The following is a 144179-nucleotide window of genomic DNA, read 5'->3' on the forward strand; positions in this document are numbered from 1 at the left end:
CTCTGTCATCACTTCATTCTGATTAATATTAAAATTATCTAGGAATATCCTGTTCTCATGGGAACTTGGGTATATAATCCTCATCTTCTTCTTCTTTATATATTTATTTATTTATTTATGAAGAGCACTAACAACATGCATATTACACGTTAAAATACATATAACTAAAAATTAATGAAATGTATGTACGCCCATAACTTCCAAACGAATGCACAAAATCAGATAATTCTTTTTTCTTTGTGTATGTTATTATAAAGGAAATAAAAAAAAATAACATAATTAAAAGAATATATTATAATATAACTTTAATATAGACGATTCCTATACTTTTTAAAATTTCAGCAAATATCGATAGGGCACCCAAAACAGACTTTTATTTCAGTAACAAAATCAATGGATGTGGTTTACTCAAATACTATCAGGATTTCGGTTTCACAGATAAGTCTCAGAGACAGTACATAATGTACCTACCTCTAAAGACTGAAGTATTATTTCGGTTTTCATTTACACGTTGTATATGACGCTATCAGATTTTAGTTCAGTCTAATCACACAAAAGGAAATGCGTCGATTCTGAGACGCAATATTTCACTTTTATGTTGTAGTGGCATCCGAGGCATCGTAAAAAATATAAGGAGAAAAAAATGCCGCGCGTTTTTATGTCGCGTAAGTTCTACATAATATATTTAGTTAAAGTGTTGTTTGTTTGATGTTTTTGTATAAAAGCAGACGTTACTCTGCAGAAATTAATTTGCTATACTCCGCGAAAAGCAGGAGAATCAGGATGATGTAATTTACAATTGCTTCAATCTTTATGCTTTATACCAAACAGATCTTCAGCAATGTAGTCTCAATTACATTTGAGATCAATTGATTAATCCATCAAATCAATCAATTTCAGAATTTGCTCTTGCATCTATATTATTAGTGGGGATATAGTTGCACTTCTAGTATTGAATATATGTTTCAGTTATTCTCTATATAGGTATTTTTAGTCTCTTCATTAACTATCATCATTCAAATCAACAAACTGGCAGATAGTATATTTTATTATTAATTTATGGGACAGCCAATCACCAGACCTGAGAAAGATCATAAATAAATTCCCCAATTACCCTCGCCGGAGATCGAACGCGGCACGCCCCGCTTATAAATCACAGCGCACGCAACTGCGTTGTGAACAATTCAAAATACATGACCTTTTTCGAAACTTATTCAACGAGTTCCCGCGCAAAGGTGTACCCAAAATTACTCACAGAACTTTTCGCATCAACTACAATTTTAATCACATCCGAATAAAATTGATAAATGGATTGACATATGGACATAATATGGACAGAAAAATGAAGTTTCTTAATTTTCTTCTAAGTTGTGAACAGTGGCGTGCATCTCATAGATGCAAATAAGCAGTGCATACCCTGACCTCAGGGCCTCTCAGACCATAAGGACGAGTTAAAATTTAAAGATTGAAAAAAAATTAAACAATTTATAGAAAACTATAAAAGCGCCATCTAGTTAAAACCGGCCGCACTTCTATGTAAATCAATGGACAAGTCCCGTGTCATGGTTTAGAACTAAAATAGACAAACTGCGTTAAATTTCGACTATATTTTAATAATTTAGAGTTGTAAACAGTATCCCTAAATAAAAAATAACGCTTTAAATATAATTTAAATCTCATAAAATTAGCTGGGGTTTTCACGATTAAGTATCCATTGCCGGGCAAATCGTTTATTCGTCGCTCGAATTAATGCGCCGCGCCGCCGCGTTCTCCATAGAAGCACGGCGATTGAATGCATCTGTCGTTACTTGTGTGCACCAGCACACAAGGAAGTTCTGGTGTGTAGTGATATAATCGCGTGCGTGCTTACACAATATTTGGCTCTTTCTATGTGTGCGAGTTTTCCAGGTTTCCAGTATAGGGGTTTCGCTTGTGTGCAAATCTTAAAAGCACTGCTTACGGAAATTTGAAATCCAAATGTATGCTTTGTTTTTTATAAGCACAAGTAATTTGCTTTGTTTGTTATTGTTTTAAACGGCAATAATTCTTTTTTGTAGTTAAAAAATTTATCAATGAATTTTATTACATTCAAGGTCTTTAGAAATTTATAAGTACCTAATTTGTTCAAAAAGTATATTAATATAACCAAATTAAAAGTTGCCGAATTATGTTAAATAAATTATTAACGTATACCAGGTGCCATTGGTAACTGATGAAGTAATATTCTTCAAATGACAACTTTTAATAGCATTTGTGTACTAAGAAAATATTACGGACATATTTTGACTATGATATTCTCATTATCGCTCAGCGCCATTATTGTTTACCTTTTACCTTCTGTCATAACAACTTATATTCACCGAATTAGAATTAATTACTGTTTTTTTTGTTTGCTGTACGGTTGTTTGTAAATAGTTACAATTATTATTGTTAACATTAACCTTTGTGACAGTGTACTGTTTGTAAATGATTGTGAGGAATATTCTTAGTGTAAGAAAGTTCTTATACCTATTCGGCGTGTGATCTGATGGTTCAGTGTGCTTGGAAAATGTAGGTAAGTTTAGAGCTAATTCTTAACTAACGTTTAATTGCGATTATTCGTAAAGGAAGGAATGCACCTACAAGGAGCGGCACGTAAAAAGAGCTCTGATTGACTTACAGAAACAGGCGAATAGCAGTGATCAATGTTTTGTTTCATTATTTATTTATAATAATACCTATGTTTGTTTATTGTTTACACTAAAAAACATTATTTAATGTAATTGCCGCAATGGCAGACAATTTTAAAAACTCGCTAGTCGGTCGTCTCAGAGCTTACTATACCTATTGGAAATAGGAGATGATGAGAAGATCTACATGGGTATCACAAACAATGTTAGGATAGGTACCTACTCACAAATAAAATTATACAGTAACATCAAAATAGCATGTTCAGTACCTATTTTTTTTATGCATACCCTGACCGAAAACCCTATGCACGCCACTGGTTGTGAATGCTGATAAGCAAATTCAACCCTATGTTTTTTGGCATTAGTTAGTATTATTTAGTAGTCCATTGCTGGATAAATGGCCTTTAACTAACCTAACCTAACGGGAGGGTTTGCTGACAATTACCTCTTTGGGCAGACGGGTTGGTGATCATGTATTGAGAACGGTGGACGTTTCTGACTTTTCTCTGTTATATTCCCTTAGTCAGCACGTACAACTCCCGCGGGAAGAGAGGGGTTGCACACGGCATAACTATTTTCACTACTAGTATATAAATCTTGAGTACCTCGATTGTTAGGAAATTCGTATAAGATTAGCCTATTCGTATTTTAATAGTTTAGTAATTTTAAAGTAGTTAAATACTTGGACTTTGCTCACGCTTACCGCCATGTGGAGTGTTGAGTCGAACGTTATTGTTCCGATAGTTGTTTCAGTCAACGGTGTTTCCGCGAAAAGCTTCGATCAACATCTTAAGAAGCTTTGCATGGTTGTTGGATCAAGGTTCGGATACAGAAGGCAGTAGTCGTTGAAACGGCGCGTATTGTGAGGAGGTTCCAAAAAATTTAGAAAATTAGTCTGGTACTACTTGGAGTAAGGAAATTGGTTATGCCTATCCCCGTGCTGCGAAGAGCACGTTGATCCGTTGCATCGAGCGCAGTTTATTTATTTATTATAAAGCTAACTTACATACAACCTATCCTAATATATGGACACATCTAAAAATTGTTTTGTAATGTTGTACACTCCACTAGACTAAAGGCTAACTCAGCATACATAACGCAAAACAAATTTTGAGATATATAGCCGCCAAACAAAAAAAAAAAAAATACTGTAATAGGTACTTACATAACAAAGAAAAGGAAAATAATGCAGTGCTTTTAAAAGTTCCACATTTATAATCAATAACAACTATCGGCCGTCATTTTATCTTCATACTTAATCGTTTAGTGAATAACAGGCAATGTATAATTTACTAAGTACTAAGTATCTCACGTTTTCAAACTCCTTCAAAATAAAGTTTAGTCTTACAGGGAGTGTTTTATTACAGCCGCGCTAAGCAAACACTAGTATATTAGCTTCAACACAATACCGTACACCGCAATGAGCTGTAGAATGTTGCTTTTAGTGCTGAAGAATGAGATGGCTGCCGTTGCTTGGGCGTCCATAAAGTTTTGTTCTTTTTATTTGTACACACGACATTTAGACTGGCCAAACACCTATAATAGTATCATTAATACTCGTTTTAATTAATTAAAAGATTATTATTTCAAGTACTATAAGCAGCTATTAGTCAGACGCCAATTGTTCACGTAGAAATAGGCGCCTATAGACATGACACGTTAATATGATAAGCTGTTTTTAGTTTTCATTTTTCGCTTGGGAGTTGATTTGAGTAGTAGTAGGGCAATGTATAATTTATTTAGGTACTAATTTAACAACGCAGAAACATGGACAGGGCGTTTGAAAGACCGTCGCAGAATCGATGCACTAGAAATGTGGTGCTGGCGGCGACTGTTGCGGATCCCTTGGACAGCTTTTCGGCCTAACGTGTTGATCCTGGAGGAATTAAAAGTCAAAGAGAGGTTATCGTCGACTGTGCAGATACGAATCCTCAAGTTCTTTGGACACATAACTAGGAATAAGCACTCCATGGAACGACTTGTTGTCCAGGGGAAAGTGGAAGGCAAACGGTCACGTGGTCGATCACCCACGCGTTGGACCGACATAATTAAAGCTACAACACAAACCTCCATAGTCCAATGTTCCAGAAACGCTGAAGATCGTGACAAGTGGAGGCGCATCGCGGGAGCTGCTGTAGGCAAAGGAAAAGAACCATCGTCAACCACGACCACTCTGTCAAGAGTGAACGACTAAGGAGGGAATTTAATTTATATGATATTTTTAATTGACATAATCATGGAGATTATAAATTTATTATTCCATATAGTAAAATTAATGAATTTTTTGAGCCGACAACGTAAAAACTTGGCTCACAACGTAAAAACTTATTAAGTTAAATTAATTAAAAATGTATTAGCGGTTGGTTTTCCTAAATAAATAAATTAATTAATTTCTGCCACCAAGCAGCATTGCTGAGTTCTGATCTGAACGGCGTAGTTGCCGGTGTAACATTCACAAGAGACTATGGAGGGTAGAGGTAAGGAGAGTCATCTGTGTATATGAAAAAGTGTCGTCAAAATGTATTAAATTAGGATGGCGCCACATTTGCATCAGAGTAACTCTTAAAAGAAGCGCCAAATATAAATATTGTTAGAGTAGGCTTGAAAAATAAACAAGGAAGTATGGAGATACAAGGAAGTAAGGTTATATTTATCACAATATTTTGTACAACGTAAGTTGTTGAAATTCTCAATAATTAACTACTTTAGTCGATAATGACATTAAATTTTTTAACTCGGCATACTTCAATTCATCTACGATTGCTACATTCATACCATACCCTGTGCATCCACCAGCGCCATTGTGGAGGATTTTTGAACTGTTATTTAGCGCATACACTGGACACTTTTTCAACTTTTCTCCCATATAAGATGACTCTCCTTACCTCTACCCTCCATACAAGAGACTTAACATCCACGCCTCAGGATGATAGATAACAAAGAGGTGTATAAAATTAAAGTGTCAGGACCGAAATAATTTTTTTTTATGCCTAGTAAAACTAAGGCTAAGAGTGTGTATTTAACCAGTCAGACATCATCAAAGCTCTACAGCCCCGGGTGGGCCTTGGCTAGGTTAAGCATATTTCTCCATTTGAGGCGGTCAGAAGCTGCAGTATTTAACCACTAACTTTGTATATTATGTGTCTATCTTGACCGAAGAAAAAGGATGGATTCCAAAATCTCATTCTCAGGGGAAAAGCAATATTTCACAAAATAAAATATGTAGTTGATATAAGAAATGAGGTACATTCGTTCTACGTCGAATACCGATCAGACAAGCCAATTTGTACAACTACTTAGGTACCGCAAATATAAATTTTGGCAAAGGAAATATCTGCAATCTTCAAGGCTATAAGTCACTAGCATGAGGAGAACAGAATACAAAATATATCCAGCGGACTAGCTCTCATATTTCAAGTCATGTACACATACGTGCATTTTCAACAGGGTGATTGATTAAAACATGTCGGCCTTTGCTGGGGTAACCATAACCAAACCTAAATGATGAGACTATAAACTTTTATATTTTTCTAAAAAAATCATATCAATGTAGAATAAATAAATAATATACTACGACAATACACACACCGCCATCTAGCCCAAAAGTAAGCGTAGCTTGTGTTATGCGTACTAATACGACTGATGAATATTTTTATGAATAATATACATAAATACTTAGAATATACATATAAACACCCAGACACTGAAAAACATTCATGCTCATCACACAAACATTTTCCAGTTGTGGGAATCGAACCCACGGCCTTGGGCTCAGAAAGCAGCCTTCAAATATAGGTATATTGCGTTTTTCATTTAAGCAATTTTAAAGTCCAAGTCTAATATTTCTTTATTCAAATAGGCACATAGATGGCACTTTTTATTGCATATCAAATTGGTACATAGTAGTGAGTAGTGATAACTATATTCGTAAGCTCAAAGTAAAAGCTACGACGGTTTCAAACGCACCCTGGAACCCTCGTAGAGATTTAAATATTGTCACTTGCTTGAAACCGTAAAGGAAAACATCGTAAGGAAACCTGCATGCCTGAGAGTTCTAAAAATATTCTCAACGGAGTGTTTTTCACACTCCGTTGAGAATATTTCTACCAATCCGCACTTTGCCAGCATGGTAGACTACGGCCTAAACCCTTCTCATTCTTAGAGGAGACCCGTGCCCTGTAGTGGACCAGTAAGGGGTTGATGATGATGATGATCTAAAAATAGGTAACAATCAATAAACCAAAAGATTATGAAGATAATAATAATTTATTTATTTCATACAGAAAAATGTATACAGTATGGACACAGTGATACTCTATTGATTTGTGCACAAAGGAGTGCTTAAACAAGATGTATATTAGATTCCGAACCGGTGGTAGAATCACTACAAACAGACAGACTTGACGTTTCAAAAGTACCTACTTATATTAGGCCTACTTGAAATAAATGAATTTTGAATTTTGAATTTTGTATATTTATTTACAGTTCAAACAATACCGGAATGTCCGAGAAAATACCGATAAATGTGAACTGTAGTCTTTACTTATTCTCTTTGGTAGTGAGTGAGATAGTTTTGTATCTTTCATTCAAATTACAAGCCCTGAGAGATTACATTTCCGATGTAACATCCATTTATTAATTTAGTCTAGATTGAAGTTTTAGTTTATTAAGACTTGTTAAATATGCCTTTCATTTATTTTATGTATATAACTACTAGCGACCCGCCAGGCTTCGTATGGGTACCATGCTGATACTATATATACTACAGAATACGAGTATACAAGTTATACAACGTTCACAATTTTTTATTACAGGCACGCGACACACGCTGGCCCCCGTGCCGGTACGTACCGCCGCAAACGTTATGTCGCTGCAGGGCTAGCACAGGCAGGAGATGAAATGTATATCCCCCTATAGATATAATTTACATGTCCGTCTGCCAAAGTACGAGAATATGGAATAGAAGAAGTTTAACCCTGTTATCTAATAATCTGGTGAAAGCTGAAAAGGAAAAAGTATCTAAATACTTGGACCTTGCTCACGAGATTACCGTTATGTGGATTGTTGACCTTACCCCTGTTTATTATTACACAAATATTATAATATTATGTATATTATTTCCACTCGTGTTTCGTTTGCATTTGCCTCTAAGTTGATCATTGAAACCGAAATGAAGAAACCGGTTTAACTTTAATAAATATTGGTTACAATTTTTATTATAATACCTAATTGATGGACCACGCTGAAGCCCCACTTCATAAGTAAAAATTCATCGTCTATAAACAGAACAACTCTTACCAGGCATGCACGGAACACATCCAACAAACTGCCACCCTGTGTCCATCAACCTAAGGTGCAGGTATTGGATAGAAGCAGGCGAAAATTTGCGGAATTCCATGATATATTATGAAAATTAAGCTTAGTTTGCTATACTCTGCGAAAATCAGGAGAATCTATTTGGTGTAATTTATAAATTCTTCAGTCTTTATACTCCAGACCAAACGGATCTTCGGCAATAAATAAATAATAAATAAATATACTACGACAATACACACATTCTATCTTCATCTAGCCCCAAAGTAAGCGAAGCTTGTGTTTTGTGTTGTACTAAGATAGCTGTAGAATATATTTTTTTATTAATATTATACACATAAATACTTATAAGTTATACCATACAGATAAACACCCAGACACTGAAAAACATTCATGTTCATCACACAAACATTTTCCAGTTGTGGGAATCGAACTCACCATGGACTTAGAAAGCGGGGTCACTTCCCACTGAACCACCCGGCCGTCAAAAATGAGAAAGTACCCTCTACGCACATTTCGCTCGGAGCATCCTCAGGAGATGTTGACTTTAAAATGAATACTGAATTGTAATGTCAAAACGTGCGAGGGTACATTGCATTTCAATCTTAATACTTGAGACCAAACAGATGTTTGATCTCAAGTATTAAGTACGAAAGATTGTGAGAAATTATAAATTACACTAAACAGATTCTCTCTCTAAGTGTTATATTGTAGAAGTCAAAAAAGATCTACAGTGTTTGCGACTTTTACATTTTGTTGTTGTTGTGTTTTTGTACACAACAAGTTAGCCCTTGACTGCAATCTCACCTGGTGGTAAGTGATGATGCAATCTAAGATGGTAGCGGGCTAACCTGTAAGGGAGTACGAGAGTCATACCCCTAATCGGTTCCTATGCAACATCGCACAGAGCACTAAATCACTAGCGGCACGCCTTTGTCGGTAGGGACTTAACGTTAACTAGCCACCGCCAAAGCCTCTTACCAAACCAGACCAGAGAAAAATCAGAAATTATAAATTTCCAAATTTTCTCTGCCGGGAATCGAACCTGGGACCTCCTACTCAAAAAAACTGCGCTTACCATTGCGCGAGGGAGGTCGTCTAAACCTCTCTTACACATCTTGCGGCCCTTGCGCCAATCTGCAATTAACTTAAAGAGTACCTATTCAGTGCGAATGCTCTCGGCAGTTAAATTAATTAATTCTCTTAAATCAAAACAACATTCCTTCGAGCACCTACAAAAGTCCTCTTTAAATTTAATTACTAAGGGACGGGGTTCGCTTGGTAACGGAACCGTAGAAATGACTAAGGAAATAACTAACACAGTTTATTTTCAGTGTGGAAATTCCCAAGTTTTTTTCTACTCGAATTAAACGGATGTATACAACGTGTCACCGAATAACAAATAAATATTGAATAATGCATAAGTATATTTCATAAGGAATTATTCTGTAATAATATTATATCAAGAGAAGCATATTTATTTTTCCATACAAACGAATTCAAAACACTCAAGTGTTTCCTTATGACAACCCTATTGAAGATAAAAGACCGACACGCGCATAGTACCTACGCTACGCGACGCATAGCTAACAAACTGACAGGAGTAAAGAGTTTAATTTTGCATGTGATGTTACTGCTGTATCTTATTTCTTTCAGTAAAAACTATGGCAGTCGTTTACTCAAAAACTATTAGGTATTCGGTTTCGTAGATAAGTCTCAGAGACAGTTCATGATGTAACTCTAAAGCCTGTGAACTATTATTTCGGTTTTCATTTATCTGCTGGAGATAGGTCTTTTGTCGCTTGGTCTAGTACCGCTTGGATCCCGGGTAGGCTGCTAAATATATAGTAAGACTAGCGGACCCCAGCGCCATCTGTCGGGCTGATTTGTGAATCTAAACAATCCAGGGTGTCCCCCAAAGGCATTCCAAAAGATTCATTCAAATCGGTCCAGCCGTTTAGGAGGAGTTCAGTGACATACACACGCACACAAGAAATATATATATAAAGATATTATATGTGGGAGGCTTCGGCCGTGGTTCCGATAGTTACTACGCTACCGACAAAAGCGTGGCAGCACGATTGTGTGTTCCGGTACGATATCCTGTGGAAACCGATAGGAGATGTGTGTATTGTATAACTGGCATACAACTAAAAGGTTGTGCCACTATCATTTAATAGTTTATATAAATACACTGCATCATCACTTACCACTAGGGGAGATTACCGTTATCGGCTAATTTGTAGTTAATTTAAAAATCATCATCCGCAGCCTAATAACATCCCACAGCTGGGCACAGACCTCGTCTCTCTTAGAATAGACTGTTTTAAAGCATTGACCCACCACGCTGCTCCAATGCGGGTTGCTGGTAAATATATAAGTAACACTTACAAATATGTAGCATATCAGTAGTCCATTGTATATATATATATATAGGCACCAATTCAACTTGTATGTCGTAGTAAAGTCTAATTTAAGTAAATACATACGTACAGTTTAACAAGTAGAAATATTTTACTAAATATTATACTGGTCTGAATTCCTATACACATGTCGATTCGCGTGAAGATAAATTTCAAATGGTGATAAATCCTTAATCAAATAATGTACAACTTTACGCATTATAGAGCCTTCTTGAAAACTACCTAAAACTAAATAGCAATTATTATTAATAACAACAAGGTACCTAGTTCACAGTTATAAACTGTTTTTTTTAATAATCTGAAAATGGTGACCTTAAGGTGATATTAAGATAAAATAACTTATCTGTAAAGGTTGCTTGAATGTCATGTGAAGTTTACCAACACAAATATATGTAATACGCTGGTGTCGAAAATTTCATTTGCCGGCAAGCACTCAGCGAAACTAAATTGAAAGTCACTTGAGAAATGATTTACCAAATTTATCGTTATCTAAATATTTTCTCGTATTGGAGGTACATCTATCTCCTGAGGACGATTATTATATAACTTTGCATCTGTATGCACATTATTTTAGTTTTCGTTCGCGTAAGCTTATACACTTTTATTGTACACCACATAAAACTACAGAAACATTGTAAATTAAAATTTAACTCAAAGTAGTAGTCAGTAACACAGTATTTATTAAAAATCTCGTGTGATGTTGTTTGTAGTGGCACTCCTGCGAAACGGCTGGACCGATTTTTATGACTTTTTTATTTATATTTGGTAGGTATGAGTAAAGATCGTAAAGAATATTTCATACCGCTACGTGATTAGATGCTGTGTGGCGACGGCAGATCTGCTACCAACCCTCCTTTTTCTGCGGGTGTCGAATGAAGCGACTACGACAATATAACGGAGAACGAACTACTCCTCAGTGCTACTACTACCATCAACTGAGATCACCAGCCCGTGTACCCTGCGTGGTGATTATGGACAAAACTTCCTTAGGGAAAGGCATTTAGTCCAGCAGTGGGTTGTTGATGATGTGAAACGATGTCCCTATACAACATTTTTTTGAGATTTAGATTCGAGACATATTATTCTATATAAACAAAAAGTGGATTTAAACAGTCGACTTACAAGAAATGCTCATAAATTTGTGACATCTGATCGTCTGCGAAAGGTACAGAAGTCATTTGTGGGATTGAGTATACGCTTTTATAATATGATTCCTTAGGTAATTTTGGAACTTCCGATGCATAAGTTTAAAAAATATGCTAAAACACATTTATTACAGCGAGGTTATTATACAATTGATGAATTTCTTAATGACAAGGCTGCTTGGAAGCATCCGGCTCCGCATTCATGTCTCAAAAGATAGAAAAATGAATGTTGAAATGTAAAATGTAAATTGTTGATGTTGAAAAAGAGAAACTGGTGAGTTTCTTGCCGGGTTCTTCTCTGTAGAATTTGCCTTTCAAACCGGTCGTAGAGTCACTGCATACAAAAAAACTTGACGTTTCAAAAGTGCTCGTATTAGGCCTACTTGAAATAAATGAATTTTGAATTTAGAATTTTTGAAATTTGGGATATTATTTTTGTTCCTTGGTTTTTTGAGAAATGTTATAAGCGTTGTTTTGTAGGAGTTAGTCAAAATGTGTTTACTACATTAAACTGAAACTAAAGTTACAAGTGCGAACCTGATGGCTACAGCAAGTCAATATTAGGAAAATTAGTTTATTCCATCGACCCTTGTGCTCCTCCGCCCTAATGGGAAAATATAATCTTGGTTGGCAAAGTTCCATTACACTAAGGACAGCCCAAGTTCCATACCTGTACCTACTGGTTCCGAAACTTACCTACTATGTTAGCTTATATATTTACTGTGCAACGAACTTATCATTATTTATTTCTGCTCGATGCTAAAGTTAATTAAGCGGGATATATGAAATTCTTGGTTTACGTGCGACATTTCGTCCACGAATGTCCAGCATGGTCGCTTCGAACAAATTTGGGAAGAGGTACTCGTAGGTTTTATCAAGACAATCATGTTATTTTTTTAATTAAAAGACTTTATTGCACAAACGCACAAACTTTGAAACAATACAAGAAACACATATGAAGATAAACTTTGCCCTTAACAGAATGTTATTTATTTTGTTTATGATATTTGGACCTTATGTTATTTGGTTTCATACGTTAGGTGATAAAAAATTAAAATTAAGGGACTTACGAGATTCTATGAGTACGTGCATGGCCAAAATTAAAAAAACAAGAAGCGAAAGTGCGAAGCGTTTATAAAACCTTTTTAGAACAAATCGGTAGACGGTTATTGGAGGCCGGTTTGCATATTTTGAAATAAATAAATTGCGTTCGTGTATATTTTATTGACTTTTATTATTTCAATTTCTGGATGTATTTATAGCTCGATATATACAAATCATTATAGAACCGACAGCAATAACTATGCGCCTTCCGAAACTGCTGTTTGTTATTGCGAAAATGTTACTCCTACATTGTAAATGTGTGCATGGAAAAAAAAAGTAAGTAGAGTAGGTACTTAAATCACAGAGTTGACGATTTTGATGTCGAAGATCAATGTTATCATTTCTGATGTAAAAATCCATTTCATTCGAACTCGAATGGCGTAAAGAAAATCGAAAGGTTAACTTTTATGTTATTAATAGCTGCTTTACGTCAAGTTAATGCAAGCGTTAAATTTAAAAAAAGGCAAATATAGATTAACTAACAGACACAAACATATTTTGTCAAATATCACTGATAAATTGTTGTTCCCGAGATAAGCGCGTTCAAACAAAAACACTTGGAAAATAAAATAAAGAAATAATACTTTATTGTACACTAAGAAAGAGTTTCTTCAGCTTTACAATGTTAGAAGGTACAGATGGTTGTATTGAATTTTATAAAACTTTAAAATGATATTGAGACCTGCCCCAAGATCTAAGCTTTTGGTACCTACTTTATTTCAAATAAAAAGGAATCTTATTTTCAATCAATTGCATATAACTAAATAAATGAAATTTACTACCTCCTAACTTAATTCTTTTTTGTCAACAGAGTTACCCCAGCCCTGCAAATAGCTAATGAAGTATTCAATCACTATAAAGTATTGTTCCTTGTTTGTATAGAAACACCAATGTCTAATCAAAGGTAAAAAATAGACAAGTATTTTTTTTATAATACGGATTTAATGTCTTGAAAATGTCATATATTTTTTTCAAGTAAAAATATGCCACCGTTATGCCTTAAATATCGCCTTTTAAGCAATTTCGTACATCACCTTAACAGATTTCAATTTCATTACACCTAACAGTATGTCACTCGGGCTGCCCGCAATGGCACGGGTTGCATCACGTAATCCATGTCAAAGGTACTCCATGGTAGGTAGGTAATCCACGTAAAACCCCTACCTGCACGGGTAGAATGGGCAGGAGACAATTATATCCCCGGGGATAGGATAAAAAATTATCTTCTCCCACAGCTTTATCAACTCTCGGAGCACGTACGCACAATTAGAAATAATATCTAAATAACAAAAGTGTAATAATAATCAGGGGTAAACTTCTCCTATTCCATGTTCCAGTGATTTAGCAGGTGGGCACGTTAATTATATCCCTTGTAATTATATCCCTTGGATATAATCGGGGGATATCATTTTTATTTCCCGCCTGTGCTAGCCCTGCTGGGACAGATTCAAAACTTATACTTACTTAAAGTATACACGAACAAAGTAGTGAATACCTAGCCTAGCGATTGACACTTCAGCCACTCTTTCGGGAAGACCGACCGACCGACCCCGGCACAACTAATTTTACTATGTGCTTTTTTAATACAGAACGGGAGAGAATATATATTAAGTAAACCTACATGTTCTCAAGGCCGCGCCGTGTGAAGTCTTCCAATTGTTTTCCGATTTCAGATTTCTGGTGGACAACCTCCACAGTTACATCAACGCTTTTTCTAAGACGACAGTGGGTTACGCTCCACAATTTACTAGTAATCGCAAATTCTTCGCCAACATGATCAACACGGCTGTCTTCAAGAACATGTTAGAGAAAGACGTTGTGACATTACAGAAAAATTTCTTGGAGAAAATGAAGTTCTGCTGCTCGTCCGTTATGAATCAAGATACTTTGAGACAGTTCTACGATCGAGAAGTTGACCAGACAAAAATATAAAAAATATTTTATTAAATATCAACTATTAGAAAGTTCGATCAATTGCTGTCACTTGCCAAAGTATCCGCGAAAATTAAGATTTCTTTAGACACTTTTTGTGCTAGACATAGTATCTAGACTAGATTGGGCATCAGCCCCTACAGCCTAGTCTTATTATCTATTCTCATATCGATGTGCCTCTTTCTAATGTCAAAGTAGGTAACAGAATTTTACTAAATGCATACTTAAAATGGAAAATTCATATATTTCTAGCACGTTTGAAACGTCAAGTCTGTCTTTTTGTAGTGCAGTTAGTTATCTTTAAGAAATATATGAATTTCGTACTTCAAGTACTTAACCACAATTTAGTAAACGTGTCCTTTTAATACATTGGGTATCAATGAAAATACATATATTATAAAAGTATACAACGTGTAAATGAGAATCGAATGTTATAATTAATTATGCAAACAAAATCGAAATGACGAGTGTAAGTTTAAGTTATCTTGTGCGTAACTTTTGAGCTTTCTTCAATAGTAATAATAATATTTATTTAATTTATTTATACTCTTTATTTGCACACAAATAAAAATACAGAAGAAGAATAAAAGAAAACACAGACAGAAGAAGTATAAAAAGGCGGCCTTATCGCTTTGTAGCGATCTCTTCCAGGCAACCTTAGGATAAGGAAAACAAAAGGATAACATACTGCAGGTTGTGCATATTAAAAAAAATACATACTAATAACTACATACTAATACTTAAACTAGATTACACAAATAAAATAATACACAATATATTAAATATTAAAAAATAAAAAATAATAATAAACTAATATATACTATAACATATCATAAATACATTAACAACAGTAAATACTATTACAAGTCGTCTTCAATGTAAACTATAGTGGTTTTTGACAGCTTTCTTAAAAATACAAAGTGACTTAGACTGCCTTATGTCGATTGGGAGCGCATTCCACAGCGCTATGGCTTGCACTGTAAACGAGTGCTCATAGAACTTAGTTCTATGAAAAGGCATACTCAGAGTCAGCGCGCGACACGATCTTAAATCGGATTGCACTCCCAGAAAAGTAAACTTCTCCTTAAGATAAGAAGGAGTTTTTATATAATAATTTATTTTCTAGAACTGTTGGTAATAACAAGTTGTTTTACAATCCTAAAAATACACTCCTACAGAATCTACAGTGGGCAAATATTTTCTGATTCAACTGAATAATATACAAACTCATTCAAATAAAAAATTAAAAAAATGATATTAATTATGGAAATTATTATTTCCATAATAGTCAAAGATTTTAAGTAAAATTCATTCAGTCATTTAAAAATTCGTTAAAGTTATAAGTTTTATCGTTAAGTATGCGGCAATTTTTTAAGAAAGTCATGCATAGTTTATTATATAAAGTTATATATATGTAATAGCTGTTGCCCGCGACTTCGTCTGTGACTGTCAATTCTTCTTCTCAGTCGGTTCGCTCTTGTCAGAGCGGTCGTGGTCGTCACTTAAGGGTTGTGGCACGCTTGACTATTCGTCGCCACTCCTCTCTGGCAGCTGCCTTTATTTGGTCAGCCCATCTCATCGGCGATCTAAAATTGCGACTATAATTGAACATCCTATCCTATCTCTTAAGTTGGACCAGACTGCTCACGGTGTGCCAATTTAATTTAAAATCGGATAAGTAGTTTAGGAGTCCATCGCGGACAAACATCGTGACAGGAGATTTATATATATTAAGATTAGCTATGAATATTGAGAAATGAACTAAATATTTATTATACACTTTTGTTTGTTTATCGGAACTATTTGACACGTAACTAGAAATGAAGACCAAGAAAGTTTCTCTAAAACAATACGTAAACAATATCGTTAAAATTCAACGTATAACGACACCGAAAACGAAAACTAAACGAAACCAAACCCAAAACCATATCCCAAAATTGTGTTTAAACCTAGGAGGGTGAAGTTTTGCCCACCAGGATATTACGGCCACTACTATTGCGGCTAGTTATCATAATTCTGAAACAAAATCACAGTTAATCGTGTTACGAGAACGAAATCTATCGAAACCAAAAACGAAAACGAAAACTATAAACTTTTTTTAAACTATAAACTTTATTTAGGCCGAAAAAAGTTTGTACGCAGAGTTCTAGATTAAGTATAGAAAAAATTGCGTTTAAGATTTATAAATAAACAAAACTTCTTAAAACATAAAATTTGTTTGCTGGTGCCTTTATCAGGTTTCACAGTTTTATAAGTACCAGCGACCTTTAAACCAAAAATTAATACCTGCTTACATAATAAATGAGGTTAGTAATTGCAAATACATTGGAATGTACAAAATGTTTGCAAGACCAGGTTCCAGTTACGCCAACTCCTGTACTAAGTAGTTAAAACTGTATCTCAGTGAGTTGCCATTCCTCGTGCCCAAGTACTTACTATTAATCTATACGTTTTATTCTATATTATGAAATAGATAAACAATATCTATGCAGTTTTGACGGCCGACTGGCGCAGTGGGCAGCGACCCTGCTTTCTGAGTCCAAGGCCGTGGGTTCGATTCCCACAACTGGAAAATGTTTGTGTGATGAGCATAAGTGTTTTTCAGTGTCTGGGTGTTTATATGTATTTTCTAAGTATTTATGTATATATAATTCATGAAAATATTCATCAGTCATCTTAGTACCCATAACACAAGCTACGCTTATTTTGGGGCTAGGTGGCGATGTGTGTATTGTCGTAGTATATTTATAAAAAAAAAAAAAAAAAAGTTTTAAGATAATATAATAATAGCGGGAAGGTGGCGACGATTGGTTACATGGTTAAAAACAAATAAATCTTCCCTCATTATAATATTATGTTTGTACGTATAGCTCTGGGAGTCTGCGTCAGGAGTTAAAAAGAGAAAAAAAAATGTTTGGCATCCTAAAAATAAATTCCACGCTCAAGCCTACGGCTTTGCAATTTAATATTCGAGTTCAACTTTATCCGGATCAGCACAAAATTGTATCTATGTAATTTAGTTGCAAATGTTTAGGTCGGTCATGAAAAAATATACCGTTTTAGTTCAATTTGCGCCGTTTGCGAGCCGTTCGCATGTAGGTACCTAATGAAATATCATCGTAAGGCGTTTCCGTTCCGGGATAGAAATTGTGTGAGATTTTTTAAAGCAAATAAATATTCATAATCTTCATATCAACCCATTACCGGCCCACTACAAGGCACGGGTCTCCTCACACAATTATAAGGGTTTTAGGCCGTAGTCCACCACGCTGGCCCAGTGGGGAACGATGGCCCTCACACTCCTTTAAGAATATTATGGAGAACTTTTGGGCAAGAAGTTTTCCTAATGTTTTACTTCACCGTTGTAATAAGTGGTACTTTGATTGCTTAAAACGCACATAACTAAGATAAGTAAAAGGTGTGTTCTGGGATTCGAACTCGGCTCCCCAAAAGTGGAGCCGAAGTCCCAACCACTACACTATCACCGATTAAGTAAATATTATTAGCATTTTATTATCATTCAGTTAGTTAGTAAATAAGGTAAATTATATGTAGGTATTAAAGAACTCAACACACGTTTGAAAGTATCCTTTGTTAAAGTGCACTATATGATAGAATCAATGTTTGGGAAGGCACTGGCCCCTAAGATACGGGATTTCCTAGTTTAGGGGTCAGGATTCCAAAGATTTACCTATTGTACTGAGTTTTTCTAATAAATATTATATTATCTTTCGGCTAAGATGTTTATACCCGTGGGCCCTGGAACATAATACTTAGACAGCTACTTTGCCACCAAATCGTCAATTATCAAGGTATATACAACGCTATAAGATAAAAACACAATTTAACGTATAATTGAATCGCGAGAATTTCCTTCGTTAAAGCGTAAATTGAAGGAGTTCCTATTATAAAAGAGTTACTATCTCATAGATAAGGTGTGACGTTATTTGACATGTGTTTAATTATTATTTTAATTCTTACTTTTATATTAATTGAGACATTTACATGCTGTTTAAGCGGAATTTGGAGATTTAACCATAACATTTTAGACCTGTATACTAATAAAAATTCGCAAATAAAATAAATAAATAAATAAAAGTTTTGGGGATCTGTTTAAAAATAACTATTCAATTATTGGTACACACGTTTACATAAGGTTAAAAATATTTAACCCTTAATTTTGCTCGTATGAGAGGCCCTATGATTACTTAAGTGACTTTCATTGTCATTTTCATTTAAATGGATAGATACCTACTTAATAATCAAAACTTTACAATAATGCAATTTCAACAAAGTCCCAAAAGGCCTTTTAGTTATAGGATATACATAAATATGAATTAGAATTTTAAAACTTGAATAAATCAGTGTTTTCAGTAAAGCTTTAACAATTTTGCACAGATTACCTTTATCACCCGACATATGTGGTAAATAGGGATGAGTGGGTCCTTTGTAACGTTTTATACAAAGGCTCCCAACGACCGTGGAGGCTTTAAATGGACTGCAGGTCGACTATACGGTTTAATAGTGGCCGTAATTTTCTCTAAATGTTAGTAGTATAATATGAACAAACGATTTAACCTGTTTAAACACTGAAACCAAGTGTCCTTATAGCAAATATAAATATAAGTAAAGGAATTATTTGGATATTAAAATTATTCTGTACATAGGAAAGTATGTACAATAGAGATACATTGGTTGCAAACTAGATGTGGAATTATATAAACAAACCAAAAATCACGATGTATAAGATTGTTATACTTTTACTAAGTATACAAAATTGTAATTTTATCTCCCTTTCCAAGTTAAACATTCAAATTTTAGTTTAACGCCCTTTCCTGAAAGAGAACTTAACCGCCCAGTGCGTGTGCGCAGTAAGAAAGATAGCTTAAAACTACAATTTTTATTTTACTACTACATGTCTAACAACCCTATATTATGAACCTTTAGCTAGGGCTCTTGATAGAACGTTGGTAAAACATAAATCAGAATTAGCGACTCTTAATAAGACTGATATTAGATCCAAATAGTCGTTTGCGAGCGAGCAAATCTTGTACTAAGGCTAGGTACCGATCTTAGCTCGATATTTATTAGCAGTCTATTAAATACGTTTATTTGTCTATGGGCAATATGGTGCAAGGTTGGGTAACCTGCACGTGTGCCAACTGCAGTGTTTAAGGTCACTTTTGAATCGTCCAAGGGGAAGAGTATGTAAGTAGTCTAAAAAAAAAAGGTAATTAGTCTTAGGGCCGGTGCAATCTGGAAACATGGGTTAACTATCACCTGCTAAAGAACACGCGTTTTTGTTTTTCTTAGCCTTGTCACTATGTATAATAGCAGCCGATATTTTTGTCAGACAGTTGATAGCCATTAGCCAATGGGCAGTAAATACATTTTTAATTGAGGCAACTGAGGCTCATAATGATATGTGTGAGTGATACATTAAACAACAAGACTTAAAATGTATTGTTAGTAATTTATAAAAAAAATAAATCATGTTAATTATTTCCTTTGCTTATACTCGTATGAAGTGTTCTAGGATTTGTTAGTCCATATTTCTCGCAAATATGGTCAGTTTAGCATTGGAACTTGACCATGCAATAATAATGACTAAACCCAGCTAGGGCATCTGGAAAAAGCGCTCGGATTCCCCCAGCACGTATGGCTGCCCAAGGCCACAAAAACAGGCCAACTAAAAAAGGAGAAAAAAAATTGGTATCTCTTTATTTCTTATGCTTTACGTAGAAAACTTTCTTTCTCTAAGTAGCAGTAACAGCAAATACTATAAATCTTTAGGTCCTAGACCTGTATCCTGTGAGGAGACTACTCACTGCTTCAGATTAAAGATTAGTTCATATAATAAATAGTGAAGCTATTGACCAAAATTGACACTAAAAGTCACGGGAGTATCTAAGCGTAGTATCATAATAGTTATTAATCTATGCACTTTAAGCAGCCTGTTTATACACTGTCAATAAGTTTTTGTGTCCATATGCTTGACGCCATTTTAGCGCTGTAATATGAGTGTAAATATCAGCAAGTGCAGTGCCAGCAACAAGGTACAGTACGATTCAAACTTTATTTCATAGCGGATGAGCGGAAGTTGAATAATGCATCGCATAGGTACAAGTCTTAACTTATACTCAATATACTATTGCAATCTTCGCATTCAACTGTACCGTCCTGGAGATACCGAATATTGAATTCCGCGCATCGAAACTCTCCAAGTTTGAGATGTCCAGGTTTGAGGGTATGAATCGCAGCTATAGATAATCATAGTATAAACTATATTCTATGGTGACACTGGAAATCACCACAGATATCACAAGCACAAATAGCGCCAAAGTGGCGCTACTTTTAATTCTTTAACTGTCATTTACTCAAATATGACAGCCAGTGTCCAGACCTCAAGTCAAAGATATTGGGCACCTATAATAGGCAGGTACTCAAGTTCTCACTCCTAGTGAACTCCAGTGTGTTAATTAATATAGCATAAGATTTAGTTAAAGTGCAAGTGCATGAGTGCATACTGATACTAATACGCTAACCTGGTGCATTAATTCCAGGCGAGTTAGGTCTGAAGTTGCTCTGCAGAACAAGTGTTTATGTGTTGGTGTCATAAATCTCCTTAATCCAATTTGATATCCAGCTGATAGTGAAATGACCTTGATTGTACAATAATCGATTTTCATCTAATATTTTAGACAAGAAAGCCGAAAAACTATCCTGGGGAATTAAGGTACACTGTTTTGTTTACCATTGCTATTTGCCACCTCAGATTAATATGAATGCAAAACGACTATGTAAAATGTTTAATCTACATGGCTTTGGTTCATCAGTCTTATCATTTAAGGTCAGCTCTCTTAATAAGTTATGTAGTTGGTTTTAAAATTTAATGTTAGTTTCAAATAACAATATGTGAATTTTGTTAAATATGTTGAACAGCTTTATTTTGTATTTAATTACAAACTTCTATGTTAATGGTGTAGACAAGGTATTTGTTTTCATACTTATGTTTATGTAGCTATTCATATTTATATTTATCATATCAACCCATTACTGGCCCACTACAGGGCACTGGTCTTCTCCCACAGTGAGAGGGGATAGGACAAAGTATAGTAAATGCATCAACTACATCATATTTAATTAAAAAATAAGCAATTGAGTATTGTTTCCCTAATATTCACAGTCTAAAAATCACACAATATAGTGTAAGAGGTGCTGGTGAAAATTCAGTTTAGTGCAAAAACACTTATTAGTTAATAACGACAATCAACCTGCCTAAAATGCCCTCATTAGTGCATTGATTAGCATAAAATACAGACGGGTGTAATGTGAAGTGATTTATGTACAAAACATCTGATTTTAAGGAGGGCTTAATTTTGAAAACAGGAATGTTGTCTTTTTTTTACTTGGCGAAAGTACTAAAAATAAGGCAGTATTTGTACTTCTTTTTGCGATTTTGTAGGATGTGACATTTCTAATTAGCTACAGCAATAATCAAAAAATCACAAATTTTCAGTTAACTTTTTTTACTTTGTACCCAATCTCAATACTATGGATGATTAAGATTTGCAAGCAAATGGCAACTCTTTATTGTTATAACAACCCGTTAGTTAGCAACCATGTTTCAGAGCCATAATTCATCACTGGCAACTTACACTGTTTGAAGACTTTGGTCTTCAGGCACTGAGGGTATTTTACGAAAAAAATTATATAATTTCAGATAAAAGTGTTGCGCTATACAGAGAAATGATGGATGGAATACCAACAGACTCCAGATTAATTGTAGACATAAGCGATGGGCCCATATGTGGTTACATAGACAGACAAGATGAGAGACCACAATACAAATTTAAGAGTATTCCTTATGCTAAGCCCCCACTCGGAAATCTGCGGTTTATGGTAAGCAAATTTAGATTTTTTTCATCTCTGCTGGACAAAGGGACTCTCCCAAAAGAGGGGTTTTCCCATAATCAATACAGTTGGTAGACGGTTGGTGATTGCACTTGATGTAGTAGTAGCACAGAGAATACTGCTCCTCGTTCTCCGTTATTTCCCTTAGTCGCCTCGTACGAGACGTGGTAACAACTATATTCTGATCTATAGTCGAAACACCGGCACTTAATTAATTATTTATTAAAAAGTATACGGTAGGTGACTTGCAGAGTGTACTCTGCAAGTCACCTACAACAACTTCTAACCTATTTTAGACCCATTAATTTGAGGAGATGGTATTATAGCTAACAGAGCAGTGTTTGTTTGTGTGTCTTCGCATTACGGTGGGGATGAAGGAATTTTGAAAGGTATTGATTTTTGTGATGCGTATTAAAAACAATACATAAGTTTATCATACAGGTATATCGCAAATCAAATATGTAGCTCCATTCACTCTGCCAATGAATGCACTAGTTATAAATCATCATCATCAATATTCATTTATTTATACGGCCAAGTGCGGATAAGTAGACTTCACACATTTTTGAGACCATTATGAAGACTCTTACCTATGCAGGATTCCTCACGAATTTTCCCCACAAAGGATTTACATTACATGCAGTAACGTTAAGTACAGAAATCCTTTGTGGGGATCGGTATATGCTTTTATAACGTGGTACCGAAGGTAATATTAGATCTTCATTTACCTAAGTTTAAACAATATATTAAAAAAAATTAACCAATCGTGGTTACCTACACGATTGATGAATTCCTTAACGACATGGCCGCTTGAAAGCAGTCCACTCATCTCTCACGAAACAGATAAATTCTAAAGATTGTTAAACCATCAAATGATGCTGAAAAGAGCAATCTACTGAGTTCCTTGCCGGCTCCTCCATTGGAGTTAGCCTTCCGACCCGGTGGTAGAGTCACCACAAACAGACTGACTTGAAGTTTCAAGTTGACAAGGCCAACTTGAAATTGATGAATTTTGAATTTTTTTATAATTTTTTCCGAAGCGGTGATAGGGGGGCCGGCCGTTCGAATCCCAGCACGCTCCACTTACTTTTCTAAGTTATGCTTGTCTTAAGTAATTAAAATATCACTTGCTTCCACGGAAAACATCGTGCCTGAGAGTTCTATGGAGAACTCCGTTCTCATAGGTGTGTTGAGTCCACCAATCCACACTTTGCCCTGTAGTACGCCGGTAATGGGTTGATATGATGATGATAAATAAATATATATATATATATATATATATATATATATTTCTTAGCAAATCACATCATTGAAGTCGTGTTAATTATAATACAACGTTATAGTTATTTGCACAAAACCAAACCATGCATTTAAAAAATTGCTTTCAATTAGCTGGGCTTTAAACTGACCAACCAACATAATTTAATCCAGCATAATTGGGTCAACTGATTGCTGGCAAGTTATCATCATAACTACTGATCCACAGTTGAACAAAGTTTTATAGGGTTTTCACAATTGCAGTCTTTTGCTGCTTGTATGCAGTGGCTCCCTGAAACTCCCTAGATGTAGTACAAGACTGAAATTGCTTTTTGTTTACTCATTATAAAACTTTTTTAGCCACCAATTCCTCCAAAACCATGGACAAATCTACTGGATTGCACAAAAGACGCGTCACCACCACTTTGCCTTAGTGTGGATGAAAAAGTTATTGGATGTGAGGACTGTCTCTACATTGAAGTACACTCACCAAATCTAACACCTGAAAAGTTAATGCCTGTTATGTTTTGGATGGGAAGTTACAATTACATGTTTTATATTGACAACAACTGTGATCCAACACTCATTGTGGACCAAGATATCGTTTTCGTGAGATGCAGCTCGAGATTGGGACCGTTTGGTTTTCTGTCAATACACGATATCTCTGCCCCTGGTAATGTTGGCTTAAAAGACATAGTTATGGCTCTGAAATGGATTCAAAGAAACATTCGAATATTCGGAGGCGATCCCACGAATGTCACGCTGTTCGGAAGCGGAACAGGCGGTTCTATGGTCCATTTTATGATGTTATCACCCATGGCTACCGGATTGTTTCACAAAGCTATCATGCAAAGTTCCTCTGCACTTAACAGGTGGGCCTTAGCGAAAAACCCTTCGCAAGCGGTCCTACAACTAGCCGAACAGTTAGGTATAAATAAAACTAATAATTATGATATAGTAGAAGAATTACGATTGATACCAGCGTATGACATAATGGAAGCATATACGCAATTATCTATGGGTACGTTGAAATGCGAAGACTCTTTCGACGCTTTGTTCAAGCCATGTGTCGAGGAAGAATTCGAAGGTCAGCCTGTATTCCTCAACAAGAGCCCTGCTGTGCTGATTAAGTCGGGAAACTTTAACAAAGTACCTTTTATAATAGGTAGCAATAATATTGAGGCTTCCGTAATGCAATATATAAGAGAAGATTTCTATGCAGACTTCGAAAAGTTCAATAAAGACGTTACGCTTCTTGTACCGAGATCACTCGCACTGGACGAAATATACTCAAACAAAATTGGACGGCAACTTTTGAACTTTTACTTCAGAGAAACAAAGACACTTAACGAACACACGCGCACTCAATATTTACAGTTGCTAAGTGACTGTTACTTCCTCTACTACGTTAACAAGACCGTTCAATTTCATAGTCAATTTATCTCAGAATGTCCTGTCTATTACTACATCGTGAATTACGCTGGCGAATGGTGTGTGCCCAAACAACTAGACTTCTTCAATTCAAATGGGCATTCGGCTGAAGTTGCATTCCTATTCCGTATAAAGCCGCCGGATTTACCGCATTGCGAAGGAAGCCGCGATTCTGTCACCACCAGAAAAAGAGTTATCAGAATGTGGACAAACTTTGCTAAATACGGGTAAGAATGATTACCTTTATTACTTATCTTGTCTTAAGATTAGGCTTTATTTTACAATAAAACAGCAGGCAAAATTACTGCGCCAATTTGATGACAAACTTCAAGAAAGCAACATATCTAAAACTAAACGATGAATTCAATTCTTAATGAAATCCCATTGATCTTCATAATATATTTTGAGTTTTTTCATATTTCATTTGTTTGAGTATATTTATTGTAAGAACGATGGTGGTATATCGTGGCACTTCTATAACGTCGCGTCACGCGTAAATCACCAAATTTAACACTTTGTAGCGTCGTACGCAAGTGTTAAATTTAGTGATTTATGGGCTAGTGACTTATCAACATCAAGGCTCTGGAACGCCGGAACAGTGATATACGTCAGTTACTTATATTCAAATAGGCATTAGATAAAGCAAGTAAAGACAGATTAATATCCGTTTTCATTTCACGACGCACAAATGCAAGGCAATGAGTGTTTTCCCCACAGCTGGTTTTGTATTCTTTCTAATTAAACACCTAAAAGTAATCGTTGCAGATAGGCACCGATGACAAACCTCTGCGGTTTTTTCGGTGCTTTTATACTTTACTTTGAAGCGGTGATAGCGCAGTGGGTAGAAGCTCGAGTTCACTTTGGGGGGCCGGGTTCGAATCCCAGCACGCACCTCTTAACTTTTCTAAGCTATGTTCGTTTAAGGAATTAAAATATCACTTGCTTCAACGGTGAAGGAAAACATCGTGAGGAATTCTGCATGCCTGAGAGTTCTACAATACTGAGAGTCTGGGTGTTTATCTGTATATTATGAGTATATATACTATTCATAAAATTGTTCATCAGTTATCTTGGTACGCATAACACAAGTTTCGCTTAGTTTGGGACTAGAGATGGGCGATGTGTGTAGTGTCGTAGAATAGAATAGAAAAACTTTATTGCAACACAACACAATATTGAAAACAGTAATATAGTACTTAGTGCTAGGGTGTTAAGGCGGTTTTATCACTAAAAGTGAGCTTTTAAAGGCAACCTGAGCATATATCGTCATAGTATACTTAATATGTATTTAATACTTATCACCATAAGAGTTGGTGAAACGTGTTTTTTTCTGTAGACGTCACCTAAATCATTAGGCATTCGATTTAGGCGATTCCTAGGTTTAATGAAAACGGGCATAAGTTTAGGAAAAAAATAAATATTAGGGAAATCATTATGGCCTTTCAAATTTGCGGGTCTTTTCATACTTCAACTCAGAGCATCTTTAAAATGTCAGAGCGTAACAAAACATAATCACTTTTCCGAAGTTTCTACGTTTCCAACTAAAACTGCTATGTTAAAAGTGAAACCTAGTTTTAATGGCGTGTTTCTATTTACACAACTGTGGAGACAACTGTAAGAACAAATGATAGAATATATTATAGAATTAATCTACTTAAACACACGTAAAATGTGACGTAGCACATGTACAACGTGACGTTATCACATACAGTGATCTCTTAGTCTTTTATTCGAAAGCGTCTCATAACTGTGAGAAGATAAAATGTTATGCAATAATTCATTTCAGACTATTACGAGTGAATAACGTAGTCCGAGATTCGTCAAATTATCTGATATTAGTCACGAAATGATCTGGATAATTGAAGAGTCCAGATGATAAGGATAAATAGTCTGGAAGCAAAAAGCCATGCATGAATACCTTTTTGAATCCATAGACCATAAAATTAATATCCTAAATTTATTACGCTCAATGTTTAATTTATTACGCTCAATACTTAATATATTACGCTCGATCCTTAATTCATTACGCTCATCAGTATAATTGTCCTAAATAGTTATCTGATAAAATTAATATCCTAAATTTATTACGCTCAATGTTTAATTTATTACGCTCAATACTTAATATATTACGCTCGATCCTTAATTCATTACGCTCATCAGTATAATTGTCCTAAATAGTTATCTGATAATTTAAAAATCTTAAACAACTAAATGTGTGTGTGGAATATAGATAATATAAATTGGTTGCATTTCGTACTTTATGATATTAATAATAAGATTTTGGCATGGTATTCCGGCCGTTAGATATTTTTTTGACAGAACACTGGCAGTTTTTAGCATGTGCCAGTATCTGGTAAACCTAATAAAATTGATAACATAAACATTATTCTAGGAACCCCACGCCAGATGAAAACGATCCATTGCTGCAAATAACATGGGACCCCGTACATGACGATAAAACATTGAATTATCTAAGCATAGGATCAGAATTAACTAAAGGAAGGAATCCCTTCTACGAGAGGATGACATTCTGGGAAAAAATGCACGAAGAACACTTATTCCTCAGAACATTAGTGTATTTTAACGATATTGGTGTGCAATGGTAAGGATTATTAAGAACGTAAGAAAATTTTCCGCCAATATTAACTTAATCGCATAAAAATGAGTAGGGTAGATAAACTAGCTAAAAACCCTTCCTATAACCCGCGCCATTAAAGAATAGATTTTATAGCACGACATCGGCCGCTTTTTATAAATATATTCTTTAATAGCACGTAATAACTAAAAAAGAGTTTCGTCAATGAAATCCATATATTTTTCTCATTACGTTAATTATGATAATAAATACAGAATATATATTAGTATATTTCTAAATAGAAAGTAAATTAGATGTCTGTGGGGATACACCCCACAGTTAACAAAAAGGTGTAAGCGACATGTCGTTTGCCGTGACGGCATACGATTGCCGGCCGATTTTACAAACAAACCATGAGGAATAATGATTATAAAAAATTAAGAAGGAAATAATAAATCGTTTATGCATTCCAGACGGCAAATTTCAAAGTAACATTGAAAACAAAGATAGCCAAAGAAATGTTTTTCTAATATATAATTTGTAAGACTTTTAAAATCTTTTACTTTATTGGTGAGGCCCGTATTAACCAACCGTAATAGCTGCGAACAAATTGTTGGTTCGTAACGACAATCCTTTAATATTATTTTCACAGAATGACTCCAATTAACAGTAGTAATAGTCCAAAAAAAAATGGAGGAAATTACGAGGTTCTAAGTTTTAACCACTTAATTAGGATTAAAAACTTTACTTTATATAACGTAAATTCTTGTATTGTTATTTTTTTTTTTTGTTAAAGCAAAATTCAGTGGAAATAATATCGATATATTGAAGTATATGTGATAAACTCTCGTTCTCAATTAAATTTTGGTTTATTAATACAGGCCTTTGTAGAAGTTCGTAATTACGCTGTATGTTAGCACAAAAATTTTCTTACTGTCTTAATTTTCCAAAGAAAATTTATTTTGTATAAGCTAATAATAACGAAGGTTTTAATTATTTGTACGTATAGGTACCATTATATTTTGTAAGCATATCTTTTTGTGCCATAATATGTAAATAATTATTTTTTTATACAATATCTATAATACCTAAGTGAATTTTTATGTACAAGTTTTTAAATAATAATTATATGCGTATATGCGCGTTATCAAGTTATGAGCACGACCAGCTTTAGTTACAATAATTACTTATATTAAGCATTATTGCATTTGAAATTATATAAAGTAAGTGGTGCCCCGCGACTTATACTTAACGTATAAAGATTAGGAAAAATTTCGTCGTACAATTATTTTGGCAAATTTTAACCGTTCATCCATAACACGCATCGGAAGCTCTCAAAAAATATTTTTTCCCGTTCTTGCTACATTTTTCATTGATGAGTCGTAGTCGTAGCATAATGTACAGTAGTCGCGCAGTCGTAGCATAGCCTACAGCCTTTCCCACACAAAACAAATCCAATTCGAACCAGAGCATTGAGCATTCAACCAAACAAATTCTTAACCTTTATAATATTAAGTATAGATAAACGGGACCAATATAATAATATATAAATAAGATACGCAGAAGTAGCGTAACCGAAATATCAAAAACTTTCCGAAATAATGTTTACAAAGATTGAAATAAAACTTCATACATATTATGAAAAATTTTTGATTCATCGGTTACGTTAATTAGAAGAGGCTGGATATTACCATTTTTCTAATGTAAAGGCGTGTCCACACCTGTGCACGATTAGTGCGGATTGGGGTTTCGACATTTTAGCGAATAACGCCCGTGCAAAGTATAATGTACTGCCAGCAAAAGTATGTGGACCAACCTTAATGTAATGTTTCTAGTCTTAGAGCCCGTTCCCACCTTGTCCGGTATGGGACTCGTTTTATATCGGTTCCATTTACAGCAGTATAAGAAATCTGTAATTCTATATGAGGGAAACGTCGAAAAGGTCTAGCTGTTTCGGCATACGAAATCTGCACCAGCGTCAGATGAAGGAAATTCACCTACCGTTTTTATTGTTCTTTGTCTAAAATAGCCGCAAACCTAATCTCATGTCCTTTAGTAAGGGGGTAATGGCAACTCTAACTATTGAATATTGGAAGAAGCAGGGCGTTACTTTGCGGAAATCCATAATATATTATGAAAATTAATTTGCTACACTCCGCGAAAAGCAGTAGTAGGTATGGTGTAATTTATAATTTCATCAACCTGTATCTCCGGTTTCGGAGCGAAACGTGCGTAGAAGATACATTGCCGAGGATCTGTTTGGTGTGGAGTATACAGATTGAAGAAATTATAAATTACACCATACAGATTCTCCTGCGGAGTATAGCAAATTAAGCTTAATTTTTATAAGTTAACTATTGAAGCTATTATGAAACCATATATAAATACATTAACAGATTAAGTAGCTCCGTAGGTCTTTAAGTTAGAACACATCCATAACAGCAACGGTACGATGAATAACATAGTGAGAACTAATTTTTTTATGACGTACCCTGATAAAGAACGATGTCGAATAAATATGCGCGCCACTCGTAGTCGTGGGAACGGGGTGTAATTCGATAGGTTAGAAGTTAAGTTACAGTTTTAAGGCCATAGAGACTAGGGACCCATCTGTCATTACCGGACGCTACTGTAACGTTTGTCTGATGGATTCCCATAAAGGATAACGAAGTCTCAGTTACCAGTTACCACTTCAAACATGTTATTAATGAGTTTACCACAGAATTAAGTCATACAAAAACCGTGTACACGACTAATATTGTGAAGCGTCAAAAACCTCTCCAAACAAAACTACTGTAGTTTTTCTCGAGCGGTTATACACTTCATATCGTTTAGCAGTTGACAGTAATTATTTTACCTCTAATGTTCTAAATGTTTACCATATACTGGGAAAAAGTCTTTGAGCTAGCAACATTTCGCGGGTGTGAAGTATTACGTGGGGGCGTTTTCATTGTTTTTGGAAACAATGCACTGCATGTAATGACGACTGAATGAGAGTTCTGTGTGTGCTTACTTCTGTGGTGTTGATATAGTATATTTTGTTGTTACCATTTTATAAAAAAATAAATGTTATAAACGAAGGCAATGTTTTTTTTTTAAATAAATAAATATAATACTACGACAATATACACATCGCCAACTAGCCCCAATGTAAGACTAGCTTGTGATATTATGGGTACAAAGATAGCTGATGAATATAATATACATAAATACTTATATTATACAGATAAACTCACAGACAATGGAAAATATTCATGCTAATCATCCAAACATTTTCCAGTTGTGGGAATTGAACCCACGGCCTTTGACTCAGAAAGCAGGGTCGCTGTCCACTGCGCCAATCGGCCGTCAACACGCCTATTAACAGGGCAGCAACACTTCGCAGGTCATGCCAGGAACATATCCTGCACCGTGCCACCGTGTGTCCATAAATCCCGGGGCGTAGGTGTAAAGCTTCGTGCCAGCAATTACACCGGCAACCACGCCCTTCAGAGTTCAGTTGAATGTGATAAAACTTCAACGTTATACCACGACTATTAGATAGCCGATAGATAACCGACAAATTCTTTATATAAAAAGTGTGAAAAATATGCCATTCATCTATTTGTCAAAATACATCATAAGTTATCGATATTGTAAGGCAGACCATTAAAACAATCCACATCATGATGTACAGCGTTGTTAAAAAATGATCTATTGTTTAAAATTGCATCATACATCAATTATTTACATTGATTTCCACCTTTGGATAATTTATTTATTACTAAAATTCATTAATTTTTGACGTAAATGAAACAGGACTATGTGGGTTTCAAAGCAAAGAAAAACGCAAAATATTGTTGGTACCAATATTTAATTCATTATAACGAATTAAAACGATATATCACATATCAACATGAATGTTTGTTTTAAACAAATACGTGAACAATGCCAATAAAATGAATGAGCTATTTAACGCCGTTATCTACAATAGCCAGCGAAAGAAAAATAAGGCAAGGTTATTTTTTTTTTATTTGCATAATTTGCGATACATAAATTAATATAATGATCTAAACTACATACTGCATAGTAAGTGCAAAATATATTTACTCTTGGAGTTCGCAGTTCACCTTGTGAATAACTCTGCTACAGTCGAATACCCGAATCTAAAACAATTTTTCACTATCATTAAGGTGGCCCTAGCCGGCCGCATGTCTATACAAAAGTTGTTGGCAATCATTTCACTAGTAATTAATTCCTATGGCTGGACCGATTTGAATGAATTTTTGGTATGCGTTTGGGTGGCACCTTGGATGGTTTAGATTCACAAATCAGCCCGACAGATGGCGCTGGGGTTCGCTAGTATATATATATACATATATATATAATTCCATCCAGGCTCTGCCGTATTAATTTCGATATAAAATAAAAAAGGACAACAACTTACTTTACACTAAAGTAACGATACTCTTTTAAATATTTTTTTTTACAAGAAATAATAGACCATGTAACTTGGAAAATATTTATATTTTACTAGCGTACCCAGCCCGCTTCGCCGGGCTAGATTTTGCTTTATTTTATTTAAACAATAAACATACATAATCAAATCTTTAAATGTAAGTCTAATAATATATAAAATCATTTATTTCTCTCTTCATTCATTCTCTTCTATTCTCTTCTCGAGCGGGTGAAGATCATTATCTACACCCATGTACACCCAACAATAGAATAACATCATAGTAAAAAAAGCTGTATTTGACAGTTTGATAGTTCAAAAATAGGAGTGCTTCAATCGTCACCAAACTTTAAAGGATTACTCGCCAGGTCAATCCGGAGATTCCCTGAAAGTTTCATTGAAATCGGTCCAGCCGTTTCGGAGCCTATACGGAACATACCCACACACTTTGTCTTTTATATATATATAGATAGATAGATAACACTTGCGAATAAAATAATTGAATAGGTGCTATAATTTTTACGTTGTTATATTTAGGTATTGATTATGGTGAGGTAAAGCTATACCTAAGTTAGATTAGGCTATCATAGAATTAACAGTATGATCTGCGGGTAACTTTTGTATTAAGATGCGACCGGCCGGGGTCACGTTACGATTCATTGATATAACTCTGTGGATGCACATTGTGACAGTGATTAATTCTATAACAAAAGCATATGTTCTAGAAATTTCGACGGGTGTTTTTTGTTCTCATTTGAGGCTTATGTTGTGGACTTTGAAGTACAGAAGTAAGGGATTTGCGACTTTAAAACCTGGGACTATAGGTCAATTTTACTTTAACGATACAAAGACCGACTTCTCGATTGCGAGCGTACTAAGGCTAGTGTTGTAAGGAAAGCTTCGACTGGACTCACTGCACAGTGGTGGTTGCGCGACGTCGCTCAGAAGTTGTACCCGGTGGCGGCCGAGCTTGCACCGAAGCTGAACTCCGTGGGCGAGGACACGTCGGGCAGCACCCGTCCGTCCTCGCTCTCCGACCCGAAGTAGTTCTCGATAATCTCGAACGACTTCTGGTATATATCGAGGTTCTCGTGCGATTGAAGGAATTCTATTTTGTCTACGCCTGCAAATCGAAACCAAAATAATTTTCTTTTAATTCTGTTTCATAGTAAGAATTATATTGCAACGGCGCCACGGTGAGCGCTGAGAATTTAAGTGCGAGGTACCAGGTTAGTTGATAAAGCTGTGGGAGAAGATCAATATTTATTCTTTCCACGGGTATAAAAGCTCTGCTACTGCTCTTTTTCTTCTTGCAGTGCCGACTCCTATCGGAGGTTGGCAACCATTAAGGCTATGTGGACTTCGGGTACTTTTCCCGAACCATTGGCGTAAATTTTTTAGCCACGATGATCTTCTTCGGCCAGGTGGTCTTTTGCCGGCTATTTTCCCCTGAATAATGAGCTGGAGGAGTTCATATTTATTGTTTTTCATTATATTACCAAAATACTGTAAGTTTCTTTTCTTAATAGTTCTAAGTATTTCCAGATTCTTGACTAGCCTCTGTAATATTGTCGTGTTCATGAAATTCTAACTATAAACCCACATTTCGAAGGGTTTATTTTCTTGCATAGAGCTTCCATAAGTGTCCAGGTTTCTACCCCACATAGGAGAACGGAGAAGACGTAGCAAAGAAGGACTCTTTAACGTAATGGGAGACTGAGATTGCGGTCGCAAAGTATCTTTTCTATTTTTCGGTAGGCTGCACGAGCTTGTTCAATTCTGCAATTGATTTCACCTAGGAACTATTAAACTTAGCCGAAAACCATTTTTCCGAAACCAAAAGTCAGTTATTGAAGTTATACTTTTTTGGCGCGTTAGGGAAAAATGATAAAAGGATGCGCGCGCACACCGTCACGAAAAACCGACACCCTGAAACTAGCTTTAAGGTTTGACAGTGTACACTTTCAATTGTCAAAGTCTGCGGGCGCATTCGGGTGATTCAATTGATTCAATCTTACATAAATCTCAAATTTTAATGTTGGTTGTCCGATAATGAGTCTAATAGCATTCCAAATTTAATTATGTTTATTATGTCCATTTCTTTAATGAAATAGATTTTTTTTTTATTTTTAAATAAACTTTGTTTAACTTACTGATATTGCGTTATTATAAAACTTTCAATGTATTAAATACCTATTTCTACAAACGTAGCATAAGGCTAACGATGAAATTTTTTAAAAGATTATAAAAGTTTATCTTGCTACGCCAAAGGAGTATAACTTCTAACGCGTGTACATAAGTACACACACGTTTTTTTTTTTAAATTAAGACGTACCAAAACACTCTTCTAATAGCACAGCGTAAGGGTTGTCGCGTTGATCCGCGCTTTGTCCGGCTTTCAATATATAGTCAAGTCCGTTGAGTGCCACTTGCACAGTTTTCGTGTCGGTGAGAGTGAGTAGATCGCACAGCGGTGGTATACAACCCTGTTGGACGAGGAAACTGAAAACAATTATTATATGTTACTAGTTTTTATTGGGGGGCCTGCTGCGCGCGTCCGTAGGATTTACCATCTCATCCTTCTAGAGATTCACCCTACACGTGCCCCCTGGGTGGTGCTAAACGCGCAGCAATGTCGAATATCGGGCGGCAGCTAAATATCCCGAAATCAAAGGTGGTTTCCAGTGGCCACGTGGAATTAAATTCACTTAAAAGACTGATGCGGAAGGATCTGGGAGCCCACCGTATTATTATCTTCCCAAGAAAACCCCTCACTATGACAGCAGACAGAATTAATAGGCGATTGTTGGACGACCCGACTAACACTCGGCGCCATCCGGTACCCGGGCTGGATGGTGACAAATATGCGACCGAAGCTGTTGGAGAGGTTCCTTGTCAGGCCTCTTTAAACGGAAATATTACTGATGAGAAATCTACATTGTGCAAGACTTCAATACGAGCCCATCACCGTATTGCTACCTGGAATGTCAGAGGACTTCTAAAACCGGGTAAATTGAGCATCGTGGAGAAGGAAATGGAAAATCACAATCTTTCTATATTAGGTGTTAGCGAGACACACATGCGTGGTCAGGGTCATTTTAGGACAGCATACGGAAACACTATGTATTTTTGTGGATCAGAGGACTCAAGTTATTATGGCGTTGGAATCATACTACCTCCGAAAATTAATCAACAAGTTCTTGGATACAACCCCGTTTCTGACAGAATTATAACAATAAAACTAAATACCAGACCGTGTACTCTTAATATAGTACAGGTCTATGCTCCTACTTCGCTGGCTTCGGAGGATGATATTGACGCTTTTTATAGAGTACTCGATACCACTCTTAGCAAAATACCAAGCCGCGAAATAACACTCATAATTGGAGATTGGAACGCCAAAGTCGGCAATACAATGTCAGATGACCATATCAGAAAAACTGTGGGCAAACATGGACTTGGTGTGAGAAACGAAAGAGGTATGAGACTAATTGAATATTGCATAGAACGGAATCTCACTATACTAAATACATGCTTCCAACACCACCCCCGACGGCTGTACACGTGGAAGTCACCAGGTGATAGAGTTAGAAATCAGATTGACTTTATGCTCATTGACTCTAGATGGCGGTCATCTGTTTCGAACACAAAGACTTTTCCTGGAGCTGAGTGCGGCTCGGATCACAACCTTCTTGTGGCTGATTTCTCACTTCGACTCACCCAGAAGGCGAACTGCACCGATGAAACTGTTAAACTCCTCTGAGCGATCAAATTTTCAAAACATACTGGAAAATAGGCTAAAAGATAACCCTCCCTCTCATCCTGATGCCAACTCTCTTTGGAATCACCTTAAAACTGCTATCACAGAATCACTTAATGAAATCTCAAAGCCAAAAGCTACTGAACCCAGAAAACAACAGTGGTTAACAGAAGACACTTGGAAATTGATAGATAAGAGGAAAGCTGTAAAGCTGAAAGGACTGCAGAATTCAGGGGTGATGGAAGATTACGTTGGTATATGCAAAGATATCCTTAGAAGCTGTCGCAAAGACAAGAACAAATATATTGAAGATATATGTAGCGAGATCGAACACCACTCTCAAAAATTTCAAACATCAGACCTGTTCAAAAAAGTCCGACTCTTATCTAGGCAGTTCAAACCAAAGGCGTGGGTCATAGAGGATACCGAGGGCAGTCCCATATACGAGCTTGACGCAATAGCTGAAAGATGGCGTAATTACTGCGAAGAGCTATACAAGAATTCCAATGGTTCAGAAGCGTCATACGTAAACTGTGACAATCTGGAATTGGAGCCATGCATACTTCGTTCGGAAATTCTCGCAGCTTTAAAAGGTCTAAAAACGAGGAAAGCTCCCGGACCCGATCAAATAACAGCTGAAACACTCATTGCTCTGGGGGACACTGGTGTTGACATGCTGCACAGGATCTGCAACCTTATCTGGCTCAACGGTGAATGGCCAAAAGACTGGGCCAGGTCAGTAGTTGTCCCCTTACATAAAAAAGGTTGTACGCGAAAATGTGACCATTATCGTACACTAGCGCTCATATCCCACGCCGGCAAAATACTGCTCTACATAATAAATAACCGCATCCGTCACTACCTGGATTGGCAAATTCCGCAAGAGCAGGCGGGTTTCGTGAAAGGCAAAGGCACCCGTGAACAAATCCTAAATGTACGGCAACTAGTTGAAAAAGCCTATGAATTCAATACGCCAATTATCATGTGCTTTATTGACTACAGTAAAGCTTTCGATTGCGTTGATTGGAGCTGTTTATGGAGAGTGCTTACAGAATTAGGAGTGCCAGAACATCTAATAGCGCTGCTCAAAAATCTTTATTGCAGCAGTGAAGGAGTTGTAAGGATAGATGAGATTACCTCTAAACCCTTCAAATTCCGTAAAGGAGTTAGGCAAGGCTGTGTGCTTTCTCCCATTCTGTTCAATATCTACGGGGAATACATTATGAGGCGAACTCTCGAAGGATGGGATGGTGGTGTCAGAATAGGTGGAGTAAAGTTGACCAACTTACGGTACGCTGATGACACAACTCTCCTAGCAGCATCTGAGACTGAGATGACGTCTCTACTGGACAGGATGGAGCGAATAAGCAATGCCATGGGTCTTTTCATAAATAGATCCAAAACTAAAGCTATGGTGGTAGATCGTGCAGGAAGGTTGGAGCTCACTGGCTCGCTAAATCTCGAAATCGTGGAGAACTTTATTTACCTGGGTTCCAATATTAGTGCCACTGGTTCTTGTGAAACTGAAGTTCGAAGGCGAATCGGATTGGCCAAAAGCGCAATGTCACAGCTACATAGGACTTGGAAAGACAGGAACATCTTAATCAAGACAAAAGTGCGTCTGGTCCGCGCACTTATTTTTCCTATATTTACGTATGCAGCTGAGACATGGACCATTAAAGCAGCTGATAGACAACGTATTGACGCTTTTGAGATGTGGTGCTGGAGGAGAATGTTGCGAATCCCGTGGACGGCACGCAGGACCAACGCATCGATTTTGAGACAGCTTAAAATTACAAGAAGGCTATCAACCACCTGTCTTAAGAGGATTCTCGAGTACTTCGGTCACATTGCCAGAAGAGATGGAGACAATCTTGAAAAGATAGTGGTCACTGGCAAAGTGGAAGGAAAGAGACCTCGAGGACGTAGCCCGATTCGTTGGTCGGATCAAATCCGCACTGCTCTCGACACCAAAGTGCATACGGCTTTAAACGTTGCTCAAAGCCGAGTCAAATGGCACAAAATCGTCCAAAAAGTTGTTAGTGGAAGGGGTCACGACCCTCAGCAATGAGGAACACGACGTAGAGAGAGACTAGTTTTTATGGACCTAGTGACTTTGAGCCTTCGCTCAGTGTCACTCAGCGGGCGATGGAGAGAGCTATGGTGGGGAATCAATAAGTTTTGTGAGATTGATCAAAGGACACGAAAGGTTTTATAACTGTTAATTACAGAATTACTAATTCTTGCCTGCGTTTTTCTTCCGTTTATTAGTGTTTTTTGTTATAAATCCCATGAGAACCGTTGGTTTTCCTGGGATAAAAAGGATTGTTATACTCTCCTTAAGAGTTAAGTGGGTTTATTGACCGCTCGTGTTCGTTCCAGCACTTACAAAACGCAGAGCCGACCGAGTAGTCGCGCTTAATTTGTACGTGCTAATGGTGCAAAAATTAAAAAAATCGTGATATTTACTTGATTTGTTGATGTGTTCCCCCACTTGTCGCGTTAGTTATCGCCCACGCGGCCTCTTTCCTAGTTTTGAATTCGGCAGTCCTTAAAATATCTATGAGCGTCGGGAAAATGTTCGCGTCAATGACAGCCTGCAAATAGTAAAAAAATTATACTGACTTTATTGTTTAAATGCGTGCGAAAAAAACTTATTGCAACACTACTAGTATGCATACGGCGATTGTACTGTAAACATTGAGACCTTATCGCGTACAATACAAAAAATACAGAATGCGTGACATTTGCATAAACATTTTGTATTTTTAAACGTCTGCAGAGATTACTACCTGCTGAATTAATTTAACTACCGCGGTATTGTTATGTAAGCGACTATATGCAATATTTAAAAGCCCAGTTATTAAAACTTCAGGCTAACTTTAGTTTAAGTAATTCACTTGCTTTAATGGTGAAGGAAAAGAAGAAAGAGACCTGAAGTGTAAAGTCGACTAATCTGCATTTGGCCAGCGTAGTGGACTACGGATTAAGTAATAAATTTCTGTTAGATAGAAGCAGGCGTTACTTTGCGCAAATTCATAATATATTATGAAAATTAAGCTTAATTTGTTATACTACGCGAAAAGCAGGAGAATCTGTATGGTGTAATTTATAATTTCTACAATCCTTATACTCCACACATTGTTAAACAATTATTCATTGTAAAGTCAAAATCTCCTAAGGATGCTCCGGTTTCGGAGCGAAACATGCATAGAGGGTACATTGCCGAAGATCTTTTTGGTGAGGAGTATAGCAAATTAAGCTTAATTTTCATATTAAATTATCTAGGTATTTGTATACAATATAAATTTTTGGTATTTATGCATATTAAAACACTCTTGGCAGGCACTATCCCGTTCTCTTGTTGTAAGTCCTTTCTACAAAGTTTGGCTGTAAGAGATTGCTTGCAGCAATAAGGCCGCCTTTGCATGTCTACATTGTTCACTTTTCCTGTGTGTGCACGTGCAATAAATATGTTTCTTCTACTTCTTAAATTTTTAACTGCTTCATGGTTACCTGTGAGAGTCAGTGCGTTGAGTGCGTTGAGTGTGTTAGGAAATAGGGAATTACAGCACTTTATCTATGATAAACCCGATGATTATATTAAATATATCAACAAATAATAGTTTGTATACTCATTGATAATGTATTGAAAATAGAATAATGGACTTTATTAGACTGTCAAATAAAAGTATAGGATCTATGGCGGGAGAGGCGAGTTTGACAAGATCGATTGGCGGGAAAGAAAAGTTAGCACGGATTTTAATTAATTAATTGAGAAATGGAGATTAAGTAAAGTATTGTGGATAGAACGTTACAAATTGGGAATAGATGATTTATAATGGAAACGATATACTTAAGGAAATATTGTTGTGGCGGAACAAGAGTCGTATATACCGGTGATGGAGTTGAGATAAGTTGTTAAAAGTTGTTGGTACTATGGTTGTACCTGATGTTGCATCAGATAAGTATATCTCTTATATCCTTTGGGTTATTCAGGTATAATATATGGAGCCCTAGCATTATTTTATACAGATAGCGTATGTAGCAGAGGTTGCTCTATACAAACAACTTGTTCCAAAAGTCCTGATGTTATAAGTGATCATAGTAGTTATGTTTGACCTGTCTTATATGTCTTGTATCAAAGGGCCTGGCGTTATAACATATGATAATGTTGTAATTGTGTTTATAAGTCTTGTTTTAATTGATTGAATAAAAGAGCAACGGTAGAGTTTCTTGCCAGTGGTCTTCTCTGCCGAAGACAGCATTCCGAACTGGTAGTAGAGTCATTTGAAGGTAACAAGTAATATGAATTATAGAGAAGCTTAATATACAGTATTAGAGTCAGTCCAGTTGTTTTATTTCACTCCTTGGGAAGTCAGGTTTATAGAATACAGACCCACAACACTGCTCTAAAGCAGGTTGGTGGGCTTTAAAGATTTCTTTTATAAAATGAATACTTTAATAGGAAGGAAGAATAATAGTCATGAGAATAAATGATTACTGCTAAGAAACTAGGTATTTAGCTTCAATAATACTGTTAATTAATGAAAGATCTAAGTGCCACCCTGAACATTGTGGGTATTGCAGTGAATATCTGAATACCTGGGCCTCCCTCATTTATATTTTTTTAGCATCAGAAGTGGGATCCTATTCATGTCCAATTTATGCCTTTCTCTAATGCAGATTTACTTTTTTTAGAACCATCCCGTCAAATGTGGACATAGTAAAGAGTCTGATGTTTTTGATGATGCCTCAACTATTTGCTGCTATGTGCTAAAACAGAAACACTCTGGAGACAAAGCACCATGCTTGGTGAAATTCTATTTAAGGATATGTGGTCCGGGGAACCAATGGATAACCATCTTGGAAAATGTGGACATAGTAGATGGTTTGATGTTTTTGATGATGTCTCAACTAATAGCTGGTATGTGCTAAAACAGAAACACTCTGGAGACAGAGCACCAGAATTGGTAAAATTCCATTGAAGGATATGTGGTCCGGGGAACCAATTGATGTGATATTTTTATTTATTTTTTCTTTTTGTGGTTTCTACTTTTGAAAGATAGTACTTATTACCTGAAACTGATATGGCCTAGTGGCTCTTTGTTTATTTTGCTGAAATGATTAAGTCCAAAATAGAATTGATTTAAGTTTGTTTGTGAAAACCAACTAGTCAAGTTGGCCAAACAGAATGTGTAATGAGTTTGATAAATTTGAATTATCAAGTTTTATTTAATTAGTCAGGTTAGCCAAATGGAATTTGTGCTAAGTTTTATTTTATTAGTCTGTCCTGGCTAAAATAAATTAACTGGTCAGGTTAGCCGAACGGAATGTGTAATAGATTTTTCTTTTAATTCTTATTTATTACATACAAGATTTCAAGTTTATATTGAGCAACTAGTCAGGTTAGCTGAGCTGTTAACTTTTATTTAGGAACTTTTCTATGTACTTCGAGATCGAAGTACTTGTCAGGAAAGCCGTGATAGGAGAGATTGTGTAAATTATTCAGAACATATAAAAGAATACACATAAAACAAAACAAAACAAAAAAAAAAAAAAAATTGTTGGTAGAATAGAATAGAATATGATTATGTGTCAGAACAATACATATAGGGAAAATTACTACTGAATAGCTAAATGAAATAGTTTAGTTTCTATGTTGGGTTGTGTGAAGAAAAGAATTAGGAGTCAGCTTAAATGTTGTGGGTTAGGTTAGGTCAGTGATCTTTCAGTATGATGTTGAGAGAAGTTTTTAAAAATGATATAAATAAAATACAATTATAAACTAAATTAATGTTGCTGCTGCAAAGGAAAATATATTAGTTGCATTATAAATAATTAGATTATACTTAGGTTAACAGTTGTTTAAATTATCAAATTTTATGTGAAATTTTAAGAGTCCTTGCATGATAAATGATTCTGTTAAACAGGTGGTTTAATTGATGTTTAGATTGAAATAAAACATTGAATAATAGAAATAACAATTGAACAAACATTGAATATACTTTGGCTTTTATGATGAGATGATAAAAAAAAAAGATGTAAACTAATAGAAATAATTCCATCTTAGCGTTTTTATATTAATTTATTTATATTTATCTTATATATTACTTGACTTGGACAGTGGAAAAAATATGAATATCACCAGTGGGTGATGTTATTGATATCACTTGAGAGTGATGATGATGTGGATATCACCAGTGGGTGATGATGTTATTGATATCACTTGAGAGTGATGATGTTATTGATATCACCAGTGGGTGTTGGTGTTTTGGTATATATTGGTTTGACTATTAGACTGTACCGATTGCATCTGTGACTAAATGAGACTAACAATGTTAATGACAGAATTGATGGGAAATACAATTACCTATGTGGATATTTTGATAAAGTTGGACAAGAGGCAAAAGGATAAATTGTTTGAGATTTATATTGAGATGGAAATATTTGGATTGTGATTGTACATGTTAAAATGTACAAGATAAATGAAAATGAGTATTTTTGATTTACATTGTTGAAAATTAATCATTTTACTTTATTAGAAGTATTATATTGTTGTAATATGTTAAATGGTGTGGAATTTTAATGAAAATTTTTTTTGGTCTCTTTCACTTTAATTATAAAATGTTATGATTATGCCTATCTTTTGATAAAATATTGTTTACAGTTTATTGATAAAAGTGTATACAGAATGTAACTGATTTGATCATTTTTTATGCTTATATACCATGAACTAATTTTATAGAGGTGTACATAAGATGATGTACTTATAAGGATGTTCTTTGAACCTAAAGACTTATGATACAATACATATACCTAAAAAGAATAACCCTATGTACTTCGAGAACGAAGTACTTGTCAGAATGGCCGTGTTAGGATATTTCCTAGATATATAGGATATTTCATAGATAAAGTGCTGTAATTCCCTATTGGGAATTACAGCACTTTATCTATGATAAACCCGATGATTATATTAAATATATCAACAAATAATAGTTTGTATACTCATTGATAATGTATTGAAAATAGAATAATGGACTTTATTAGACTGTCAAATAAAAGTATAGGATCTATGGCGGGAGAGGCGAGTTTGACAAGATCGATTGGCGGGAAAGAAAAGTTAGCACGGATTTTAATTAATTAATTGAGAAATGGAGATTAAGTAAAGTATTGTGGATAGAACGTTACAAATTGGGAATAGATGATTTATAATGGAAACGATATACTTAAGGAAATATTGTTGTGGCGGAACAAGAGTCGTATATACTGGTGATGGAGTTGAGATAAGTTGTTAAAAGTTGTTGGTACTATGGTTGTACCTGATGTTGCATCAGATAAGTATATCTCTTATATCCTTTGGGTTATTCAGGTATAATATATGGAGCCCTAGCATTATTTTATACAGATAGCGTATGTAGCAGAGGTTGCTCTATACAAACAACTTGTTCCAAAAGTCCTGATGTTATAAGTGATCATAGTAGTTATGTTTGACCTGTCTTATATGTCTTGTATCAAAGGGCCTGGCGTTATAACATATGATAATGTTGTAATTGTGTTTATAAGTCTTGTTTTAATTGATTGAATAAAAGAGCAACGGTAGAGTTTCTTGCCAGTGGTCTTCTCTGCCGAAGACAGCATTCCGAACTGGTAGTAGAGTCATTTGAAGGTAACAAGTAATATGAATTATAGAGAAGCTTAATATACAGTATTAGAGTCAGTCCAGTTGTTTTATTTCACTCCTTGGGAAGTCAGGTTTATAGAGTACAGACCCACAACACTGCTCTAAAGCAGGTTGGTGGGCTTTAAAGATTTCTTTTATAAAATGAATACTTTAATAGGAAGGAAGAATAATAGTCATGAGAATAAATGATTACTGCTAAGAAACTAGGTATTTAGCTTCAATAATACTGTTAATTAATGAAAGATCTAAGTGCCATCCTGAACATTGTGGGTATTGCAGTGAATATCTGAATACCTGGGCCTTCCATATTTATATTTTTTTAGCAAGTGCGTAACGTACCTGTATCTGTGCGGCGTTGCCCGCCGTGATGTTGGACAGCGTCCAACAGGCCTCCTTGCGTAGGGCCTCGGTGGTGGAGCGCAGTAGCGCGTACAGACTGGGCAGCGGGTTGCAGTTCAGCACCGCCTGGGTCTGCTCGTCGTTGCCCGTCACTATGTTGCCCACCGCGCGGAGCGCCGCCGATATCACAGTGTACTTGTTGTGCCTGCACACGCATAACATTTTAATTAACCAATACTTAGGGCCAATTTCACCATTAAAGTCGCAACAAGGCATCAGCTTACGGGCAGTTGAGTGCATAGAGGGTATGCACAGGGTATGCAGATGATATAAAATGAAGAATATCTTCAGTACGAGTTATAAATGCTTAAGAGTAGGCTTTTTATCACTCTAACAATGCCTATCCTTAATTTTTTTGTAACTCGTACTTTAGATTTACTTCATTTTATATCATCTACATACCCTGTGCGTACCCTCTATGCACGCCACTGCTAACGGGGCATCAAATACAACAGGGATGTTATCATAATCGTTTGCTTTTATATTTTAATTATACAAGCTATTTTATTAGTAGGTATAGCCTTACACGCAGCAACGTTCACATTTATTACATCAGTATAGAAGTGAGGAAAGGTACACGCGAATAATCAGTGTGTTTTAATTGATTTGTCCTTCTTTCACGCAGCAACGTGTGCAATTAATCTAGTATACGTCTAAGGTATAGTACCTACACGCGAATTTGATTCACTCGCTAGTGTGTTTTTATTGGTTTATGTCACGCAGCAACTTTTGCATTTTTACATTAGTATGGTAGCAGACAGTATAAGCCGCGAGCAAAGATAGTAACTAAAATAATCAGCTATCTATTCTTAGTTAATAAAAAATCAGCTTTAATATATTAGTGTTCAAAAAACTCAAAAGTAGTCGAGGGATTCATTTGAAATTCTTACACAACGTTTCAGGTTTATACAAAAATGTTTGCGCATACGTTTTGTCTCTAAGCTCCCAGGGCAACGGGAATTAAAATTAGATTGCGCAACAATAAATAATAATACGAGGGTTTGTGTTCAATTCCCGAGTTGGTTGAAAATTGTTTATATTAAAATATCGTTTCCCATCCCCGTGCCTCGGAGAGCACGTTGAGCCGGTCCCGATCATTATCATTTACATGACAACGATAATCATTTAAGCCCATCAATCCGCATTGGAGCAGCGCGGTGGGTTATGCTCTTGAATTACTCGGTGTTGTAATATAGTACCACTGAAGAAAACAGTATTTAAATTTTCCAAATACTCATTTTCAAATAACGATGTCCAACTTTATGAACCGGTAGTACCTAATCCTCTGTTATATGTTTAACGGGCCTATCAACTTTAGCGGCCCGTCAGGAAAGATAATAACTTATTGGTGCGTGGTGGGACACTCGTTTACACCAACAGTTCGTTAAAGCACTTAACGGGCCGCTAAAGTAACCAATATTAATTGGTGAAATAAGCCCTTAATATTATAAATGTTAACGTGCGTTTGTTTGTTTATCCTTCCTTTAGGCCCTAACTAAGCAACCAATCGAAGCAACTTCAATTTTGGTATAAATTTAGTTGAAAGGGCGGAGAGTAGCATACGCTACTTTTCTATCCCAGGAAACCAAGCGGTTCTCTTGTTAGAATAAACAAGTGGTAATATATAATACATATATACTCCCTTACAAGTTAGCCCACTACCATCTAGCCTCATCACTTACAACCAGGTGAGATTGCAGTCAAGGCCAAATAAGTAGTTCGACAAGACGCCGGCACAAACCAACGTCAATGACGGCTAGGATCTTCTCGTTGGGCCCGTCCGACAGGTAGGACAGCGCCCAGCGAGCGTCGCTCTGCACTTCCGCGTTCACGTACAGCAACAGTAAAGCCACTCACATAAGCAGTTCGACTAGACGCCGGCACACCCCCGCGTCGATGACGGCCTGGATCTTCTCGTTGGGCCCGTCGGACAGGTAGGACAGCGCCCAGCACGCGTCGCTCAACACTTCCGCGTCCATGTGGTGCAGCAAACGGGCCAGCACGGGAATACCTGACCAACGTTACAACTAAATTTAAATACGTTAAAAACCAAATATGTATGCTATTCGTTGGTCAACCACTAGTTTATTAACTTAACGGACAACTCTCAACTGTGGGCCGATGTAACTGATTACAAGATAGACTTCAAATCAAGAGTGAATAGGCATCTTCTAGGTAGGCGCGCTTCATCTTAGGCTGCATCATCACTTACCATCAGGCGTGATTGCAGTCAAGCACTTGTCTATATATTTATAAAAAAAAAAGACAGTTTATTTGCTGAACAGCGAAAAGCCTCTGATTTTTTCGTTTATTCATCGCCTCATCGGTCAGAGCACAGCGGAAAGATAACAATTAAAAAAAACAAATTTAATAGTAGCTTATGCATTAAGTATGGTTATATTGCATTTAACAGTCGAGGCGGGATTAGGCGCGTTAGCTAAAAGCTAAAGGGCTAACAAAGCCGAGAGTGTAACAAGTTTGTACCATAAGCGTTTCATACGACGATTTTCATGACACTTGCGAAGAAAAAACGGGATAAACTTTAAAATACAGGAAATACCTGCCCTATTTTTATGTCCGTGAAAGTTTAGTAGGCCGCTCTTTCGATTTTGGTTGAAACACTCGTGATTCGTGCCGCGATCATTATTCCCGGAGGAGTATCATCTACTATTGCTCTACTTGCCAATTTTAACTGGACGTTTTAAATTATTAATAGTAGACCGAAAATATAAGCAAAAATTAATTACGGAAAATGGCGCGACAGTTATTTTTTCGCGCGCCAAGATAAACCTATATACAGCCAGCATCGTCCGCTGCAGACAGCCTATATTAAAAATATAATAAATAATACAGAGAATATATTCGTATTTAAAACATGTCTTAAACATAACTAGTTATAAATTGTAAAATATTTGATAAAATTAAACGTTCATTTATCACAATTCAGATGGTAAAAATATTACTTAATATAAGGAAATGCTTTACTATTTTAGCCGAATTAAACCTCAATGTTGATAAAACAAAAGAATCTGAAAAATTACCCGGCTAAATGAAAATTGGCCATATTGATACATATAACTTGCAATGATACAAACTTAACTTAATCGGGTCATCATAAATAAAGCACAAGTACGGTGATTTTAAATAAAACACGCGTGCCTTATATATTGAATTATGAACCTTATAACTATGTAATAAGGGTCACGTTACGAGCAAGTATGAATAAGTAATTAAAAACATACCTGGTGCGACAGCTTCAAAATTTGTAGGCGGATTTTTTCCTCTACAAAGATTTGATAGAGTCCATACTGCATTTTTCGTCATGGATAATCTTGAATACTTATTTAGAATACTGAAACAAAGAAATCATCATACAATTAATGCCGATAAGTATTTCGGGTGAAAAGGGGAAAGAAAAAAAATTAAAAATGTATTTGTATTATCAAACTACTTCTAAAAACAATGGCTTGTTTTTATTTGCGATGGTGAGATGTCAGATAGACATCACGTGTTCTTAAGCGAGAAACAATGATCCTTACGTGGCGACCTTGCAATGATCCTGGCAGGGTCGCAATGTAAGTCATTATTACATGTTTTTACAAAAGAGGTGTTTTTTTTATTAATAAAGACAGTTATTTTTAGACTGACTATTTTGTCGTTTCCCGGCGGATATACGTGAATTATTCATTTGGTAGCGCTTTTCAATGGGGTCACATTATCACACTCGAGATCTATTCATCTTTGAGTATTGAAACATTTTCATCAAGTAAATTGAACAACGTGACTGTAAAATGGACCTTAAGGGGTATTTTTAAAGGTTAAATTATTCTGCACTCCCGCAGAAGCGTTTTTTACCGTTTTGTTTTGTTCAAGACCTGTAGTATAGAATAAACAACTTGAAACAAATGGCATTAGATATATTTTACTTTCGCGCTAATCTTTTTTTACACGATTTGATTAGATTTCTAGGCCAAATTAAATTGGCCCACCCCGTGCCTCGCATAGGACCTTAAGCCGTTGGCTCGAATTATCCAACCTGCATTGTATCGGCGTAAACCCTTCACTCTCTTAGCTCTAAATATCTTAATATAATGAGATAGAATATCCGTGCCTTCCTCACACCCTCAGCCTGTTAACGTCCCACAGCTCGTCACAGACATCTCATAGCAGAGAGGCTTTTCGAGCATAAACCCACCACGCTGCTCCCATACGACATAAAGATATTTTGATTCTCAAAAATGACTAAACGATTAAAAGCATGCAAGATTGCCTATTAGGCTACAGTCATCAACTACCGTGGGAATTGTGAAAAAATAAGTAATCCGCCTAATTTGTGGAGGCGGACATCTTGGACCGATTTCTTCAAACATAGCTCTAGCAACACTCCCAACACACCTTTCGAACAAATAAAACATAATCAAAATAGTTTCATCTGTTCGGGAATTACGATGCAATAGACACACACGCACTAACGCACGCACGCACGCACGCACGTACGCACGCCCGCACGCATGCACGCACAGACACGTAAAACTTATAACACCATGCCACCTAGCCTTTCTTACCTCCGACCCTTGGGCAGGACGGAGGTCACGTGGGACCCCCCCCCTCTAAAGGGGGTATACCCGAACTAAAAACCACCGCGGCATGTCTCTCTTGTTGGCTTTGTTAGACGCCCGGAGAACCAAGGGTGAAAACTAGCCTGTGGAATAGAAACATAAGCGTAGGCAGGGGATGACTCACTCGAGCAGCGGTGGCAGTAGGCCCGCAGCGAGCACCGCGTCCCGGCAGCGCGGCGAGTCGCCCGCCACATTGCCCAGCGCCCATACGGCCTGCTCGCGCACGTCGTCGCCCGCGCCCGCGCCCGCCAGAGTCACAAGTACGGGTACGGCGCCGCACTCCACCACCACCCGCGTCTGTTCCGACGAGCCCGATGCGATGTTCGTGAGCGCCCACGCCGCCTCGAACTGCAACAGCGCGCACTCGTGGGACAGTCGCAACGTGATTATTATTAGTTGGCCCACTACAGGGCACGGGTCTCTTCGCGCAATTATTATTAAACTCTTTATTTGTATACCACAACATTAATATATACAAAATATAATAAAAACAGAAACATAGAGAATGCAATGAGAAGGGTTCAGGCCCACAACGTGCGGATTGGACTTTACACGCCTTTGACGACATTATGGAGAACTTTCAGGTATGTAGGTTTCTTCTCGACGTTATCCTTCACTGCTGAAGCATGTGATATTTTAATTGAACTTAAAACGCACATAAAGTACGATGTGCGTGCTGGGATTGCAACTCGGCCCTCCGAAAGAGAAGCTGAAGTTATAACCACGGGGTTATCACCGCTATCTTGATTTGATTAATACTATCAACCAAGTACGGCTCCACTACAGGGCAAGGGTTCTCACAATGAGAGGGTTTAGGCTGTAGTCTAGTAGTAGGCTGACAATTCTCTATTATGCTTCCTGAGTCATCTTGTCCGACACCCGGGGGATGAGGTGTAAATTGTTTTCTGATCTGCCATGACCATACGGCATTAAATGGATAAGACTGCCGCTAAAATACATTGCTGTAAAGTCTAAGGGCGTGGTTGCCAGTGTAATTAAAGGCAGATGAGGCTTAACAACATCGAATCGGAAAGCTGAAGTGACAATGGGCGGGGCGAATAGTTCGGAGAACCGATGGACGTCGGGGTCCCAAGGTCCTGGGATGGCGACCACGGACAAGTAAATGCAGCGTTTTTCAGCCCCTAGCGAGAAGGATAGATGTCATCAAAAAGACACTGGGAGCCGCTGAAAACTTTAGAACTTTTTGAAACTTTCCAAACGGAATTTGGAGCTTCCTACAAGAGATCTATGTCCAGTAGTCAATCTGTTGTAATGATGAGCTTTACTCCTGCCTCAAGTGAATGGAGACAGAGCGGCTCTTGCATGTATTGCTAAGTCATGTCTCTGTCTATAGGTGATGATTTTCAACTTACTATCAGGTGGGCCATCAATTTTATTATTACTTAAAAATAGAGTTTTTCAGCCCTTTACATGTGTTTCAAGCATGCAGAAAACGCTGCCTACTAAGTTTCTTTATAACTAGTTTTAAAGTATACTTTCTACTGTGTTAGAAAAAAGTTCAAACATTAAAATATAAGTAATAATAAATACCTGTAAAGTAGGATTAGAGCTATTTGTTAGAAATTCTACAAATTTAGGAACTATTCCAGTCCGTATCACTTCATCAATAGGGGGGTTGGGTTCTCTACTGAGAAGCTTTCTAAACTTCTGTGTTGCTAACACTTGTTCCTGTGGATTGTCCCCGTACAGAGCGGCCACCATCGCTGGCGTGATGTCGTCCGATGATGAGACACTGGCGTCTTCCTGCAACCAAATATTTCTAATAATCAACAGCAATTTTGTCCATGGACAACTTTTGATTTGAAAATTTCATCCACAGTTATATTTGCTTGTCTGTTTTTTGCGAGTTAGCCCTTGGCTGCAAACTTACCTTCTGGTAAGTGAGGATGCAGGCTATCTGTTACTGGTATGGCAGTTATATTAAACTCATACCCCTAACTGGAATGCCTTTGTCAGTAGGGTGGTAACAAAAAACCGCCAAAGCCTCCCACCAGATCAGACCGGAAAATATTCAGATATAATATGTTATCCCCTGCCGGGGTTGAACGCAAGACCTCCCACTTCAAACAGCTGCGCAATGTGATTTTTTTATGCAGAAAACTCAAATACATACAGGTCACTCCAGTCAGTTTTTTCCATTTGTTACACACTATGCTATTTCAAACACACCAGTAAATAACTCTTCTTACCTGAACCGAGATATCAGGAGCATCTGGTGCTGGCAAGTTAACATTTCTCCTTTTGAATAGTTGCTGTTCCCGTTTTTGTTTCCGTAGTTGCACACCCTCCTCTTCGCGCCGACGCCTCAGTTCGTCGGCGCTAAGGCCCACATTCTTGTAACGATGCTTGTGACCGCCAGACATCTTTGAATTTAAATAAAAAATTATTGAATACATTTACTTGGAATGTGCCTGACATCATCATCGTAATGACTTCAACCGATTGACAGTGTACGTGAAAGGCTGGACATAGTTCTCTTGTACAGATCCCCAAAATCCATGGTCCTGGGCCAATTGTTTCCAGCTGCTCCCAGTGACTTGTATGATATTGTCTGTCAACATTCTTGTAATACAGCGAATGCTCAAGGTCACCATTCCAGCACCTTGAGACTCCAATGTCCATCGGTTCTTTTAACTATGTGCCCCGTCCATTGCCACTCCAACTTTACGACTTGCTGAGCTATGTTGGTAACTGTAGGTCTCTTCATTTCTGATTCAATCATATAGAACTAGCTAACAAAATTAAATACAATGGTAAAAGTAAGAGACTAACTCTGCAAAGTCAAAAATTGTGAGGAAACCTGCACGCCTGAGAGTTCTCCATCATGATCTCAAGAGTGATTGGTAAACTTCATTTACCAATCAGCACTCTAACAGAGTGCTGATCAAATGAGACAACTTAAAAAAATTGTTGTATTTCCAATATAAATGAATCCTAGCTTGATCGATTTATCGCCCCCGAAACCCCATGTATACTAACTAACTTTGAACTAATTTCTATTGGTTTTAAATCTTAGTTAAATGTTACCATACACTTGTTCTCCTCAAATTTACATAGTAACATATTTATACATCAAATTAAACAATACCTATATATATTTATATATATAGGTATTGTTTAATTTGTGGTTTCGGTTTATATATATATTTGTAATTGTTTTTTTTTTTATTGATTTAACACATAAATCTGTGTTAAATCAATCAAAAAAAACAATTTGAAATTTCTGAAAAGTATTTCTTTCTTATCGTTCGTACGTACCAGAATGAAACAAACAATAGTTCCAATGTGTCAACCTTGGACTATTCCGAATATCCTCCACAAAGCAAAATAGCAAGTAAATAATACCACAAAAGAAACTTCGTAATCGCCTCAAAAACTAATATGGAATAATAGTAAAAAAATTAGCAGACCACACTGTTTAAATTTAAAATTGAAATCAACTCAGGGCTTCGATACCATTTTCTCTCCATTTAAACGATTGTTTTTACTTACTGTGCGAATTACAATATCACCAAATTGAATGGACAATCAATCAACCATATATTGGCTTCTTAAAAAATGTTTAGTGCAATTTACTAATATTCACAATTCACAATTCTCAATAATTCACATTGAATTTTTTTTTTTCTAAATGTAACTTCATTTGACGTCACTGTCACAGACAAAATTAACAAACTCTATGAAATTGACTTCTTACTTTTGGTAGGTAACCAATGAAAAAATATGGATATCTACACATACTACACAACGTGCTTTATTGCGGAGTTCAGAAAATCCCCTTATTGGGTAGTCTATTAGTGATATTAATTTAAGTTGGAAACTCTGAAAAGTTGCCTGAACCTTGTTTTCCGTTTATATGAAAGCAGTTCCTCTCTCCAGTTATTTTTAAACCACCAATATATAGATCTGTTATGTGATCATTGGCATATTAATATTTGCCGTTTCTGGCTTGCAAACACTTGTCCGTATTACCGCCCGATTAGTCTACTCAACTACTTAGCAAAGGTTTATCAGACAATAATACTGGCAGACTCAAAACCGACGTAACCGCTAAAAATCTTCTCAACGACGAGCAAGTCAGTTCGACCTAAACATTCTAGCGTCAACCAAGTGCTCCGCCTCATGGAGCACATATCAAAGGGTTTTTCGAAAGACTTCAAGCTGGAGTCCCTCGGGGTGATAACACAGGGCCCCGAGGCCCTATATACTTTACACAAGCGACAGCACTTAGAGCCCGTACGTGGAGCTAGCCAAATTTGCGGATGACACTGCCTTCTATACGTATATACGTACTTTATAGAATTCAGAAAGTGGACGTGAATGGAAAACTTTCTAATGGATCAGTTAAAAATAGGTCCCACAGGGGTCTTTATCAGGACCATTTCTGTTCCTTATTTACATTAATGACCTTCCTTACCATGGCAAGGACAAACACGGGATAGTTCTGGTTGCCGATGATAAATCACTAACTTTTAAAATAAATCGACGTGAATTAGCTTTTGACGACTTAAACAACTCTCTCGCCAAGTTGAAGCTAATAATTTGGTTCTTAACGGAAAAAAACGAAGTGTATAAAATCAAAACCAATGTACTACTTAATAATGAGGAACTGAAACTGAAGGATACGACAGTTTTTCTAGGAATAACGTTAGATTCTAAACTTCAATGGGGCCCTCATGCAAATAATTTATCGAATTGGCTTAGTTCTGCTGCCTATGCGGTAAAGAAGATACGCCATATGACCCACGTAGAAACTGCTAGGCTGGTCTATTTATTTACTTTCACAGCATTATGTCATATGGAATCTTGATATGGGGTAATGCTACAGATATAAGCAATATTTTCGTGCTGCAGAATAGGGCTGTTCGTTCGAGAGTCATTGAGAGATAAATTTAAAGATTTTAAAATAATGACAGTGTATAGTTAGTACATATTTGAAAATTTAATGTATGTTTAAAACATTTCTAAATTTAAGAAAAGATGTGACTGCAATAATTTAAACTTTTGAAGTAAGAATAAACTTACAGAGCAATATGCTAGGTTACATAAAATTCATAATTCGTTTACAGGTAATTGCATACAATTCTTCAATAAACAACCCATTGACATCTTGGAGATGTCTCTTAAAAATTCAAAGTTTGTATTAAACGTTAGCTTATAGAAAAGCCCTATTATAGTATAAAGGACTACGTAATCGATAAAAAAGCTTGGGTATGTATTTTTGCTCTAACCAGGTTGCTCTTTTAATAATTTTAAATGACAATTTGAGATGGTGATAACAAAAAACCAACACCCGGCTAAGTTTTTTGTGGGCTTCTTTTTAGACCAGGACGCGTTTGTAACCCTCGTAGCTTTAGTTTTAAGTTTACGAATATGGTTATCGCCATCATCTCACTACGGTGTAATTCCCATGTACGCATCAAAGGTCCACCTATGGGCCTACTTGAATAAAAATATTTTTTAATTTGACTTTGACTTTGACCACCGAACTATACCTCCATCACATCCATAACATAGGAGCGCTTGGTTCACAGATCACATTTGCGCAGTCCGCTGCGCGAAGTATGCGTTCGTCCTTGTTAGACTCTACCCCGTGTTAAACGTCGTCTCAAGTTGTCACATCGTCATAAAGTGGCACTCTCCAAAACCACTTCATGCGCAATACTACCGGATGCCCCTGGTTCGTGCGTAACCTTGACCTCCTCAGGGATTTCTAACTCCCCACTATTGCCCAATATTCCAAAATTCTCATAAAGTTACTTCCAGAAGTCTTTCCGTCATCCAAACCTTATAGTTGTGGCTTCTTTCTGCTCATCCAATCTTAGCGCCACCCTCAACAAGAGAAGGCCTAAACATATACATAGGGCTCACACCACGACCTCGGACGCGTGCGGACTAATCACCGTCCGAACTTCGTTACAGAGCCGAGGTTCGGCTTCAAACGAGACTTCCTGAAGCCGACGATCCCTAAGCTTCTTCCAGCCCTAGTGTTGAAACTCTCATTCCGAGACTCGAGATTTCCGAATTGTTTACCCGAACTCGCGGGGTTGCATTCAAATTCAAAATTAAAAATTCACATTCAAATTCAAAATTCATTTATTTCAAGTAGGCCTAATATAAGCACTTTTGAAACGTCAAGTCTGTCTGTTTGTAGTGATTCTACGACCGGTTCGGAAGGCAGATTCTACCGAGAAGAAACCGGCAAGAAACTCAGCAGTTGCTCTTTTCCAACATCAACAATTTACATTTTACATTTTAACATTCATTTTTCTATCTTGTGAGAGCTGAAAGCGGAGCCGGATGCTTCCAAGCAACCTTGTCATTAAAAAATTCATCAATTGTATAGTAACCTCGCTGTAATAAATGTGTTTTAACAAATTCTTTAAACTTGGCAGGTCCAAAATCACCTTAGGAATCATATTATAAAAGCGTATACTCAATCCCACAAATGACCCCTGTACCTTACGCAGACGATATGCAGATGACACTAATTTATGACCATTTCTTGTAAGTCGACTGTTTGTCTACTTTTTGTTTATAAAGACTAATATGTTGTCTTACAAATACTATATTGTTATAAATATATTGTGAAGCTACAGTAAGTATGCCTATTTCTTTAAACTTCTCACGGAGGGATTCGCGTGATTTAAGTTTATATGTTGACCGTACAGCTCTTTTCTGCAATATAAATATAGTTTCGATATCAGCTGCTTTACCCCATAACAAGATTCCATAGGACATAACACTATGAAAGTACGCAAAAATTCGAAACGTAAGTAGGAAATTTATTTTGTTCGGAAAAAAAAATAACATGTGCGGCAATGAATGTTTTTTATATCGATTCTATGCATTCGGAAAACAAACTCCAAGGAGGTTCAATAGGCTAGAAACACTTATCTCTATTATAATGGGTAGGTATAATATAGAGGTCAGTGGCTAAAACCCATTTAAATTAAAATAAGTTCAGACCTCCACAGAGTATAGAGTTACAGACTAGTACCATATTAATCTGTGGCATAGATAATTTTTTTTTAAGTTAACCATGAATGTAAACATACCTAAGTATTATTTCCATGGTAGGTATACATTCTATGTATGCTCGTAATTTTCCAATTCAAGGTTGTTTCAAGATCCTTACTCAAAAGATCTATCGTTACGAATGTGCAATGAATAAATTTTTAATTCGATCATCACTATGTCTACTGAGAAGGCATATGTGCACTCCGGCCCCTGGAGCAAGTCAGCCTGCAAGCCGTGCTTCAGCCGGCCCGAAATATAAACCCAGCGATTTTCAGAAGTTTATATTGGTGTGGACCAAGAAGTACAAGAGCAAAGCCGAAATACCCCAATTCGTTTCGTACGTATCATGTCGATGTTATGCAACAAATTATTCCAAGAACCTCATTACATACCTGATTTGTTTTTACTCTCTAAACATGGTCATAGAAAGCTGACAAACAATGAATTTACAACTTAAGTATGTAAAAAACTGACAGTTCCCTATTTAATTTACCTTTCAGTACCTTTAAGATTATCAGCGGTATATGACCTCAGTCACAAATGGGGCAACTGGGCATATACCCCTTTTTTCATATTATTTATATTATTTTCCATCATAATAAGTATAGAATTTTTTCAAATATCATTAATTTAATCAGGCATTCTTCTAATTTGGTCTTTGACTATCAATTTGTTCATAATATGTAAACAAACCAGTAATGATTAAAAATACATTCTAGGCCAGATCTGGTAGAAAGGTCTAGGAGTGAAGCAAGGATTAAGATCTCAAACATTTTGATATTCCTCACCTGCCTTGCCAGTTTAGGAGCTGTATTGTCTGGAAGAGCTGCAGCAAAAAGAGGCGAATCTGTCCATCAAATGAACTTAGACTGGCATAAACAATATGAAGAGGACTATAAGAAGAAACATGGTACAAATGAGAGCTAAATATTTAATCAAATGTTTTATTACATTTTAAAGAGTTATGTAGAATGCTTGTAATAGAAAATGTATGAAAACTTTTAAAAGTAGGTACATTTAGAATAAATTATATTTAATTCAATAATATTTTATGAACTTGTTCTTTATTGTTTTTGATTATTTCTCTCCTTTACTTTGATATGATTTGCAATCTTGATAAAATAAATATTGTGCAACTTGCTTTGCTTAGTAGTAATGTTGTATTATCTTGATAAAATGTTATTTACTGATAAGTTTATATCCAAAAATCATGTCTGGATACTCTTATGATTCATGGCACAACATACCTCACTATATTACCTCATAATATTAAGAGAGATTAGCCTAGACAAACTGACAGTTTGTTTGAGATATGCTGTTATTCTAATAATTATATGTTAGACACAAAAAGAGTTATTTTGAAATCACTTGAATTGTATTTAATTTTATGTATAGATAATAACTTACATTTTGGAAATTAGTGAATTAAAATTGTGATGCAAATATGGAACTTATACTCTAGAAAATTAAAAAAATCTTGTACTATCTATTTATATATTTATATACACCCCTACAACAAATAAATGCATGCTTATCAGTCTTCATAAGTTATTCGGTTTATAATATGTTCTACATTTTTCAATAAATAGTTTTGTTGTCTTCTCTTTGATTACTTCTTCCACACTGAGTTCAGTTTGCAAAAGGCGTAACTGGAAATAAATTCTTAGCATTTGTTACTGACATTATTGGAATTTATGATATAATATTACGAAAAAAAAAGCAACAGCTGGATAAAAGTGCCCTGCTTTTGCCTAGTAAGAGTCTACAAACTACAAAATGCTGAATTATTTAGTGTTAGGGCACCATTCTCCACAACCAACTAAGGGCCATAATGTCGATTGGTCTTCTCAGCAATCTTTGCTTTTTAACAGTCTCTCTGTCCACTTGTGAATACTAGGATAAAACAATATCCTGCGGCGCTAGCAACTGTCACTCTGCCATGTTGTTGTGACTTAATGGGAAAAAAATTCCCCAAGAATTCACCATATCTACACATTTGACGCTTAATATTATTAGTAATTACTCTGACTCTTCTGGTCTCTTATCTGAATTAATAATCTAAGATTCTCAGCCCAAAGCTGAAAATGACAAATAAAGTCTTAGTAAAACAGTATACCTTTTTTTGTTCAGTCTTAAGATTCCTAAGCACATCTATGTCATCAGGTGCACTCTCTTTTGCCTCCTTTAATTTCTTTACTGATTCAGCAGTTGAAACTATGCAATTTTTTATAACATTTTCCCTCTCGCTGTGCCCATTTTGTATCTGGTGGAATAAGTCTTGACATACTGATGTTGCATCTACTTTACTTTTAAACGATTCTGTTGGTAAAGATGTGTTTAAAGTGTAAACGATTTTATCATCAAGTACACGCATCTTTTTCAGGACATCCTAAACCAAAAGGAAATAAAAACAAAAAATGTTTATTACCAAAGTAAATTAGCATCATCATGTACAAAAAATGCGAAACAAATTCGCTCCACGATGTTCTATCAGATAAATATAAGAAGAAACAATTTTTTTTAGTTGATAAAATACGCATTAAACTTTTTAGGTTATAACTGAACTGACCGACTATGTATTATTCATTTAAAACTATGACCACATTAATGAACGACGTGCTTAGCCCAAAGTTATGAAACCCACTATTCAATACTTATAATCACCTGAAATTCTAAAAAATCGGGACAAATCATTGAGTTTTCTTTCCTGTTTGTAATTTGTAAATAAAAAAATTATCTGACGGCACAGGTTACACTACACAGAATACTAATACTCCTGCATACTTTACTCTGTGAGCAGTCTGTGGATTGCTTAGTACCACGGATTAACCCACGATAAACAATAATACAAATTATGTCACAAAATATTGTTCATGCTACCAAATTTGAGAATAACATCAAATTTCAATTTTCAAATAAAATAGTCCTGTCTATTTAGGCATACAAGAGTGCAATAGAGCTATAAATTGGTATGAGTGTTTCTAACACCATTATAAATGAATGCTGAAAGTCCCCATCAAGGTAAGTGCCTTGATTTTTTTTATTCAAGATCATAACCTGGTAAGCATAAAATTAGATCAGACATGCATCTATAAAAAGTGAAATTTAAATATTTTTCATCTGGCAGGTGTCAGGTTACGAATCACCTATAGCGATAATATAGCCTTTGCATACCTACAATTTTTGTATTATTTTATTTTGGTTATTCTTTATTTTATGTATATTTTGATGTTATATTATTTTATATACATTCAATAAAGTATTTCTCCTTCTTCTTCTAAATCACTAGGCATCTGCAAATGGACATAAAACATTCAAATATGTAGTTGCAATATTCAATGCTCGCCATCTGTGAGATAGTGTACTTAGATCTATAGTTTTAAAACGTTTATTTTATTTTTGAGTGATAACAAAATACTGTCATTTTCTTGCTGGGTGCTAGAAAAACACGAAGATTGACAATAGCCCCAATACAGATACTACGAACCCTTTTATGCTGATGATTTAACATTGGAGAACAACTGACAACTATCATGAAAATACAGCAATCCAACTTATTACAGGCGCATTTTGCACAACATGCCTTTCTACTGTTGCAAAATATTGTTTTGAGTTTTACCGACATAGGTGGGAGTAAAGTCAGAACTCCCAATGTTTTTACGATCAACTAATAACATATCTTTTGGATGCAGTAGATAACAAAGCCACACTTGGATTTGATAATATACCCGAAAAAGTTATATATATTTAAACTATTTTGTATATATAAATTATATTGACCGATAGAATTTTTTTTTTGCGTATATTACAGCTTATATAACAAAGCGATAGTAGATAACAGTTTCATACATTTGCGAATGATAGTAGCTTCGCTAAAAGTATGGAAGCTAACCAGACAAACTTATGCTACTTTGAATTATTTGAAACCAAGCTGACTTCCGAGAAAAACCGCAAAACCTTTATCTATTTGCATTAAAAAGAAAAAGCATTATTTTTAACTGTTAAAATCTGTAGTGTAAAATAATATGAAGTTAATTAGACAGGTGGATAAGCCGCGTAGCACTTTGAGTAGAGCGCATAATAAGTAGTCTCCGTGAGAGGCCGCCCGCGCGTAGTATCCATAGATCCATAGTATTCTGTAGCCTCAAAAATATCCTCTGTGGTCGATTGTCAGATTTCTCTAAGGTTATTCGTCGTTCGGATAAATTTTATATTTGTGTTTTTGTCTATGGAAGTCTTTCTTTTACGACAAAAGTCAAAATGAAGTACGTTTGTTTTGTATTTTAATAAATCTTAATAATCTCTCAATGATTTCTTGTGTATTTGTATAAATATTAAGGTGGAGTGATAATTTTTCATGATGAGTGTTTTATTTGCAGGATCGGACTTTGTGCCTACAGTGGATTCAAAATATATCCTGGCCATGGAAAAACCATGGTTAAGGTTGATGGCAAGGTATGAAGCTACTTTAGATGTAAAATAATAAGAGTGTCCTTTAGCCTGCACTGTTTGAAATACTGTTCAGGATAATATATTAAATTTTTCGACTTTGGTACAATACACTGACTCTAAACTAATTTGTTTTGTCGAAGAGGTTATAATTTTTTTAAACACTAAGTAATGCTCAATGCAGCAGTATATTATAATTTTATAATTATATTCACTGAAAAGCCATCAATCGAACAGTGCGCTATATATTTTCGTTAATTTCACAATAGTAACCTCGCTATTTAGTTACATATATAGATTGATTTGCTTAAAACAGAAGTAGCACCAATATAGCATAGTCTAAATTCCTCTTTAGAGAGAAAAATTATAACATCACATAAGAAGTAGTGGTATGTTAGGACTTTGGGCCTCACTTTTGTTGGGCTGAGTTTGAATCCCAGCATGCACCTCTACCTTTTCTAAGTTATGTGCATTTTAAGTAATTAAAATATCACTCGCTAAAATGTTTGAGCAAAACATTATGAGGAAATCTACTGGTCTGAGCGTTTTAATGTTCTCAAAAGCGTCCAGAGTCCACCAATACAGAACAAAGAGAAGGAAACCTGTGCCCTGTAGTGGGCTGGTAATGGGTTTATGTGATGATGAAGTTAAATAAAAAAATCTTTTTATTTCAGTCTTTCACATTCTTAAATTCAAAATGTGAAGCAGCCCATTTGATGAGGAGGAACCCACGTAAAGTAACATGGACCGTGCTCTACAGGTATAATTTATTATTTACCTAAATTTGACCATTCTAAAATTATTGCCATTGTCTCACTACCATGTATGCATATTTCATGAAATGGAGTAGGCTCTACTTGAATAAGATTTTTTGACTGACTTCAAATAAACACTAATTAAATAATTTTTTTAACATTTAATTTTACAGGCGCAAATTCAAGAAGGGTCAAGAAGAGGAACAGGCAAAGAAGCGTACCAGGAGAACTCAAAAGTTCCAGAGAGCTATCGTAGGTGCTTCCCTCAGCGATATTATGGCTAAGCGTAACATGAAGCCAGAAGTCAGGAAAGCTCAGAGAGATCAAGCTATTAAGTAAGAACTTTTTATAACTTTTATCAAAACTAGCAATGGCTAAACGCTAAGCTAACTGGAAAAAAGTCATGGGAACTAATTTTAGTATATACTCAAGATAATGCGGAAGATATCTCCCAGATGCTTACTCTTTTACTATTTTTATTAAAATCTGTCTGTTTTGTTGATGGAAAAGTAACAGAAAAATAAGAGTATCAAATTTATAACATAAGTGTAGGGGATTATTTAGTGTTTGCTATTAGATAGGTAACTTTATAATTCTTGTATGATGTTAAAAAAAGTCAGTATAAAATGTTTACCTTAGTTACTAATGGCACCCAAGTGGCACAAGACCTTGGTATTTGGAACTCCCTACAAAAGACCTATGCCCAGTAGTGTAGTTTATATGATAAAGTTACCAATATATTGCTAAGGGACTCTTTGGCAAGTTCCACTACTATATTTTAGTAATCTATCCCGGGTCCTATATGTGACCTTATAATTGATCTAAAGTCTTACATGCTAACCATCAAGGCTGTTCTCAATTCAAGCGTACATATATGAAAAAATGATCAGTTAAGCCAAAAGCCCGAAAATTAGAGTTGCAAGGGCCGCGTTTCAACCTAACCTAACCTAACCTGCTATTGCAGCTAAATCCTTTCTATGAGAGGATCTCGAATAATTATCTGACATTGAGAATTAACATTATTATTTAGTTGTCAATTTATCTACTTCCAGAGCAGCAAAGGAACAAAAGAAATCAACTAAGGCTGCAAAGAAGGTCACCACAGCACCAACAAAGGCGAAGGCGGCACCCAAAGCTAAGGCCGCTAAAGTCAGTCAGAAAGCAGCGCCGCGTGTTGGTGGAAAACGATAAGACATTCTAATAAAAAATCTTTAACCAATTACTGTTTTACTTAATTGACATCAAAATAACCTGAAGAATCTCCAGATTTTCTGTTGTAATTTGTAACCCTCGTGTTTATCAAATTTCTGTGCTACCAATCTGAAACGCACAGATAAGCGTGAACGCGATAACTTGTCACACATTTAGGGTTAGTTGGTTGCATTCCATTATCGTTCTGCACTGACCTTAGAGAGTTAACACATTGGGCATCTGTTAGTGAGTACAGTAGGGCACGAGAATATTTTCTTGTTACTCTTAGTATAGCTCAGCTGGCAGCCAGCATGATACGCGCCACTGAAAGCTGATCTGTCGACCCACACCTTTTTTTTACCCAATCTCAGAAATAGAACCATTGAAAAATTCTATGTTGCAGCAGACAAGTTGTCAGAGCTATCATCGAAATACATGCCAAATAATGGGTGCCAATAAGTCGACTAGTACATAAATTAGAACACCTCGGCATACGTGGTGGTACTCCCTATCTGGATTAAAGACTTCCTAAACGATAGAAAATTTCGCGTGAGGATTGGCAATGAATTTTTAAGTATTCGGTTCTGTACTATGGCCGATATTATTCACCCTGTACTTAACTGATCTGCAAAATGGTTTACATCTTCCTTTTTCCCTATTCGCTGATGACACAAAATTCTTCGGGAACCCTATGCAGCAGATTAAATTATTCAACAAGATTTGAATGGTATTGAAAAGTGGACGAAGGAATGGCTACTATCGCTAAATGTCAATAAGTGCACTGTTTTACATATTGGTAAGAAGAACCCACGGCTGCCATATTAACTAGATCATAAGCAATTGAAAGTGGTGGATACACAAAGAGACCTAGGCGTGATCATAAGCAGTGATCTAAAATGGGAAGCGCACATTGTGGCTATTGTCAGTAAGGTCAACTCTTATCCTTTACACAATTAGGAAAGCATTTTTTGATAAAACCTTCATACAGATATATAAGACATATGTAAGACCTTTATTTGAGTATGCTTTTTAGGTCTGGAGTCCCTATTTTGATAAGGATATAGAAATGCTTGAAAAGGTTCAGAGACGAGCCACTAAACTGCCAAGAGAATTGAGAAATCTTTCATAAGAGCAAAGGCTTGCAAACCTGGGACTCAGCAGTCAGCACCCTCAAAAGTAAGCGAGAAAGAGGCGATCTCATTGAAACTTATAAAATATTAAATAAGTATTACAACATTACAAATTTTGAGAGAATCATTCCAAAAAATGATATAGACGCATCAACGAAAGCTGCTTAGCCTATTATAATATAATAATAATACATCTTGGTAGGGCTAGAACAAATTTACTTGCACTTTACGCAACTAAGTCTGAATAATATGGGAATACATTAGAATAATTCTATGCCTACGTTAATAATTCTAGTTACGTTGTTGAAATATCATCAACACGTACGAAGCGTTTTACTTCTTCCTTTCTGATCCGCACCGCAAAGGCCTGTAATGCCATCTTCCGTCTTCCCCGATACCTATAATTTGGGTACCTGCAAATCAAGAGTGAATAGGCATTTTCTAGGCAAGCGCGCTTCACCTTAGGCTGCATCATCACTTACCATCACTTGTGATTGCAGTCAAGCACTTGTCTATATATTTAAAATAAAAATAAAAAATAGTATTGAGTAGCTTTGGCGAAAACTGATTATTGAACTACATTCTTTGAAAATAGAATCTTAATAATTTACAAACTTACACATAGGTTATTTAAATTAATTATGGCACTATCTAAGCAACCACCAGTAATATTAAAATTGTGCAGTGTGGATACAGCAGATGATAATACAGTTGTCACAATCCAGCAGCTGGTGTACATAAGGCATGGTGTATATGAGGCGACTAAGGGAATATACTGCAATCACCAACTTATCTGCCCCACGTGGTGATTACAAACCCTCATGTTGGGAGTGGCCTTTAGTCCAGCAATGGACTGTTATAGGCTTTTGATAAGTTAATTAAATTTGTTATCAGGGATGTTAGGACATCATCAAAACTATTAGGCTTAAAAGTGAAATAAAATAATCAAATATATTTATATTCATTTTATTGTTCTTAAATTACTATTGCATGAATGGTATAGTTCTTACAATTATATTATCGATTTTGATCCTTAAATAGGCACAATACAATAGTTTAATAATAAATAACATGAGTTTTTGAATGACTATTTCGAACTAATTCAGTTCATAATAACGTTTATACATTCTTGGCTAAAGTATCTGCCTTTGCTATAACTTCTTCAATGGGTCCAACCATATAGAATGCCACCTCAGGTAAATGATCGTATTCACCCTGGAGGATTTTAGAGAAGCCTTTGATGGTTTCCTCGAGTGGTACAAGTTTTCCTGCATGCCCAGTGAATACTTCAGCAACCTGGAAAGGTTGTGAGAGGAATCTCTGGATTTTACGTGCACGGGCTACGGTCAGTTTGTCTTCCTCAGACAATTCATCCATACCCAGGATAGCAATTATGTCCTGCAGTGATTTGTAGTCCTGGAGAATCTTCTGAACTCCACGTGCTACATTGTAGTGCTCAGCTCCAATGATGTTTGGGTCCATGATACGTGAAGTAGAGTCAAGAGGGTCCACAGCAGGGTAGATGCCAAGCTCAGCGATAGCACGAGATAATACAGTTGTAGCATCCAAGTGAGCGAAGGTGGTGGCAGGGGCCGGGTCTGTCAAGTCATCAGCAGGCACATAGATGGCCTGTACTGAGGTGATGGAACCTTTCTTGGTGGTGGTGATACGCTCCTGCATAGTACCCATGTCAGTGGCTAAGGTAGGCTGGTAACCTACAGCAGATGGAATACGACCCAGCAAGGCAGACACCTCAGAACCAGCTTGGGTGAAACGGAAGATGTTGTCAATGAATAGCAGCACATCCTGGCCCTCCTGGTCACGGAAGTACTCAGCTACAGTCAGTCCAGTGAGGGCAACACGGGCACGCGCGCCAGGGGGCTCGTTCATCTGACCATACACAAGTGCTACCTTAGAGGTTTTGTCTTTTAGGGAAATTACTCCAGACTCAATCATTTCATGGTACAAATCATTACCCTCACGGGTGCGCTCCCCGACACCAGCGAACACGGAGTAACCACCGTGAGCCTTAGCCACGTTATTGATCAGCTCCATAATAAGTACGGTTTTTCCGACACCAGCGCCGCCGAATAGACCGATCTTGCCTCCTTTGGCGTAGGGGGCGAGGAGGTCTACAACCTTGATACCAGTGACGAGAATCTCCTGCTCTACAGACATCTCAACGAATTCGGGGGCTTCAGCGTGGATGGCGGCTGTTTTGTCGGTAGGAATGGGGCCACGCTCGTCAATGGGCTCTCCAATTACGTTGATAATGCGGCCAAGGGTCTCTGCTCCCACGGGGATACGGATGGGAGAGCCAGAGTCGAGAACGGGCTGCCCACGGACGAGACCTTCGGTACCGTCCATAGCAATTGTACGTACGGTGTTCTCACCCAAGTGCTGCGCCACCTCGAGAACTAGTCTAGGGGTCCGGTTTTGTACTTCTAAGGCATTTAGGATAGGTGGAAGATCATCCTCAAATTGTACGTCAACGACAGCACCGATGACTGCCACCACCTTACCTGATCCCTTTCCTGCGGCTTTAGCTGCATAATCACGTTTGTTCGCTAGGGCTGCGGCAACCAATGGAGTCTTCTCAGCCAAGGAGTTGTTTACTACCGTTCTTGTGGCCAGAAGACCAGCTCTTCCGACGGTAGAAAACATGTTCGTTTTTCAAATGTTCGTAGGAATGTACAGTATTCGATAAATTCTTCTTTTAAAATATTCGGTGCTTGTCGGAGTTTACGTAATGAGGAATAATGTCCATAGAGAACAGAACAAGTCTAACTTCACTTCCGTTTCAAACTTCAGTCGATACTCGATACTATGAACTCTATACTTGTTTATACCCTACAAATGTGCTTAGATACGGTGCACGCCACTGTGACATAACATAATGTTATCTGTGGACTGTGGCAATGTGCTGGCGGTCTGTACTCTGTGGACTGTGAGTCTGTGGTCTGTCATCTGTGTTTATCAGAGGAAGTTCACAATTTCACATGTTACATTTGTTTCTAAATAATTGAGTATATTTTTAATTCAAACAGAAACATTATCTTTAAACATGGAATACATGCCTCCTGAACCAGATATAGCACCCAACGGCACACAAATGTAAGTCAATTCATGACACAATTCTAGGTTAGTTTTGTTATATTTCGGAATTTACATTAAACGGAGATTATTTCTTAGAGTTGCTTAACCAAGTTGCTCACTTTGAGTGAGTTGCCTTCACAAGCTCTGCATTTGGCCTAGATTTTTTTTTAAATTGTAGAGGAAACTCCTGCTCTCCCTCAGCAATGTTGTGAATAACATATTGGTGCTAATACTGCAATACATAGATCTCTTAACTAAATTTAATTGATATTGAGAAGTTAGACTGAGTACTATTCTTTTCTAATGGATGAAAAGTGCAATAATGGCAGTGCTACTTTTAGTCTGTCCATTTAGTTTAAGAGATTTATAGACAACTAGTTGCTACATGCAATGTTTGCATGGTAATTTTATGTGTTTGCTTATTTTATTAGCTGGCTCCTGATCAACAACAATGTAAAAAAACTAAAACAAATCTATCACATGGGAGCTATTTATTTTGAAAGGAAGTAGCCTATTTCCTATTAGGTATCTCTGAGCTTAATTTTATCCAAATTCATTGATAACTTATTGTGACCAAGACTTATTGTGTAGTAAAATCCACCAAAAAATTCCCATTTATAAAATTTATTATAAATAAAATCTGCATTATATCTCCTTTATGTTACAATATTGATTCTTACATAATATTTTTTAATATGTATTTTTTAGATTGTGCTGCCAATGTGCCGTGCCCATTGAGCCAAACCCATCTAATATGTGTGTTGCATGCTTGAGGGCTCATGTGGATATTACAGAAGGAATACCAAAGCAAGCCACACTATTTTTCTGTCGAGGATGTGAAAGGTACCTTAATTGAGTTTCTAAATACAAGCTAGACTTTCTAGTCAACTGATCACCAGTAACAAAAACATGGGTAAAAATTCCAGGATAAAATATATTTTTCTTAATTATTGCATATCTAATTTAAAATATATTCTTATTATTTTAATAACTATCTTGTAATCTACAAGCTAGTATTTACTAGGTTTGCTACCATTTTGCACAGGCCTCATATACATGGCCATGCATGCAGCTATGCAGGATGGGCAATAACTAAAAATCTCCTTCTTTTCTTTCCTCTTTTAGAGCTACATAAAAAAAATAGGGTAGGCAGTGCTTTGCCACTCGTAGTGCAATAAATAGAGATCAACCACTAAAGAAATTAATATTTTTGTAAAGTAAAGAAAATAGAGAAGTTTGCAATGGAAATTATGGGGTTATCTATGGCAATGGTCTCAATACTGTTGTACACAAATCTCTGAACTGAACTAAATTGATAGGTCTAAAAGTAATTCTATCCTTCTCACATGCATCTAAGTTCTGTCCTTCCTTTATCCTCATTGCATCCTTCTGTTCCTTTTTGATTTTGGTGAACTTCAAAGAATATAAAACTATTTTTACGAAAGTGACTACAGAAAGAGCTAATAACACAGTATTTATAATACAATTTTTTGCAGGTATTTGCAACCACCGGCAGAATGGTTGGTGTGTGCCTTAGAATCACGGGAACTTCTTGCCGTTTGCCTCAAAAGGTTGAAAGGTCTCAATAGAGTGAAGTTAGTAGATGCTGGTTTTGCCTGGACTGAGCCGCATTCCAAGAGGATAAAAGTAAGAGCTATACATATCTAAGTGATTTTAATACCACAACAATTTATTCAATATGCATCTTCAACATATGCCCATGCCTTTGGCAGTGTCTTAAGTGTTGAATGTATTGGTTAAAAAAGTTGATATTGATTTTAATTTGGCCTTACCCTCTCTATCTGTAACTTAGAGATTACACAATCCAACACAAAAACCTGCATTACAGTATCAGAATCTAAAAAGCATGGAGGACCAATAGACCTTTGGGGGAAAAATGTGGAGTGGAGATCCATACAAAATATCTGCCAGCACTTTAAGACTATTGGTTGATGATGATGATTGATGTAAAAAAGATTTTGTCGATGCACTGACACTGTTAATTTGCCAAAAAAATAAAATTATAATCCAAAAAATTATAAAAAGGGAGTACATATTTGCATGTGTGGCAAATACGTGGTTGTATGTGTAATGTTTTTTTTGCATTGATTTAATGTATTTTTTATGCATAATAAATAATTACTTATTAATATAAAGATGATGATATTTTTCTCAAGGTGAAACTGACAGTACAAGGTGAAGTGATGGGCGGAGCAGTACTCCAACAAACATTTGTAGTAGAGTTTGTGATCCAGCATCAAATGTGTGATGCATGTCATCGTACGGAAGCTCAGGATTACTGGCGTGCGTTGGTGCAAGTGCGGCAAAGGGCTAACAACAGAAAGACGTTTTATTATTTGGAACAACTGATTTTGAAGCACAAAGCCCATGCCAATACGCTCGGGATTAAACCCAAACATGGTAATTTAAGTTTTTATGTGCTAAGATATAATAATTTGTTAAATGTATGTAGTAAGGCTGTAATAGAACTTATGTAGTAAATAATGTACAGAAAAAGAGGTAACAGCAAATATAATATTGTAGTATTATGTTAAAAAAGCTTGCCTGGGGAGGTACAAGCTCCATGTTTAATTCTGCCGCCAAGCAGCATTGTTGGGTTCTGGTCTGAAAGGTGTGGTTGTTAGTGCACAGCCTCATAAGCCTTAAAAACTTTGTAGTATGTGGTCCCTATATGCCAAAGAATTGCTCCAGTTATATATATGGTTTTCCAGTTTTATAATCAGGTGGGCCAATATCTTAGTCTGTCAAATATTATTATACAAGAAAAAATTAAAGATGAGTTAAAAATTTATGGAAGTAGCAAAAGTGCATTTTAGAGCCTATTTGAATACTAATTATACTTGCCTAGGATTTGGATGATAATAATTATTATCAAAGAGCAAAAGTAAAAGAAAACTGAATTGTAGGGTGCCAAAGCAAGCACAATATTGAATTATACCACATGCTAGTTTGAAATGTGTTCATGTACCATCAAATCCAACTTGGCATTACTAAGCTATTCATGGTTATTTCTCAACTGGCCCTCTGGCTTAACCGCGTGAAGCTGTATATGTATTAAATAACAAATTTTAAAATTATTAAAGCAATAGTGAAGTCTGCCAATATAATTTTGAATATATTTTGCAATAGTGAATTTATTGCGATGCAATTTTATAATAGTAATATTTACTCTGCATGGAGCTGTATCTCTATATAGAACCAATATTAAAATTATAAAAGCACTTTTTTCAAACACACATTGACTTTATATTTTCGTTAACCATGTCTAGTGATTTTATTTGACAAAAGTCTATCTTCTTCTTCTGGGCAGTTTCCGCACGTAAGCGCTTCGCTTGTTGTAAGTGAAATTTCCCATTGTTGCTCGCTACTCCAGCCATCCAGGCTCGTTACTAAAGTCTATATCAAAGTAAAAGTTTATATCATTTGGAAATTAGCTGCACTATGTTTACATAAAAACGTTTAATGTTTACAGATGGATTGGACTTTTTCTACACATCGGAGAACCACGCACAGAAAATGGTCAACTTCATTCAATCAGTTCTGCCAATAAAGTGTCAGCATTCCAAGAAACTTATATCTCACGATATACACAGTAACATTTACAACTATAAGTTCACATTCTGCGTGGACATAGTGCCTTTATCGAAAGACAGTGTTGTGTGCCTTCCAAAAAAGTTAACTCAGACCCTGGGATCTATATCGCCGATATGCTTAGTGCAGAGAGTTACAAGTACAATACATTTAATAGATGCATATACGGGGCAAGGTATGATAGTTTAAATAATATTACTTTCCTTTTTTTATATACATATATTTATCTAGATACTTTAAGATTTGCATGTTGTAGAATGCAACTTAACATGTATAATATTTTGACATGTTAGAAGCAAAATGAAAATGAATTTGAAATTGTATTGCTGAAATACTTATTCATAAAAATGATGACACAGTAAAATTAAAACAGTTGTAGTAGTTACCAGTTAACCAATTTATGTTTCCTTTTCAGTCTGTGATCTGTCCTCCACCCAATATTGGAGATATCCATTCAGTCCAATATGTAACCCAAAACAATTAGTGGAATACATTGTTATGGAAATTGATATACTAAAAGAACATGTATGTATTTTTATATTATGGTGCTTCCTAATAACCTTGCATTTATTCTTTGCCAACACACTCGCAGAATTTGTATCATATTTCACATATTTGAATTTTAATCTACTGTGAGTTAGTCCGTCACTGGAATTTTCTCTGATGGTATTATATGGTAAAAGTTATGATTGTATCGACTTTTTGGCCTTTGATATTTGTCCAGTTTATTCTTTAACTGATTCAGTGATACTTCAGCTTTTTAAATTATTTTTATTTTGTTAAATAAACCATATTTTCTGTACTCATCACATCCATGACAGTGTTCCGAGATGGTTAAATTCTCTTCTAATTATAATAAATTTTATCCAGGAGAAGAAGACATTCCCCGGTCAAGGAGCTGTGTCCAGCAAGCACGTTTTAGCCGACGTATGGGTTGTTAAAGCAAGTGAACTTGGGCTAGATGTCAGCCCCGTTCACACTAAAACCCATTTGGGGCACATATTAAAACCAGGCGACACTGTTCTTGGGTTAGTCGAGTGTTTAATTTACTTTGCTAAACAAAAATATTAAAATATCTGATATGGTATGAGTTTTGTAAATTAGACAAATATTAACTAGACAAATTTCTTATTTATGCTTAAGCTATAGTCCACCACGCTAACCCAGTGCAGATTAGTGGACATGAAATCAATTAAATAGAAATAAAACTAAATCGGTGATAGTGGGTACGATTTCAGCTTCCTTAGTTTGATCTAACCTTTCGGAGTTAAGTTCGTTCTGAGCCATTAAATATCACTTGCTTCAACTATGAAGGAAACCTGCATGCCAGAGATTTCTCTATATTGTCCACTTGGCCAACTAGGTTGACTATGGCGAAATCCCCCGTGACCCCAGAGCTTACCTGTGCCATGTAATGGGCCAAAATGGATGATTAACAGGCATCTATCATATATTCACACGCATTATTATAATACTAGTTGTTGACAGCGGCTTTGTTCGTGCGGAAATGATGTTTATGATATTATCTGACAATTAAAGTTTTGCATTCATAGTAACTGTTGCCCGCGGCTTCGTACGCATTTTATTGGTTTTCCATAAATTCCGCAGGAACCGTACATTTTAAAATGTGTTAATCCAGGATATAATCTATCTTCATTCTAAATTTCAGTCTTATTGTTTTAGTAGTGTTTGCGTTAAGAGTAGCAACATTCTTACAAACTTTCGCATATATATTTACTAGCGTCTATATACACTACATAACAATCTTAAAATATATATATTTTTGAAGACCTCCCTGGCGCAACAGTGAGCGCTGTGAATTTAAGTAGGAAGTCCCGGGAACGATTCCCGGCAGGGGCAAATTGGAGTTTTTTTAATTTATGATTTTTCTCTGGTCTGGTCTGGTCGTGTGGGAGGGTTTGGACGTGGCTAGTTACCAACCTACCGACGAAGAAGTGCCGCTAAGCGATTTAGTGTTCCGGTGCGATGTCGCGTAGAAACCGATTACCATACTCAACATGAATAAAACATTTTTATATTTGAATTTGCATTTACTCCCTAATAGGTTAGCCCGCTACTATCTTAGACAGCATTATCACTTAGCACAAGGTCAGATTGCAGTCACGGGCTAACTTGTAGTGGAATAAAAAAATACTGTACATAAATAAAAAATACGTAAAGATTTATGATTTACTATATTTATTTGTCTCGTTTTTAGATACAATTTGGGAGAGTCGAACGTGAACGACGTGAATTTAGATAAACTGAACCGCGATTCTATTCCGGATATATACCTCGTCAAGAAGCATTATGGAGAACGCGCCGCTAGAAGACGAGCTCGCGCTTGGAAGCTGCGACATATGCACGAACACCCCACTTCCACTACCGATGAGTAAGTTCACTAAAGTCAAAATCAAAGTCAAAGTCAAATACTAATTTATTCAGATAGGCCCCTAGATGGCACTTTTCCAATCGCAGCCTGTTAACGTACAGGCTGGGCACAGGCTTCGTCTCTCCAATGAAAACGAGGCCTTAGAGAATAGACCCACCACGCTGCTACAATGCTTGTGGGTGGGCTCAAATTACAATTACCATAAGTGATAACAACCGGGACCGGGAACAAAAACCAATCTTAACATAAACATACAAATAAGTGAACCTTAAAAGAGATTTTTCGTCCAGCTACGGTAGACTATACCCAGCCCTAAAGTAAAATTTAACAGAAAACAGCTCGATATTATTATCTGTCAAGGTTTAATATATATCTGCCCTTGATACATCACAATATTACCGAGCATCGATCACAAATTTCGTAATTAAAAGTTTGATTACATTTGAGTGGCCTTATTGTAAGAATATTATCATAATGTTATCGATAATCCGTATTATTTATAATTGTATGCTATTTCGTCTGCGAACATCTTCTAATAAGTAAATATGTCCCATCAATTCTTCGACCCACCGCGTCATACCACCCGCCCGTTGCCTTAGGCATTAGGGTCGTAAACACATAAAATTGGGCTACCAATTGCAAAATTAGATTTTTCAAACCAGACTGCTAGTTTCGTAGATTCGCGCGATCTTAAAAATAAACTTTCATTAAAAAAACGAAGAAAATTCTTATTCAGTTCTTCGTTATTCGTTTCGTTTCTCCTGTTTAATTTTAAGGGTTACTTAAACTATAAAAACTAGGGTTTAAATTGAGCTAACTTCATAACTTAATATTAATTTACTGTGAGATGGTGATAACAAAAAAAATTACCCGGCTAAGTTTGTTGAGGGTCTTCTTACACCAGGGCGCGTTGTGAACCCTCGCAGCTTTAGGTTTAAGTTGGCGAACGAAGTTATCACCATCCCTTTACAATTATGTAAACGTATATGTACGAACGCTTCATAAGTGCCTGTGATAGGCCTACATGAATAAAGAATTTTTGAATTTGAATTTTGAATTTTTTAGAGGTCACATTAAAATTCTTTTCTATTTATAAAATTTAACTGATGCGTGTAAAACAGACCACTATTATGTTCAAGAATAATGTATCTTTGTTCGCTGAGAAAGAAATAAATAAAAATAAATAAATATACTACGACAATACACACACCGCCATCTAGCCCCAAAGTAAGCGTAGCTTGAGTTATGGGTACTAAGACGACTGATGAATATTTTTATGCATAATATACATTCATGCTCATCACACAAACATTTTCTAGTTGTGGGAATCGAACCCACGGCCTCGGACTCAGACAGCAGGGTTGCTGCCCACTGCGCCAATCGGCCGTCAAAAGATTTTTAGATAATAACTATCGGACCCAGCGCCATCTGTCGGGCGATTTGTAAATCAAAACTATCTAGGGTGCCACCCAAACGCATACCATAAAATTCATTCAAACCGGTCCAGCCGTGTAGGAGGCGTTCAGTGACATACACACGCACACAAGAAATATATATATAAAGGTTGATTTTTTTTCATCCTCATTTATCGACACTCACTTTAATTTTTTTAGTGACTACAACGAGTTTTTGGACGACCTAGAAGAAGATCCGACTCTGAGACAACACATTAACATCTTCAAGGATGAGAACAAAATACCTGTGGACACGGACGAGATAGATCCAACGTTACCGCGTATCACTCTAGCGGAAATGCTGGACGATTTGGCCATAGAAGATGTTGATATGACGGAAGTGTAACGACCGTCAATTAAAGAGGGGGGGGGGGGGTAGTTTCCCGTACGAAAAGGCAATCGGCACTTATTATTATACTGCAAGCGTTTCCCCACGAAATCGACCTAAATGTTTCCCGTACAAACTTTCATTCATTCACTGTTTCACTGTTTCACTGTTCTGTTCGTTGTAGGGTGATATTAAGATTGAAGTTAAGAATCGGGTTTATCAAACGCATAAAAGGGTTTTGAATTACGGCTGGTATTTCCATCGTATAACGCGATCAAACAAACAAAAAACACATCTTCTTTTATCTTTAATATAGATTCTGGTTTTGTTGCTTGATGTGGTACTAAAGAATAATCAAATTTATTAATAAAACATAAAACTCAGTCAAGCCGATGAGAAGGAGAAAAAAAACACGCATATTTTTATTGGCCATGACTTGTTTAGGAAAAAAAAAACGTCACTTTAATGACACTACAAAAGTGTTTGATTTAAATGATATTGGAATAAATTAAAAATGGCAAACCACTGCTTTTAATAAACCCAAATAATAACAAAAGAATGAAATTGCTTTGTCTCGACATATCGAAATATTTTTTTTTTTTTTGCTTGCGACTGCCTATATATCACTTCAGTGTGGGGAACGCTAATGCTATTAATTTCTTCTAATGCTATTAAAATCATATGTTGACAGCTAAGCTGCATTCACTTTTATTCTAAGGTTGAAAGTGTTACGTCGTATTTTTTAATACATGTTATATTTCTTTTGTAATGCTTGTTTTATTTCACAGTAGATTTTACCAGTAAATTTCTGAAGGATTTCTGTTTAAAAATAAATTTTACTTCAAAAGTAACCCTTCTCGTTGTCATAAGACCCGTGCCCTGTAGTGGGCCGGTAATGGGTTGATTTTTTTTTTTTTATATTATTCATAAGACACACCAGCGATTAATTGTAACTACATTCATAAAAAAAAAAAAATGTATTTGAATCAATAATCAATAATTATAATCATACTCTGGGTTGTAGCTTAGAACAAAACTAGTTATTACTTATATTTAGATCTTTTAGTTATTAACTGTTTTGTGTACCTTATAACAATAAACACATAAACAAATTATAGGTGTATACAGCATTATCGTTGCTACCTCAGGTCAAAATTAAAAAAAAAAATTAAAAACTTAAATAAGTATTAAATAAAGATTATTAAAAATAATAAGGTTAATATGAATTAAGCTATTATAACACATTGATTAGTAATATTAAATTAAAATTTATAATTAAGATTATGTATATATTTACATACAATTTTCTATGATGATGATGATGATCAAGATCTGATCATCGGTTTAAAGGATCATCGGATCAATCGATCATCGGATCATCGGATTTTCGGTTCAAAGGATTTGCTTACATTAAACCCCCTGATTACACCATTTCGATTTGACAGTAAATGGTGAAATGGTATGCCAAAATTCAGACCTTTGTTGGTCATGAAATGGGATTACACGATTAATCAATCAGATATAGTAGGTTTATATTATAAAGATGGCGGTATATGGGCCGTTTACATATGATTATTATAACTAAACTTTGTTCTGTAAGATACGATGATTGATCGATGTAGATAAATTACAAATATTATTTTTTCGTCTAGTCACAATAGCGCGGATGGATCAGTAGGCGGTCTTTAAATCCATAGATATAGATTATTTGTTCTAAAGTATATTACTATTTCAAACAATTTCTCAAGTGCACTTATGTTTAACAAATATAAAGTTAATATAAAAGGCCCGATAACACGTTATCATCTGGAATAGTTTCTCGCGGAGTCGAGATGAAAGTGTTTTTTGCCGCCTTGTTAATATTGGGCTCAAGTTTTGCATCGCGTCTTATAAATTCTGGTAAGTAAATCATTGCCCCTTAAGTCATTATTAGTCTAATATTTAAAGCTCATTGAAATACTTTCGCTATTCTAAACAATATACCTCGACCCACCGCATCGAATTACCCGCCTGGGCTCCTCCCGCACACACGTTAAGATTCACAATATTCTGCATATTGTCAATAATATTGACTGTGTGCGTGCAGCCTAAGGATCACAGCGTAATGTTAAATACCTTATAACAGCTTCCTCCAAAATTGGGCTCCTTGTAAAAAAATTACTTTTTTTTTTTTTTAAACTGCCGCTTTATAAAACATAGCCTTTCCCAAAGATTGGTCTATGCTAAAAACAAATTCTGATCCACCTGAAAATTTAGAGATTAGCGTTTTCAAACCAACTTAAACCTTATTGCCTATTAGTAAAGAGACAGATTTAACTTCGATAAATAATATAAATATTATCCGGGAAACAGAGATCTAACGTTTAGCTTATTTAACGAACTTGGTCTCTCTGCCTATCAGCTTTTCAGCGCCCTAAACGTCGTCGTCTAAACAAAGAACATATAAGTATGACTGTAAGCCATAAATTAAATCATAGATTTTGAATATGACTAGACAATATCAATACATCTTTAAAAACCCCATATAATCTTACGGGGAATGTTGTTACAGAGAAAGGCCGTAATCCACCAGTGCTAATTGGTGGACCGATTGTCTGTATATTTTTATACGTTAAATCGTAAACTTAAACTAAATTGAAATAAAACTCGCTGTAAGTACAAGTCGTGCTGCGTGGAATAATGCCAAGAATGCAATGTTAGCTGCATTTTTGCGCTGATCCTTTGCGCAAAAAAAAGACTCCCTCTGAATTGTCTTAATTCAGACAATAAGTTTGCATCTTTTTTAGATGAGCTATACAAATTGTTTCAAACGGTGGCAAAAAGTGAAAGATCGCAAGAAGATTTGAAGACACTTCAAGATGTTTTCCAAATCTACAGGTCTGCTTCCAATACAATACGAAGGCAGGATCAAAGAGGCAGAGAAGTAAGTACATAGTTTTAGAACGTATAAAATCATTTTGCTATGACGTTATCGGATTTGCAGATCGTGCATTCAAATCTAAACTATGGATAATAAGGTCAGTAAAACATTGGGCGAATGGTGAATCTAATATTAGTAAGACGTATGTTTAAAATTTAGAGGACTTTAAATTTAGAGACTGACGTCAAAAACGGCCCTGTAAGTACAAAGACTGATATTCATCTTTAATTGATAAAACAATAATAAATTATCAGGTCTTTATTGAACTGATACAATCGTCGGCACTTCATGAAGTTCATTTACCTACTGCAATATCGTTAAAATAAGTTATGCAATTCATGGGTCGTTAAATGCAAATACTTACTTATTCTGTAAAAAAAACCTAATCAATGTAGTTTTTGATCTAACTATTTAATCGATTCATATTTTATATTTAAGCACCAACATAATTTATCCAATAACCTATCTATGAACCCCAAAACACAAAAATTAACATTTTCTGTAAATCTTCTAATTATAATAGCAGATTTTATCAACCGTTAATAATATTGACGGCCGATTGGCGCAGTGGGCAGCGACCCTGCTTTCTTTCGGCCTTGGGTTCTATTTTCAAAACTGGAAAATGTTTGTGTGATGAACATAAATGTTTTTCAGTGTCTGGGCGTTTATCTGTATTTAATAAGTATTTATTTAAATTAATAAATAAAAATTATCATCAGTCATCTTTGCACCCAAAACAAAAGCTACGCTTACTTTGGGGCTAGATGGCGGTGTTTCGTAGCATATTTATATTTTTTATTTATTTATACTATAAATGCGAAAGTGTGTTTGTTTATGCTTTATTTACAGCTTAACTAAAGCAACAACCAACTTGATTTTTGGCACAGAGTTAGTTGAAAGGACGGAGAGTAGTAACATAGGCTTTTTATTCCAAGAAAACCGTCATAAACGCGTTCGAATAACGGGCAACAGCTAGTACAAAAATTACCGTTTAAATGTATAAGATTTTCATGCACAATCCGAAATCGCACCTCAGAGCTCTACTTTGCTTGGCCGATTTGACTAAGTGCTTAATAAAAGTATCATCATCATCTTCAAACCATTTTTTTCAGAGTCTTACCTGCCTAATATGCCGAAGCGGCATCGCAGCGTTCTTCGATCTGGTTCTTAAAGGAGCAACTGATGACACAGTTATTAAATCTGCGGAAGTAATGTGCAGGTCTCTGGGATTCTTGAAGCCTGAATCTTGCCGTGGTGTTCTCGAATTAAATGTCGTTAGTATGAAACTATTTTATTAAATTACAAACTAAGTTACGAAGGTGTCCTATATACCTACTATCGTCATCATTATCAACATTATTCGAATGTTCGAGATGTTGGAAGAATAGTGAACAATGCTGATCCATCACCTATCTCTATCGTGGTATACACTTATATTATATCTTTATAATATAAGTGGAAAGATTTTTTTAAGTTATAGCGAAACAAAAAAATTAATGATACATAAAAACCAAACAGTTCTTTTTCAAGATACACTTACCTAATTGAAAAGTTCTTTTTAAAATTACACCAGATTTTTTTTACAAGATTGGACAACCTTAAAATATCTGAGGAACTACACCTAAAATCAATGCCATACATCTTAAAAACAAAAAAAAAAGTGGAAATTGCGGGAAACACCTATGTTTAATAAATGAATAAATAAATATAGATAGTAAATAAATCGACATCTAGCCACAGAGTAAGCGTAGCTTGTGTTATGGGTACTAAGATGAATGATGAATATTTTTATGAATAATATACATAAATACGCTTTATATACAGATAAATGCTCCTTATTTTTTGGATTTGTAAATAATGTAATTTTTTGTAGCCGATATTTACCCACATCATTAAGACAACACCCGAAGCTACACCGAGGACATTTTGCGCACTAGTTTTACAAAAGGACGATGACCCTAATTACTGTACGATCCAGGACCCCAGATTTAATTGGACAGTTAATTTACCGGAACGTCATGACATCACAAACGTTAAGGTTAGCCATGAATAGTTTTAAGATAATTCAATCACTTCCTTTTCCCTTCGATATCGGACGCTAGAATATGTATTATCCTTAAAAGTACCTACCTAACCTATCGTGTACTCTCCAATTCTTTAATTGCATCTTGCGTGCATGAAAAACATCTCTCCGATAAATTGATGCGTTCTTAAACCATTAAACATTCTCTCGCAATTATTGATAACGAAAATTAAAAATGTCTAGTTGACTTGCTTTTCCCAAAACTGAGCTGCTAAAAATTCAGAAGCTCTCCAGAATAACACTTTAGAATGTAGTTATTACTTATTGTTAGTAAAGCTATCATCCTTGATCCTGAAATTCGAGTTTCACTCTCTTTACTTTACCTCTCTCGTATTTTTATTATTTTTCTAATAAATTCAACTATGAACTATAATGAACAAATATGAGTCTTCATAACCGCGTTAGCTTTGTTTATTTAATATTATTATTAATTTAAAGGTTTCCAATTCGAGGCCAAGTCCGCTTACAATAGCTCTTATCACAGATGTGCATATAGATCCACTTTACGAGCCAAATGGAGTGGCCGATTGTGACGAACCAACTTGCTGTAGGAAAGGACAAATATCACGCACGCAAACAGATGTAGATAAAGATACAGAGGAATTTATAACTGAAGATTATATATCAAAATTTGATGAAGAGAAACTACTCGATTTGGACATTGCCAAGGCAGTAAAGTATAGAAAGAGAAGGACAAGAGAAAAACGAGATACTTCGCCGGCAGGGTTCTGGGGTGATTATCGAAATTGCGATACACCATATTGGGCCTATGATGACGTTATTAAGAGAATTGCTTCTGCCCACAGGGTTAGTATGTTTGAGACAATACTTATTCTACGATTCAGTTTTTCTCCAACTTCTCCTAGTAAGTTATAATGCTCAACTATATCTTTGGGTAAATAGAGCACACCTCGTCTTGTTGGGTTATCTATATACCCGATATCATCATCAGCCGATATGCATTCACTGCTGAAGAAAGGCCACTTTTAATCCAGGAAAACCGAAATTCGGGCGAATTTTTCACTTAACAATTCATTTTAAAGTCTCGGAGGATGCTCCGGTTTCGGAGCGAAACGTGCGTAGAGGGTACATTGTCGAAGATCTGTTTGGTGTGGAGTATAAGGATTGAAGAAGTTATAAATAACACCACACAGATTCTCCTGCTTTTCGCGGCGTATAGCAAATTAAGCTATATCTTCATAATATATTATGGATATCCGCAAAGTAAAGCCTGCTTCTATCCAATACTACGTCTAACTTAATGATAAACCATCCATTGAGGTTGTGATTTTATTTTCAGAACGTAGATGTTGTTTACTACATGGGAGACAGCATCGACCATCACGTGTGGGAGACCACGTACGATTTAATAAAAGAAATAAACTCTTACACAATCGACGTAATGCGACAGGAATTCGGGGACAATGTTACTATCATACCAACAATTGGAAACCATGAATCTCAACCTACAAATCAGTGAGTCTCCTTTTAACACGCTTTATAAAATCCTCACCTGTTTGTTTGTAACCGACTCCTTTGAACTTGATTTAGACCCTCTTCAAACTGTCTGATTTCGTTCAAACTTTGTAGATATATCGAGGACCGATGAGTACCTTATTGGATAAAATTATTCAATTTTTCAATTTGCATAATAAGAATTTTGTTAATTTATATAATTTTCACCTATAATCGATAAGGCAGGAATGATGTAAATTTTCATTTCCAACCATTGCCTTAGCCGATTTTTCTTATATTAAAAAATGTATGGTGCATGGGTAACCGTTTAATATTGCTAGTTTTTTAGTTTTATTAAATATATTTTTTTTTAATTATCAAAATATACGCATTATCGTAAGTAAGATTAAGTAATCATCGAAATTATCAATCAATTACCGGCCCACTGCAATGAACTGGTCTCTTCTAAATTCTAATAATGAGAAAGGTTTAGGCTTTAGTTCACATTGCTGGCCAAGTGCGGATTGGTAGACTTCACACGCCTTAGAGGACATTGCGGAGAGATACTAAAATATTTAAAACGCACATAACTCCAAAATGTAAGAGGTACGTGCCGGGGATCCCCAAAAGAAAGGTCTAAATCCCAACCAATCCCAATTAAGGAGTAACATGAAAATAAATAAATATTCGCACACACATCTTCACCTAAATTTATTTTTAGTAGTAGTTGGCAATGTAACATAGCTCTTACGTGGGAGTAGGCACTAACAATAATAATAAATGCAACAATAATGTTGTTATATAATTAATGGTCTTCTCGCGAAAAGCTTCGACCAACATCTTAAGAGCTTTCGCTTGGTTGTTGGATCAAAAGTCGGATTCAGAAGGCAGTAGTCGTTGAAACGGCGCGTATTGTGAGAAGGTTCCTCACTCTGGAGCCCTGACCGCCGGTTGCTTGGACATTCAAAAGCCCCGCAAGCGGAGGGTATACATTTTTAATAATAGTGTTTTTTTATTTATCAAGCATTGTTAATAATTAAAAACAAATGAAAATCAATAAATGATAGAAAAATAATAATAATAAATCTTTTATTCGAGAAAAAAACAACACATAGGAAACAACATAATATAAAGTACACACTACACAAAAACATATTATCAATGAGAACATAAACAAAAAAAAAGAAAGAAAAGATCTTAAAATTGGGTAAATAAATAAAATGAAATAAACTAAAAACAAACAAATATAATTGTATGTTGGCAGTAAAATTTAATTTTGTCTTTTTAATTTTTAATTGATTTAATTTAATTAAACAAATATAACCTAAAATAAACTAAACTATTTAAAACTAAATAAAATCTAAAACATCCTCGAAACCACCGCAGCGAGGCACAGTTCCTAAGATGCTGGCAGCTTTGCCCCTTTGGATGGCCAAACTAATTCGTTGGCCAAGGTAACTGACAGTGACATATTACTATACCTCTACCATACTTATTTCTGCCGCGGAGCAGCATCGCTGGGCATTGTTGCCTTTCTTAAATATTGCGGACACATGAGGATTAAAATCTACACATTAGGTTGATGGCAGTGGCGTGCACTTTATATATGCACAAAAGCACTGCATACCCAAATTACTTTATATAACTCGTATTGGAGGGGAATTTTTCCATTTTATGCCATGTACCAGCTTTATGCATACCCTGGTCAAAAACCCTGTGCACGCCACTGGTTTATGGATATTCGGGTTCGATACATTCCCAGCGAAGGAAAGTTATGTTTATTTAATGGCAATAGTTTTCCATGTAGGTACAATCAAATGGAATAGACAGTTTTGTCCATCAATTGTTTCTATAAAAAAACGGGGTTCCATTTCAGGTTCGCACCTATTACCGTCAAAGGAGACAAACTGAACACCACCTGGCTGTACGACAGCTTGGCGAGGAAATGGGACTTTTACTTGACCGAGGAAGCAAAAGCCTCTGTACGTAAATTGGGTGCCTTCTCAATACTAATCCGACCTGGTCTGCGAGCCATCTCAGTCAATACCAACGTTGCATACAAACTCAATTGGTATGTAGATATCCCTTTTTTATAATATTATCTGCTCCTTATGTTGTTGCCATACAGCCTTACAGGTAACACGCACGAAGCGCTTTTCATCTATGTTTCTGATACGTACCGCTAAGGTTTGGAACGCTCTTCAGGCTTCGGTTTTTCCTGATTCATACAACTTGAATGCCTTCAAGGATTTTGCCTGAATGGGCATTTTCTAGGCAAGCGCGCCCTAACTTAGACCGCATCATTGCTTGATAGTTGTCAAGCGTAAACCTATCTAGTAAAAAAAAAATCTTTATATCCGACTTAGGATCCCGCTTTCTACTTTTTTTATTGCACCATACGACCACACAAATAATTTCATATCTCGTTTATAATAATATTTTTTTTAATTCGGGCATCAAGGCTCATATTTTTGTAAAATACATAAATTAATACAAGATATATAAACAAAACAATAATAAAAATAATAAAAAAAAGTTAAGCAGAGCGCGTGCCCTACTCTTTACGTACTACCCTATTATTTTAACTGTAAATATCTTAAGACAATAAATCAATTATTAATAGCCTATAACTGTCCATTGCTGGACTAAAGGCCTCTCCCAAGTGGAGAGATTGCCAATAATCACCACCCTGGGCAGACGGGTTGTTGATCGCAGTAGATGGTCGTAGCAGCACAGATAGCGATCTGTCCGTTCTCCGTTATGTTTCCTTAGTAGCCTCGTACAGCCCCCGCGGGAACAGGGAAGATGACAGATCACAGTAGTAATAACTAAACTCTCGCTGTAGTTATAACTTAAGTAGGTGTATAAAACCTATATAAGCTAGTAACCTATACTAGCTGACCCCAGCGCCATCTGTCGGGCTGATTTGTGAATCTAAACCATCCAGGGTGCCACCCAAACGCATACCGAAAAATTCATTCAAATCGGTCCAGCCGTCTAGGAGGAGTTCAGTGCCATACAGACGCACACAAGAAATATATATAGGTTAAAGATTGTCTACTGACCAATCTTAACTGAGAGTAAGTGGTGATGCAGTCCTAAACCGTACCCATAACACAAGCTCGCTTACCTTGGGGCTAGATGGCGATGTGTTCACTGAAGTTATACTTCTTTTGGCGCGTTAGGGAAAAATGATGAGAGTAAATTTTTTCGATGCGCGCGCACACCGTCACGAAAAACCGACACCCTGAAGTTAGCTATAGTCAACGATTTGTTTTTCAATAAAAGGTTTGACACTGTACACTTTGAATTGTCAATTATCTTTATTCTGTGGTTTTAGGTGGCTTGTCTATGATCCATCAGACGCCAAGAAGCATTTAGATTGGTTGGTCGAACAACTGCACGAAGCTGAGTTAGCGGGTGAGAAGGTACACATATTGGCTCATATACCTCCAGGGGTGGACGACCTTACGCACACGTGGACTCGAGAGTACAACAGGATAGTTAATCGGTAGGCAGGCCATCTGTGTTATGGATTAACGTATTTTGGTATGGCTGTAGCATTTTATTACCTTTTAGGAGAAATCCTTTTCAGAAATTGCATCATGGGGTATATTTAAAGTAGCAACATTTCGGCACTGATGTAGGTACTATTTCCTTCTTTTCCTTAGTTATGTATGTAATCAGTGGCGTACAGAAGGCTCTTGACAAGGGTAGGCATTAATCAGAAAGATGAAAAAAAAATGGAAAAATCTTTCTTCCTTCTATAAGTTATTCAAAAAGGTAGGCAGTGCGTTTGTGCATATATGAAGTGCACGCCACTGTGTGTGTGTGTGTGTGTGTGTGTGTGTGTGTGTGTGTGTGTATCTGACTAATGTCTACCCTTGTCAAGAGCCCTCTGCACACAATAAATATATATATATATATACACACGCACACAAGAAATATAATAATTAATATAATTTCTTGTATGCGTGTGTATGTCACTGAACTCCTCCTGAACGGCTGGACCGATTTTTCTTTATCACTAATTTATTGGTAACACAATTAAATTCTGTGTACCCAGATTTATATATTTCCATAACTACATAAACACTGCCATATCATTTTATAATATACGTTACACACACATACAAGCAAGCAAAAGGTAATAATAACTACTTGATTTATAAAAAAATTAAGCTATCGAATAATAGTGACCTAATTTTCATATATTATGATATATTTCATCCGATGATCTTACCACGTCATATTAAATGCAAAATCTGGATAAACAGTTCTTCAACTCGACAACAATGTTTAAATATTATGAAAATTAAGCTTAATTTGCTATACTCCGCAAAAAGCAGGAGAATTTGTACGTAACAAATATTCATTGTAAAGTCAACATCTCCTGAGGATGCTCCGGTTTCGGAGCGAAACGTGCATAGTGGGTACATTGCCGAAGATCTGTTTGGTGTGGAGTATAAGGATTAAAGAAATTATAAATTACACCATACGGATTCTCCTTCTGTCGCGAAGTATAGCAAATTAAGCTTAATTTTCATAATATGTATATCATGGATTTCCGCAAAGTAACGCCTGCTTCTATCCAATAACAACGTTTAAACATCTTTATCAGCTTATTAAGAAAAGAGCGACGCACCTTTTGTGTGAATTTTTAACCTACTTTAGTTTTTTTTATTTTACTACTTCTTTGTACAGATTCTCTGCAACGATAGCTGCCGAGTTTAACGGACATACGCATTCTGACGAGTTTAAGATATTCTACAGCACAGAAGACGGATCACCTATTAACGTGGCCTGGGGAGCCGGTAGTGCCTCCACATACACAAACTACAATCTCAACTATAAGATAGCTACCTTTGCTCCGACCACTTTCGTAAGTTTACACAATTAACAGATTAAAATGATGGGAAGGAGTCGAAATTGGGTTGTATTAGTAGTAATATAGAATGCCGTATTTGCCTCACTCATCATCCTGATGATCATCGAAATTTTTTGAGGATTCTAATAAGATTCTTATTGGATTTTGATGGAGCTTCAATGTGTTTCCACTAAGATCAAGTGACTTGTTGTTCATATAAGTTGGATTTGTTGTCCTTGCATTACAACTGCAATTTCAATTCGGAAAAAATGATGGGATACGATTCGAGCTGGTTTACCCTACCGCTCTAGAACCCAACTAGCCAATCAGCTTTAACGCTATAATCTGACAAAACGATAACAAGTATTAAATCAATAATAAATCATATATATCTTAACAGGAGCCGCTCAACATCGCGAACTACATATACAATCTCACGGAAGCGAACCTCAGCCCGGGCAATCGTCCACGTTGGTTCCAACTGTACGACGTAAAGAACTCTTTCGGTCTTTCCGACATATCTGCTAAATCTATGGATAAGTTGGTGAAAGGAATGGTGACCGACAAGTCGTTCTTGTTAGCAATGTATTCTGCGTTCTTCTCAAAACTGAGTGATTCTCAGCCTTATTGTGACGATGAGTGTAAAATTGACAAGGTTTGCAATACTGTTATTACGGTGCTGTGGGAACGAGAGAAGTGTGAAGAACTGCGACGATTATTCTTTTCATAGCACTAAAATATAATGTTTCGGATAATAAATGTGATACTATGATAAAAACAATGCAGTCGTTTTATTAATTTTTGTATGTTAGTGTGTACCAAAGAGTTTTGTGTTTACAGTTCTAGGATTTGATCGTCAATGAGAGATTCGATCGGTAATAATCCTTAAAACTATTGCATAGATACTGAAGTATTCTAGTATTAAGATATTGTGAATGTTTACTGCATGGAAGATATAGAATTTTTAAAATCTGCCATAATTAAATATTCGAAAAAAATCGAAGCCATTCTGGCTTCAGTTGGGCAGTTATATTAAACCTAAACCCCTTATCGGTTGCAAAACGCACAAAAGCGTAACAACCATACTTACATTCGTATTTATAGCAATAGTTTCAATTAAGATTAGAATTTCAGTTTAAAAATATGAATGACGTCTGCAATATTGTTTGAACTCATCAGCGCGCTAAAGTACAGCTGGCTACACACGTTAAAGTTCACTGTCAAGTTCCCAGCTGGCGTGAAGTTTGAGGCTTGAAATCCAGTAAACTAGACAGTGTATGGGTATCAGGGAACGTGACATTTGGCAGTAATCTTGATCGTGTATTGAGGGAACAAGCCGATGTCGTCCAAGAAATCAACACCTACAAAATGCCTGCAAACAGGGCAACGCCTCCAGTAATTACACCGGCAACCGCGCCTTTAAGACCGGAACACAGCATTGCAACAATGCTTGGCGGCAGTACTTCCTAAACGAACTCCGTCTCAAAAACTACTCGTCTCTTACTACTAAACAATCACCTGGATCCAGCTCAATAAGCATAACCTTCAAGCTTCTGATGCGGTTTGCATGTGGCTTCTGCGCTTCTTATACCAGTCTACAATTAACTTGAAGATAAAAGTTTTAATCGTTTTTTTTTTAAATAGATTACGGGTTTTCATTTCATTTTAATTATTAAAAGATTTCAATCTTATAAGTAAGGCGATACGTACTTATATAATAACTAGCGGACCCGCGCGACTTCGTCTGCGAATGATTCAACTTTAAAAAGTATTCGTATGCTGTCGCGGACTGTTTTATAGAACTTTAAAGAAACAATTCCGATATACTTACTACATATTTCCGTCGTTTGGCGTAACGTTTACCGTTCACGCATCGCACGAATCGGAATCTCTCAAAAAGGATATTTTTTCAGTTTTTGCAACATTATGCATTAATGATGGTAGCCATTGGTAGTAGCGTGATGTTTTATAGCCTATTAATACTACCAATGCAAAATAAAATTGAAATCGAAACATAGCATCACATCGAAGCATTTTCTGAGATTAGCGCGTTCAACCAAACAAAAGCTTGATAATATTACAACTATGCCCATCTAAAAAAAACACGTGAATCTAAAACTCCGTTGCGTGGAATTTTAAAGACAAATGCGGAAAAAAAGCAATGTTATCCTGTAGGAGCTGTTGGCTTTTCCGGGATAAACAGAAGCCTATGAGCTATTCCAGGATGGCACGCATGCATTCGATCGTTGTCCCATATGCCTTGCGACGTGCTGTTATATGTGAAGAGTTATGTCCTTTATCTCCGACAATATTTATAAGATCCTTATTAAAATAAGACACTACAAACTTGTTAGTATACACTTTCAAATAAAAAAGAATTATTAAAATTGATTCAAATTTAACGGAGTTAGGAAGTAAAATTGATAAAAAAAATTTCATCCCATTTCCCGGAGGAAACTTACTGTTTATCGGGATAAAAAGTATCCTTTATGTACCCGGAATATCAGCAACAACTATACAAAATTTTATTTAAATCCGTTCAGTAGTTTTCACGTGATGCCCGGACAGACAGACAGACAGACAAAAATTCTATAAATATCTGTTTTGGGCTCAGTATCGATTATAAAGCATCCCCCGGTCAAAATTTTCAAAATATATTAAATGTACAGAAATCTTCCAGTTACAGATTTATTAATTAAAAGTATAGATAACAGATTTAAGATACTAAAAGTAAATCACTACCGGAAGCTTATTTATCTTAGATTATACGATTACTGATTACAAACAAACTTGGTGATGTGTATATCGGGCTCCCTTGACAAGTGTTCGGTATTCAACTACAACGGATTTCTCCGCGTGATGCTGTTTGCGCGGATTAAAAATAGCCTTTATCTGACCTCGACTTCGTTACAAATAAGATGTAAAAAAATCACATAAATGCGTTGCTTTTTTACTGCAGCGTGGACCATCATTATTCCTAATATAGCATGCACAATATGAATCGCTTTTACACGCAAATTTTAGAACTAGAATGCTGCAATGTCTTCTTGTCTCACATTTATCAATTAATATTGACTTTCATGGGCAGTATCAATATCGACCTATTCTAGTCGGAAAATGACAGACTTTTCAAAGAAATTATGCTCTCTCAAGTGTGTGTTTACATACAAGTACAACTCATTGATACACTCTTAACAAAGTTGTCGTGGGCGTCACATAGTGATGCTATTTGGACGAGATTTTGATCACATCACGCGTTTGCCACTTTTCTGCTGAAAACCTTAGAGTTGGTGCGAATTAATTTGAGTTCGCACTAACGAACCCTAATAAAATTCACAACTTTTTAATATCACGCCATTTATTCGCCAAACGCTTTGACTTAGACACAAATAGAGGTCATTACAACTAAAATTCATTTTCATCGATGCATTTGTGAATATCTATCATTCACAATCCGGACACCGGACTGTCAAGATGAAACTGCATATAGGGATACTACTCATAGTAGGTTCAAGTGTTGCGACGCATTTAATATCTTCAGGTAAGAAAAGAGTATACTTATGTTTTTTCTATAATAATTTAAAATAAGCAGATAAGAATAATGAAATATTTGTATTTAACACTGGACCAAAAGGGCATGGAAATTTCATCATCTGTTAAACTGATATGACACTGAGACGAAGATTAGAAAAATAATAGCCGGTTAAGTTTGTTGTACCTTATTTAGCAAATGGGAATGTTAGGCACCTTCATAGATTTCGAGTGTAGCTATCATCACAACTTCTTCAGTTTATTTTTTTGAAGTATCTTATATTTTGTGGGTAGGTACAATAAATTCTGCAATCAATCTAATTCATAACATGCCTCTGCTAGGCAGTAGCAGAAGAAATATCGGGGTGTTTTTCGATAAGATAATTCTCTACCAAGAATCTATAAATATCGATAACTAACAACTTCCTTAACCTTTACCTAACAAGTAACTTACCTTCCTTGATTCTTTAACTAACGAGTACAACTTTATTAGAGAAAATATAAATATCTAATCAATTAAGTCTCTCAGAATGATGATTTCTCGCGCACATTTTAACGGGTCTTAAGGAATAATTTAAACAATAAATAGGAAAAACTTTATACACAAGTGTAGGTATTTCTGTTTATAGACGATCTTCAAAAAGTATTCGTGAGGTATGCCAAAAATGAAGCATCTGAATATGATAAGAAAACCATCCAAGATGCGTTAAACATTTACTGGCCAGCATCAAGCGAGGCGAAAATTCAAAACGAAAGGAGACCTGGAGAAGTAATTTTTGAATTAATAAAAATGAAAAGATTTTTTTTGTCACGCAACATAAAAGTGCACTACGTACAATTTGTAACGTATGAAGAAATGGTGTATGCGGTTTTGAATCCCCCACGCACTCCCATATTTCCTTACTTTAATAGTTTTAGTTCTTTAAAAGTCCCGCAGAAAACGTTGATTTTTCTGGGGTAAATATCTCCTATTTCCATCCTCGAAATGCCAGCTAACTCTGTGGAAAATTAAACAAGAGTGGTTCAACGGTTGAACTGTCCATAGATGGCAAAATATTTTTTTTAAAAACTCAAAAACGGTTTCTTGATGGTATTTCGGGTTTGAAGGTAGGTACCTATTAATATCCTTAATTGTGCATAGATGAAAAATTTACAAAGAGAACTTGCTTTCATATTTATTAGTTAAGACTAATAAGTTCAATTATTAATAGCACCATGTTTCCAGAGTGTCACCTGCTTAATATGCCGAAGTGCATTCGGAGCACTCTTCGACTTGGTTCGCGAAGGAGCGACTGACCAGACATTGATCTCATCTGTATCTACATTATGCGCATCACTCGGGTTCGTTACCCCACGGGCTTGCCGCGGAATCATCGAACTGAATATCGTTAGTATAAAATAAATACACACTTAATTTTTTTTTAAATGGCTCCTAGATTTCCAAAAAACTCTCTGGGAAATTGCCAAAAGTTACCACTGTGATTGCATCCTCTACAGTACATAAAAGTATAGAGAATATTAGCTTAAACTTGGCTTACACTCTCCCTTGCATGTTTTGGTTAACCTCGCATATCTACCCAATGAAATAAAAAAACTAAACTCCGTGACCGTGGAGATACAAACAATACTGGTGAGACTGAAAATGTCGAAAATAGTTATGCAGCGGATTCCAAAATTACGTCAGAAAGATAGCCAAGTTGTATCAGACTTTCAGCCATAATATTTGAACGCAAAGGCTTGTTACTAACCGAACTAAAATTTAAATCATACGATGACATTATTAAAATAATAATTTTATTTATTTTCTGGCAGCCAATTCTCACGCACATTATTAAGACAACACCACAGGCGCTACCAAGAACATTTTGTGGTCTAGTGCTGCAGAGAAGCGACAATCCCTTGTACTGTGCATATGACGATCCCAGATTTCAATGGACTGTGGATTTGCCCAGACAACGCGCTAACAGAAACAAAAGAGTAAGTTTATTTGCAAGAATACTTCCACACAAAATATAACCTATAGAATCTTTTAAAGAAAGCAGAGTTAATCGTGAAGGCACCAGCGCTTTGGTATCATGTCTAACTACTAATGCTTTTAACAAGACTCAATAAATAAAAAGTTTTTTAATGTAATGAAAGTTGTTCTGCTCTTAAAATTAATGGGTAGATAAAGAAATTTCTGTCTCGCATTAAAATAATTTGTAACCTTTCATCAAACTATTACCGTTAATGAGGAAGGTTAAGGTGCACCAAGCACCAAGTGCGGTTTGGTAGACTTCACGTGCCTTACACGTTATGGTAAACTCTCAGTCATGCAGGTTTCCTCGCGATGTTTTCTTATACCGTTAAAGCTAGTGATAGTATCTTAAATTAAAGTAACTACGAAAAGGTGACCGATTAAAGTCCCCCTGAGAGGGAGGTCGTAGCTCTAACCATTAGGTTATCACCACTTGTTTATGTGAAACTTTTGTTGTGAAACTTTGGTTATGAAACCAAACGTTTGTATGAAACTTTTATCACCCCTACAGTTGATATTAATGATTATATATTTTGTGCAGCTAAAATACATTTCTTGACACTTTCGTAGGAATCCGAAGATAGGAATACACCTCTTACTATAGCCGTCATCTCAGAAGCGCATATAGACCCACTGTACCAACCAAACGGCGTAGCAGACTGTGACGAACCAACTTGCTGTAGGAAAGGGCAAAAACCACGTACACAAATATACGAATACTCTTCAGAAGAACCTTTGACTGGAGATGCGGTGACCAAAATAAATAACGAAGATATGCTCAACCTAGATATTTCTGCTCAAATGAGAAATAGGACAAAAGTAAAGCGCGTGGACAGCAGAAATTCGCCACCAGCTGGGTTTTGGGGCGACTATCGGAATTGTGATACCCCGCTATGGGCGTTTGATGACGCTATACAGAGAGTTGCCTCAGCGCATCGGGTAAGCATAGAAGTTTTTAAGAAATATATATAATGTATTTATGTAAATATAGGTGTATATATATATATAGGTATATATGTATATTTATATGCACAAACCTACCTCTCTTCTTGAACTGTGTTTTACGCCATTGGTTGTCTGGAAGAGATCGCTATTGAGCGATAAAGCCGCCAAATTTTATAAAAGTATACAATTTGGTTAAATTTTCGTTAAATTTTTATTTACAAAAAAAATTATAATATTTACTTTAAAAGAAATAATATTAACCGCATATATTCGGCAACAAAACTAAATAAGTCGTGTTTATAATGATCTTGCTCGCGCAAATAACAATATTGATCTATTTTGTCCAAGGCCGAATGCTTTTAAACGTGCATTATATTTTCTGCTTTGTCAAGCAATCCGGACTGCACTTTTGAATTATAATTTTTAGTTTTCTTTTTTTTTTTTTTAGTTTTTCTTATTTTAACATTACTTTTGTTTAACTTTTTGTATTTTTATTATAGTTTGTAGAGTTAATATAGGTCATTATGTAGTAAATGCTGTGCTTAAATGTGCGTAGTAAATGCTTTTAAGTGGCTAGTCACACTGATTAGAAACAAAATATTTGTAATTTTCCTTTAATATGTATTGTGAACAAGCTGTTGGTGTTCCTGAAATAATTTAGACGAATACAAATAGTGGAAATGATGCAGAATACGCCGCGTCGGCCGAACAACGAATACCAATTGAATATTCGGCGCATGTCTAGCAATACCAATCCAGTAGAAAGTACAGAGTTTCTATTCATCCCTAGAATTGACCTGGTACCGGCAATCTAGTCCAGTAGCGGCGGGTAAATTTTCCATTCCAGTCCATAACTGGAATTAACTTTGCACTAAAATTATGGAATTTTAACATTATCTGACGGCCGATTGGTGCAGTGGGCAGCGACCCTGCTTTCTGAGTCCAAGGCCGTGGGTTCGATTCCCACAACTGGAAAATGTTTGTGTGATGTACATGACTGTTTCAGTGTCTGGGTGTTTATATGTATATTATCAGTATTTATGTATATTATTCATCAAAAAATGTTCACTGAGTCAACTTAGTACCCATAACACAGGCTACGCTTACTTTGGGGCTAGATGGCGATGTGTGTATTGTCGTAGTATATTTATTTATTTATTTTATCTAAATATTTGCAGAATGTGGATGTTGTTTATTACATGGGAGACAGCATAGATCACCATGTATGGGAGACTACTTATGAACTAATCAATGAAGTAAATGCTCACATTATCGACAAAATGAGGAAGGAATTTGGAAACAATGTTCTTGTGGTACCATCCATCGGGAACCACGAGTCCCAACCGACTAACCAGTAAGTCAAACTTTCGTTCTTCTTGCTTCGGAAAGCAATCTATGCTTTCCGGATTATGAAAATGAAGGTTAGTTTGCAGAGTATACTCTGCGAAAATGGTGTAATTTATGGTTTATTTTCGTGATTGGAGGGTAAATTGACGAAGATCTGTTTGACGTGGAATATAAGGATTGATGAAATTATAAATTACACCATACAGATTTTCCTGCTTTTCGCGGAGTATAGCAAATTAAGCTTAATTTTCATAATATATCATGGATTTCCCCATAGTAACGCCGGCTTTTGTCCAATGTTTTTCTCAGTGCAAAAACAGCACAATGAACTTCGCCAGTGTTGAGTGGCTTACAGAGAGTCAATTAATTGCTTTATTAGCGCGTAAACTAAGGACAAAGAAACAAACAAACAAACAAACACACTTTCACATTATAATGTTAGTATGGATATCGCTTATGTTAAATTGTATGAGAAAACAAATGCAGATCAGAAGATGTACGCGAGTTTAAGCCGACCTCCCTGGCGCAGCGTTGAGCGCAGTGCTTTTCAGTTGGAGGTCCCGGCTCTCGACTCGATTCGTTCCGTCTCTCAACTCGACTCGTTCCGGCTCTCGACTCTACTCGTTCCGGCTCTCGACTCTACTCGTTCCGACTCTCGGCAGTTTAAAGCATAAAATTTCAGGCAATTTGGGAATACATAATTTTAGAATTTTCTCTGGTCTGGCTTGGTAGGAGGCTTCGGCCGTGGCTACTTACAACCCTACCAAGAAAGACAGGTACGATGTCGCGTAGAAACTGACTAGGGGTATGGGCTTAATATAACTGCCGTACTCCCTAACAGGTTAGCCCGTTTCCATCTGAGACTGCATCATCACTAACCACCAGGTGAAATTGCAGTCAAGGGCTAGCTTGTAAGTGGTTTTTTTATTGCGAAAATAAAGACGAATCCGCATATTTTCAGATTTGCACCAACTACCGTCAGAGGCGCCAAACTCAACACAACATGGCTCTACGAGGGCTTGGCCAAAAAGTGGGACTTCTACTTAAACGCGGAAGCTAAAGCTTCGGTGCGCCAACGGGGTGCCTTTGCGATGCGTGTCCGACCCGGTTTACGCGTCATCTCTGTGAATAACAACGTTGCTTTTAAATCGAACTGGTAAGTTGTTATAAAACGTGTTACCGAATGACGAAATATATTTGAAGGTTGCATAAGTGTAGTTCATAAGGAATCACCCTGTAAAAACATGACATCAACAAAAGCATATTTTTGGACACAATGCACTGCATACAATAATGGCTAAATGAGGATTCTGTATGTTAATTCAATGGCAAAAACTTCTATCGGTGTGTTAGATAAACTAAGCTCTGATAAATACACTTCAATCGCCACCCTAAATAGTGCTCCTAATTGTGTTTTGACTTATTCATTGTAAAGTCAACATCTCCCGAAATGTGCGTAGAGGGTACATTGCCGAAGATCTGTTTGGTGTGGAGTATAAGGATTGAAAAAATTATAAATTACACCATACAGATTCTCCTGCGTTTCGCGCAGTATATCAAATTAAGCTTAATTTTCATAATATTTTTGAAGGTGGCTAGTCTATGATCCGCTTGATGCAAAGAGACATTTGGATTGGCTTGTGCAGGAGTTACATAAAGCGGAGATAGCTGGTGATAAGGTCCATATACTCGGGCATATACCACCTGGAGTACACGACTTCATATACACGTGGACGAGGGAGTATAACAGAATTGTTACGAGGTATGTTTCAAACTTTTCAATTCATGTCATTGTCATCACTCGAATATATCTATAAAGAGGTAAAGTTTGTGACTTGTGAGTCTATGTGATTGTCGGGGGTAATCACTGGATCTACTGTATCGATTTTGAAAATTTATTCACCAAAACAAGCCACATTCTTTGTAAGTGTCATAAGCTATAATTAACCTGACAACTAAAAAGAACTTTTCGTGACTTTTCGTGGTAGTATTTGCAAAGTAAGTCTGAGAAAAAACGGTACAACGAAAACTTTTCTTACGAACGCTGCCTTAACGTTGAGATAGGTACCTACATGATCAAGTTCTATAGAAAAGGCGTAGAGCTTGAAAGCGCCTACAAAAAAGTCAGTACCAGCAGATGTATAGGTTTTATGTTTAAGTAACAAAAAGTAGTCTTTTATATTAAAAAATATATAATATTTTAAATTAAACAACAGATGTGAGTTACAATGTAATTTATTTGGCCAGTATGTAGCAATTCCGGGTTATATCGAAGAAGGTTGACAAAGAAATGCTTGAGAAAAATGTTTTTGCATGATTTTAACTTTGTTGTTTTTTCAGATTCGCTTCGACGATCGCCGGTGAATTCACGGGTCATACGCATGGGGACGAATTCAAGATATTCTACAGCTTACAAAACGGCCGTCCGATAAGCATAGCTTGGGGCGCGGGCAGTGTTACCGCTTACACTAACTTCAATCTAAACTACAAGATCGCGACCATCGATCCGAGGAGTTTTGTAAGCATAACAGTTCTTTGGTGCTATTTCTGATTTCTTTTCGTTTTATTCCACTACCTTGTCTGTAATCTTACCTGATAGCATGTTTACCTGTTACGAAGTGTGGTAGTCATACTCTTAATCGGTTTGAACGCGACATCGTAACACTAAACACTAAATCGCTTAGCACATCTTTGTGGGTAGGGTAGTAACTAGCCAAGGCCGAAGTCTCCGACCACAACCGACAAGTAAATTCAGGAAAACCATAAATTCCCAAATTGTTCCTGCTGGGAATCGACCAAGGGAGTTCAACTTCAATTCACAGCGCCCACCGTTGCGCCAGATCATCACACAACAGATATAATATCCCATTGGTACAAAAGCTTCCTCGCTAGAAGAGCATGATTTAAATCATTATTCCTCCATGCGTCAATTACTTTCATAATAACGCATTTTTTTAATTCCCAGGAACCAACAAACTTTGTCAGTTATATCTACAACCTGACAGAAGCTAACTTGAACCCGAATGTACGTCCACGCTGGTTCCAGCTGTACGACTTAAGATCAGCCTTTGGACTTCGAGACCTTTCCCCTACATCGATGGACGCTTTAGTGAATAGAATGGCCACCCAAAGGAATAGAAACCTCATAGGCCTGTACTCGAAATTCCTCTTAAAGATGAGTGACAGAAGGTGGCCTTATTGCAACGATTGGTGCAAGATTGATAATCTGTGCAGATCTGTGGTGACTGTTCTTTGGCGTCGAGAAAAATGCGATGAACTTCGACGACTTTTCTGGCTAGCCTAATGTCACTATTACACACAGAACTAAGAACATATACAACGTGTAAACGAATTACAGCTTTTCTTTGCCTCTATATTCTACAGTCAGCATCTTGATATATTTGCTTCAATACAAATGTCCCTATTTCCTATGGATTGCCGGCTTAATATCTAACGTCCCTATTCCTTAGTCTGCAGCTTTAAATATTTTGCTTCTGTACAAAAGTCCCTATTCCCTGCAGTCTGTAGCTTGGTATCTTTCACTTCTATACACATTTCCCTATTCCCTACAGTCAACAGCTTGGTATCTTTTACTTCTATTCAAAAGTCCATATTCCCTAGAGCCTACAGCTTGGTATTTATCACTTCCATACAAATTTCCTAATTCCCTACAGTCAACATCTTTGCATCTTTTGCATCAATACAAATATGCCTATTCCCTAAAGATTGCAGGCTTGGTATCCAACGTCCTTTTTCCCTAGTCTGCAGCTTTTTATCTGTCGCTTCTATACAAAAATCCCTATTCCCTACAGTCTGCAGCTTGGTATCTTTTGCTTCTATTGAAAAGTTCATATTCCCTACAGTCTGCAGCTTGGTATCTTTTGCTTCTATTCAAAAGTTCATATGCCCTACAGTCTGCAGCTTGGTATGTTTTGCTTCTATTCAAAAGTTTAGGGACTTTTATACAACTGCGATATTCTTATCATCTGCTGTTAACAACTTGGTCGATCGACCTAAAGGATTCTTGCCTAAAAACTTCGTTTAAGCTATCCGAGTCACTCGACGGTCAGCTTAAAAATAACTGTTATTTATATATGCGCTATCCGAAAAATTAATTAACTAAAATTTGTATAACAAGATTTAAACTTCTATTATTTTTTACTTTTTGAGTTGTTATTAATTGATCAGGAAAAATATTAAAATAAAATAATAAAATATTTAATAATTTCTCTTAATTTATTAACAATCCTAGCATATTATCTTAAACAAACAACTATGAATTAAACCTTACATCAGTGATCACATATACTTAACCAGTTGATTTGTGGTTTCCACCTAAGATCTTCACTTGGTATTTTGTCCAAAACGGATATCTGAAATGAAAAGAAATATCATCATCATTCATCATTTCAGCCTGCGGACATCCACTGCTTTACATAGATAGGCCATTCCCAAGAAGCGCCACCACACCCGGTCCTCAGTATTCCACATCCACCCACTCCCCGTCACTCTCTTTATGTCGTCAGTACATCGTGCGTCTCACACTACACTTGCTTGTTTGTGGTCTCCACTCCAGAACTTTTCTGATCACTGAACCACTATGCTGCTCTGGTCCTGTTTCGGAGGTTCCCTTAATAGTAATAATTGATGGATCAAGCAGCAGCTTATCCACCAGATGGTATATGGAAAACAATCGCCTATAGACAAAGCAATACTTCGCAGGGTATGCGAGAGATACATCCTGCTCATGTCCATCACTGGCATAGGTGTAAAGCTTCAGGTACCAGTAATTAAACCCGCAGCCATTGCTTTCAGAGCGGAGCACAGCAATGTTGTGCAGCAGAAATAAGCGTCGAAGATTCCCCAGACAAGCTATATCACAAAAAGCAATATATTAGTATCGCTTGTCAAAGTTTTCGTCTAGTATAAAACTATTATTATCAATTTTTGACAGACCTTGTCTTCTACAAAACTATAATTATCAAATATGTATAAGAAAATTAACCCGATACAGTCGAGTTCACTGGGTGGGTATGGGCTAAGCAATCAAAAAGTCAGTGAAAGATATTTGAGTCGAGAATAATAATTCTATACATTTTGAGGGTCTTTAGTTCTTCAGCAAGGTATTTTAATCTTATTTTGAAAAACAAAACCACTAGTCAGGGTTTCAGGGCCACTAGTCACTAGTTTGTCAGGGTGACAGTGCGCCTCTGGCGTAGTTCCCTTGCCAATGTCTGCATTGTGCAATCACTGAATGAGTTTGAGTATCAGTTTTGTACCCGCTTACTGATATTTCTTTATCACAGCAAATTATTTTCACACTCATATTTTTTTTTTTATGTACAATTAATTATATTTAAAAAAAAAATCTTATGGATGTATTTATGTAAATGTAGAAAAAGAGAGAAAAAAAAATAGAGTTTATCAACGCTTTCAATTGAATTTAATTCAAAAGGTTTTTAGGTTTCTATTTTTATTCATCTCACTAGATTTAATTTAAGTGTATGGTTCTCGCTCCAGAGATGGGCGATAATAACTGCGACTCAAGTCTTGCACTATAGCAGTATTATCGAATTTGGGTTTCATGATACACATTACCTTATGCTTGCCTTATTTTGTACTATTTTTAATTTACTGTGTAACTGTTAATTGAAATAAACTTATTATTATTATTATTTTGAATTGCCAACTTTCGGTATTTAATTTTAGGCAACAAGAACGAGCTAAATAAGAACAATGTCAGGAAGTGATCATTGTTATGATCAACACAAACAACTGGATTTTATCTTACCTGATGTCTAATAAAATGAACAATCTTTGCAACATGTTCAGCTTTAACATTTTCTGAGAGAGAATAAAACCTCCTCCAGGCGGCAGCGGCTAACACTTTATCATCATTCAATCCCTCATCATATCCAACTAAGGAAGCTTGGAACTGTTCTGACAGTTCAGTCACTTGCTTTCTTGCTATAGCTGGATTTGCTCCCTGGAAACATTTGTATTTCATCCTATTTATAAAAAAAACAATATAATAGTGGAATAAGTGAATTTTGTGAAATGGAAATGGGTAGTATATATTTATCATTATTCAGATACAAAATTTCATGTATACAATATACCTTTCTGAACAGATACTTGATATGAAACAGAACAGAAAGTTTTAGTTATAAGTTGTAGGATCATATCTTGATAGATAGGTACAGAATTATTAGGGTAAGTTCTGTTACTTTTCTTTGAAACAGAAATTAAATATTAATCACTATGGAGTACAGGTGTGTATTGTCTATTCAGCAATTTGTCTTATCAGCGATAAAAATGCTTTTGTTCTGCTCCATCTTTATTTCTTTTTGTCTTAATTAACTTAATTTTAACTTACCTCTAGTAATTTTATCCTGTTCCCAACATCTGCCCACAGAGCTTCAATAATACAGTTCCTAACAAAATGTCCATCCCCTTTTACATACTTCTTCTTCTCTGTACCTATAGATGCAACATCCTCTGCCATATATCTTACCAGCAGCATCCACACATGCAACTCTGTGACCGTAAACCACGAGGCAAAGGTGTCTGGAAGTTCAAGTTCCTCAAACCACTCTGTGTATGCCACTCTGTCTGGCACACATTCATAAAGAAAATACCCAGTAAGTTTGAGGCGCTAAAATAAAACAAAATTTAGTCACTACACATTAGAAGTCAACATTCCGGTATTTTATTCAGCATCTCAGTTTTGGAAACCGCATCCATCTTCGTGACTAACCAACATAACAAAGTGATGTTTAAAAAAAGTTTAGTAGAAATAGAGCTTTTTGTGACAGCTCGTCCCTAGAAGTACTATCGCCATATTTATTTCTGCCGCTAAGCAGCATTGTTGCAATGCTGTGTTCCGGTCCGTAGGGCGTGGTTGCCGGTGTAATTACGGGCACATGAGGCTTAACACCCACGCTTTGAATTGATGAATACAGGTTGGCATGTTGCAGGATGAGCTCCTTGCATGCCCTGTGAAGTGCTATATTTGCAGCCAATGGTTTTCCACTTACCATCAGGTGGGACATTATTACTATTGTTACTTCTCCTCTAAGAGAGAGGAAGAGTGAAATTGGAGTGATTGTGTTGTGCACAAATCTCTGAATATAAAATTTAAAAAAATTCAAAATTCATTTTTTTATATATAAATTGCTAGGTGTATAAAACAGTGTTGAGTTATCTTTCATACTAACCAGTGCATGCTGTGATAAGTGAAATTATGTGTCATTAGTAACCTAAGGCTAGCTTTATTCATAACTATAATACATGTAATTTTGTTTGTAGTCCTCATAAAAATAAATAGGTCTAATATAAGCACTTTTAAAACTTCAAGTACGTCTGTTTCGGAAGGCAGATTCTACTGAGATAAAGGTGGCAAGTAACTTGGCAGTTGCTCTTTTCCAACATAATTTTACAATTTTAAAATCATGGTTCTATCTTGTGTGAGATTAAAGCGGAGCGGCTTGCTTCCAGGCAACCTTGTCATTGAGAATTTCAGACCATTTGCGCGGTATCGCTACAAGCAGAACTTCAGCTTACAACCCGAAGGAAATGGACAAGTCGAAAAGCTTAATTCTACTTTATGGAAAGCAATATGAGCACAAAAGATCCTGGAGGGTTGAAGTGCATCCGCTGAAGCGGGCCTCATTACAAGATACAGAGCTTGAAAAAAACTTAACGTTATTTACTTTTGTAGATGTTTAAAGTTTTTACTAAAATCTAATTTATTAAAATTTGAATAAGGCATTGGATTTTTTTTTATGGTTCTGAAAAGCGTACCATAAAGATTGTCCGGATGACGGTTGTCAAAGGCTAGGACAATTTTTGCAGATATTTTGTATTGCGTCAATTTGCTTTTAGTTATCAGCCTACACTTTAAGACTTGTTTTGATTTATCTATGAGATCCAGTTGAAAAACTTATTATCTAAATAAGTTGCTGAGGTTGCTGTTATTCTAGTAGGTTCCCGAAAACCATGATTGAGATTAAGGCATTTAAATAAGTTAATCAGTAGTTGTATTATCTACTAAAATATCAACATTGAAATCTCTGCATACTACAATAATTTTTTTTGAACATCCTTCATTACACCTTCAAAATGGTCACACTATAATAAACCGCATTAGCTCCACACAAGATAATTGCACCTTGCTTTCAACAGAAAGATGTTGATTTGTTCATTATTGTTTAAATTGTTGCACACAAAAATTAAAGATCCACCATGAATTGGAGGCTTTCTGACGAATATGCTTGACAAAATGAAGTTATTGATATTTACTGCCAACTGCAATTTAGTTAGCCAGTGCTCTGTAATACACAAAATCTGTAAATTTAGCTTTTCTACAAACAGTTCAATTTCTAACTCTTTGCCAGAGATGCTCTGTATATTTTGATGTAAAATTATCATTCACATTATCAGACACAGGTATTAAAGAAATTCTTTTCTTTTCCCTATTTTTTTGTGGAAAGGGATAGAGCTATTTTTAGAGAATTGCCAAATTAGTTTAGTTCCGAAAATGGTTAACAACAGAATTAGCATCAAAAAGAGAACATTTTCTCTCTAACTTCTTTCTTTTAGTATTTTACTATAATTAAATAAAAAAAATGATCCCTATAAATTTACCAGAAAATTCATTTTCCCCACATTGACTTTTAATGATGCTAAGGATTCTGTGTTGGATATTGTAATGACGCCTAGCAGGACGTTTGATGATGATGTTATGGAAGGCACTCTTAAAAGTCACTAAAATTGATAACTCACTGTTCTTTCTTGGTCCATCCATCCTACAGCTTTCATAAACTTTTTAATGTAACTGTCCTTTAACGTTACTGTACACTGTTCTCTTATAATTATAGATTTTGTGCAAAGTGTGATAGAGCATGGTCTTGCATAATCGATCTTATTAAATGCTCTAGCACGCCATAATATCTGTCAAAGAAGAAAGTTATTTTAAAATCTAATAATTGCTGATTTTTGTGAATACTACAAATTTGAAAATTTTAAAGGTCCAACTCACTCTAGTTAAAATACGACTACGATTCATGTTTATAACCTTTACAAAAGCATAAACAAAACCTAATCTTTAGATAGATTACTTAGTTTGTAATTAGGACAGATTTTTTATAAAGAGCTCACACAACCCATTATGATGAAATTTTATAGACAATAATTGGCATAGTCTGTTCAGAGTTTGACTATTGCAAAGTAATAATAAAATCCAAATCGTAAGTTATTTTGTTTTGATTTAACTTGACAATTAACAATCGAAATTGACATCAGTGATCAGATGATTTTTATTTTCTTTATTCTTTCCCATAGGAAAGAGGCAAAGTTATATCACCGTACAGCCATGTTTTCATGACATTAGATGATGTTTCGATTTTACTAGCCAAATCTAAAGGATGTAGATAATCCATTTTGGTTAAAATCGATTATGATATTTGGACCCCATGACAATGACAAGCTCGCAATTTCTCTTTCTTAAATTACACGCTTGGAGTTTTTTTGATTTTTTTTTTTATTTCTAGTATGTTCCCTTCTGCTGAGATATCAGATCAAAGTTAATCTATACCTTAATATATAAATTTTAACACCACTGTCGTCTGTCTGTCGTTTCTCCTATACTTACTACATTGACGACATTTCAGCCTCGCTGGGAAACATACTGGATCGCTCTACGTGGATGCTTTCGCTTATATTGCCACTTTACTAAAATAATAACCCAGCTCGCGGTGCTCAGTCTTGGATTCCCTACCAAAATGGTTAATGGCTGAAATTTGGCATTCGTGGTTGCTAACCCAACGCAAAGTTTGTAGATGGCAGAGCACTATCGAGTTCAGAGTTGGTACTCGTACCTTCAATTGCTACTCGGTACTAATGACTAGCAATTGAAGGGACACTACGCAGGGGCAGCTTTTCGGCGTGTCAGGTTGAAGTCAAACTCCTTACGTGATGATTTGATAGTTTTTTTGGATGTGAATTGAGAATGAAATTTAAATTAGTCGTATTTTGTCTATGAATTTATTCTATAAGTAACAAGATGTGAATCTAGAGCCGTAGAGCAAGTTAATAAAAATATTCATATGTCAAATTGACATCGACATTTCATGACAGTGTAAAGGTTATGTTACTTAATTTTTATTTCTCGGGTCTGTGGTTGGTTGCATTGTCGTCTGCAGTAGGATTACATAATTTTATCCACCCTACTGATTTTACAAAATGTTGGGGGCTGTAAGTAGGGTTGGAAGCGGCTTTCTAGCCGCAAAGACAGTAGCCGAAAAAGCTCTTGCAGAATGTGGCAAAATCGCAGCTGTTGCTGGGAACAAGAGGGAATATGCTACTGCAGGCAAAGGGCAAGGTAAGGTTGTGGCAGTAATTGGTGCAGTTGTGGATGTTCAATTCGAAGACAATCTTCCACCCATTCTAAATGCTCTTGAAGTTCAAAACCGTCAGCCGCGTCTGGTCCTCGAGGTGGCGCAGCACTTGGGTGAGAACACCGTTCGTACGATTGCTATGGACGGTACCGAAGGTCTTGTCCGTGGACAGCCTGTCCTCGACTCTGGCTCTCCCATTCGTATCCCCGTGGGAGCAGAGACCCTTGGCCGCATCATCAACGTGATCGGAGAGCCCATTGACGAGCGTGGCCCTATTCCTACCGACAAAACAGCCGCCATCCACGCTGAAGCCCCCGAATTCGTTGAGATGTCTGTACAGCAGGAGATTCTCGTCACGGGTATCAAGGTCGTAGACCTCCTCGCCCCCTACGCTAAAGGAGGTAAGATCGGTCTGTTCGGCGGCGCTGGTGTCGGAAAAACCGTACTCATTATGGAGCTGATCAATAACGTTGCTAAGGCTCATGGTGGTTACTCTGTGTTTGCTGGTGTTGGAGAACGCACCCGTGAGGGTAATGATTTGTACCATGAAATGATTGAGTCTGGGGTCATTTCTCTGAAGGACAAAACCTCAAAGGTAGCTCTTGTATACGGTCAGATGAATGAGCCACCAGGCGCGCGTGCCCGTGTCGCCCTCACTGGACTGACTGTAGCTGAGTACTTCCGTGACCAGGAGGGCCAGGATGTACTGCTATTCATTGACAACATCTTCCGTTTCACCCAGGCTGGTTCGGAAGTATCTGCCTTGCTAGGCCGTATTCCATCTGCTGTAGGTTACCAGCCCACCTTAGCCACTGACATGGGTACTATGCAGGAGCGTATCACCACCACCAAGAAAGGCTCCATCACCTCAGTACAGGCCATCTATGTGCCTGCTGATGACTTGACTGACCCAGCCCCTGCCACCACCTTTGCTCACTTGGATGCGACAACTGTATTATCTCGTGCTATTGCTGAGCTTGGCATCTATCCTGCTGTGGACCCTCTTGACTCGACATCACGTATCATGGACCCCAACATCATTGGAGCTGAGCATTACAATGTTGCACGTGGAGTTCAGAAGATTCTGCAGGACTATAAATCACTCCAGGACATCATTGCTATCCTGGGTATGGATGAATTGTCTGAGGAAGACAAACTGACTGTAGCACGTGCACGTAAGATCCAGAGGTTCCTTTCCCAACCCTTCCAGGTTGCTGAAGTATTCACTGGACATGCTGGGAAACTTGTACCCCTAGAGGAAACCATCAAAGGATTCTCTAAAATCTTACAAGGAGAGTATGATCATCTGCCAGAGGTAGCTTTTTACATGGTTGGACCAATTGAGGAGGTTGTAGCTAAAGCAGATACACTGGCTAAGAGTACGTAATTGTAAAATCTCTGTTGGCAATGTAACCTTATTTCATAATAAATTTAGCTTTAAATATTGTATTGTTTCTTTATTTATAAAATTAATACTCACAAAATATTACAACATATTGGCAGTTCATTAAGGTGCAATATCACACTGAGATCAGGTTTTATAAACTGTGCAGCCATAGGGATCATCAGATCGGACTACCAATAGGTAGGTTAAAGCCCCAAACGCAAAAACGACAGTTATATGTTTGACGTATGTATGTGTAACACACACGCACAAACACATCTGTCTGCTGTGACATTGTATTCCTGAACGGATGAACAGATTTTGATGTTTTTTTTTTTATATGTAATGTTATGTGACCCTATTGAAATTGGTCCACCACTATACTCCATTTGAATCTGTTAAATCGTGTAAATAATTTGCATTACATACTTTTTAATGTGAAGTCAGTTTTAAAACTTGACAACAAACATATTTTGAGTATGTACTTTGTAAGTACCTACCTCTTAGGGAAAGAACTGCCAGATTCGCATTTTGTAATGTAGCAAGTGCAACTGCAGATCTATTTATTTACAGATTCACACAAATGGCCATTAACATTAACAGGAACAAGTGGTGAATATACAGTTAATGAAATTAATCATTAATGTTATATTTTTTAGTACTTGTCTTAAAATGTAAACATCTCATCTTTCTGTTACTTTTTAGCTTAAAGTTTATTTTCAAACTGGAAAATCCTCCATGGAGAAGATCTCCTATTATAGTGTATAAAAAATAAAAAAAACAAATGCAATAAAATAAAAGCAAATTTTATTTTATTGCACTTGTTTGTTGTGTTTTTTTTTAAACATACTTTACACATTGTTTACATTATAAGACAAGAGAGACAAAATCGAGTGGACAAACCCCAGATCAAGAAGATATAAACTAACATTAGTTAAATGCTGTAAGATTTTTTTTTACATTTAGCTAAGATAGCTTGCATTTTGGAGACACACATATTGTATTCTGGAAAAGCAAAGCGCAGGGGTGCAGTTTCAGAAAAAATCTGATCTTGCCAAAATTTTGCATCCTGGATAGACATTGATTTAAAAACCGAGCATATAAACCATGGGCAACAGATGACCAGTAGCAAAAACAACATACCGTGATAAAACTAGTCTCTTTCAGCGGTTTTTCCGGTATCAAAAGTACCTTTATATTAGTTTAAAAGCAAAGAAGCTAAAGCCAGGTAATAAATGTCATAAAGATCAACATAGCCCCCGCTGAAATAATTAGGACAGGAATGGGGAACTACGTTTTTACTAACACTTTTTTAGAAACTTCGAAAGAGTGTCCATTTTTAATAGGTAGGTCAAATATTTTTAATAATATTAAGAGGTATCTTAAATTTTATTTCTAAGGAAAAATTAACAACTGTACAAAATATAATCTAAACGACGTACTTGATATGGCAAAGAAAATAAAGTTACATTGCAAAAAGTATTTTAGCTCTCTTGGCTAACAATTTTATTTGAATCTACTAACACTTCATTGACTACTTTCGCAGATTCATTCGTAATATTCGTAGATTCTGATTTTAAATGATCCACCTTATTTAGGTTATCTTCGTTCTTATGACTATCAAGTGTTTGTCCATGATCCTGCTGATCAAGGCTTTCTTCAGGATTCATTTCTAGTGATTTTACGCTTATACTCTGGTCAAGATTAAGTATTTTTGTTTGATTAGTAGTTTGTTCTTCATCCTTTTGATTGAAATTTTCTTCCAAGTTATTTTTGAGCGTTTCAACGATTATACTTTTATCATGATTAAGTGTTCTTTCATCACTGTTAGGTGTTTCTTCTAAATCTTCCGAAACTTTTTTTTTCTCAGAAACTCTTCCTAGTATTTTAACATTTATAGCTTTGCTACTAGCATGTGTATCATTATCATTACAATTTTTTTTCAGTACTTGATTTGATAAAACATCTTTTTCAAATTTTTCACTCGCAAGAATAGCTGCAGAATTCATAGTCAATGATACCCCATTGTTTATATTGGGTGTTGGTGATGACCTGGAAATTCCGCAGTCAACTTTCGGTACCTGAACAACAACAACTTGATCAGACTTTATTTCTTCGTTATTGGCGTTACTTTTGCTTGGATCTTTTAACTTAATCGTTTGAAACTTGAGTGGAGCATTCAAATTATTTATTCTATCTGCGCTTCTATTAATTGGTTTTATGACTAATATTTTCGTTTTCATACCAGCTTTAGTAAAATCCGTTATATTTTGCTTAATCAAGGGATTCTTAATAACTTCCAAGCCTTGTCGTCGAAATTTAAAGGGAACCATATTTCTTTCAGTGTTACTTGAATTGGATGGTTTCGAGAGAGATAAAGTATCATCAGTGATTTTTTCTGTATCTTTTTCTGTTTTTATGCCTGAATCTGTGTTCGTTTCATCAAGTTCCAAACATAATTTTTGATCATTTTCTGAATTTAAAACGGATCTGTCTGTGACATCTACCTCTTGTAAGATTGGAATTAATTGTTTAGTTTGAATACTATCTTTGGGCTTTTTAACTACACATATACTTGTTTGTGTTGAAGTTTCATCAGTACCCAAAGTGTTTTTATTCCCTTTTTCGGAAATCGATAGAGGTGTAACTTTGATATCTTTATTTAAGTCACTTAAAATGGAATCGATTGTTTTAGTTTTGATAACATCTCTAGGCTTCTGAACAATACCTTTACCTGTTTTTGTTAATATTTTATCAGTTTCCAGAGAAACTATTTTACCTTTTTCGGAACATGAAACAGATTTATCTTTGTCATTTTTATCAAGGTCAGTAATTTTTTTTACAACTGTTTTAGATTGATTAATATCTTTAAAAATTCTTATATTTTTATTAGTCTGCGTTGAAATGTTTTCGTTCTCCAAAGTTAACTTTTTACCTTTTTCGGAAACAGAGATAGATCCATCATTGACATCTTTATTTAAGTCAATAGAATCTGTATTAATTGATTTAGTTTGAACAATTTCGTTAGACTCTTTAACAACCTCTTTACTTGTTTGTGTGAAAGTTTTATTATTTTGAGTTAATTTATTATCTTTTCCAGAACTCGGAACTGACCCCTCTAGCACTTTATTTATATTTGGATTAAATATTTTAGCTACAATACTTTTTTTAGGTTTTTCATTAATATCTTCACTTGTTTCACATGTATCTGAAATTGGTTCAAGTATAGGACTAGAAGACTCTGGTACTTTACTGGGACCAGAATTGTTCACTTCTTCACTTTCAACTTTCTTAGGAGAATTTTTATCCATTTTTGTTATTCTGGGTACCATTGGTCTCACGAAAACTCTTGATACTCGCGATTCCTTTGATGCTTTGAATGCAGGAATACTGGCGGTCTTCATGTGGCCTTGAGAGTTTTCTACAGATTTTCTAGACAATGTTATCATCGCGCCACAGCAATCCTTATTAATAATATCGTAATTAATCTGCAGTTCCTGCTGTGTTTTCTTTTTACCTTGAATTACCGTCTGAGAGTCTCGATAACCCTGAGCTTCCATTTTAAGCAAATTAGATAAATCATATTCAAAATCTGCATTTTTAGGTTTGGTTTTTTTACGGACGGGTCTACGAGAAGCAACTGAAGATATTTTAGTGTTTTTCCGCTTTAAACTTTTCTCTTCAACTTCATCAAAATCTGAGGAATTTTCTTCAAATATTTTACTATTAGGAGCTGTACCTTCTTCAAGTAAAATAGCTTCCTCTTTATTCTGATCAGCTGCATCTGCAAAATAAAAATAATATATAAGATGATGTTTGGAGAATTTATGACGCTGATATACATTTCTGGCCTACGTATAATTTGAGGACTTAATCTGAAAACCTAATAGTAAGCAGTATAATATCTATACATACATACTTAAAAGAACTATTAAACACATTACCCTCTCGTCGTTTGGTGAAAACTAGAGAATGTATCAAGTAAACCGGACTTATTATTAATGATGTGTAATGTACCTGTAACTAAAGACTGCCTTTTCTTCTTTGCATTCATTTTGTAAAGATTACTCTTTCGTTTTCTAGAACCTGTTTCTGGTCGTGTGCTGCTACTTGAACTGTCATCAGATAATCGACTTGAGTCACTAGAACATCTACTCGGTCGTCTTGAATTAGTCTTGTTACTTTCATTTTGTTCATCGATAGATTCCGATAATTCCAAAGCTTCAGTGCCATCAATAGCCTTTACAGTACTAAAGTAGAACTCAGTATTACCTTTAAGTTTATGGACAACTTTAACATGCTCGGGCAATTTATCGAAATTAAAATGTTTGAAATTACAAAGTTTACAGGCATAACGCACCCATTTGTAATGACTGGACATATGATCTAGAAAATCAGCTATTTTATCATGTTTGATATCACATTTTTTGCAGAGAAGCTTGAACAAATCGACATCTAATTGAATTTTTTGTCTAAAAGCATTTAAGTTGTTCTTTTCTGTCTGCTGAGCGTATGGTAGTTTATTAATCATGGAGTTGTCGTAAAATATTGGCTTATTGTTTTGTATTACAGGTTCATCTGTTTCCATATATTCGGTTTCTTGCTTTATATCATCTGGAACAGGTGATTCTGCTTCTGGGGGTTCTTCGTCGATTTCGTCTTTTTTAACCTTATTCTCTTGTACGTTATCCGCCTTTTTAACGTCTTCCACGCTCATTTTTGTCTCTGTAAGGTAAAGTTTTTTAAATGTTCAGTAAAGAATTTCTTATATAAATTTGGATAAACCTGTTTTGTGTAATTCATATCTAATGACTACTCGATGACTGTATATCCGGTAGTGATAGCTCGACATAGTAGTTGAATGAGACTATTAGCCAGCGGGAGGTTTTCGTCAGAGGTTGTCGCTGAATTTCGAGATTTTAGAGCATTTTTTGACGAGCTCGATCGTAGATTATTTCTGTCGCAAAGCTGCATTGCTGTGTTCTGGTCTCAAAGACGTGGTTGCCGGTGTAAATAGAAGCACCTTAACTAGGGTTAACACCTACACCTCAGCTTGATGTACACATAGGCGTTTAACACTTTGATATAGGCGATGGCTCTGCATTTACAAGGTGGTTGCCATATACGTGGTGCGTCAATAATTACTAACATATAAATTCGAAAGTGTGTTTGTTTGTTGATGTGTAACGTCCAAACTAAGCAACCAATCAACTTGATTTCTAGCATATACTTAGTTGAAAGGACGGAAAGTAACATAGGCTACTTTTTGTTCTAGGAAAGCATACGGTTCCCACGGGGTTTGTATAAAAACCTTTTAAACATCGACAACGACCAACGGCTTGTTGTTACTATAAAAAAAATGTATTGCTGTGTTTGTGTCATGTCAATAGTTACCGGTTGGCGCTTGGGCGGCGCACCCAGCCATCGCCAGGTAGGGGTTGTTGGGCTCCTTATTGTAATCCTTGCGGATCTGTATTTGTATGCGGCGACGGTCGCGACGCGCGCATGTGTGCGTGTGTGCGGCGAGTGCGGCGCGCCGCTCGAACGTTCGCCCGCAGCCACCGCATCGCCGACCTTCGCTTTCACCGTCTAGTTCCTCTAACCACGCCTGTAGGGTTTTTACCGATATATTTTAATTTAAAGAATTTAAAATAATTATGGTGCATAATCAATACATTTATATATTTATTTATTAGCTTTTCAAGGGAAACAAACAGTAAACATACGAGTTATGCCGTATTTTTAAATCACCTGTATTTTTATATAAACCAATGAAGTTTCCACAACTTTGATAAAACTTTTTTATCTTATTATCTTTTTTAACTTAGCTTTTCAAGGGAAACAAACAGTAAACATAAGAGTAATGCCGTATTTCTAAATCACCTGTACTTTTATATAAACCAATAAAGTTTCCACAACTTAGATAAAACTTTTTACACCAAATAGAAAATAAAAAACAATACAGGAAACCAAAACTAATCAACTAATATAGGGCGGCCTTATCACACTGGTGATCTCTTCCAGGCAACCACTAAACGTAAAATAATAAAAAACTCCTAGGTACTCTTACTATTATAATATTAAGGATTACATGAGTGATAAAAAAGCTTGGGTATGAATTGCTCAAACTTCATATTATTATTATTTATCTTTATTTGTACACCACATGAAGTAAAAAAATAATACAAGAAAAAAAGAAACATAAAAATAGAAGTAGAATACAAAAAGCGGCCTTATCGCTTAGTAGCGATCCCTGCCACCTTAGATTTAGGGAAAAAAAGGATAACAAACCGCAGGTGGTACAAAATATAAAATACAAACATACGAATAACTAAATACTAATACATAAACTAATATAGACAAATGCATCTAGTATTTAATAAAAAAAAAACCTAATAATATATTCACAGCTAAATATTAATTCGATGTTGAAGGCTCTTCTTAGACAAGGGCGCATTTGGAACCCTTCTAGCTTTAGTTTTAATTTAACGAATGTAGTTATCACCATCACCAAACATATAATCTTAATATATATAAATCTCCTGTCACGATGTTTGTCCGCGATGGACTCCTAAACTACTGAACAGATTTTAAATTAAATTGGCACACCGTGAGCAGTCTGGTCCAACTTAAGAGATAGGATAGCTTAGATCTTTAAGTAAAGTCGCAATTTTATTTTATTGCAAATTTTTTGTCTATAATTAATTGACAGTCACATGTTATATATATATATACTACTATACTCATTTAAGGCTTAGCGATACTGAATACTTTAAAAACAAAATCAAACGCAGACGAAGTCGCGGGCAACAGCTAGTATATATATATATATGCTTCATAAGTGCCTGTTACAGGACTTCATGGATAAAACATTTTTGAATTTTTGATTGATTAATTAACGCAATTATAATATCACTTCAACTATGGAGGAAACATCGCGAGGAAAATTATATATGTCCCGGGTTCGATTCCCGGCATCCACAATTTGGGAATTTACAATTTCAGAATTTTCTCGTACCGCAACAAAGCGATTTAGCGTTCTGGCACGATGCCGCGTAGAAACTAATAAATGGTATGAGTTTAATATAACCGCCATAGTCTAACAGGTAAGCCCGCTACCATCCAAGAGTGCATCACATACAATCACCAGGTGAGTTTGCTGTCAAGGACCTTTGTAGTGGAATAAACGTTTTCCGTAATATCAATAAAATATAATATTGTAGGATGTAAGTATATTAAATCAAAAGAAGCATAAGTATTTTTATTTTCACACTAAGTAATTCAAAACAATCTAAGTGACAACCCTAATGAAGACCGACACGCACATAGTACCTGCGAAATAATAAAGTGACAGAAGTCATATGATTTTAATTTCGCATGTGATGCTAGGGCTGTATCTGATTTAATTCAGTAAAAACTATGGCAGTGGTTTACTCAAAAACTATTTAGGTTTTTGGTCTCACAGATAATTCTCTGAGACAATACATAATGTAAGGTAAATAAAGCCTGTGAAGTATTATTCCGTTATTCATTCACACGTTGTATAATACTCGATAGTCAATTCGTAAATAGCTACCTGATTCTCTTTATAAAGTCGTTCTTCTTCTGTTATCTTTTGCGTGGGCGCAGGTTTAGGCATACTTTTCCTCTTTTCATAGAACGTTGGTGGGTTGTTCATGCGGAAAGCTTTGGCTTGTATCGCCTCACGTAGCCTTCGTATCTGAGCTGCTGTTTTTCTAAAACAAAAATAGCCCGTTACTAATGAGTCTGTAGTCAGTTCAACGATGTTGAAACTTCTCGTAAGTTAAAAATACACAGATACGTAAAGCTCAGCTGTTCTAATAATGTGTTCCGAACAGGACGCAATCGAAAGGAAAATGTATGTAAATTTAAAGTGACGTTGATTTTACGATAACAGTTTGAAGTTTTACTAGCCCTAATAACAAGGTCATAAGTAAGACCTATTTATGTAATCGGTCAGACCGACACACTTTGTGAACTCAAGGTTCAACGATCTTACCTATGAACTTTGAATAGATGCCGATAGACACTCCACGACGTTGAGAATATGTCCAAGCAATCGGGGCACGGGTAAACAAGTCGATTCTCCAAATGTTTATTCTTAATGTGGAACTTCCACGTCTTCAGAGTGGAGAACTGTAGGTCACCTGTTTAAAAATACGTGCCTACATATTAGAATTATTGCGAGGCAATTTGATATAAGAAAAATAATTAAAATATATATATATATATATATAATTAAAATATATATACGTATATTATATTCTGATGTCCATCTAAAGACCAGTAAGTACCCTTAGAAATAAAATTGGCTCCCTCCAATCGAGTATCGAAATCCCTTAACATCAGAGTATAATGCATACTATTCATATTGAATTTAAGCTCAAATTTGCCAAATGTTTGTAAAACAAAAATCAGATATACAGGATTTGCGTCTTAAAACGAGAGGTATTAGGACATTTTACTTTGACTATTCAGAGTTGAATACTCGAATAGAACTCTTCGATGGCTACCGAGCAAATCTTGTACTAATGCTACTGTAGGGCTTATTGTGCCCGCCACGAAATAATTATGGCTACCATTTTTTCGTCCCATTGCTATAAGATAATACAGGAAGCAGGTGTAGTTTATGCAAGTTTAGTATGTCTCGTATACAGGTTCCAAGTGTCTTTTATTCAAGTATAGTACGTCTAGTATACAGGTCACAAGTGTCTCTTATGCAAGTTTAGTACGTGTCATAAACAATAAAAAAGTGTTTTTATACAAGTTTTACACGTGCCGTATACAGGTCGCAAGTAACTTTTATGCTTGTTTAGAACGTCTTGCATACAGATCGTAAGATTAATTTATGCAAGTTCAGTACGTCTTGTATACAGGTCCCTAGAGTATTACGTCTCGTATATAGTAAGCAAGTGGCTCGTATACTGGAAGCAAGAGTCATTTAAGGATGTTTAGTATGTCTTGTATACTGGTCACAAGTGTCTTTTATGCAAGTTTAGTACTTCTCGTATACAGGTGGCAAGTGTCTTTCATGCAAGTTTATTACGTCTTTTATAAAGGTCCCAAGTGTCTTTTATGTAAGTATAGTACGTCTAGTATACAGTGTCACAAGCGTCTTTTATGCAATTTTAGTACGTCTTGTATAAGGTCGTAAGTGTAATTTATGCAAGTTCAGTACGTCTTGTATACAGGTCCATTGAGTATTTTATACAAGTTTAGAACGTCTCGTATACAGGTCGCTAGTGTCTCTTATGCTAATTTAGTACGTCACGTATATAGTAAGCAAGTGTCTCGTATACTGGAAGCAAGAGTCATTTAAGCGTGTTTACTATGTCTTGTATACAGGTCACAAGTGTCTTTTATGCAAGTTTAGTACTTCTCGTATACAGGTGGAAAGTGTCTTTTATGCAAGTTTATTACGTCTTGTATACAGGTCGCAATTGTCTTTTATGCAAGATTAGTACGTCTAGTATACAGGTCACAAGTGGATCTTATGCACGTTTAGTACGTCTTGTAGCAAGCGTCTTGTGTACAGGAAGCAAGAGAAATTTATGAGTGTTTAGTATGTATTGTATACAGGTCACAGGGGTCTTTTATTCAAGTATAGTACGTCTAGTAAACAGATCGCAAGTGTCTTTTATGCAAGTATATTACGTCTTGTATACAAATCACAAGCGTTTCTCATGCTACTTTAGTATATCTCGTAAACAGGCAGCAAGTGTCTTTTATGCAAGATTAGTACGTCTCGTATATGGCAAGCAAGTGTCTCGTATTCAGGAAGCAAGAGATTTTTATGCTTTTTTAGTATGTCTTGTATACAGGCCACGTGTGTCTCTTATGCAAGTTAGTACGTGTCGTATGTTGTGGCAAGTGGTTTTTATACAAGTGTGGAACGTGCCGTGTACACGTCGCAAGTGTCTTTTATTCATGTTTAGTGCGTCTTGTAATACAGGTCGCAAGGGTCTTTTATTCATGTTTAGTGAGTCTTGTATACAGGTCACAAGTGTCTTTTATGCAAGTTTAGTATGTCTCGTATACAGGTGGCAAGTGTTTTATTGCAAGTTTGGTACATCTTGCATACAGGTCGCAAGTGTCAATTATGGATGTTTAGTTGGTACACCTATATATATATCACGTCTATTTTGCCTACAACGTCACCTTTAAAACAATTCCAATTGTTGTGGCAGCAAAAATTAATTTCTATAAACTAAGTAATGAAAAAAAAACTTGTTTCTATTAAGTAACCTTAATCAAATAGGCGAACTGGTACCTTTGTATACTTATATTTAAATGGATATAATACTCTCTCTACACTCAGTCGCATGCAATGAAAAAATATTGTAAACTGCAGGTCGGCCGTCGGATATATTTTTTCATAACGCCGCCTTGTAAGGCAGCTTCTGTATTTAACAGTCCAGAAGTTTCATTTACTCAATACTGTTACTGTAATGAAATATCTTCTCTAATAAAGCGGCAAATAACTGAAATGAGCTTGCATCGACTCAGCGTGCCTTACGTTATTATTACCACTGAATACAAACAGTAGTTCACATACTTTAGGGGTATTTTTAGAGGGATTAGGGGTATGGTTTTTTTATGTTATTATACCCCTTATTGGCTAGCACGCTTATCGTAATTTACCTTCGTGCGAGATAACATTCTAGCACGAATGTCCAACATAACTGACCATCAGAAGAGATCATAGACAACTACAATTTTACAAACAGAAAAACGACTTACAAAGTTTACATTTCAGTATATCAGACTCTTCATTTTCGTCATCATCGCTGATTTGTATGACATGGTCAACATCTTCTTCAACCTTGTCATTGCTTTGCACATTAAATGATACATCACTTTGCACTTTGAATGATCCATCGCTTTGCAAAACTGCATTTTCTTGAGATAGAATATCATTTAGTTCATCTACCTGTAATGAATAAATGATTTTTCGATCCTTCATCTATTGAGGAGACGTACATTGATATAGAGGTTTACTATCAAGTCAAAGATGGGTTTGGTATATATATTGCCTGGTATTAACATATAGGTAAGATATGTGTACAATAAAAGGGTTAATCATTTGTTCATTCATCGGCATATGTTTCTGGTTAACTTTGATGTGCAAGTTCCTAGTGTTCCTAGTGTCAAACCAAGTCAAACCAAACCAAACCAGTCTCAATTTTTTTAATAAAAAATAATTCCTTAATTATATACAATACCAAACAGTTGTTGTTTTAAATCTTGAATTTGTCAATTTAAACCACTTTAGCAATCTTAATGGAACAGCATAGAGAAAGAAGGAAACCAGGAAGGTGTTCAGAATAAATACTTAGTTTGGAATGCACCTTACCTGGGCTTTCATTGTATCAGTTTTATTATTACCAGTTTTGATATTCTGGAATACAGCAACAGAGCTCTTTGGAATTTTCTGAAATACCAATTGTTTGCTCTCAAGATCACTGTGCTGCACACCTTCATTCTTAGTAATCTTCTCTACTATTGAAGTTAAATCTTTAGTGATTGGTATGCGTGAATCATCATCTTCGTCTGAATTATTCAAATCAATTTTATCATTTAACGACTCTTGGTAGCTCACTTCTAACTTCTTTATTTTCATTATCTCGTCCATCTGAAATATATTTTTACAAAAACAATTAATACCTGTTATTAATTAATCTTCAATTAACAGGTAACAACAGGTATTAATTGTTACACTAATTAAAAGATATAAGTTTCTGTACAGCGTCAAACAAAATACTTATTCTATCTACCAAATGCAGAAGTCTTAGAAATTAGGCCAGACCAGGGCCAATTCAGTTATTATAAAATCCCAAATTCTTCAATAACAGCCATTCAATATTAGACCAAGTAGCACTTTTAGTTAAAGTTTAGCACAAATATCCCTTAATGAGAGCTGTTTATCCGTTTTCTATGGAAAGCAAGCCATTTGGTTGGAAATGAGATATTGACAATTAGTATTGAATAAGCATTAAATTTCAGATAATTAACAAAAATTATATTTATATTTCTAAAGTATAAAATATTTAATGTACAAAATTTGTATTTTGTAAGAGCCTTTGATAAGAAAATACAACATAAATACATTAAGAAAGATCAAATTTAAGATATTTACAGACCCCAAATTTCTTAAACTATTCACCACATTTATGCAAGATTAAAAATAATCAATACTTACAACAGAAGTTGCCTTCAGAAAGTGTCCATGGACTGAAGAATCAAACTTTTGCTTACAGTATATTCTTTTATGTGATATGAAATTAGCCAAACTTCTAAACATGTTTCGGCACACCTTGCATTCATATAGTAAGTCACATTCATTGCTGAGCAATCCTTTGAGCTGGAAATGTATGAGGCAATTCAAATTTAACATAAGCTGGCATACAAATAGCATTATTATTTATGAATAATAATTGCTGAGCCCATTTTGATGAAACAAAAATTTATCACTTTGAGTTATGAATATATTGAGGCTTGATTTAGAATAAACAGTGAAATTCAATTGTAAAATATTTTTTAATGATCCTCCAAAAAATAGACAAAACTTAAATTAAAATAAATAGGTAGGTATTTGAGAAAAGACTAGAAGGTTAGAGGAAAGTAAACATTTGTAATGATAAATAACTTGCATGCATTACTTACTTCTTCAGTTGCCAAATCAAATATCTTTCTTGCCTGTGCAAATCCAGTTATACTAGTAAGTATAGGTTTTCTTAGTAAGGAAAAGTCAATACTATCTTCATTCTCCTCCACTGCTTGATCAGCATTTCTGCTTGATTTACTCTTATCATCTTTCTTCTTTGTGTTAATTTTATTACCAGCCATATTGTATCTACAAACTATTGATTACCATACGACTTTAGGTACTTAATATACACATCCTCTAAATCTTAAGTAATACACTCAATGGATCCACAAAATTTAACTTTGTTTGCACACACTTTTAGGTGCGTAATATTCCAATCGCGTCGAAGAATAGTTCGATACAATAATAATTGGCACAGTTTCGAATAACGCCGACCACCAAGGCAACTCTAGAGACCTAAAATGTTTGTTATCTAATCGCCACCATGAAAAAGGGCACGATTATTTCAAATCACAATCGAACCTCTAAACTTCCTAATAGATGACGAACTTAGTCGATTCTGATCAAGCATGGTTTTTAAATCACGAGGATACCTACAAAGATGTTCAGTCTGTCAGTCTCTCCCTCAAATTTCAACGATTGCCTTAATTTTAGTCCTACACAAATATAACGATCCTATTGAGAATTTATTGCCGAAAACTAAGCAACTAATTATATGCTCGAACTTACTAGGAAATCTTTAAAACCGCAAACTTGAAAATTCTTATGTTACGACGAATACACCACCATCACGCCATTTTTAACAAATGAATAGGAGCACGAACTATTCTATTATAGCCAGCCATCTACTTTTACTAAAGCATATGTATTAAAATAAATATATTTCATAGGCTGGAATGGAAATTGAAATATATCAAACAATTTTCCAATAAAATTGATGATATTATTTTTAAAATGTTTTTAGGGTAATTTAAAGAGAAACGAAACTATTTTTAAACGTCTTATCAAAATGTCAGATCGATAATGAGTGTCACTTTGACGTTTTGGTAGTTAGTATTTTTCAGTTTTTATTTACTTCAGTGATTTTGTCATTTTTAAGCTTGTGATTTCGTAAAAAAAAAAACGCTTAACTACCTGTTTGTATTAAAATCATAATAGTTAATACTTATGGGTAAGTTGCACGAGTTGATCAAAAAACAAATCGCTTTCTTAGTTTTATCTTTTGAAGCAACTGATTAATTAGCCGGTACGAATGTTTGTATATTAGAATACCAATAGAATGTAAATATTCAAAGGTTTGTAACTCATTATTTTATATTCTAGAAATGGCGGAAGTCGAGATTCAGACGCCCGATTATATGCAAAGGCGATGGCATAATATAAGGAAACTCTTGGAAAGGTCTGGTCCCTTTTGTCACCCAGATTTCGAACCTTCATCAGAGATATTGGACTTTATAATGAATAATTGCAAAGTACTTATTGTTGGCGCCGGCGGCCTTGGATGTGAGCTGCTCAAAGACTTAGCTCTTATGGGTTTTAAGAAATTACATGTGGTAGACATGGATACCATAGAGTTGTCTAACCTTAACAGGCAGTTTCTGTTTCGGAAGAACGACATTGGATTGTCTAAAGCAAAATGTGCTGTGGAGTTTGTAAATAAAAGGTAAACACAAAACAATCTCTTATTATAAGGCAGCGAACGAAAAAAGCATAGAAGCATTTCTCGTACTCAAAAATAGCGTAACGGAAACTATCCCGTGGTGGGAGGGGCTTATAAACTGTACCGCAAACGAATCTAGTTGACTCGCGACATTCGTGCGTAGTGGCGGCTAAACGAATTGCGTAAAACTAGATTTTAATAATTCAAAATGCCTTCATGTGTTGTGAAATGGTGTCGAAATCATACGGATCATATCACACCAAGATCATCACCACAAGGATAGTGGAATAACTTTTCACGTGTAAGTACACCGATAACTATACTAAAATCTAAATAATTACAATTACGTATTATCCTTATGTATGGTGTTATGCCATATGTAGTAACACGTTGGCTGCTGGAAACACAATATTTGTGTTTTAATACTACGTAACGCGTGTGCGGCTCGAACACGCTAGGCGTGTTAAAATAAATGTACTGTATGTAGGATGCGGCCGAACAATAAATGTTTATGTAAATAAAAGGTAGATTATTTCAAGAAATGTTATAGATATATTTTACAATGATTAATTACAAATTTTTATCTGTACCGTTGCATATAGGTGAAATAGGTCAAACTTCTTTGGATTATATTTATAAAATGCTCAATATGAATTCGAATCAAAATATAAAATAATTTTAGCTTGTAAACGTATGTCGAAGTAGGGCGGGCCTAAATAGAAACAATGAAACCGATGCGGTACACTGGCCGGAGTTCGTGTACAAACGTGTACCAACTAAAATTATTTTATACTTTTAAAGTTTTTGTAGTCAGTTTTGTAAATTTAAACGCGGCAACGTTTGATGAAAAGTGTATAATCTCCAGGGTACAAGCTATAAAGGCCTTCCTTCATCAAGATCGGTGCAGTGGTTGAGCCGAACATAGGTAACAAACAAACAGACACACTTTCACATTCATAATAATAGAATGTTGTTAATAGAGTGCATTTAGTTTGGAGTAAATCGGCGTTTGTTATGACGCTATTTTAATCTAATTTATTTTGCTTTCCTTATTGCATAAAATCATTTAACGATTCCAGAGACTGCTGATTGGTCCTGCGCAGCCGCGGCACTACGTAACTACCGGCCAATCACGCCTGGTCCCGTGTCGTACGACAAATAGAAGAACCTATTAAGAGCTCTTTGTTACTCAAGTTCCTTCTTTTAAAGGGCGTGCGTTTATTGACTAATTGGTACTAGTTTCGAAAGACAATTTCTTAGAAACGCGTCTTCTATGCTTTTTTCGTTCGCTGTTATAAGGTTAAATAAGCTCTAAAGAAATATGACAAATTTTTTATTCCATTTCTTTCTTTGTGTTTGTTCCTTTATTTACCTAATTATGGTTTGCTGTAATGAAAAAAAAATCGCCCCTTCATAGGTGGTGAAAATTTGAATTATGAAAAGAGCAACATGCTATTAGAGTTTCCATTTGAATTGTGAAAAGCAGAGTAAAACAGCTATGTATAGTTACTGACTTTGAAAGGTAAAGAAACTATACAAGAAAAATTGCACTTTTTTAATACAAATATAAATCATTTTTCAGGATCCCTGGCTGTGAGGCAGTAGCTCACCATTGTCCAATTCAAGACCTTGACGAAGGCTTCTATCGTCAGTTCCACGTTGTTGTCTGTGGACTAGACTCAATTGTTGCAAGACGTTGGTTGAATGGCATGCTGGTTTCGCTTTTGCAGTATAATGACGATAGTAAAGTATTGTTGTAAATTTCTTAATATTAAAACTTTAGTTAATTTTTCAACAGAATGTTCAAAATATATGCCTCTTGTTCTTATTACCAGATTAGCTGTTCATTCCATTGAGTGTGGGATCTGCGGGAATTATCAATGCTTGTAGGGAAGCCATTACACAATTTGGTTTATATTTATTTGCTAGGTTTATCTCACATGCTTTATTTAGTTTAGAATTTCATACATTTTCACAGTACATTTTTAGTAATACTTGAATAATTAACTTTAATGCTGATTATCATAAACATTGGCATTATGTTCTCTATTAAACAGGTTATTGTCAGTAAATTTGTGACCATATTAAGTACTACCAGCATTAGTAATGTGATAAAGGACTAAGACGCCGGGAGGTATCTTTGCATTGTTCAAGTCCATGTAGGACTGCAGTGTATCGAAAATGCACCCATATTTATATCAAAATACCCACCAACTCAATGTCATGAACATTGGTTATTAATCATATATAATTTTAACTGTTTCTTGAAAATTATCTATGAATTAATTGGGGGTATTTGTAAAATCTTAATCAATTTAATAAAATATCTGGCAAATATGAATTTATAGTTATCAAAAGGTTGGATATTTACCCTTTTATAAAATTACTGTAACAAATGTTTGCAAATATTGTTACCAAAATATTTTAACTCTTTGTTCAGGAAGTTTGGATCAAAGCAGTGTAATCCCTCTAGTGGATGGTGGTACAGAGGGATTCAAAGGAAATGCTAGAGTCATCCTACCAGGAATGAGTGCTTGTATTGAGTGTACACTTGATTTGTACCCTCCTCAGAAAACCTTCCCTCTATGCACTATTGCAAATACACCAAGGTAAACTCTGTTTTTGTAATTGCCACTGGGTACGTCTTTATTCCATTTCAAGTTTCTGTGTGGTGACAGGTACAGTGTGGTGATGGGTGCAATGTTCTGATGAGTACAGTGTGGTGATGGATGAATGGTAGATCAGAATCCAGTTGTCACTACCCGCCTTTTCCTGCGAGTTTTGTACAATAAACCTAAATAAATATCACATAATGTGCAGCAGCATCTTCTGTGCTACCTGTATCTACTACAACCACCAACCCTTGTGCATGGAATCCTTAGAAATTGATAGAATAGCAATATATTATAAATTATTATTATATACCTAAATAAACTTATATTATGAAGAGTAAATCTCTAGGGACTCATTGTAACAAATACATAAAAAGTATGTTGTCTGCATAATTTAGCTAATTGGAAGTTTGTATTATGTAGATTGCCAGAACATTGCATAGAATATGTCAAGGTACTACAATGGGAGAAGGAGAATCCATGGGGAAATACAACTCTTTTAGACGGCGATGATCCACAGCATGTGGCTTGGGTATATGAAAAGGCTCAGGAAAGAGCAACAAAGTATGGCATCACATCTGTGACATATAGATTGACACAGGGTGTTTTGAAGAATATTATACCAGCTGTTTCTAGCACAAATGCAGCTATAGCAGCTACATGTGCTACTGAGGTAAGTATATTCTGCTAAGTAAAATGATTGTGTTTGAAGTAATTTTTTTTTAAATGAAAATTGAAGTATATGTGAATTTTGCCAGTACACATATTATGTTAAGTCAGATAAAGTTAGCCTCCAATAGGGATTATTTTATCAATCTGAAGTGTTAATTATTTTATGTTTTTGTCCATAACTTTAGACATAGTATATTGTTTAACTCAGTTTAAATTAATTTAAAAATAATATTTATTGATCCCATACATAAAAGCTCAGCAAGCTTTTTAAATTTAACATTTTCATCTTTGCTTCAGGTGTTTAAGTTAGCTTCATCGTGCTGTGTTAACATGAACAACTACATGGTCCTTAACATGGCTGACGGCGTGTACACTTACACATTCAATGCAGAGAAACGTCCCAACTGTGTCACATGCAGTAACACCACAAAAGTTATGGAGATTGAACATGATGCCACATTACAAGCAATATACGATAAGTTGTGTGAAGACAATGCCTTTTTGATGAAAAGTCCAGGTACAGAGTTTTTAATAGCAAGTCTGTAAGTTACCAATAAAAAACTGTACAGTTCACTAAAATATAAACAACTCAACTTAAACATATTGGATGGTAATGCATGTAAAGGCTTGTTTTCATTGGTTGACATTTCTTTATAATATTTTCTAGGTATCACTACAGTTGTGAATGGTCGCAATAAAACACTCTACATGGCATCTATAAAGAGTATTGAAGAAAAAACCAGGGATAATTTGAAGAAAAAAATAACTGAATTAGGTTTATATAATGGAGCAGAAATCTTGGTTGCTGATGTCACAACGCCTAATACTGTAACAATCAAATTAAAACTTTCTGAAAAGATTGATGTGGACATGTTGTATTAATAAAATAAATAAATCAAGTCCAATGAAAATAAAATAAAAACTCGAGCGAGAATGGGCAACGTAATATTGTTCCTTTATTCTGTTGTGTCTGACATTAAAGGTTTATTGTTTGAATAAAACTGAACAGACATTTTTTTCAGTGTTCAACAATGTCCTTAAATTAATATGGTGATTTATGTCTAAGCGTAATAAAATAAATTATGAAAGTTTACTGTAAAATTTGAATTGTATTTTTTCTTCTTCACTATTGCCTATCCACTATTGGAGGTTGGCTGTCATCTCGTCATATAGTTTTCGGTCTTTCGTCAAACGGAAAAGTTGTGCTAATTTGGCTATCCCAGTCCATTCACGGATGTTTCTAAGCCACGACTTTCTTCCTCAAATTTGCCCATCATTGGTCTTAAGGTGTCTGAGAGCATGCCCCACATAACTAATTTTTCTTGATTTGATGGTCAAAATTAGGTCTCTCTTTTCACCAATGAGTCGTAGGACTTCATCGTTTCTTATTTTATGGACCCAACTTATTCGCAGCATTCTTTGGTAGCACCACATTTCAAAGGGCTTTAGTTATTTTGATTATTGTTTTTAATCGTCCACGTCTCACAACCATAAAGAATTATCGGCCAGATGTATCAATGGAGCATTCTTACACACAGGTTAATACGCAGCTTTTTATTACATAGTACTTTTTCATTTCCATGAATGATGGACGGGGAATTTCATTTCGGGTCTTGATTTACCCCTGTACCAAGCTATTTGTACTTTGAAACCCTTTCGAGTTTTTTACCTGCGATGGTTAATATTGGGTACAGTTGGTGACTTCTGGATACTAACATAAAAATACTTAGTCTTCGAGGTCTATTTTTTTTCTGTAAATCTTGCGCATTAGAAGCCATAAGAATAGTGTCGTCAGCGTATCCCACAGTTATGTATAATGAGTCCGTTTATCTTGACCCCCAATCCATTTCATTCAATGCGTCTGTAGAGTATAAGTTGAACTGTAGCGAAGATAAGAAGCATCCCTGTCTCACCCCCCAGGCATATCGCTACTTCATCTTGTACCTCACCACCAATTCTTGCCGTGCCAGACTGCCCCCAGTAAAGGTTCTTGGTGATATGTCCTTTCCATCGAGTCAACTTCCTGCGAACGACGAATAAGTACCTCGTGTTATTTACTGTTAAAGGCTTTCTCAAAATCAATGAAGCAAATCCATACATAACTTTGCAGTGAGCACGAGTCTCCTCCCACAATAAGGTCATAGTACACCACGCTCGCGCTGCCCCAGTGCGGATTGTTGGACTCCACATAGCCTTAAGAACATTATATAGAACTCTTGTGTTTATGTTTGTTTTCTTAAAATGTTTTCCTTAACAGTTTGCACGTCTCTGAATTTTTGGACAAGTACATTTATAACAAACACTGCTTCTTGAGTTTTAACACGAGATCTGAATCCAAACTGACTAACTATGACTAACAATTAGTTGTCACATTTATTTTTTAAATCATTCATAGATGATATGTAGAAAGATTTTTTAAAAGTGACTCATTAAGCACGTGTAGTACGATATTCGCTGCATCACTTAGCATTAGGCTTTTTAGGTAGGTGTTCTCCAATTCATTGTAGTACCCACTTCTATGCCTACATTGTCCGGTTCTGGGTAATAACGTTCTTTTAAATGCCTTTACTACCTCTGATTTTAATATAGATGCGCTAGCGTTCCATGATGTTTCGGTGGTTCCTAGAGATTCACCTACGAGCATGTTCTTTAAGTAGAGTTTCCACAACTTCGCTTCAGTATCCAAGATTGTTATATCTTTATCATCAACTATAGTGTTTATATACGACACTCTTCGTATGCCTGCCATTTCCTTGATTTCTTTATGCACACTGTGTTTATAATGAGGTATTTATACCTTGTTAAACTAGCAGTGTGTATGTTAAGCTACAGAACACAGGGTCCTGAGTTCAATTCCTGGATCAGTTTAAAAATTATTAAGTCGTCGTCGTTCCCGATTATTTGAAACTATACTTAAGGAACATTATAAAGGTATAGATGCCTTCTGTTTGTTTGCTCGCTTACTCTGGGAGTATAATAAATAATTATAAAATATGTTTATAATATACCGAAGTTTATACTATCTATGGACTCTATGGTTATTTTAGGGTTGTTCGATTCAATATTAAAGATATATTTTTTAATAAAGGATTTTTGGAGTTGATTCTAAAAGTAAACAATCTTTTAAAAAGGCTTCTTAATTATTGCTATAACATGGTGTTTGTTAACAGCGATAACTTAGCGATTTAACACCAGTAATTTATCGATGTTTCGTTATTTATATTAAAATATCGATTATGGACAACCTTAGGTTGTTTTGACTTAAGATTTTGAAGTTTCGATCTGACGTGGTGTTGTTGAGCTGTCGAGAAAAACACCTTTCTTTTTACAATTTGGCTTGAGCGATTAACCAATAATTTTAGTTTATTTTTTAAAATCAACACAAATCTGCCAAAATGTTAGACGCATTATTCGACGATGTAAAGCGCATGAACAAGAGACAGGTAGTTTTCATTGATCATTGTTTAAAAATGAGGTGACGTGAACATACCGGTTGTTTTCTAACGATTACAATTTATTTTTCAGTTTATTTATCAACTGCTCAGTTTTGGTATGATAGTATCGTCAGCCCTGATGATATGGAAGGGCTTGATGGTGCTAACAGGTAGCGAGAGTCCAATCGTGGTGGTGCTCTCCGGGAGTATGGAACCCGCGTTTCACAGAGGAGACTTGTTATTCTTGACCAACTATCCCGATGAACCTGTGCGTGTCGGCGAGATCGTCGTCTTCAAAGTGGAGGGACGCGATATTCCTATCGTTCACAGAGTTTTGAAGCTGCATGAAAAGTAAGTTTCCAAATTATTATGTCCAATGTGACTTGGCGCTGGTTCTCTCTTCTCATGCAGCATGGCTAGCATAGGCAGGATCCAAAAATTGTATCACCTAGTTATATCCACTGTTAAGGGATAAATGTTACTTGTTCACCTGTGAAAGCTTGTAAACAGGAAAGTAGATGTTAATGTTGCAAATATATTATTTATATCTGTGCACCCTTGCTCCGGGAGTGAATAAAACGATGGGAGAAGATATACACTTTCCTTTTCCTGTGGAGCAAGTGTCTCCCATGCTCATACTAGCCATGCTGGAAAAGAGCTCAAACAGATCATCTTCTCATAAATTGCCTAAAGTAAAGGCCTAATTTAGACATTTTCAGTTATTTAGACAACAACTTGGGTTAACGTTGTTTTCCTTAACCTGTCACAAATAGGCTACATTACCGCTTTTACTACATTTTACTTTACTTTAGATAATAAGGACAAAACTATTATGTAAATTATCTTTCCTTACTTTTTATATTCAAGTACATTTTCAAAAGATAAATAAAACTATTTTCAAACATACATCTTTATTTATCAATGTTAGTAAGGAACTATTAGTTATGCTGCATGACTTGGCAACTCTTTAAATTAATCTGTGCAGATATTTAAGTCAATTGTGTGGGGATTGGTGACTAACCAGAAGATGAGAGAGAGAGAGATAGGAACCATTTGTTTTCTTCTCTTTTCTCTTTCCTTTTCCTTTTTACTAAGTGTATGCCAAAATCAAATGGATTAGTTATTTAATAAAGGACAAACAAACACATTTTTGCATTTATAATATCAGTATTGATATGTGATTTATTTTTTCAGGAACAATGGAACAGTTAAATTTTTAACTAAAGGAGACAATAATAGTGTAGATGACAGAGGATTATATGCCCAGGGACAACTCTGGCTCACAAAGAAGGATGTGGTGGGCCGGACTAGAGGCTTTTTGCCTTATGTAGGAATGGTCACAATTTATATGAATGAATATCCTAAGTTTAAGGTAAATATACTAAGTTTAAGGTGCCTAAGTTGGTCTCCCTGGTGCTGCAGTGAGCACTGTGGTTTTAAGTTTGATGTGGCTAGTTACCATCCTACTGACAATGACAAGCTGCTAAGCAATTTAGCATTCTACGTTGCGTAGAAACTGATCAGGTGTTTAATATAACTGCCATACTTCCTAAAAGGTTAGCCCCTACAATCACTTACCACCAGGTGAGATTGCAGTCAAGGGCTTACTTGTAGTGCTATGTATGTATGTATATGGCTAACAAAAATAATAATGATGAAACAAAGCATTTACATTAAGTGAAGCATAAAATTACAAAATTAATTTTATACTTCACTTTTGTAATTTTATGCTTCACTTGTATCATAAATGCCCCTTGCCAATCATAAAGAAATTTAAAGAACTTGGAACATACATTGTTTTAATGTAAGTTCCAAGTTGACAGTAGAGAGATTAGAGTTGAGTAGAGTTGAGTTGAGTGACAGTAGACAAATTAATAAACTCTTTGGTATTCTCCTACTTTTCCTTCCTCGTCTTATAATTTAAACAACCTTTTAAGTTTCTTTTTGATATAAAGTATGTTTTAAAATTATTAAAATACGAGTTAAATTTTATAAAAAAAGGACAGTAGTATGAAATCTATTTTCAATTTAATTACTTTATACACTACAAAGTCGTAAGTTCCATTTGCTGACATACTTTAACTAGCACACTGTTTTGTGCTGTTGCAAATCAATTTATCCAGAATTTATGGTGATAAATGGAAATTAACAGAATATATACAGAATTTTGCATGTATACACCTGAAACTTTTTTGCACGCCTCATAAGCGGAGCGTGAGGTGATGCTCTACTCTCAACATGTCAAAAAACCCAGTCTTCAAAACTTAAATGTTTTTTTATTAGTATAATACTTACAGGATAATATGAGTGCACTAACATCAAGTTAAATAATCTGTCTAGCACATATGAGATATATTTCATAAGCAATTATTCTTGTTCAATATAGTAAATAATAATAAAACTAATCATTCTTGGATGTCCGTGTGTCTGTGTATGTGGCAGAGAAATGCACTGTGCTGATTACTAGTTAATATTAGCGTTCTAAGTACTGTCGTTTAATTATAATTTATCAAAAACTAAAAATGCCCGCCATGAGGCATGCACTTTTGGATTTTCCAAATTTTTCCGTTATACACTACATAATATATACATATAAATGTACTATAATTTATGTTTCAAATAATATAGTAACAACATATTTTTCTTAAAATTAATTTAAAAAAAAAATTTTTTGTTCCATAAACTTGGTTGTTATGGCCCAATAAAATTAAGAATAATTCATAGCTTTGTATGTATGAGTCTTTGAACAAGTTTATCTCATTTATTACTAATCCAATAGAAAAAATATTCTTTTGTTAGTAAGTTGAAGATAATAATATTTATTGCCCTTATGTATTTTATATGTTTTGCAACTTTGTTTCAGTTTGCGGTACTGGGATGTTTAGCAATCTATGTGCTAGTCCATAGGGAATAAATATCATGATCTGATAAGGAAGATGGGAGTCCAGATATCTGTGTGTTTAACGGATTGAAAGATGTAATTTTCACTTCTAAGCGCCTTACACATTGGCGAACATGGATGTTTGCGAAATATTCCACAATGGAGCACGTGCCCGTTTTTCATGCGTTAAGGCTCAGCCCGTAGCCACCCTATGACATGATAGAATTAACTGTGCGCCGCGCTGAAAATTCTACCTAACTAGCCCTGTTGTTTTTGCATTTCTATTATTTTATTATAAAATTTTACACCATAAAGAAAAATACCAATGCAAATGTGCGTTATGAAACTGAATCTGCTGATCATTCTTTCGTGTCTGTAGAGCGAAAAGTGCTTTGTATTTTAAAACCAATTATAAAACAATGGTATCAACTTGTGCACGCTTCGTTTAAACATGTTATGAATGAGTTCCGCAAAGATGCAACACCAAATTTGGAAATTTATCCTCGTGAATGTATTTGGGGCATATTCGACAATGTAGATGCACGCAGAAGAAGTGAATATTATATTAATTGTGAAAGACTTGCATTTTCTTTTATTGAATAAAACCATTGGATAGCAGAAATGTTGTTTACTTAAAGAAAAAAAACTGATAAATTAAAAAAAATATTGTATAGATTTCATTTTTATTAAATTACACTTAAGAAAATAATTTAAGAATGTTTTTTATTTCAATATAAATTTTGGTGTGGACTGTGGACTGATCACTCCTGATCCTCCTGCTTATCGCGGAGTATGGAAAATTAAAAAGTCACATGCATGAAAAATCATTTCTACGGCGTTAGTATCGAAGTACTTAGTTGTTAATAAATATTTTGGGTTGATATAAAAAATTCTAGAAACAATTTGGGTACCAAAATTGCAATTGGGGTAAAAAAATATAAAATTTAATTTATACTGCACTGGACTATCATCAAAAATTGTAAATTGCAATGAAGTCATATCCGGTCATGCTCAGTGGCGTGCACAGGGTTTTTGACCAGAAATTTAACTTAAAGCTTCTGTTTAATAAAATGATTAAGTATTAGATATAGACTAAAAGCGGTGATAGCCCTGTATGTAGGATTTCGTTTTCGCTTTCGGGGGGTCGAGTTCGAATGCACCTCTAACTTTTGTAAGTTATGTGCGTATTTAACCAATTAAATATCACTTGCTTCAACGGTGAAGTAAAATATCGTGAGGAAACCTGCATGCCTGAGAGTTCTCATTAAGGTCTCCACCAATCCCCACTGGGCCAGCGTGAAGGACCGGCCTTAACCCCTTCTCATTGTGGCAGGAGACCTTTTAATTCTCATAATAGGTTAATATGATGATGAGATAAGTTATGCGTAAGAGTAAGAGTAACTTTAGACAATTTCATCATAAAAGCGTTTTTTTTACTATTTATTCATGATATAAAGTTTGTAGGCTTAAAAGAGTATTCAATATAATAGAGCTTTACAATGTAAAGCTATCAAAAATAGTAAAGACTCATTTGAGTGTTCCCCTCCACGGAAATCTTTAGTAAAAGGCGAAAGATTTGTACGTTTTGAAGGGAAACCAGAGTTAATCGATATGTTTGACACCACAGTACTTATATTCAGGGGAAAAAATCTTCATAGCGCAATGTAGAATTACGAATGTGTAAAGGAGCGACATCTATCGGGAACTCTAAGAACTGTTGTATATTAGGTTTATTCAGCCATACACTTAAAGTAAACCTTTGACAAACCCAACTTATTAGGAATATCTGAACTAATAAATATCCACAAAAAAATAATAATAATCTAAAGTGGCACTAAACATTAATTTCAACAAAATACAGGCATATCTGCCTAATCTGTTGATCAAATGAATATGGTCTAGAAAACAATTTTTTTCTTATGTGTTATGCAAATAGTCTCTACTAATATTATAAAGATGTAAAGTTTGTGAGCTTGTGAATTTGTGACACCGTGGGGGGTATTCTCTGGATCTACTGAATCGATTTTGAAAATTCTTTCACCAATATAAAGCTACAGTAAAATAAATAAACTCAAGTAAGAGTGAAAAAAAATTTAAAAATAATATTTTTATAATGAAATTTACTATAAACACTAATAAAAAGATTGGTTATATGAGATATGAGACAAGTAAAAAAAAACAAGTATACCGAAATCATCGATGCTAGTTAGGTAGCTACTTATGAAGTTTCACCCATATTCTACCAAGATTGATTGCTATTAAATCCGAAATCGACACATTCTAGATCCGGGGTAGCCATAATGATACGGATCATTGATCTGGCCTGATGTTTAAAAGGAATATGCTTCGTCATTACTTAGACCTTCGAGGTAACATCATAAAAGACGATGATGCTTAATATAAACCTAAAGCGTATTCCTAATATCGTCAAGATATTATAGCGAGCAGCATTAGCAATTACTACCAAAAAGTACTTAGAAATTTAGTTTGGTTCTCTTGGAAATTACATAACCTGAAGTTCTTTTGATAGAAAACCGCTCTGCTGGGAGTCACAATCGCGTTTCGTAGAGTTTTATACTGTAAAGAAGGTAATGTAAGAGACCTTCCGATTAAAGTGGGACTTTTAACAAACACTTAAACCAGGAGTTCTTTAAAATATAAGTTTACATGTATCAAGAGATCAGGTGTTCTTTTTCTAAGTCGTTGAACCCCCAGCTCGCAATATATATATTGAACACATACTTTTTTTTATTCAGAACCGAAAGTCAAAATATAAAATTTCATCAATGTGACTTGAAATGTGCAGGAGTTTCATAAAAACTTATTTAACACGGCTGGCATGGGCAGGAGACAATTGTCTCCCCGGGGCAAGGATAAAAATTTATCTTAGCTTTATCAACTCTCCGCACAAGTGGAAATAATATCTACATAATATATGTGTAATAATAAACGGAGGTAATATTCTCGTTCCCCGTATTCCCGTGCTTTAGCGGGTGGACACGTTAACCAAAAATAGCCTACGATTTTGAGAGTTATCAAAAAAATTATCTTCTTAATAATTGAGAAGATAATTTTTTTGCTTTTCCGGGGATATAATTGTCTCCTGCCGATCCTAGCCATGCTGCCTGTGCTAGCCCTGCTAAAGGTGGAATTTCCAAAAACTGTGATACACATTTTTCTTTGTTCTAATTCGAGAGCCAAAGAAGGTTGGTGCCAATTTTACCGATTTCAAGTATGTGGCTTTTAAACACCAAGTGTGTTTGCAAAGTTAATCTTATCCAAATTTCAAATTTCTAACCATAGCATACTTGAAATTAAACAAAGGAGCTTAGAAAAAGATTATTTACAGCACCTTTACTTTTTACTAACGATCGCGACTCCTGGAGATATCTTTGCATCGTTTGAGTCTCATACAAGACTGCAGTAATAGGTTGGGGAAAAAGTCTTTTCGCATTGTAGTATGTATGAACTTGTAATAAAATCATTTTTGCTATACTATTTACTCGTATTACAAGCTGGCTGGCTGGCTGGTTTTGGTATCATTACAAGTTTAAATTTTAAAGAAGATAATTTCAACTTCAAATTAGGAAAATGTGTAATTTTTATTTGTTTTTCGTACTGTGAAGATGAGTGAATCTAATGAAGAAATTCGATACGTTTCAAAATTTTACTACAAAAAAGGTAAAAATGCAACGCCGCCGTGAAAAAAATTTGCGATGTTTATGGGAACTAGTCTGTGACAGTAGCACAAATTTGGTTTAAGCGTTTTCAATCCGGAAACTTTGATGTCAAAGATGCACCTCGCCTGCGAACAACTGATGAGATTAAAGCAAGTTTAGGAAAAGCGGCCGGAATTTATCAACAGAAGGGGTGTGGTTTTTCATCATGATAACGCTAGACCTCAAACATCTTTAGCCACTCAGCAAAAATTAAGAGAGTTTATCTGGGAGGTGTTAATGCATCCGCCGTATAGTCCTGAACTTGCACCTTCATATTTCTACCTGTTTCGGTCCCTTCAGAATTCTATAGGCAGTGTCAGGTTAACATCACGAGAGGACTGCCAAAACGACTTATCGCGGTTTTTTGATCAGAAGGCCTAAAATTTCTATAGCAATGGGATTATGTCCCTACCTACAAAATGGCAAAAAGTTATTGAATAAGTTTAAAAAATGTTTTGAATTTTCTTAAAAAATGCGAAGAAATGCGTGTTTATATCGAAATACCGACTGGCACAATGTCATAAACATTGGCTGTGAATCATATATAATTTTATTTATATCGCGTAAACTATTCATTAAATAATTAAAAAAATGTTGGTACATTCGAAAAATGCTGCTTAATTTGACTTAATATCTGGCACATATAAAGTCACAGTTGTCAAAAGTTTTCTTATTTACCCACTTTACAAAATTATTGTAACAAATAAATACATCTTCTTCCGGAGAAATCAGATTTAGTTCGTTCGTGTTTGCTTTATATAACTTTTTCCTCCATAAAATGCCACGTGCATGCGTGCTATTATATCAATAGTGTGCAATATTATTTAAATAAACTACAATCTAACTAAAGACTAATAAATATGTAATTTTTTATGCAAACTTTTTAACCTAACTTAAACTCTAAGAATTACGTCTAAACTTATCTTAGGTGTTCTTCATATTACCGTTTACCATCAATTTATACGACCCCGGGAAGGAAGCAGCTTGGCGTAGTCCACAGTGAGACACATGAGGTCGGGGGGATAATTTTCTCCCGGGACGAGCTCTGCATGCGTTGTAGGAGAACTCCGGAGCCTCCCAAATAAAAATAAATAAATATACTACGACAATACAAACATCGCCATCTAGCCCCAAAGTAAGCGTAGCTTGTGTTATGGGTACCAAGATAACTGATGAATATTTTTATGAATAATATACAAAAATACTTATATTATACAGATAAACACCCAGACACTGAAAAACATTAATGTTCATCACACAAACATTTTCCAGTTGTGGGAATCGAACCCACGGTCTTGTACTCAGAAAGTAGGGTCGCTGCCCATTGCACGAGTCGGCCGTCAAATATGTACCGAGGATGGACACCGAGGGGGTTCTAGTAGGTAACAATAACACATAACCCCATCTTCCACAGGTTCTTTTGTTCTTTAAAGAAGGTGTTCTTCATATGGGATCAACACGTCCTTGTAATCTCAGCTTTTTTACCATAGATAAATGCAGAACCAGAAACTGCGACGCAACGGTAGGTTTTCACTTCAAATAAATGAAAATACATCAGCAACTGGATTTAGCTTTGGTATAAAAACGATAAAAATGATCTACGGCATTCGATACAAAGGATAAACGAACTAGCAGGGGACATTAAACGCGTCTGCCAAATGTAAAAAAATGCCTAGCTAAGCGTAACATTGACTGGCAGGTCGTTCCGATGGACTCGTAAATTGTGTCGACCATCGCACTTCGTGATGCTGATAGTTGTGCTTCGAACAACTGTACCTATTGTTGGAATTGGATGTAATAAACTGGCAGCCGGGCAAGGTTGAATGCGCTACATGTAAGGACCGAAATTCATCTATTTACACAAACATAACATAACTAAAAAATAAAAAAATGGGGAACGTCTTTCGTATAGGCCAACGGCCAAAAATTCAATCATCAAATTGCCAATTCCCTATCACAAATGACTGCAAATAATGTATGTTCTAGTAAGGTATGCAATGTTGATCAAAGTCAGATATATTTCATAACACTTACCCAGTATTTAAAAAAAAGCTTATCGCCTACCTATCGGTGAGCCCTCTTTTTAGATAGATATTACGTACACGAAACCTATTCCTTCCTGTCTTTATGATTATTTTTACTGTGTTTACATGTCATTATTATTCATTTTATTTTGTGATTGTTATGGTCATCTGTTATCAATATATATATCTAAGTGAATGTGTAGTATATTGTACAAGTTTATTACTTCCTAAGGTACCTTAATAATTAAATAAAATAAATAAAGACAGTAAAAACCAGTACCCAACTTTGGAAATCTGAAATAGAATTTGAATTTTCGTCGTCAAAGCTCATATTACTAACGAAAATAGAAAATGTTAAAGCAACGCATTGTTAGTTGACTCGTATGCAGAAGGTTAAACGAGAAAAGTTCTAACAAATTTTTCATTCAGCCCTAGCGGTGAAGCCCTTAAATATTTAAGGTTTTTAGTATAGTTAAGTCTTAAGTTAGGGATGTTTTGCAGTCTGCTGAGGAGTTCTGTTCCTTTAATCTCCACGAATATTCATCAGATATCCACGAAATTTAAGTTAAACTCAACGAATATTGCCACTTTTTCATTGCAAAAACAATGATGTAAAATCGTCAAACACTTTCATCACCTCTCCCAAGAGAAATGTGTTTAATTTCGGGATTAAATCTTTCCCGAAAAGTGATTTTATCTCGAAATTATTACTATTTCGTCGTATTCAAATATGCTAAGTTTCATTAGAATTCATCCAGTAGTTTTAGCGTGATGCGTAGTCAAGACTGACAGACAGACAGATAAAAAAGAAAAAATAGTATTTGACCTGTTACAGTTTTATTATAGGTATATATAGGCTAACATCGGATTTTTAAATATAAACATAAAACATGTCGTTCATTCGGGAATAATATTGTAATAAAATAAAAGTAGTGGCTGACTTTATATGAGTACACTTCCGACTTCGTGTTTTATTGGCGCAAACTGAGTTCTGTACAACTAAAGTGTTTTTAATATTCCGTTAATCGCTTCTACTGTTGTTTGTTTATGTGTGTGTGTGTGTGAGTTTGTGTGTATTTATTATTTATACTTATAATAAAACTGTAACTGGAAGATTTCTGTACATTTGATATATTTTAAAATTTTTGACCGGGGGATGGTATAAGTAGCTGATATTCCGGGTCAACATATAGAATACTTTTTATCCTATATCCTCCGGGAAATGGGATGAAAATATTTATCAATTTTGCTTCACAGCCGTTAAATTTAAACCGATTTTAATTATTCTTTTTTTATTTGAAAGTGTATACTATCAAGCATGTATTGTCTAATTTTAATGAAGATCTGATAAATATTGTAGGAGATAAAGGACATAACTCTTCACAGATAACAGCAACTCGCAAGGCATATGAAACAACTGTTATAACCGATTTGGTGCCGACGAAGTTGCGCGGGTCAGCTAGTCTACCTATAAAGTATGCCAACTTATCCTTTATAAACAAACGTTATATCTATTTATATTAAATAACTGAGTAAATTACTTTTCTCAATAGAAAATATGTAACGAACGCGTCTGTCACGAGACAAGAAACTACGGGAAACTTAGATATTCATAGACAGTCAGTCTTTTAATAAAGTTACCAAATATATTTTAAAAATAAATGAATCTTGTATTTCTATTTTAACACATTTATTTCTACAACATTTTTAAAACATACTTTACTCTAAAAGCAATAAAATATGGTTTACGCAATAAAAGAATTTAAAAAAAAGGAGAATAATGGGAAAAGGGAAATGTGAGCGGTCAGGTGTATCATATTTTATTGGACAAGCTTGGATTCTCAAATCCACCTTCACCAAATACATAGTAGGGTTAATGAATCAACAAGTTTTGTAAAGTTATTCCACATCGGAGAGTTCATTATTACATTAATTTTGCTAATCGCGAGCTTATGAATATATTCAAGAGAAGTTTCGCTGCCGTGAACATACTCACGGATACACGCAACTCATTTTTATTATAGATGCAACGTGGCATGTTAAACTATAAACGCGTATAAATTGGTGCTTAAAAGTTATGCAGCTTTGACTAGGAGCACTTATTCCCCTGTATTATGGCCTTTATGTTTAGTGCAGTTGAAACACGTCTATACCCCATGGCTGTACGCTGCAGTGCCGAACTACTCGCGTGAGAAACTTTTTATGTGCTTGCTTTACGTGCAGCAGTAAAGAAGTTCGTTTGATGAGCTTATTTAAACTTTTAATACTAACATTCTATCGGAATATCTGGCTAGTAAATCCTTGGAAATAAAATGGAGGCCGAATTTTAAAGTAGGTAGCTATAGTTATGTACCTTTTTGACAGTTGGTAACCCTGGAACTTTGCACTCGATTCGAAACTGTTAAATAATGAGTGCGAGGGAGTAAAGAATCTTTTTAAAAAGAAATCTTTATTAAAGAAGGCACTACTTATACTTAATTTTGTTTTATACCTAGAATAATATTGAATGCTGACAAAAAAATCGTTTTGAAGTCGGTATTTTGACGTTGTAATGCATCAATACGTCTACGGTATACAGTGATATATTGACCAGAACGTACGAACAGACGATCAACTTGAATCTTTATTTTCTTTTCAAAATTCATATCCATTTTACCGGGTGACCGAATCCGAACACCGGAACCACCTCTAACTTATAATTTCTTTAACGGTTTAGGAAAATATCGTGAGGAAATCTGCATGCCGAGGTTTTCTCGTAATGTTCTCAAAGGTGTGTGAAGTTTACCAATACGCACTTGGTAACTTTTCTAAGTTATGTGCGTTTTAAGCAATTAAAATATCACTTCAGTGGTAAAGGGAAACATCGTAAGGAAACCTGCATGCCTGAAAGTTCTCCATAATGCTCTCAAAGGTGTGCGGAGTTCACCAATCCGCACTGGGCCAGCGTGGTGAACTACCGAACGGCCTAAACCCTTCTTATTCTGAGAAGAGACCCGTGCTTTTTAGTCGGTCGGTAATGGGTCGATGCTGATGAAGATTCATCTTACCAAAATCCAGAATAACTAACTATTTATTTATTAGCTTTTCAAGGGAAACAAACAGTATCATTACACATAAGAGTAATGCTGTATTTTTATTTCACATAAACCAATGAAGTTTCTATATTTAATAAGGCTACATTTCATTTTCGAGTTACTGTGTTGCAAGGAGTAAATACTGTCGATTTGACATAAGCTAATTTCAGTTTTCAGTCTTTTTAGTTTTCCTAATCCTAAGGTTGCCTGGTAACCATAAGGTCGGCTTTTGTATCCTACCATGTGTTATTTTTTTTGTTTTTCTGAACTTTATGTGGAGTACAAATAAAGAGTCATCATCATATCAACCCAGTACCGGCTTATTACAGGGCACGGGTCTCCACCCACAATTAGAAGGGGTTAAGGCCGTAGTCCACCACGCTGGCCCAGTGCTGATTGGTGGACTCCGCACACCTTTGATAACATTATGGAGAACTCTCAGGCATGCAGGTTTCCTTACGATGTTTCCCTTCACTACTCAATCAAGTGATATTTTAATTGCTTAAAACGCACATAACTTAGAAAAGAAAAGTTAAAGGTGCGTGCTAGGATTCAAACTCGGCCCCCCGAGAGGTAAGTCAAAGTCCTACCCACTGGGCTATTCCCGCTTCCATCTTTATATAATAAAGAGTATAAATAAATAATTTCAATTTCCAATTTTTGTTCTGTGATGTGAGATACCAAACACTACGTTCAAAATAAAGTATTCTAAGCACGTATAGTATTCTAAGACGTAAGTATTCGTCACGTTAACGAAGTGTTCAGCACCTGTAAATAACAGAAACAAAGCAATTCGTTAAATATTTAAACCCGAACAAATGAGGACATTTAGGCTCTCGTTCCTGAATAGGGAGTACATAAAAGCACGGCCGCAATAATTTGTTTAACTACTGAGACCTACTTGTAGTTAATGGGGCAGTGGAACGTTAACCGCGAACCGCCTTCGAACGATTGCTTCTCGATGTATCTCACTAATTTGATTCGTATTTGGATGTCAATCGCTAAAGGAATTTATATCTACTTTAAAATTTCTAACTTATGTTTTGTTTAGGTAGGTCTAGCTAATCTTGTTTATTTTCTGCACCGTATGTCACTCGTAAGTTTACTTACAGGAAGATGGTAATATTCTTAAATAGAATGATGTCTTTGACTTTATTTTCCACATTTTCGGGTATTACGCCAACCCTACTTAAACCAAAGCATACAAGTTTCCCCTATTTTGGCAACAAAGTGCGGTCTTATTTTTAATATTAATCGCCGCTTTTTGAAATTTATTTCCCAAGTTACAGTTTGTTAACTCTGTAAAAGGCCACAAGGGAAATATACTTTCTTGTTGTGAATTTTTTCTTGACCAGCCATGCGAGAGTTCAGTGCTTTCATATTCCATAAACTCCCTAAAATGTATCTCCCTAGAATATATATTTTAGGTGTCACAGACCGAGAAACTAAACTTGTTGCATTTTTTATATATTCAGGCAAGAAATATAGTCTCCTTATAAACTCATCTCAGAAAATTATGACACTTAAAGGAATATGCGTGTGATCAAATAAGTTTCAATTATTTAATTGAATTGTGTATTTGACGGCCGACTGGAGCAGTGGGCAGCGATCCTGCTTTCTGAGTCCAAGGCTGTGGGTTCGAATCCCAATGGAAAATGTTTGTGACAACATGACTGTTTTTCAGTGTCTGGGTGTTTATAAGAATTTAGGTACTATATTCATGGAAACATTCATCAACCATATTGGAAGCCCTACTTTGGGACTAGACGGTGATGAGACATGAGTGTATTGTCGTAGTATATTTATTTATAAGTTATAATAATAGTATGCCTGTTGGAATTATTTTCTAACTACATCTTTATCTATAATCGTCATCATCATCATATCACCCCATTTCCGGCCCACTACAGGGATCGGCAGGGTGATTACGTATCTCGCGACAAGCTTGCGACAGGCGTAAATGTTGCAATCACTGCTGTCAAATGTCACTTTTGTTTATTTATTGTATGGAAAAGTTACGTTTGACAGCAGTGATTTCAAGATTTACGCCTGTCGCATTGCTATCGCGATATACGTAATCACCCTGCGGGTCTCCTCCCACAACGAGAAGGGGCTTTATCTATACTTCTATGCTATAATATAATAAAGAGTAAATTTTTTTGTTTGTTGAACCGATTGAAATAATGTTTTGATTTTGTCTAAAAGTAACATAAGCTATATCAAAATATAATTAGAATTCAGCCTAAAATAATTTATGAAGCCGAATGAAAAAAGTTCGACCTGTTTTACCCGCGTGCGCTTGGCCAGAAATACAGAAATACTACGTTCTACGAAACTAATAGTAAGTATTTAGTACATCTGCAAAAAAACCGCGGGAACTTTGGCTTTCTCTTATAAATAAGCTACATTAGCTAATACAATGTTAAATTAAAATGTGATTTTTAATCTTCATTTTTGGGCGAAAAATATTTTTTTTAGTATATGGATTAAACATGATATACTATATTTGATCGCATAATTTAGAAGTTATTATATAAATGGACGTGCGGGAGGGACACCTGACCTTTGTTTGACGCGAGTGACACCGCGTGGCTAGCTAGTCTTATACAAGCAGATTTTTCATTTCAAAATGGTACACGAACGATAGAGGTAAATGAATAAAATCTCCTTATTTTAAAGTCATTAATAGGTCCTCTTTCGCTATTCATACTATTACATTCCTTTATCTTAGATATGGATGTTTTGTTCGTGGTCATTCAAGTAAAGTAAGTGCTACAATATTTCTGTGGAATTTCTATTTTTGGCATCGAAACCGCCGCAAAAACAGGCAATTCGAATGCGACTGCGATTTTTGGCATACAATGGCGGAACTATGTGAAATTCACGTTATTGGCTATAGCACCTATGAATTATGGCTAAGAACAAAACGGCATGGTAATAGAGATTAGAAACAAATTGCTAAATTCGGAACGTAAAAGCCGTGTAGGGGCCAAGTTCTAAATCAAATTGAGGAACATACATGCATGAATAGTAGTACCTTTATAGTAAAAAAGACAATCCCTACTAATATTATAAATGTCAATGTAAGTTTGTTTGTTACGCTTTCACGCAAAAACTACTAAACCGACCCTCATGAAACTTTGTACACATATTCTTGGAAGCGTTAGAAGTAATATAGGATATTTTATCCCGACATTAAGCTCGGTTTCATTTAGAGAGGGGATGAAAGTATTTAACGATTGAACGCTATAACTTCGATAAATTATAACCGATTTAAATAATTATTTTTGTACTATAGAGGTTATAATATGTGTTTAATTTTGCCTAAACTTTGTGTAGATCTGATGAATGTGGTTGGAGATGGAGGACAGAACTCCTCAGCGGACAGCAGCAAACCCCTCATTTAAGGCTTATTTAAGGCTTAGCGATACTGAAAATTTTTTTTAGAACTACAACTAAATTTAATGCCACATCAAAAAACCAAATTAAACGCAGACGAAGTCGTAGGCAATAGCTAGTAATAATATAAGAACTTTAATTGTTAATATTGCTACTAATTATAGTATTTTACAAACATTTTGTAGTTTAAATCTTTAATCATGTAGTACATAATTTTTATTCATTACATTATTGAAGTTAAAAAAAAATACAGTATATTTTACTACGTCATAATTTAGTTTTCTATCGAGAAAATGGTTAAAATGGGTTCAGTAGTTTCGCAAACTACTGGGTACAAAAAAAAGCTTTCCTCTTTAGAATATCAGACTAGATATAGACTAGCGGTTGCCGGTTACCTCATCCTGATTGTAAATACAGCAGAGACTCTCCCATCTGCATAATAGTTTCAAGTATATACTCGTAATTAGTATATAATTGGACATTATATATGTATTAAACTATCTGTGCATTTTTTTAAAATCAATTTTTCATCTAACTCACTTAGTTTTATTTTGTATTGGTACTTAATTAATAAATGCAATTATTATGGACTAGCTGGACCCAGCTACGCTTCTGATATTAATAGCACTTTCCGTGTGAACTTAGAGCTAAAAAATAAATATCAACTCTCAGATAGGAACGTAATACAATGTAAAGAATTCATATTAATCTGCCGGCTTTCGAATTTTGCGAATAGTAATGATCCATATTTTAATATTGTAAATCGAAAATAACTCTGTAGGTGTTACCTTTTCACAAAAAGACAACATATTTTGATTTAGTTCGCAAAGAATCTTCTTTGCGAACTAAAGATTGTATCCTGCAGGTGCTGTAAGGATTTTTAATTTTTAGCAGGGAAGTATTCTATACTGAATACTTTTAAGATGCTGAAAATTCACAAATGAGATGATTCAACAAAATATACTAATGTTAAATCTATGAAGTTCTTCACAGCGAAACAGATATGTTATTTTTTTACCACATTTCTTATCGATTATCTTATCTCATATCTTATACGATTAATACTATATATTCTGACTTGATTATTGATTATTTATTAATTTAATATTTTAGCGTTTAATTTTATTGAGACAACAAAAATTTTGGGTTCTCTTTTAGTTTTAACGATCTGAAATTTGTCATGGCACCCTTCTAGTTCTAATTTTGTTATTCATAGAATTCGGTTTGACAAACGCAACTAAATACGCTCAATTGTTTACTTTACTTAAACGTCTGTACCTTATTAAATGTATTTCAGACGCTAAGCTAATTATTGAGACCGTGTTTTCATACACTTTACTAAGGAGTGAGGGCGTAAACTGCGCTCATTTGTCTTACGGTAAATATTTAATAACTCCCCCTAATTGTCCGCTCAAATAAGGTTTTACGAGCAGCACGAAAGCTTTAGTAACTATTATATTAATTAAGCCTGTAACAGATTTATTTTTCATGACTGCAACTTTAATTTTGCTTATTTTATACGGCTATATGTATACATAAATGCTTTACTTTGACATGTGATAGGTGTAGCATATATTTTTTGTAAGTATAAAAAAATATAAATATACCATCATCTCTCATTATTATCAGCCTTGTTGGTATTCCACTACTGGGCACTCGACTCCTCTAATAATACAGAGGCAAATTAGCTTAAACCCATTAATTTGCTCCAATGCAGGTTGGCGGGTGTGGTTAACTGCGACTCTACAAAATTACAAATTGATTACACGAATATGTTTTCCGAATTACGATGAATTTGAACAATTTTATTTTAATTTGTAATTTTTTTTATTCCACTACAGGTTAGCCCTTGCCTGCAATCTCACCTGGTGGTGAGTGATGATGCTAGTCTAAGATGGTACCGGGCTAACCTGTTAGGAAGTGTGGTAGTCATACCCCATAAAAAAAAAATATCTACTTCTTTTCTCAGTTGGTTTCAATCTATCTATCTATCTATCTATATATATAAAAGAGAAAGTGTGTGGGTGTGTTCCGTATAGGCTCCGAAACGGCTGGACCGATTTCAATGACACTTTACCGGAATCTCCGGATTGACCTGGCGAGTAATCCTGTAAAGTTTGGTGACGATCGGAGCACTTCTATTTTTGAACTGTCAAACTGTCAAATACAGCTTTTATTTAATATGATGATATTCTATTGTTAGATAATGATCTTCATCCGCTCGAGAAGAGAATAGAAGAGAATGAATACGGAGAGAAATAAATGATTTAATATAATATGAGACTTAAATTAAAAATTTAATGATGTAAGTTTATTGTTTAAATAAAATAAAGCAAAATCTAGCTCGGCGAAGCGGGATGGGTACTCTAGTTAGAATATAAAAATTACTAGGCACGTTCCTTGCTACCTAAAACACATGTAAATGCACGCAGTGTTGTCTCTTGAATAATTATTGAATTAAATTAGCATTATATTCTATGAATCATAATTTTTCTAGTCCATTTCGGGGTAGCGTTTGGCTGCAATGTACCCACCACCAGGTGGTGTGTACATATTAATTATTATTGTGTGTATATATTTGTAATCTCTACTATGAATTTTTACCGTAAGTTATAAATTTAACTCTTTTATTATACTTTCTAGGAAGTAAATTTGTATAGAAAACATTATTAACCTGTAGGCACTTCTTTACAGAGGCATAACAGTGATAATGAAGTCTGAGATGGAAACAGGCTAACCGTACCCCTAATCGGTTCCTAACCGGTATCGTAACTGAACGCCAAATCGCTTGGCGCTGCATCTTTTTTGTAACTAACCACGGTCTCAAAAACCGAAATTGTACATCCTCTGACTTGCTTTGTTAGTGCTACCATCTATTACTATATTGATATAAGTAGGTTATTATTTAGGTATATTAAGTTAGCTTGTCAAAATTCCCACATTGTTAGTGACCAGTTTTATACGCTCTCGGTATAAAACTGGTCATTATCAATACACAAACTGGTGCTATAAATACACAAAT

The 144179-nt window shown here is 35.6% G+C and overlaps 15 protein-coding genes and 1 non-coding gene across 19 annotated transcripts; 10 read left to right on the plus strand and 6 right to left on the minus strand.

Moving 5' to 3' along the window:
• Positions 1–12869: 12869 nt before the first annotated feature.
• Positions 12870–14586, plus strand: LOC120626598. The gene is made up of 3 exons (XM_039894157.1): positions 12870–12930; positions 13466–13558; positions 14328–14586. Exons 1-3 carry the CDS (start codon positions 12890–12892, stop codon positions 14584–14586), a joined length of 393 nt encoding a protein of 130 aa, XP_039750091.1. The 5' UTR covers positions 12870–12889.
• A 6392-nt stretch (positions 14587–20978) lies between these two features.
• Positions 20979–28983, plus strand: LOC120626330 (esterase FE4-like). 3 transcript variants are annotated; one of them, XM_039893820.1, is made up of 4 exons: positions 20979–21025; positions 22310–22488; positions 24118–25415; positions 27581–28983. In XM_039893820.1, the coding sequence occupies exons 2-4, from the start codon at positions 22336–22338 to the stop codon at positions 27792–27794; spliced, it is 1665 nt and encodes a 554-aa protein (XP_039749754.1). In that variant the 5' UTR covers positions 20979–21025; positions 22310–22335; the 3' UTR covers positions 27795–28983. The 3 variants fall into 3 exon arrangements, with proteins under 3 accessions (XP_039749754.1, XP_039749753.1, XP_039749755.1); XM_039893819.1 differs by having other exon boundaries at positions 20988–21322; XM_039893821.1 differs by lacking the exon at positions 20979–21025 and adding an exon at positions 21415–21436.
• Positions 28984–31597: 2614 nt separating this feature from the next.
• Positions 31598–52325, minus strand: LOC120626305 (importin subunit alpha-7). Its single transcript, XM_039893774.1, has 11 exons — positions 52174–52325; positions 50871–51044; positions 50212–50424; positions 48785–49008; positions 47284–47393; positions 45899–46052; positions 43982–44186; positions 38428–38555; positions 34534–34700; positions 33113–33321; positions 31598–31908 (listed from the first exon to the last, which is right to left on the minus strand). The coding sequence occupies exons 2-10, from the start codon at positions 51042–51044 to the stop codon at positions 33140–33142; spliced, it is 1557 nt and encodes a 518-aa protein (XP_039749708.1). The 5' UTR covers positions 52174–52325; the 3' UTR covers positions 31598–31908; positions 33113–33139.
• A 3415-nt stretch (positions 52326–55740) lies between these two features.
• LOC120626530 (UPF0389 protein CG9231) lies at positions 55741–57305 on the plus strand. Its single transcript, XM_039894069.1, has 2 exons — positions 55741–56038; positions 56421–57305. The coding sequence occupies exons 1-2, from the start codon at positions 55755–55757 to the stop codon at positions 56626–56628; spliced, it is 492 nt and encodes a 163-aa protein (XP_039750003.1). The 5' UTR covers positions 55741–55754; the 3' UTR covers positions 56629–57305.
• LOC120626531 (coiled-coil domain-containing protein 58) lies at positions 57182–58479 on the minus strand. Its single transcript, XM_039894070.1, has 3 exons — positions 58366–58479; positions 57818–58090; positions 57182–57350 (listed from the first exon to the last, which is right to left on the minus strand). Exons 1-3 carry the CDS (start codon positions 58393–58395, stop codon positions 57243–57245), a joined length of 411 nt encoding a protein of 136 aa, XP_039750004.1. The 5' UTR covers positions 58396–58479; the 3' UTR covers positions 57182–57242.
• Positions 58480–59830: 1351 nt separating this feature from the next.
• LOC120626568 (60S ribosomal protein L24) lies at positions 59831–62124 on the plus strand. Its single transcript, XM_039894121.1, has 5 exons — positions 59831–59966; positions 60081–60156; positions 60825–60910; positions 61079–61240; positions 61958–62124. The coding sequence occupies exons 1-5, from the start codon at positions 59962–59964 to the stop codon at positions 62094–62096; spliced, it is 468 nt and encodes a 155-aa protein (XP_039750055.1). The 5' UTR covers positions 59831–59961; the 3' UTR covers positions 62097–62124.
• A 2052-nt stretch (positions 62125–64176) lies between these two features.
• Positions 64177–66016, minus strand: LOC120626312 (ATP synthase subunit beta, mitochondrial). Its single transcript, XM_039893784.1, has one exon. It carries the CDS (start codon positions 65888–65890, stop codon positions 64346–64348), a length of 1545 nt encoding a protein of 514 aa, XP_039749718.1. The 5' UTR covers positions 65891–66016; the 3' UTR covers positions 64177–64345.
• A 169-nt stretch (positions 66017–66185) lies between these two features.
• On the plus strand, positions 66186–74877 carry LOC120626397 (60S ribosomal export protein NMD3). Its single transcript, XM_039893920.1, has 9 exons — positions 66186–66340; positions 67031–67165; positions 67819–67969; positions 68500–68743; positions 69816–70109; positions 70350–70459; positions 70805–70962; positions 72153–72326; positions 73940–74877. The coding sequence occupies exons 1-9, from the start codon at positions 66291–66293 to the stop codon at positions 74124–74126; spliced, it is 1503 nt and encodes a 500-aa protein (XP_039749854.1). The 5' UTR covers positions 66186–66290; the 3' UTR covers positions 74127–74877.
• Positions 74878–75940: 1063 nt separating this feature from the next.
• On the plus strand, positions 75941–86163 carry LOC120626451 (sphingomyelin phosphodiesterase 1-like). The gene is made up of 10 exons (XM_039893976.1): positions 75941–76007; positions 76796–77031; positions 78141–78302; positions 78902–79066; positions 79550–79918; positions 80412–80587; positions 82443–82637; positions 83907–84077; positions 85271–85448; positions 85834–86163. The coding sequence occupies exons 1-10, from the start codon at positions 75941–75943 to the stop codon at positions 86161–86163; spliced, it is 2049 nt and encodes a 682-aa protein (XP_039749910.1).
• A 2736-nt stretch (positions 86164–88899) lies between these two features.
• On the plus strand, positions 88900–97378 carry LOC120626590 (sphingomyelin phosphodiesterase-like). The gene is made up of 10 exons (XM_039894143.1): positions 88900–88974; positions 89594–89733; positions 90190–90351; positions 90777–90941; positions 91552–91920; positions 93105–93280; positions 94235–94429; positions 94865–95035; positions 95614–95791; positions 96239–97378. The coding sequence occupies exons 1-10, from the start codon at positions 88908–88910 to the stop codon at positions 96575–96577; spliced, it is 1962 nt and encodes a 653-aa protein (XP_039750077.1). The 5' UTR covers positions 88900–88907; the 3' UTR covers positions 96578–97378.
• A 110-nt stretch (positions 97379–97488) lies between these two features.
• On the minus strand, positions 97489–102548 carry LOC120626610 (ubiquinol-cytochrome-c reductase complex assembly factor 1). Its single transcript, XM_039894222.1, has 5 exons — positions 102314–102548; positions 102058–102225; positions 99650–99928; positions 99065–99259; positions 97489–97646 (listed from the first exon to the last, which is right to left on the minus strand). The coding sequence occupies exons 1-5, from the start codon at positions 102338–102340 to the stop codon at positions 97566–97568; spliced, it is 750 nt and encodes a 249-aa protein (XP_039750156.1). The 5' UTR covers positions 102341–102548; the 3' UTR covers positions 97489–97565.
• Positions 102549–103414: 866 nt separating this feature from the next.
• On the plus strand, positions 103415–105117 carry LOC120626342 (ATP synthase subunit beta, mitochondrial-like). Its single transcript, XM_039893837.1, has one exon. It carries the CDS (start codon positions 103516–103518, stop codon positions 105055–105057), a length of 1542 nt encoding a protein of 513 aa, XP_039749771.1. The 5' UTR covers positions 103415–103515; the 3' UTR covers positions 105058–105117.
• A 1311-nt stretch (positions 105118–106428) lies between these two features.
• On the minus strand, positions 106429–118502 carry LOC120626281. The gene is made up of 10 exons (XM_039893727.1): positions 118412–118502; positions 117739–117935; positions 117275–117436; positions 116429–116707; positions 115816–116005; positions 113075–113222; positions 112631–112790; positions 110449–110662; positions 109072–109779; positions 106429–108838 (listed from the first exon to the last, which is right to left on the minus strand). The coding sequence occupies exons 2-10, from the start codon at positions 117919–117921 to the stop codon at positions 106539–106541; spliced, it is 4344 nt and encodes a 1447-aa protein (XP_039749661.1). The 5' UTR covers positions 117922–117935; positions 118412–118502; the 3' UTR covers positions 106429–106538.
• A 209-nt stretch (positions 118503–118711) lies between these two features.
• On the plus strand, positions 118712–123730 carry LOC120626386 (NEDD8-activating enzyme E1 catalytic subunit). 2 transcript variants are annotated; one of them, XM_039893896.1, is made up of 7 exons: positions 118712–118853; positions 119006–119345; positions 120925–121085; positions 121783–121951; positions 122378–122627; positions 122924–123143; positions 123294–123730. In XM_039893896.1, the coding sequence occupies exons 1-7, from the start codon at positions 118850–118852 to the stop codon at positions 123506–123508; spliced, it is 1359 nt and encodes a 452-aa protein (XP_039749830.1). In that variant the 5' UTR covers positions 118712–118849; the 3' UTR covers positions 123509–123730. The 2 variants fall into 2 exon arrangements, with proteins under 2 accessions (XP_039749830.1, XP_039749831.1); XM_039893897.1 differs by having other exon boundaries at positions 118753–118928.
• Positions 123731–125899: 2169 nt separating this feature from the next.
• LOC120626553 (signal peptidase complex catalytic subunit SEC11A) lies at positions 125900–129524 on the plus strand. The gene is made up of 4 exons (XM_039894103.1): positions 125900–126069; positions 126152–126411; positions 127255–127432; positions 128924–129524. The coding sequence occupies exons 1-4, from the start codon at positions 126022–126024 to the stop codon at positions 128972–128974; spliced, it is 537 nt and encodes a 178-aa protein (XP_039750037.1). The 5' UTR covers positions 125900–126021; the 3' UTR covers positions 128975–129524.
• Positions 129525–130431: 907 nt separating this feature from the next.
• Positions 130432–130546, minus strand: LOC120626638. The gene has a single exon (XR_005658868.1). It is a non-coding gene; the product is annotated as a U5 spliceosomal RNA (small nuclear RNA).
• Positions 130547–144179: the final 13633 nt, after the last annotated feature.

The sequence above is a fragment of the Pararge aegeria genome, chromosome 9 (assembly GCF_905163445.1).
Source record: "Pararge aegeria chromosome 9, ilParAegt1.1, whole genome shotgun sequence".
Taxonomy (NCBI): Eukaryota; Metazoa; Arthropoda; class Insecta; order Lepidoptera; family Nymphalidae; genus Pararge; species Pararge aegeria.

Bases quoted from the DNA above. Each gene is read 5' to 3' on its own strand.
- LOC120626531 (XM_039894070.1), bottom strand. From the start codon at position 58,395: ATGATTTGTCCCGATTTTTTAGAATTTCAG. The intron at 58,091-58,365 runs GTGATTATAAGT...CTTTTGGTTTAG, and splicing joins CCGATTTTTTAGAATTTCAG to GATGTCCTGAAAAAGATGCG. The intron at 57,351-57,817 runs GTATACTGTTTT...ATTTATTTCCAG, and splicing joins TTAAGACTGAACAAAAAAAG to TTACGCCTTTTGCAAACTGA.
- LOC120626598 (XM_039894157.1), top strand. From the start codon at position 12,890: ATGTTACTCCTACATTGTAAATGTGTGCATGGAAAAAAAAA. The intron at 12,931-13,465 runs GTAAGTAGAGTA...TTTTGTCAACAG, and splicing joins TGTGTGCATGGAAAAAAAAA to AGTTACCCCAGCCCTGCAAA. The intron at 13,559-14,327 runs GTAAAAAATAGA...TTCCGATTTCAG, and splicing joins ACACCAATGTCTAATCAAAG to ATTTCTGGTGGACAACCTCC.
- LOC120626568 (XM_039894121.1), top strand. The intron at 60,157-60,824 runs GTATGAAGCTAC...TTTTTATTTCAG, and splicing joins TGGTTAAGGTTGATGGCAAG to TCTTTCACATTCTTAAATTC. The intron at 61,241-61,957 runs GTAAGAACTTTT...ATCTACTTCCAG, and splicing joins CAGAGAGATCAAGCTATTAA to AGCAGCAAAGGAACAAAAGA.
- LOC120626530 (XM_039894069.1), top strand. From the start codon at position 55,755: ATGGTAGGTATACATTCTATGTATGCTCGTAATTTTCCAATTCAAGGT. The intron at 56,039-56,420 runs GTACGTATCATG...AATACATTCTAG, and splicing joins GAAATACCCCAATTCGTTTC to GCCAGATCTGGTAGAAAGGT.
- LOC120626451 (XM_039893976.1), top strand. From the start codon at position 75,941: ATGAAAGTGTTTTTTGCCGCCTTGTTAATATTGGGCTCAAGTTTTGCA. The intron at 76,008-76,795 runs GTAAGTAAATCA...AATAATGCCAAG, and splicing joins ATCGCGTCTTATAAATTCTG to AATGCAATGTTAGCTGCATT. The intron at 79,067-79,549 runs GTTAGCCATGAA...ATTAATTTAAAG, and splicing joins ATGACATCACAAACGTTAAG to GTTTCCAATTCGAGGCCAAG.
- LOC120626590 (XM_039894143.1), top strand. From the start codon at position 88,908: ATGAAACTGCATATAGGGATACTACTCATAGTAGGTTCAAGTGTTGCG. The intron at 88,975-89,593 runs GTAAGAAAAGAG...TTCTGTTTATAG, and splicing joins GACGCATTTAATATCTTCAG to ACGATCTTCAAAAAGTATTC. The intron at 95,792-96,238 runs GTAAGCATAACA...TTTAATTCCCAG, and splicing joins CCATCGATCCGAGGAGTTTT to GAACCAACAAACTTTGTCAG.
- LOC120626312 (XM_039893784.1), bottom strand. From the start codon at position 65,890: ATGTTTTCTACCGTCGGAAGAGCTGGTCTTCTGGCCACAAGAACGGTA.
- LOC120626281 (XM_039893727.1), bottom strand. From the start codon at position 117,921: ATGGCTGGTAATAAAATTAACACAAAGAAGAAAGATGATAAGAGTAAA. The intron at 117,437-117,738 runs GTAAGTAATGCA...ATACATTTCCAG, and splicing joins TTGATTTGGCAACTGAAGAA to CTCAAAGGATTGCTCAGCAA. The intron at 108,839-109,071 runs GTACATTACACA...TTTATTTTGCAG, and splicing joins AAGGCAGTCTTTAGTTACAG to ATGCAGCTGATCAGAATAAA.
- LOC120626397 (XM_039893920.1), top strand. From the start codon at position 66,291: ATGGAATACATGCCTCCTGAACCAGATATAGCACCCAACGGCACACAA. The intron at 70,963-72,152 runs GTTAGTCGAGTG...TCTCGTTTTTAG, and splicing joins CCAGGCGACACTGTTCTTGG to ATACAATTTGGGAGAGTCGA. The intron at 72,327-73,939 runs GTAAGTTCACTA...TAATTTTTTTAG, and splicing joins CCCACTTCCACTACCGATGA to TGACTACAACGAGTTTTTGG.
- LOC120626342 (XM_039893837.1), top strand. From the start codon at position 103,516: ATGTTGGGGGCTGTAAGTAGGGTTGGAAGCGGCTTTCTAGCCGCAAAG.
- LOC120626330 (XM_039893820.1), top strand. From the start codon at position 22,336: ATGATGGATGGAATACCAACAGACTCCAGATTAATTGTAGACATAAGC. The intron at 22,489-24,117 runs GTAAGCAAATTT...AAACTTTTTTAG, and splicing joins TCGGAAATCTGCGGTTTATG to CCACCAATTCCTCCAAAACC. The intron at 25,416-27,580 runs GTAAGAATGATT...ACATTATTCTAG, and splicing joins ACAAACTTTGCTAAATACGG to GAACCCCACGCCAGATGAAA.
- LOC120626553 (XM_039894103.1), top strand. From the start codon at position 126,022: ATGTTAGACGCATTATTCGACGATGTAAAGCGCATGAACAAGAGACAG. The intron at 126,070-126,151 runs GTAGTTTTCATT...TTTATTTTTCAG, and splicing joins AGCGCATGAACAAGAGACAG to TTTATTTATCAACTGCTCAG. The intron at 127,433-128,923 runs GTAAATATACTA...ACTTTGTTTCAG, and splicing joins ATGAATATCCTAAGTTTAAG to TTTGCGGTACTGGGATGTTT.
- LOC120626610 (XM_039894222.1), bottom strand. From the start codon at position 102,340: ATGAATCGTAGTCGTATTTTAACTAGA. The intron at 102,226-102,313 runs GTGAGTTGGACC...CTTCTTTGACAG, and splicing joins GTAGTCGTATTTTAACTAGA to ATATTATGGCGTGCTAGAGC. The intron at 97,647-99,064 runs GTAAGATAAAAT...TTTTCATTTCAG, and splicing joins TTCATTTTATTAGACATCAG to ATATCCGTTTTGGACAAAAT.
- LOC120626305 (XM_039893774.1), bottom strand. From the start codon at position 51,044: ATGTCTGGCGGTCACAAGCATCGTTACAAGAATGTGGGCCTTAGCGCC. The intron at 50,425-50,870 runs GTAAGAAGAGTT...ATTTGGTTGCAG, and splicing joins CTCCTGATATCTCGGTTCAG to GAAGACGCCAGTGTCTCATC. The intron at 49,009-50,211 runs GTATTTATTATT...GCGCTGTTGCAG, and splicing joins GCTCTAATCCTACTTTACAG to TTCGAGGCGGCGTGGGCGCT.
- LOC120626386 (XM_039893896.1), top strand. The intron at 121,952-122,377 runs GTAAACTCTGTT...TGTATTATGTAG, and splicing joins ACTATTGCAAATACACCAAG to ATTGCCAGAACATTGCATAG. The intron at 122,628-122,923 runs GTAAGTATATTC...TCTTTGCTTCAG, and splicing joins CAGCTACATGTGCTACTGAG to GTGTTTAAGTTAGCTTCATC.